Source organism: Oncorhynchus masou, chromosome 15 (genome assembly GCF_036934945.1).
Source record: "Oncorhynchus masou masou isolate Uvic2021 chromosome 15, UVic_Omas_1.1, whole genome shotgun sequence".
Classification (NCBI taxonomy): domain Eukaryota; kingdom Metazoa; phylum Chordata; class Actinopteri; order Salmoniformes; family Salmonidae; genus Oncorhynchus; species Oncorhynchus masou.
In genome coordinates, this window is record NC_088226.1 from 56,449,166 (window position 1) to 56,593,344 (window position 144,179).

Sequence of the window (144,179 nt, forward strand, 5' to 3'; positions counted from 1 at the left end):
AACGACTTAAGTAGTACTTTAAAGTATTTTACTTTAAGTACTTTACACCACTGCTTTTTCTGCAGATCTCAATGCACACAGTCCTCTTTTTGCTTGCTTTATTCATCTGCCTCAATTCCGTTCTCTCATATTTCAGCATTACAGATTATTAGTGTCCTCCCACCCCCCCAAATGTCGCACACAGAAAAGAGATGTTAGATCATGTTTATCAATTTATTGGCCTGCTTCCTTCTCCTCTCAAACTGTGCCTCCTCGCCTCTTTGAAGTTCCAAAGCTTTTGTTCCTGCTTTTCAAAGCTTTTGTTCCTGCTGGTGCGAGTCAGAACTGCTCCTAGTAGCCTAGTTCATGCAGACTCAACAGTTCAGACAAGTCACTCATTGCCCTGGCCTCGGTGGCCTTAACGCCAATAAAGTACAGCTAAACTCCTTTCCATCAGGTGAATGTCTAGTCAAGAGTAAGATCTCCTGGCAGTTGGCATTACATTTTGTACAAATCAGTGTTCAGTTTACTTAGCAGCCTAATTAACCCAGGCATGATCTTTGATTAATCTGAAATACTAGAGCCAACTATGAATTTAATTTAACATTGTTTGCATGCAATATTGCATGAAAAACCTCTTAACATGGGGATGTGTAATAAGGAATAGTGTTAGAATAAATAGCAGGTTCTTTCAAATTAACCTGTCAAATTCATAATCTGGGTTTCAATGCTTGTGGAGTGTTCATACTGCTCAGATAAACCTTTGGCCCCCTCAAGTGGCAAACTGTCAGCACTGACAACTGTAATAGAAATCGGTACACTCATCTCCCCTGAAAGAGCACTTGCATACTTCCATACAGTCGATCGGAGCTTTACACAATTCACAAGGGAAGCAGCCTGTCACACCCACTCTAGCCTCGCGTGTTCATCCTTCCAAATGTTGTCTCGTTGAAGAGTGTGAGAAGCCTGACTTCCGAGGCAACACACACTCAAATATCAATAGAGCTGGCAGTCGTCAACTAAAAATAAATGAAAGGAAACAGATCAAATTCTTCAAAAATGGTTGATTTGGAAAACCATAGGCAGCAGAAGTAAAACATATATATACAGAATGTATGTAGTGTACATAAAACACAATTTGTTTGGTTCTGTACACGACACAAATCTATTGTATGATCGGTGATCTCGGTCATACTGAATTTACAGTGCTGTGAATTATTTCATATCTTGGATTTGTCCAAAAGAGCAACTTTATAATCAAACGCATGATAACATTATGTGTAACATGTAAACATGTTATGGGAACACCATTCAACTGTAACATTCACATTAAACCAATTTAAATTACAAATAATAATAATAATAACTTAATTCAGTCAAATCAAGTACATCTCAGTATTCTTGGAGCTCGGGACATTAAAAGGCCACTTTAAAATGTGCAGTTTTGTCACACAACATAATGCCACAGATGTTTCAAGTTGAGGGAGAATGCAACTGGCATGCTGACTGCAGGAATGTTCATTTCTCTACCATCAGTTGCCTCCAACATGGTTTTAGAGAATTTGGCAGTAAGTCCAACTGGCCTCAACCACAGACCACGTGTAACCACGCCAGCCCAGGACCTCCACGTCCGGCTCCTTTACATGTGGGATCTGAGGAGTATTACTGTCTGTAATAAAGCCCTTTTGTGGGAAAAAAAAACTAATTCTGATTGGCTGGGCCTGGGCCTGGGTCCCCAGTGGCCTCTCTCAGGCCCACCCATGGCTGCACCCCTGCAAATCTACAGATTAGGGCATTATTTATTTATTTAAATAGATGGATTTCCTTATATGAACTGTATGCAGTAAAATAAAAGTAAGGGATGTGATGTATCAGAAATTGGGGAATGGAATTATAGACGACCTAAAATATTGTCATATGATTATAAATAGTTTATACAGGTTTTATACAAATGTATCAGATTTATTGGAAAGCTGTGAGTGCTATTATATGATACAATATCAGTTGTTGCATTTACTTGTCTAGATAGACTGAAGTATTTGAATGGAATGTTGGCATATTGGCAGTCAATTTGAAACATTTATGGACTCATGCCTATAAAAACTAGTGGTGCACGAATTTTGGAGTCAACTCCCACTCCTTTGATTGGAATGAAAGGAGTCGACTCTTGCTCGAAACGAATGTGCGCACACATGCACACCACCTCATTATTGCTGAGTCGTACTAGGAAGACTACATTAGCGTGCTAGAGGACTGACATGAGCATGATGCTGGCCATTTGGCAATAAAAGGTCTATTTTGTTTGAATACAGAAGGTGATGTGTAGGAACTAGAATATTTCAGTGATATTTCTGCTGTGTGCAGGCTTGACAGATCTCATGGGATGATGCGGCGCACTCTATGCAGATAAGCCTATTCTTTGAAACGTTATATCCCTATTCGTACGGGTATAACTAGAGACGTTGGTTTTGTAATTATTATCCAAGCATGTTCGTTATTCCAGAGGACGATTCACAAAGTATTCGTTGTTACAAACTGCCACCTGTAATTATTTTCCCCCCAACTGAATAGACTGTTACGACGGAAGCCTGGAGGTTTTTATTGAAGACGTGGAGATATTTCAACGTCATGTCTAGGCGATATTAGGCTACACTGATAACTCGTGTTTGACTGCCAAATGTATAGGTCTCCCTTCCACCTAATATTTAAGTGAATGAAGTGTGATCATAATCATTACTGTAGCGATCCTGCCATGGTAGACGTCCTTCCTAAAAAAAATGCCCTACATCCTGCTGATTTGAGCTGCTAAACCATATTTGCACTTGGCTGTGTTTATGGACGAGAAAGTGAACTTGCCATTTTTAAAAAGTTTAGCGGGGATGCTGCTTTGCGATCTATTGCCTAGGACAGGGCTCTCCAACCCTGTTTGTGGAGAGCTACCAACCTGTAGGTTTTCACTCCAATCCTAGTCGCATTCGATTATGGACAGCCCACAGCCCGCATTCGATAGTGCATTCGATTTAATAATTAGCTGGTTGATAAACTAAATCAAGTTAGGTACAACTGGAGTTGGAGCGAAACCCTACAGGAATGTATAGCTCTCCAGGAACGGGTTTGGAGAGGCCTGACCTAAGAAACCAACAGCCAGCCAGGGTTTAATTAAATAAGCTATAGGCAATACTTTTTATTGCACATTTAGGCCTAATTAAACTGATGCATTTGGCGATTTGACAGTTGACAGTGCATGTCAGAGCATAAACCAAGCCATGAGGTGGAAGGAATTTTCAGTAGAGCTCAGAGAAAGGATTGTGTCGAGGCACAGATCTGGGGAAGGGTACCAAAACATTTCAGCAGCATTGAAGGTCCCCAAGAACACAGTGGCCTCCATCATTCTTAAAAATGGAAGAACTGAGCAATCGGGGGAGAAGGGCCTTGGTCAGGGAGGTGACCAAGAACCCGAGTTCTACAGTTCCTCTGTGATGGGAGAACCTTCCAGAAAGATAACCGTCTCTGCAACACTCCACCAATCAGGCCTTTATGATAGTGTGTTCAGATGGAAGCCACTCCTCAGTAAAAGGCACATGACAACCCGCTTGGAGTTTGCCAAAAGGCACCTAAAGACTCAGAGCATGAGAAACAAGATTCGCTGGTCTGATGAAACCAAAATTAAACTCTGGCCTGAACTCCAAGCGTTACATCTGGAAGAAACCTGGTACCATCCCTACGGAGAAGCATGGTGGTGGCAGCATCATGCTGTGGGGATGTTTTTTAGTGGCAGAGACTGGGAGAGGAGTCAGGATCGAGGCAAAGATGAACAGAGCAAAGTACAGAGAGATCCTGGATGAAAAGCTCTCTGGAGCAGGTTAGGACCTCAGACTGGGGGCGAAGGTTTACCTTCCAACAGGACAACGACCCTAAGCACACAACCAAGACAACGGAGGAGTGTCTTTGCGACAAGTCTCTGAATGTTCTTGAGTGGCCCAGCCAGAGCCCGGACTTCAACCCATTCAAACATCTCTGGAGAGACCTGAAAATAGCTATGCAGTGACGCTCCCCATCCAACCTGACAGAGCTTGCGAGGATCTGCAGAGAAGAATGGGAGAAACTGCCCAAATTGGTGTGCCAAGCCTGTAGCGTCATACCCAAGAAGACTTGAGGCTGTAATCAGTGCCAAATGTGCTTCAACAAAGTACTGAGTAAAAGGTCTGAATACTTACGTAAATGTCAAATTTCAGGTTATGTAAAAGTCAAGGGGTCTGAATACTTACGTAAATGTCAAATTTCAGGTTATGTAAAAGTCAAGGGGTCTGAATACTTTCCGAATGCACTGTAGCCTATGCGCATGGTACTGACTGTCTCCCTCACCTGCTCCTCTTTTTCTTTGCTATGAAACACGCTAGTGTGTTTGGTCTTCAGTCTGTTGAGTGTAGAATAGCTCAGCCTACTCATTGATTGCCCCTATTTTAGTGAAATTGCATGAGGCATTGCACTCCTATAAATTGTGAAATACAGCATTATGATAGCTATAGCCAACCTCTTGACATTCCCAATGCATGGTTCTGACTGTCTGCCTGGTGGCCTACATGCCTACCTATGCCTATCTGTATCCCTCATATCTCTCTCCCCCGTTCTCTTTCTTTGCTTTGAAATATGTAAGTTTGTTCTTGTAATATAATTATATTTAAGAGGTATCTCTCTGAATGAACACTGCAATTATCTACCTATTCAGTGTCTTTTACTAGTAAAAAAACTAGCTAGGACCCACCCAGGTTGTCTTGCATCTATGTGTTTAGGCAACATCACCTCTGCCACGCTGACCCTCAACACAGGGGTGTATGCCTAGTCCCCTCCTGTACTTCCTGTTCCCCTGTGACTGCATGGCCACCCACGACTCCAACACCATCAAGTTTGCTGACGACACGACGGTGATAGGCCTGCTCACCGGTGATGACTCAGCGTACAGGGAGAAGGTCAGTGACCTGGCAGTGTGGTGCTAGAACAACAACCTCTCCCTCAACGTAAGACCAAGGAACTGACCCGTGGACTACAGGAAATGGGGGGGGGGGGGCAAACCCCCATCCACATCGACGGGGCCACAGTGGAGCAGGTCGAGAGGTTCAAGTTCCTTGGTGTCAATATCACGAAACACTTACAATTGTCCAAACACATGTGCAGTCGTGAAGGCGGCGCGGCAGCGCCTCTTCCGCCTCAGGAGGTTGAAAAAGTTTGGCCTTCAAGTCCTCAAAAGGTTGTACAGCTGCACTATTGAGAGCATTTCAAATGGCTGCATCACTGCCTGGTATGGCAATAGCACTGTCCTCGATCGCATGGCGCTACAGAGGGTGGTATGGACAGCCCACATCTGGCAAACTGATGTTTTGCAACAAACATTGCTGCGCTCATGTACCAGTCATTTACTTGCTAACTGTAGTTATACACGTGCCGCGTTTAACGAATCATCAAGTCGAAAATGTCAAATTTCCTACTAGCATGTAAAATGAGCCGACCGACAGCGTCATGGTATACCAGAAGTACATTCATTTCCAATAGAACACTGCATTTGCCTTACAGCATTGTGTTGTAGAGGCAGTGTGTTCTGTGTGGTGCATAAACTTATGCATCAAATTGTATGCTTAGACTTGACACAAACAGTAGCAAAAGGGGAATGTTTCAACTTTTGTTGTACACAGATCCAGTAAAAAAAATATTGATGCAGTGATGCTGTCGGTCTCAGAGGCGTAATGCCTCAATCACACTTAGACCGTCATTGCTCAAAATGCTAAGCAGCATCATCTAGATATGATTGCAAAAAACATTCAACATTCACCTTCTGCTATTATTTCGGTCATGCTGTCTACGCATGCAATTTGATTCATACTGTACGTTTGATAACTCCAACATATGCACCACATAGAACGCACTGCAACGCAATTCTGCAAGGCAAACACAGAGTTCCATTGGAAATGAATGTACTGTACTTCTGGTGTAGCAAAACGTAATGACGCTGTCAGTGTGATAGAGGCATAACGGTGATACAATGTACACTTGCAGCAACATCATATGGATACAAATGTTTACAATTAACTCTTAGAGGAAACAGAAATGTATTCCAAGAATAAGGTCTTTGAACAGCTATTGAATATTGATGTATACAATTTAATAAAAAGTTTCACAAAATAATTCCCATGGTCAGTAATTCAAGTAATTTAACTACTGTATGTTAACAAAAATTATAAACTGGGTGGTTCGAGCCCTGAATGCTGACTGGCTGACAGCCGTGGTATATCAGACCGTATACCAAGGGTATGACAAAACATTTATTTTTACTGCTCTAATTACGTTGGTAACCAGTTTATAATAGCAATAAGGCACTTTGGGGGTTTGTAGTATATGGATAATATACAACGGCTAAAAGCTGTATCCAGGCACTCTGCATTGCATTAGAACAGCCCTTAGTGATGGAATATTGGTCATATACCGCACCCCCTGGGCCTTATTCCTGAACTTTAGGCTGTACATTCTACACAATGTTCTCGATGCTGCTTCCCTGTTTGGGGCAATAGAGTTCCTGAACTCTTGTCAATCCAAGCTGCTCCTCTTCCAAGGCCTGTTGAATCTGAACCGCCTGACGACTGACCAATGATGACAGCTCCAATAACTCTGAAAAACCCCTGTGAAGAAGTAAATCCTATGGTCACCAAAACAAACCCACTACATGTTCATTCATTTATTGTCAATCATATCTTTGGAATACATAAGTGTCTTCAAGTGATTGGTCTTGACCAGTTTAAAACACGTACCCTTATGCGTGAATGCAAATACACCAGGCAAAGAGCAAGCTGATCATTTATAATGGTTTCAAAAGACTTAAACTATATATGACATGTCTTAAGTCACTGTAATCTATGTTTTACCCTGAGAGCTGCTTGCTGATGTCTTGTGCAGCAGTTTTCACCCCCCTCAGGCACTCAGCAGATTTCTCATTGCCATGGTGAGCTCCCTGTGTGCACTGCAGCAACACTTCCTCACTCTCCTTCAGGCTAGCAGTGGCTTTATCTGAATGGGTAGGAACCACGTTTTTTGTATACAAACACATTCATGGGGGGGGGTCCTATGCATAATAAGTAAATCCAGCTAACGCCAAGGTTCTCTTCACTTTCCAGTAATGTGGCAAATTGAACGGAATAATACCAACCCAGAAATGTCATTCTATCCCCGTCAATGTAGAAGTTCTTCACTGGCAGCTCATGTCGTGTGGTGTCAACTGCGGTGGCAAAAGACTTGTATTCCTGTGTGAACTGCTTGGCGGCATCAGCCACAGGAGTTAGTGCTGTGATCTGAAAATATAAAATGTCTGATTATTCCAAATCAAATCATAGATCAGATTATTTTACAACAAGCAATTTGTATTTTTAGAATTCATATCAACAACCATACCATAATGATAACACAAAAAAAACACAGGATAACAAATTGTTTTTACATCAAAGTTTGTTTAGGCTGTATTTGGAGAGAAATTACTTCTGACCTGTAAATCGAGCAGGTCGTCCAGCTGCTTGTTCTTCTCCAGGAGGAGGTACTGGCGCTTCTTCTCATGGACTTCTTTCCGTAGCAGCTCCTCTTCCTCCATCACGGCTAGAATACGCCCCTCTGCCTCCGCCTTCAATTTCTGGCTATTATTCTCCATCTGAATTCACCGAACCATCAGAGTAGTTAAAGAGGGGAAAAAGGTTAACCTTATGGGGTGAAATACCAATAAAACATGAGATTAAGAAATATACCAAATATAATAGATACCTTGGCTGTGAGGTAAGCCAACAAGAAGGTCTGCATCTCTAGGAGTCTCTTTTCGTGTTCATCGTTTCTTTCAGGTTCTACTGCTGCATTTTGTAACACTGTCTTGTCTGTAATATAGGTGAGACATAGCATCTCAACTGTCGATTCCCAAATGTTGGTTTGTTATCAACATGATCTGAATAAAAGGACAGTTTACCTTTAATGGCAGAGACATCAAAGTCAGGGCGAAGACAGTGACCATCTAAGATTGTGGATTGCAGAATACTTCTTCCTAATTGTGAAGGCTCAAGGACACTGGACATCATTGCTGGAGAATAAAAAGTGTTAAGTAGTAAGTATGCATATAATCTCAGGGCTTTCTACACAGGTTGGCCACAGTAGAGTACAGCCAAACATCTCACTAATCACTGGAAGCACTTACGAGTAGGATTGCGAAGTGACTGAGGAGCCATGGAACGCCTTGCAGGAGACCCCACCCGTGGTTTAACACTAACCGGTTTAGGTGAGGCAGGCCTTGGTGGCACAAGGGTGGACTCATTGGTGAGGGAATTGTTCTGTGGAAAGGTACAGGGGTGAAATTTGTTAATTCATTTTGAGAGAACTAACTAACTATTACATTTAATACAGAGATCAGCAATTGACATTAACACATAACACTACCTTGGTTAGAGGTGCCTTTTCAACAGGTTGTAGATATCGAGACTTCACTATTGTACCACCAGCTGAAAAAAGGATAATGTTATTTGTAACATTGATAATGGTAAAACATGGTTTCATGTGTCATTTAAATTGTTCTTTCTAACTTACATTTTGTTTTATTTCCATTCCCACTGCTGTTGCCTTTGGCTTTGCTGGGGTTTCCAGTTCCACTGTTGTTGGTCTTGCTGTTTTCAATCACAGCTTTGGAACTGAAAATAACATAACAACGTACACACGTAGCCTAAGGGTAAAGGCAGCTGCTAAAGGTTGATTATGAGACCCACAAGATAATGACAGCACATAGCTACGTATCCGTGTTTGTAAAGATTTTATAGTAACGTGTCAACACAGCTAGCAGCTGATCACACCGTCACATACAGTTACATCAGTAAAATTGCATCAATTTTGATTCATATTTTGTAAACATACAATTATACTAGCTTTCTACATTGACGAAGAACATGTTCAGCTACCTTTTTGAATCTCCAATGGTAAGTTTCTGACTTTTAGGAACCGACGACACTCTTCTTGACGCCATTTTACTTTCAAGTGAACCGCGTGTACAACAACATTAATGTTCGGCTTGAAACAAATCCTAGGATGAGGTTCTAGCCTGTGTTACTTGTTCAACAAATACAATATTGTTTGTTGAAATAAAAATGCTAAATGTACTTATGAACAAGTTTAGATTTATGTACAATAAATATGGACCACTATTAACGTTAATTTTATTCTACATTTTCTAGCAACCTTTCGGGTACTATTTGTACTATCGGACAGAATTGAAGGATGCACATAAACAGGAAGCACATTTACTTGTCTTCAAAATAGTTGAATCATGATGAACAAAGCCAAAACGATACGCGCTACTGTTTTACACCTCGCTTATTAACCAAACTGCACAGCAACATTTTCAACAACATTGACATGGTAAGTTTGTTGATTGCAATACATTTGTTTGAGACAACAACATGCAGTTTGTATATGAAAGCTAGTTAGCTGGCTAACGTTAACTTGCCTCGTGTGAACAACAGGCGACACCGGACAAGAAGCTAGTTATAATTAAGCACAAAGGCCCGAGGAGGTGTGGTATATGGCCAATATACCACGGCAAAGGGCTGTTCACGACGCAACGAGGAGTGCCTGGACACAGGCAATAGCCGTGGTATATTGGCAATATATTACAAACCCCCGAGGTGCCTTATTGCTATTATAAACTGGTTGTGTAACCTTTTATTTAATTTGTTAAGTCAGTTTAAGAACGAATTCTTTTTTACAATGATAGTCCACACCAATGTAATTAGAGAAGTAAAAATACATGTGTAAAGTTAGCTAGGTAGTAAACATAGCTAGCTAAAAATGTTGTCAGGTTCTTCAAAACATTTTGTAACCATGTCAGTGTAACACCACCTCCCCAAAATAGTTCGCTATTAGCAAGTTAACTGAGTCAAGCTACTGTTACCAGCTAATAAAATAATCTATTACTGTAGTTAGCTATTTTTTTGCTAATGTTGTTCACCACACACATGTATTTTTTTGTCTTCCCATTCTCTCCATCCTAGGTACCCACAGATTTTCAAGCATTGGTCCATCGATTTTATGCCGTTCAAGCTGAAAGGGTTGAAGCGTACAGGCTTTTTGACGAGTAAGTAGGCCTGCATTATTTTCAGTTGATGCATAGATGCACTTCCTGCCTTTGTTCACTTAAAGATTTACAAGCATTTTGCTACACTCGCATTAACATCTGCTAACCATGTGTATGTGACAAATACAATTTGATTTAAAGTAGGTAAGGATGGACTAACATGTTTATTTCTCTCCAGAGGCCATGAAGCTTACTTGAGGACAGGGCCCCACTATGACTTTGACCACTACAGGCAGCTGGTACATGAGATAACGCAGGCTTTCTGTGGCCTCTCGAAGGAGGTGCTAGAGATAAAGGAGCGGCTGCACCAAGACTTCGACCGTCCAGATCTCTCCGAACACATTGACAAGCTGCAGAAAAAAGAAAAGCAGAAGCTTGAACTGGTAACTACTCTCTTACCTAGTACACTGACCTGGGATATGCTTTAAGGAAACTCCTGACCTGTAAAACGACTAACTGAAATTGAACTTATCGTAACCAACACCGTAACCAAATTTTAGCCTGTACCAGTCAGTTTGTGCTATCCTGCCATCTTCTTGTCACTCATTGTCATGCCAAACATGGCTTGACTATGAGCAATGGAGTTGGCAAGATCTGGGACCAGGCCCCCAGTGTGCACTTGCTTGCTCTTCCCAAATTGAAGGATTGTGTCGGTGTAAACATGGGCAACATTAATTGTGTAGCATATTTTTTACACCAGGCTTAGTGGGAATGAATCGAAATGCCGCCTCTGCTGTAACAGTGCTCAGTTGACTGATGTTGGCGCTTAGGGATTACATATGGATATCAAGCATTGAGTTTTATATAGCTTATGAGTTTTCAGTTGAACATGCATATTTTTGCAGTGCAGTGTTCTGCAATTCCAGTCCTGGAAGTCTACTGGATGTGCTTGCTTTTATTCTAGACCATCAATATCACACCTGACTCAAATCATGATCTTCACACTCTAGGCCATGATTAGCAGAATCTGGTGTGTTAATGAAGAGCTGGAACAAATACCTGCACGCCCAGTAGCTCTCTAGGACCTGTTTTGAGGTTTCTGCAATACTGCATCACCTCCAAGGTTCATCATCAGACTTCCATCAATCAGCCACAAGGGGTCAGATTTCTCCTCTGAGAATGTATCCCATCCTGCATTTCCTGCTTCATCAGTGTTCATTGTTCAGCAATTGAATATAACAATAATGAATTTACCTCGTCATCAATAGAGAGAAGAGATTGTGCAACAATTGACACATAGTAGACATTTTAATGATCAAGCTTTGTAATGCACAATTGTAATGTGAAGCTCAATCGGTCAGTAAAAATGGGAATTTAACAAGATTTAAATAGGAATTTAACGAGATTTAAATCATGTCTTACATTTTCCATACTATCAATTTTCATAACGTCAGAAGTCTTGCATTGACTTTCCTTCTTCTGGATCTAGGCTAGTGGCAAGGCTCCCACATTTTTGTTATAGCCCTACCCCACATCCCAAATGTCTCCCATTTCATTAAATGGATTGTTGTATTTTACTGCAAAAGTGGTTAACTTGATAGATATTGTGTATTTCCATTGTTAGTGGTCACTCTACCATCTTGTCAATATAAGGGATCATCTTTGACCATTCCACCAAAGACCGTGATGCCCCTCTATGACAGTCATGGGGGCTACACTGGGAAAACATTTTTGTTCGCGCTACAGACGGCTATATCGGTCTGCTAATACCGGAATACTACTTCTGTCAAGAAAAAAAAAGTCTCCCTGTCCAGGAGATTTACACTGATATCAAAATGTCGCTCCTGGGTATGGCTACCTGAAACACAGCCCTTGTTTTTAAGTGTTTCTAAAATCCCCTATGGGAAAAATGAATGGTGGAAAAACGATTGGAACCATTTCCTTGATTGATGCAAGGTTTTATTAGTATTATAATGTGGTACTCTATAGGGAACTTTGTATTTGTAGTGAACTTAGTTCCCAAGTTATCGGCGTTCAGAGTGAGACTGATAAACAACTTGACTATACAGTTGAAGTTGGAAGTTTACATACTCCTTAGCCAACTACATTTAAACTCAGTTTTTCACAATTCCTGACATTTAATCCTAGTATAAATACTTTCTTTTAAGAATGTGATGTCAGAATAATAGTAGAGAATTATTTATTTAAGCTTTTATTTATTTAATCACATTCCCAGTGGGTCAGTTTACATGCACTCAATTAGTATTTGGTAGCATTGCTTTTAAATTGTATAATTTGGATCAAACATTTTGGGAAGCCTTCCACAAGCTTCCCACAATAAGTTGGGTGAATTTTGGCACATTCCTCCTGACAGAGCTGGTGTAACTGAGTCAGGTTTGTAGGCCTCCTTGCTGGCACACACATTTTCAGTTCTGCCCACAAATGTTCTATAGAATTGAGGTCAGGGCTTTGTGATGGCCACTCCAATACCTTGACTTTGTTGTCCTTAAGCCATTTTGCCACAACTTTGTAAGTATGCTTGGGGTCATTGTCCATTTGAAAGAACCATTTGCGACCATGCTTCAACTTGAGATGTTGCTTCAATATATCCACATAATTTTCTTTCCCCATGATGCCATCTATTTTGTGAAGTGCACCAGTCCCTCCTGCAGCAAAGCACCCCCCACAACATGATGTTGGGATGGCGTTCTTCGGCTTGCAAGCCTCCCCCTTTTCCCTCCAAACATAACGATGGTCATTATGGCCAAACAGTTCTATTTTTGTTTCATCAGACCAGAGGACATTTCTCCAAAAAGTACGACCTTTGTCCCCATGTGCAGTTGCAAATCGTAGTCTGGCTTTTTTATGGTGGTTTTGGAGCAGTGGCTTCTTCCTTGCTGAGCCGCCTTTCAGGTTATGTCAATATGGGTCTTGTTTTATAAATCATTTTGAATATAAATCATTTTGTACCGGTTTCCTCCAGCATCTTCACAAGGTCCTTTTGCTCCTGTTCTGGGATTGTTTTGCACTTTTCGCATCAAAGTATGTTCATCTCTTGGAGACAACGCGTCTCCTTCCTGAGCGGAATGGCGGCTGCGTGGTCCCATGGTGTTTATACTTGCGTACTATTGTTTGTACAGATGAACCGGGTACCTTCAGGAGTTTGGAATTTGCTCCCAAGGATGAACCAGATTTGTGGAGGTCTACAATTTCTTTCTGAGGTTTTGGCTAATTTCTTTAGATTTTTTTCCCATGATTTTTTGCAAAGAGGCACTGAGTTTGAAGGTAGGCCTTGAAATACATCCACAGGTACACCTGACTCAAATGATGTCAATTAGCCTATCAGAAGCTTCTAAAGCCATGACATAATTTTCTGGAATTTTCCAAGACGTTTAAAGGCACAGTCAGTGTATGTAAACTTCTGACCAACTTGAATTGTAATACAGTGAATTATAAGTGAAATAATCTGTCTGTAAACAATTGTTGGGAAAATTACTTGTCATGCACAAAGTAGATGACCTAACCAACTTGCCAAAACTATCGTTTGTCAACACGAAATTTGTCGAGTGGTTGAAAAACAAGTTTTAATGACCCCAATCTAAGTGTATGTAAAATTCTGACTCCAACTGTATGTTTATCAGAGATCTTCTGTGTATAAAGTGATGCGGAACAGCAAAAAAATCTAACCCACTTAGCTGATCCACGAGTGGTCTGAATCAGTTGGTAAATAACAAGCGTTTTCAGTGCAACTTTACTCTTTACTTTTCTCATTTGCAACTGCTACCTGGCCAAGATAAAGCAAAGCAGTTTGACACATGCAACAACAGAGTTACACGTGGAATAAACAAACATATATATATATATATAGTAGAAAAAGTCTATTCAGTATGTGCAAATAAGGGAGGTAAGGCAATAAATTGGCCATGGTGGCAAAGTAATTACAAATATAGCTATTAAACAAGAATGGTAGATGTGCAAAAGATGAATGTGCAAGTAGAGATACTGGAGTGCAAAGCAGCAAAATAAATACAGTATGGGGATGAGGTAGTTGGATGGGCTATTTACAGGTGCAGTGATATGTGAGCTGCTCTGACAGCTGACGCTTAAAGTTAGTGAGGGAGATATGAGTCTCCGGCTTCAGTGATTTTTGCAGTTCATTCCAGTCATTGGCAGCAGAGAACTGGAAGGAAAGGTGGCCAAAGGAAGAATTGGCTATGGGGGAGACCAGTGAGATATAACTGCTGGAGCGCGTGCTACAGGTGGTTGCTGCTATGGTGACCAATGAGCTAAGGCGGGGCTTTAACTAGCAGAAACTTGTAGATGACCTGGAGCCAGTAGGTTTGGTGACGAGTATGAAGTGAGTGCCAGCCAATGAGAGTGTACAGGTCGCAGTGGTGGGTAGTGTATGGAGCTTTGGTGACAAAACGGATGGCACTGTGATAGAATGCATCCAATTTGTTGAGCAGAGTGCTGGAGGCTATTTTTGTAAATGACATTGCCGAAGTCAAGGATCGGTAGGGTGGTCAGTTTTACGAGGGTATATTTGGCAGCATGGGTGAAAGATGCTTTGTTGCGAAATGGGAAGCAGATTCTAGATTACATTTTGGATTGGAGATTCTTCATGTGATTCTGGAAGGAGAGTTTAGTCTCACCAGACACCTAGAATATGTGGACAACTTCAAATATCTAAGTCCGAACCGTCCAGAGTAGTGATGCTGGACGTGTGGGCAACGATCGGTTGAAGAGCATGCATTTAGTTTTACTTGCATTTATTAGCAGTTGGAGGCCACTTAAGGAGAGTTGTATGGCATTGGAGCTTAGTTAACACAGTGTCCAAGCAGGGGCCAGAAGTATACAGAATGGTGTCGTATGCGTAGAGGTGGATCAGAGAATCACCAGCAGCAAGAGCAACATCATAGAGAGTAGGTCAGATAATTGAACACTGTGGCGCCCCCATAGAGACTGCCAGAGGTCCGGACAACAGGCCCTCTGATTTGTCACACTGAACTCTATCAGTGAAGTAGTTGGTGAACCAGGCGAGGCAATCATTTGAGAAACCAAGGCTGTTGAGTCTCCCAATAAGAATGTGGTGATTGACAGAGTCAAGCCTTGGCCAGGTTGATGGAGACGGCTACACAGTATTGTCTCTTATCGATGGCAGTTATGATATCGTTTAGGACTTTGCGCGTGGCTGAGGTGCACCCATGACCAGCTCTGAAACCAGATTGCATAGCGGAGAAGGTACGGTTGGATTCTAAATGGTCGGTAAACTGTTTGTTGACTTTGCTTTCAAAGACCTTAGAAAGGCACGGTAGGAAAGATGTAGGTCTGTAGCAATTTGGGTCTAGAGTGTCTCCCCCTTTGAAGAGGGGGATGACCGCGGTAGCTTTCCAATCTTTTGGAATCTCAGACGATACGAAAGAGGTTGAACAAGCTAGTAATAGGGGTTGCAACAATTTCGGCAGAGCATTTTAGAAAGAGGGTCCAGATTGTCTAGCCTGGCTGATTTGTAGGGGTCCAGATTTTGCAGCTCTTTCAGAAAGTAAGCTATTTGGGTGAAGGTGAAATGGGGAGGCTTGGGCGAGTTGCCGTGGGGGGTGAAGGGCTGTTGCTCGGGGCAGGGGTAGCCAGGTGGAAAGCATGGCCAGCCGTAGAAAATGCTTATTGAAATCCTCAATTATACTGGATTTATCAGTGGTGACAGTGTTTCCTAGCCTCAGTGCAGTGGGCAGCTGGGAGGAGGTGCTCTTATTTTCCATGGACTTTACAGTGTCCCAGAGTTTGCTACAGGATGCAAATTTCTGCTTGAAAAGGTAGCCTTAGCTTTCCTAACTGCCTGTGTATATTGGTTCCAAACTTCCCTGAAAAGTTGCATATCACGGGGGCTATTCGATGCTAATCTAGAACGCCACAGGATGTTTTTGTGCTGGTCAAGGGCAGTCTGGTGTGGAGAGAACCAAGGGCTATATCTATCCCTACATTTTTTGAATGGGGCATGCTTATTTAAGATGGTGAGGAAGGCACTTTTTTAAAGAATAACCAGGCATCCTGGTCGATTAGAGAGGCCTGCTCGCTGAAGAGTTTTAGGGAGTGTTTGACAGTGATGAGGGATGGTCATTTGACCGCAGACTCATTACGGATGCAGGCAGAGACCGCTGAGATCTTGGTTGAAAACAGCAGAGGTGTATTTGGAGGGCAAGTTGGTTAGGATGATATCTATGAGGGTGCCCGTGTTTATGGATTTGGGTTTGTACCTGTTGGGTTCATTGATCATTTGTGTGAGATTGAGGGCATCAAGCTTAGATTGTAGGATGGCCGGGATGTTAAGCATGTCCCAGTTAGGTCACCTATCAGCACGAGCTCTGAAGATGGATGGGGGGACAATCAATTCACATATGGTGTTCAGGGCACAGCTGGGGGCAGAGGGTGGACTATAGCAAACGGCAACGTTGAGAGACTTGTTTCTGGAAAGGTGGATAGTTTGTATGTATGTATATACACTTATTTAACTTGGAAAGTCAGTTAAGAACACATTCTTATTTTCGATGACGGCCTTGGAACGGTGGGTTAACTGCCTCGTTCAGGGGCAGAATGACAGATTTTCTCCTTTGTCCACTCGGGGGATCCAATCTTGCAACATTAGTTACTTGTCCAACGCAATAACGACATGCCTCTCTCTCGTTGCACTCCACAAGGAGACTGTTACACGAATGCAGTAAGCCAAGGTAAGTTGCTAGCTAGCATTTTAAACTTATCTTATAAAAAACAATCAATCATAACCACTAGTTAACTACACATGGTTGATGATATTACTAGATATTATCTAGCGTGTCCTGCGTTGCATATAATCTGACTGAGCATACAAGTATCTAAGTATCTGACTTGAGCGGTGGTAGGCAGAAGCAGGCTCGTAAACATTCATTCAAACAGCACTCGTTTTGCCAGCAGCTCTTCGTTGTGCGTCAAGCATTGCGCTGTTTGACTTCAAGCCTATCAACTCCCGAGATGAGGCTGGTGTAACTGAAGTGAAATAGCCAGCTATTTAGCGCAAGCTAATAGCGTTTCAAACGTCACTCGCTCTGAGGCTTCTAGTAGTTGTTCCCCTTGCTCTGCATGGGTAAAGCTGCTTCAATGGTGGCTGTTGTCGTTGTGTTGCGGTTTGAAGCTGTACTGTTACACTGGCAATAATAAAGTGCCTATAAGTACATCCAATAGTCAACGGTTATTGAAATACAAATGGTATAGCTGGAAATAGTCCCATAATTCCTATAATAACTACAACCTAAAACTTCTTACCTGGGAATATTGAAGACTCATGTTAAAAGGAACCACCAGCTTTCATATGTTCTGAACAAGGAACTGAAACGTTAGCTTTCTTACATGGCACATATTGCACTGTTACTTTCTTCTCCAACACTTTGTTTTTGCATTATTTAAACCAAATTGAACATGTTTCATTATTCATTTGAGGCTAAATTGATTTTATTGATGTATTATATTAAGTTAAAATAAGTGTTCATTCAGTATTGTTGTAATTGTCATTATTAGAAATACAGATTAAAATTGGCCGATTTTTATTTTATCGGCTTTTTTGGTCCTCCAATTATCGGTATTGGTGTTGAAAAATCATAATTGGTTGACCTCTAGTACAGGCCTGGATAGTAAGACAGAACTCTGCTGGCTATCTCTGCAGTAGACTGGAACACCGCACCCTTTGTCAGTTCTATCTTGTCGGAAAATGTTATAGTTAGGGATGGAAACTTCAGGGTTTTTGGTGGTCTTCCTAAGCCAGGATTCAGAAACGGCTAGGACATTCGGGTTGGCAGTGTGTGCAAAGGCATTGAATAAAACAAACTTAGGGAGGAGGCTTCTAATATTAACATGCGTGAAACCAAGGCTTTTATGGTTACAGAAGTCAACAAATGAGAGCACCTGGAGAGTAGGAGTGGAGCTAGGCACTGCAGATTGACCTCTACATCACCAGAGGAACAGAAGGATAAGGGTATGGCTAAAGGCTATCAGAACTGGTTGTTTAGTACGTTTGTAACAGAGAGTAAAAGGAGCAGGTTCTGGGTGCGATAGAATAGATTCAAGGCATAATGTACAGACTAAGGTATGGTAGGATGTGAGTACATTGGAGGTAAACCTAGGCATTGAGTAATGATGAGAGATATTGTCTCTTGAGACCAGGTGATGTCACCGCATATGTGGGAGGTGGAACTAAATGGTTGGTAAGGCATATTGAGCAGGGCTCGAGGCTCTACAGTGAAATAAGACCATCACTAACCAGGACAGTAATGGACAAGGCATATTGATATTAGGGAGAGGCATGCGTAGCCGGATGATCATAGGGGTCCAGTGAGTGGTTGGGCTGGCTGGAGACACGGCGATTCAGACAGCTAGCAGAAGGGCCTTAGGGAGGTCTCAACGAAGGAAAGTCTGTTTTAGCCCCCACGTGCGGTGACGTTGATAGACCAGTCGTGATGAATTAGTAGGGTTCCGAGTTGAAGAGGGGTCCAAGTCCAATTGGCAAAATAGGTATAGTGGCCCAAGAAACTGGCCGATGGATATATTCAGCTAACAGTCCAATATGCTCCAGACAGCTAGCGGGCCGTGGATAGCAGATGGGCATTCAGGCGACGTTGCAATGTAGGGGCCAGTTGAGTACCCCCCTCGAGCAGATTACGTCGTAGTCAAGTCGCGAAGGATCGGCGGGGTTCCGTGCCCTGTACCGGCAGTAGAAGGGGTCCGGGTATTGTAGCCCAGGAGGGGCTGATGGGCCTCTTCAGCTCTAGGCTAATTGGTGCTTGCATTGTGACAGACGTTAGTGTTACTGGAATTTCAGAATTCCAATATGTTTTCATTAATTAAATCACTCAGTCTATTTTCTAAGAATTAAGATTCCTATTTGCATAAAATATACAGAGACCAGTCTTATCAAAATTAGATAATAGTCTTTATTCTCGGAGCTCGCTGCCATGTAACCACGAACAACAGTAGGGTCGACCAGGACCAGAGAAGTTCAAAAGTTTAAACCGCTCGCTCACTCCAGACACACTTATCTAGATTAACTTCTGGAATCTTCACCTTCATCCATCACTATTTAGAAGACAGTTCCAGATAATGGAAAACCCAGGAAAACACTCTGTCTTATCTAAACATCCCAGAGCTAAGTTGAGTCGGTTCAACCATTTTGTTAACTTAAAAACCCACAATTCCAGTCCTCTCCAACCTGGCTGGAATGGTATTTATTTAATTTAATTACCCCCTGTTTCATGCTCCACAATCCCTTCCTTATGAATTTATATTGTTAATCAGATCTAAAAGAGTAAGTTTCATTAGTTATAGTTCTATTTAAAATGTAGATGTTGTTTAGTCATTATTCATAAAATTCCTAACAGTTAGCCAGGAGTAGCAACTCGGATTGCAGCTAGCTAGCTGCGATGATCCAGATGAAAAGGTTCAGAGCTTGCGGTAGGAACCTGGGAAATGGAGAGAAAATAGGTCTGGTATGCTCTGGTTTGAGTCGTGTTGTACGAACTGGCGAGAGCTTTCCGAGCTGACTATTAGCTAGTGAGGTGGCCTGCCTCTGTTAGGGGATTCCAGTTCCAAGGTAAATAAAAATACCTTAGAAAAAAACAGATCCACACCACATTGGGTGAGGAGGGTTGCAGGAGAGTATTTAAGTTGATTTTTCATGCCTAATTAGCCTGTGGGTGAGTTTTATGTGGAATGTGGCAAAAAGTCCTGCAGTTCTGTCCTACATAGTCCTTTGGAAGTCGGTTTGGATGATAATTTGGCTGATATTAACCGAGTAGTTGGCTGTGATTGCGGTCTGAGGCAGGCCCAGAAGGAGATGAGAGTAACTGAACCGGTGAGGCGGCCTCAGGTTAGAGGTTACTTTTGTAGGCCATAGACTGACTAAGAAGCATTATATGGGACGTAGCAGAGCTCCATATACATTTGAAGATGATCCCTGGACTGTGGAGGGGTTGCAGAGGAAGTGGAGCTTGTTAAGCAAAGTGCACAAAGGCCACGAAGTCCATCCCTAGCTACTGTAAATAATGACATACAGCATCTTTGTTTATTTTTGACCATTCTAAGGGGCCTCTTGTTTGCCATAGATGGCATATATCCTTAAACAGATGTTGGGATTACTGCAAAGTTTCCCAGACAATGCATGACTCAGCTTAACCTGAACATTTTCAGAGTGCACCTGTACATCCTAATGTGGATCACGAATGCAGTGAGCCAGCGTAAGGTCATGTTCGATTCAGGCAGCCGTATTGGATTATCAATGAATCAAAGTTCACTTCTAAATGATAAGGAGGTGACTTAATTAAGAGCCTGGAGGGGCAATTTAACAAACAGCAGGGGCACGTTTTAGAGTTAGGGAGAGGGTGTCCGAGTCCAGGGTTGGATTTTCTTCCCTTTTGTTGGAGGTCCCAGTTGTCTCATTGATCCCCAGAGGCTTGTAACTTGGAATATTTGGTGTTGCCATGCCGAGCAGTCTGCAGCCTTTAAAAAAAAAATCCAGACAAAGATTTGAGTAATTATGGAAGGCATATTGAATTCCCAACTAAGTTGAATTGCACCAAAATAGTCTTCAGTACAGGTCATAAGAACAGTACACATCTGAAATATGTCTAAATATATCTATATACAAGTGATGTAACCACCATTTAATGGAATTTTGGCCACCATATTGGATTTTGGCCATCATATTGGAAAAGGAGGCACATCTAGGGGTGTCCCTAATGTAACTGCAAAAATAACAAATAAAAATGTGTTAAATAAAAAGAAAGTTTTCGGTGTCTGAGCCCACTTGTCTTATTTGGAGCTGATTAGATTACAATAGCCACAACATCAAAACACTTGTAACTGTGTTTGTGTCAGGCAGAACCATACAGCACTGAATAAGAGCAGATATTATTTGGAAAGCTGTTCTTTTAATCAGCTACTAAAAAAGGAAGGCTTACATACATCATAAATATTCATAGTTTATATTTCCGCCTATTGTATCTCTGTGTTTTACATGTCTAAGATGCATTATGCTATCCTTATGTTTGTGGGTGTATGAAGGACCGATAACAGACTACTTCTGTTCCAAGTTTGAGCAATATCAGAGCTTGCAATATTGCGTTACATGAGCTTATGTGACCCCCCACTCCAGCCAGGCATTATTCTGCAGTTTTTAATAAGTTTAAGTCACAATTATCTATCAAATTAACCACTTTTGCAGAAAGCTATTTTTACACAACCATCCTATTCATAAATTGGAGATATAAGAGATGTGAAAAAAAAATGGTTGCGTTTTGTTCTACGTGGGGGAGGGGTTTCTCAAAAACTAAAGCCCTTTTTGAGGATTGGTCTCTAGTCTGGTCCAGGCTGCTGTTAACATTTGATTGCTCCAGCTCCACGTCTGATAAATGGTTTACACATGTCTCATTGTCCACAGACGGCTAAGCTGCAGCTGGCAAAGCAGAAGGCTCAGGATCACCCAGAAGACGAGGGCTGTCAGGAGAAGATCCAGGAGGTCAAGCAGGAGTAAGAGCAGATTTCACTCTTCCTTTCAGGGCTTTGTCTCCCCATTAACCAACTCATTCCCTCAATGTGCTGACTCAAACTGCTGAGTGTTGAAGCTGCAGGGGCAGCTCAGTGTCTTGTTAAGTTGCTCCATTGCCGTGTGGTTAATCACTGATGTCATTTCTCATTAGACCAACCTGCTGTTTGCATGCAGACTACTCACAGGGAATGCATACGGGGCTCTCCAACCCTGTTCCTGGAGAGCTACCCTCCTGTAGGTATTCGCTCCAACCCCAGTTTGGTTTTCACCCCAAACCTGGTTCAACTTATCAACCAGCTAGTTATTAGAATCAGGTGTGCTAGATTAGGGTTGGAGTGAACCTACATGACGGTAGCTCTCCAGGGACAAGGTTGGAGAGCCCTGCTCTAATGCCTCCATCTGTCTTCCCTGCTGCAGCATCATAAAGAATAAGGAGGCCCTGAGTGACATCCTGCAGGACTTTAAATACGACTCCGAGGAGTCTGTGTGATGGGGACTCCCAGGAGGTTGCCGCCCAGACAGGGATTGATGGACTCCTCTGCTGCAACTTCCCCCTTTTTATTCATTTGCCTAAGTTATTGATCCTTCCTTGGCTCCACCTGACTGCGGCAGTGTCTGCCCAGGGTCATTCCGTACCCTGCTTATCTCTGCATGTGCGCCTGTTTGATAATTTGCTCTTTTAATTAAAAAAAACATTCCAAGGCAAATGTTATTCCTTTATTGTTTTATAGACTAACTATTTGACAGTTATATTTATCATTGATAACTGAACATAACTTAATGAGAGAAATTATTAATTTGAATTTCTTAAATATTCATATACAAAAATATAAGCAATATAAAAATGTCCTCATCTGCACAGTCACTCAGACACAGTATATACACTTAAACATTTATGCCACTTATTTCAACAAAAGGAATCCAGAGTAGTACAAACCCAAAGAACCAGAACACTTCCATATGACCAACAAACTGCAGAAATATCTGAAGTTCAATTGCTGTGACTGTATACACCAGCCAATCTACAAAATGGTGCATGAGCATACCAACCAAGTTTTTGTAAAGACCTATGCAATTACATTCATTAATGCATACACTACATGACCAAAAGTATGTGGACACCTTGTCAAATATTTAATTCTAAAATCGTGTAAATGAATATGGAGTTGGTCCCCCTCCTCTGCTGCTATAACAGCCTCCACTCTTCTGGGAAGGCTTTCCACTAGATGTTGGAACATTGCTTCGGGGACTTGGTTCAATCCGGACCTTGTTTTGTGCACAAAGGAATTGTCTTGCTGAACAGGAAAGGGCCTTCCCCAAACTGTTACCACAAAGTTGGAAGCACAGAATTGTCTAGATTGTCATTGTATGCTCTAGTGCTAAGATTTCCCTTCACTGAAACTAAAGGGACTGAACCATGAAAAACAGCCCCAGACCATTATTCCTCTACTTAACTTTACAATTGGCACTATGCATTGGAGCAGGTAGCGTTTTCCTGGCATCCGCCGAACCCAAACCCAGTCGGATTGCCAGATGGTGACACGTGATACATCACTCCAGAGGATTCGTTTCCACTGCTCCAGAGTCTAATGGCGGTGAGCTTTCCACCACTCCAGCCGACACTTGGCATTGCGCATGGTGATCTCAGGCTTGTGTGCGGCTGCTCGGCTATGGAAACCCATTTCATGATGCTCCCAACGGCCAGATCTTGTGCTGACGTTGCTTCCAGATGTAGTTTGGAACTCTGTAGTGGACAGACAATTTTTTTTAACGTGCTACCCACTTCAGCACTCGGTGGTCCTGTTCTGTGAGCTTGTGTGTCCTACCACTTTGCACCTGAGATGTTGTTGCTCCTAGATGTTTCCACGTCACAATAACAGCACTTACAATTGACCGGGGAAGCTCTAGCAGGGCAGAAATTTGACCAAATGAAAGGTGCCACTTTGAAAGTCAGCTCTTCACTAAGGCAATTCTACTGACAATGTTTGTCTGTGGAGATTGCATGGCAGTGTGCTCCATTTAATACCTGTGTGGCTGAAATATCCAAATCCACACATTTGAAAGGGTGTCCACATACTTTTGTTTATATATAGTGTGGCTTAGACAACTGTGTGGCTATTAAAGTTGTTAGAATGGAAATACATTATGAAAATAACTTAATCTTATTGAATTCTGACATGTTCTGTGATTGAGTTTCCAGAACAGGAGCTGAATTGGTGAAGTTCTTTATTGTATATGACATTCCAGCAATATTGCATAATGCCCTTGTCTGGGGTAAAAGCCTGTGATGGTGGCCACTATGTGTCTGATCTGACAGTAGTCTGTAAAATGATTTATGGCCATCTGAGTCGAGCACATACTAATGTTGCATTAAGAAACTTTTCCATGCTCCCACTCAGCGATGGTCTGAAATGTGCTCAGAAAAAGGCTCTCCACTTTGGCACTCCCAGGAGATGTGAGTGTAAGAGTGTGTTTGTGTGGAGAGGAGGGGATGGAGAGGAGAAGTTCTTAGAGATGGGATTCCACTCTATTTTAATCCAGGGCTGCAGACAGCAATGTAACACGCTGGCGTCTTGCATCAGTTCTTTTTCTGTTCCACATGGATTCCTACAAAGAAGAGTTGTTGTGTGTGACCAAATGCTGGAATATCCAGTGTTGGATCGCTTTCACCGAGAGGCCTCAAAGTGGCCTTCTGACAGTTTCTCAGTTGCTGTTGTGAATGTTGCTTAAATATTTCAATGATGTTTTAGGATGTGTTATGATTTATCGCCTTATAGAATCTGAAAGGGAAAACAAATGTTTAATATTGGGGTAATTCAATTGAACGGTAATTCCTATTCCATATCATACTGACACTAATTGGTTTTTAGTTTATTTGGATCCCCATTAGCTTTTGCCGAAGCAGCAACTATTCTTCCTGGAGTCCATGAAAAAATATAAAACATGACAAGTAACAAAACACTGCTACACTGATAGACAGTCACACAAATGTAAAATACAACGATATACAACTAAATACTGTGTGTAGATTGTGTTAGTGTGCCTATTTGTGTGTGTCATTTCACAATCACCATTGTGCCTTTAATGTGTTTAAAACCTCTTAAGGATCTGACCCCTTTTTTTCAATTTTCGCCTAAAATGACATACCCAAATCTAACTGCTTGTAGCTCAGGACCTGAAGCAAGGATATGCGTATTCTTGATACCATTTGAAGGGAAACACTTTGAAGTTTGGGGAAATGGGAAGTGAATGTAGGAGAACACAACACATTAGTTCCGGTAAAAGATAATACAAAGAGAAAAAACATGTGTTTTCAAAGTTCGTTGTTTTTCGTCTTTGAAATGACATAATGTATTATTCCAGCCCAGGTGGAATTTAGATTTTGGCCACTAGATGGCAGCAGTGCATGTGCAACGTTTCAGACTAATCCAATGAACCATTGCATATATGTTCAACATTTTGTATCAAGACTGCCCAAATGTGCCTAATTGGTTTATTAATACATTTTCAAGTTCATAAGTGTGCACTCAAACAATAGCATGGTATTATTTCACTGTAATAGCTACTGTAAATTGGACAGTGCAGTTAGACTAACAAGAATTGAAGCATTCTGCCATATCAGATATGTTTGTCATGAGAATTTTTTTGTTGTTACTAACAACCTCATGCTTATCACATTGGCCTACGTTAGCTCAACCGTCCCGCGGAGGGGACAACGATCCCGTAGAGGTTTTTAATCTGTTTTGTCTAAGGTAATTTTGCTGTTTACTTTAGAAACTGGAGAAGGGAGTTCCATACGATCATGTATAATACTGAGAGTTGCCGTGAATTTTCTTTGGACTTGGACTGTGAAGAGACCCCTGGTGGCATGTCTTGTGGGGTATGTATGGGTGTCTGAGCTGTAAGTTGAATATTGTATTGGTAACATCCAGTTGAACTGCCCTTTTTTCTCAGAGCAGTTAAACACCGACACTATTCAGGATACGCCACACTAATCAGGTGAGCTAAACGTGTCAGGCAGTTCTCTTGTCCTCAGTAGCATAACAACCAACGATTAGGTTCAGGGGGCGTACAGAGGATGTGGCTTAGCGGTGAGCTCAGTCCTCCTGGCTGCCATTTGGGGTGAGTAATGTTGTGAAACAAGCTCCTCACATCACAGAGAGAACACAAAAGCAACACAAAGTGGTTGTTAATTATATTAACATGCTCATTTCTCTTTGTTGTGGTAATCGACTGAAAATCAAATCTGTGCCATTAAAATAATAAAATGACATTGCATGACTCAGAAAACTGAGTGGATATCAACATTAAGCTGTACTCTGTGCCGATAAAGTGGAAACCGCACACATACCTGAGCATAAAATGGACAAAGACATCAGAAAGTCTAACAAGTTCTTGGGCAATGATGGTTCTGTGTGCTTCCACAACACTGAACACATCGCAAAAGTTAAATTCAGGATAAAGAGGGTCAGAAAATCAGGGTGTATGCAGAGTTCAACACTTTGACAACAGAGGGTGTTGTTGTGATAAGGAGCTACAGTAGCCTAGTGGTACATAGCATAGGCTTCACAGTTATGTACCATGACTGAGTTGTAACAGAAATAAAGGGGATATTATTCTTACCTACCTGGTTGCGCGTTTTATGCGATTTCTGCAGCCACACCCGCCACTGGTCGTAGAGTTTGATTGACATGCCGCTGCAGCCATAGGCGTGTTTGCGAACCCAGCCAAAGAACTGCTTGAGCTCCCGTCGCAGGGTGGAGTTCTGATCGCCTGGCTTGGGCTCACATGACCCAGTCTGCAGCCGCTCTGCCCAGGGAGAAGACAGTGTGAACAAGGTTAGTCAGAGAGGACTGCTCAGAGGAACACTGGCTCCAATTCAATTGAACCTGCCACAGCCGTGTTTACGCAGTGCCTTTGTGTACAAACTACTCCCCGTCCACACACTTCCTGCAGTACCCCGTAGTCATTTTTTGATTTTATTTGACCATGTGGAAAAGTGCTGTCGCATAACCGCAATGCAGATTTGATTGAATGGAACCTAATGTTCTCCTACAACTAAATCAGCTGGAGACGAGCGGTCAGTGGCTCACACGGGGCTAGGAACTCTGCATGACCTCTGGGCTCTGGCTAATGTGCAAGGTCATTCTCTTGAGTATTGAGATTATTTGATTACAATAGATTCAATATGACTACATTTACAAAATTGATTTGGTGCACTCCCAATATAAAGCTGGCCACAACCAATATCCCATGGCAAACAGAGCCTGATACCAGCTTCCTCCCCCTTCTAAGTAAATACCACATAACCTTTGTAACCCATTATCTGCCATTGTACTCCCCAAATCTGTTTTCACTCTGTGTTAATGCCCTGTGTGCAACTGACAGACTGCATTTCAAGTTGCCTAACGAAAGAGAAAAAAAAGTATATCTATCTGATGTCTCCCTCAGCTCTTTGCCATCTCAGCTTGAGTTATTTTAATCCTCAGATGAAAGATTTCTATCGTGTAATTTGATGTTTGGCGTTCTGTGGTCACATACGGTTTGAATCTCATTTTCCCAGGATGTTGAAGACTAATCTGGGATGAGGTTATTGTTTCTTTGGTTTAATTGGCAATAAAAGGTTGATTATTAGAGGACAATTTAATGTCCCATGGCTCATCATGAGCCATAATAATATTAAACTTTACAAGATTTCCCATAAAATCTTCAATGTGCACTATTGAAGATCAACAAGTGCTCACGAATGTCATAAATGCCCCGGGAAGCTTATGTCTGTTGTAAATAAATCCTAATGCAGTGTTATAACACCTTATGAAACCTATCCTTCCTCTTAAAGTGCTATGTAAATCTTTACTCACCACTGTGGGGTGTGGAGGCAGCTGAAGGGTGGCTCCAGTCACTCCAAATCCCAGCCTTCCTGGAGCCGTAGATCCCCACTGGGTTGCACCTCACCTGGACAAAGTACACCGTCCCTGCCCTAAGCCCCGCTAGCCGGCACGATGTCTGGTTACCGACATCGTCCACCACCTGAGAGACATCAAAGAAAATATATAAAAAAATACTCTCATAGTGAATCTATTAACCACACACGCATGCACACATTCCTGACAAAAACACGTTAAGTAGCAGAAATCAGACGTTCACACCCATCTTTCAGTAAAAACAGAAGCTTGGCTTGCACAAGCTTGGTTTGAAAGCCAAAATACAGCTCTGTAATCCCTCGAGAGTACCTGACACTCATACATCTCAAATATTTACACAGATATAAGATGCCATAGACGTGGCACTGTACCTCAGAAAGAGAGATGGGGAGAGAGAGAAAAATGTGAATGAATGTTGAAACAAAGCTGGAGTAATGTTACTACTCTACCTTCCATTCAGTGCTGTCCTCCAGTCGGTAGCGTATCTGGTATTTGGCCTGGAAGAGGAAGTCTTTGAGTGCTGGGGGGCTGCCCCAATGCACTGTCAGCTGGTCCTCAAGCTCCCCCACACGACTCACATGGACATTGTCTGGAGGGTCTGTGGTCACTGAAACAACAGGGATGTAGACACCGGTTGGTCACAAAGCTGTGTAATGACTAAGCCTACGTGTGCTAAGCCTACGGAACAAAAAACTCAATACAAATTTCCAGTGGTAAAGTACTTAAGTTAAAATGTAATGTACTACTTAAGTCGTTTTTTGGGGTATCTGTATTTACTATTTATATTTTTTGACTACCTTTACCTCACTACATTCCTACATAAAATAATGTACTTTTTACTCCATACATTTTACCTGACACCTGATATACTCTTTACATTTTGAATATATAGCAGGACAGGAAAGTGGTCCAATTTATTCACCTCTCAAGAGAACATCCCTGGTCATCCCTACTGCCTCTGATCTGGTGGACTCACTAAACGCAAATGCTTTGATTGTTGGAGTTTGCCCCTGGCTATCCGTAAATTTAAAAAACAAGGAAATGGTCCCGTCTGATTTGCTTAATACAAGAAATGTGAAATGATTTATACTTTTACTTTTAATACTTACAGTAATTATATCTGAGCAATTACAGTAAATTTAAAACATATTTCTTCTGACTTTTTCTCAGATAGTATTTTACTGGGTGATTTTTTTTTAAATTAAGGTATCATTACCTTTATTCAAGTATGACAATTGAGTACTTTTTCCACCACTGCTAATTTCAGTAAATAGAGTATACCCATAGTAATGCTTCATGAGCACAAAAATATATAAAAATTGTTATCTTTGTTGTTTAAGGTTTTGCAGTACATTATTATGTTCTATATTTCTGCCCTGAACAAGTAGAGGACTGAGATGAGACAGCATTCACACTCTCCACTCTGAGAAACCCCTTGGTAAATATTGTACCACACTGTACAGACACTACAGCTATATCTAGATATGTCAGCCTCCATGCTTAAATAAAACACGGTCATGAATGTTCAGTGTCGGGCCTGGGCTGTACTGTTGTCCAGCACCAATGCTGTCTATCTAATCTACTCTGACAGAACACTTTGCTTCTCTCCTTAAGTTCACTTTATTTCACAGTATCCTCCACATTTTATACTCTTGCTCTCACTCCCGGTCTCATTCTCTCTTTCTTTCTCTCCCTCCCTTTCTCTCTTCCTGTCTCATGCTTGATCTCCTTCCCCTCTTCTCTCTCCTCTTTCTCCACCCCCCCCCCCTCTCATTTTCTCTGACTCTCTACTTCTCTCCCAGTCCTGAGAATGAGTGTAGTTATGGACAAAGGGTAAGCAGGTCAGTGTCTGTTTCTGCTTTCTCTCCCTAGTCTGATGATTTAGGCACACGCTCCAGCATTAAAAAAACATGTTTCCCACTGCAGTAAGGCTCTCAAAGAAGTCAAGTACTTTGATGCTGCTGATAGAGGGGAAAGAGAGAGAGAGGAGAGAGAATCATATAAAGAGAGAGAGAGAGGAGAGAGAATCATATAAAGAGAGAGAGAGGAGAGAGAATCATATAAAGAGAGAGAGAGAGAATCATATAAAGAGAGAAAGAGGAGAGAGAATCATATAAAGAGAGAAAGAGAGAGAATCATATAAAGAGAGAGAGAGGAGAGAGAATCATATAAATAGAGAAAGATAATCATATAAAGAGAGAGAGAATCATATAAAGAGAGAAAGAGGAGAGAGAATCATATAAAGAGAGAAAGAGGAGAGAGAATCATATAAAGAGAGAAAGGGGAGAGAGAATCATATAAAGAGAGAAAGAGGAGAGAGAATCATATAAAGAGACAGAGAGGAGAGAGAATCATATAAAGAGAGAGAGAGGAGAGAGAATCATATAAAGAGAGAGAATCATATAAAGAGAGAAAGAGGAGAGAGAATCATATAAAGAGAGAAAGAGGAGAGAGAATCATATAAAGAGAGAAAGAGGAGAGAGAATCATATAAAGAGAGAAAGAATCATATAAAGAGAGAGATTATCATATAAAGAGGAGAGAATCATATAAAGAGAGAGAGAGGAGAGAGAATCATATAAAGAGAGAGAGAATCATATAAAGAGAGAGAGAGAATCATATAAAGAGAGAAAGAGGAGAGAGAATCATATGAAGACAGAAAGAGGAGAGAGAATCATATAAAGAGAGAGAGAATCATATAAAGAGAGAAAGAGGAGAGAGAATCATATAAAGAGAGAAAGAGGAGAGAGAATCATATAAAGAGAGAGAGAATCATATAAAGAGAGAGAGAGGAGAGAGAATCATATGAAGACAGAAAGAGGAGAGAGAATCATATGAAGACAGAAAGAGGAGAGAGAATCATATAAAGAGAGAGAGAATCATATAAAGAGAGAAAGAGGAGAGAGAATCATATAAAGAGAGAAAGAGGAGAGAGAATCATATAAAGAGAGAAAGAGGAGAGAGAATCATATAAAGAGAGAGAGAATCATTTAAAGAGAGAGAGAGGAGAGAGAATCATATAAAGAGAGAGGAGAGAGAATCATATAAAGAGAGAGAGGAGAGAGAATCATGTAAAGAGAGAGAGAGGAGAGATAATCATATAAAGAGAGAGAGAGGAGATAGAATCATATAAAGAGAGAGAGAGGAGAGAGAATCATATAAAGAGAGAAAGAGGAGAGAGAATCATATAAAGAGAGAGAGAATCATATAACAATGTCAGAAGACAGTTTGTGATTTTCTTCTTGAGAAGTCTTTTGCTCCATTAATTTCCTGTTTGACTTGTTGTTTGTGTGCTGATGCACTTTATTGGTTTCATCAAGTTCGCCCCCCAGGGGAGCAGAAAATCAAGGAAGATTCCACAGAAAAATTCCACAGCTTATGTTTTCCGCTGCGGAGTTGAAGAAATATAAGGTTATTTGATGCGTCATGTGATAGGCATCCTCTCTCCTGCCGACCAGTCTCCTCTCCCTGCAGACCAACCTACCTGTAGTCTCTAGGTGTGTCCAGTATAGTAGGGAGGGACATAGCAGAGCAACACAAAGGTCAATCGCTTTCCCTTTTAACCACAGGGACACACCTCAATCCTTAGGCTATACATTACATTTACATTTGAGGCATTTAGCAGACGCTCTTATCCAGAGCAGTTTACAGTTAGTGTATTAATCTTAAAGATAGCTAGGTGGGACAACCACATATCACAGGCATAGTAAGTCAACTTTTCCTCAATAAAGTAGTTATCAGCAAAGTCAGAGCTAGAAAGGGGAGGGAGTGAAGTGCAAGTGTTTTTTGGGGGGAGGGGGGGGGTCGAGGTGGATTATTATTATTATTTATTTATTTATTTCACCTTTATTTAACCAGGTAAGCTAGTTCTCATTTACAACTGCGACCTGGCCATTATTTAAGATGCTCTTTGAAGAGGTAGGGTTTCAGGTGCTTTCGGAGTATGGGCATGGACTTTGCTGTCCTAGCTTAAGGGGAAGCTGGTTCCACCATTGGGGTGCCAGGACAGAGAAGAGCTTGGACTGGAATGAGCAGGAGCTGCCCTCCTGTAGGGGTGGGAGGGCCAAGAGACCAGAGGTGGCAGAACAGAGTGCTTGGATTGGGGTGTAGGGTTTGAGCATAGCCTGAAGGTAGGGAGGGATTGGGGTGTAGGATTTGAGCATAGCCTGAAGGTAGGGAGGGATTGGGGTGTAGGGTTTGAGCATAGCCTGAAGGTAGGGAGGGGTTGGGGTGTAGGGTTTGAGCATAGCCTGAAGGTAGGGAGGGATTGGGGTGTCGGGTTTGAGCATAGCCTGAAGATAGGGAGGGATTGGGGTGTAAGGTTTGAGCATAGCCTGAAGGTAGGGAGGGATTGGGGTGTCGGGTTTGAGCATAGCCTGAAGATAGGGAGGGATTGGGGTGTAGGGTTTGAGCTTAGCCTGAAGGTAGGGAGGGATTGGGGTGTAGGGTTTGAGCTTAGCCTGAAGGTAGGGAGGGATTGGGGTGTAGGGTTTGAGCATAGCCTGAAGATAGGGAGGGGTTGGGGTGTAGGGTTTGAGCATAGCCTGAAGGTAGGGAGGGATTGGGGTGTAGGGTTTGAGCATAGCCTGAAGATAGGGTGGGATTGGGGTGTAGGGTTTGAGCTTAGCCTGAAGGTAGGGAGGGATTGATACTTCCGGCGCCGACAGAGATGGCCGCCTCGCTTCGCGTTCCTAGGAAACTATGCGGTTTTTTGTTTTTTTACGTGTTATTTCTTACATTAGTACCCCAGGTCATCTTAGGTTTCATTACATACAGTCGAGAAGAACTACTGAATATAAGATCAGCGTCAACTCACCATCAGTACGACCAAGAATACGTTTTTCGCGACGCGGATCCTGTGTTCTGCCTTACAAACAGGACAACGGAATGGATAGCATGCAGCGACCCAAAGAAACGACTCCGAAAAAGAGGGAAACGAGGCGGTCTTCTGGTCAGACTCCGGAGACGGGCACACCGTGCACCACTCCCTAGCATTCTTCTTGCCAATGTCCAGTCTCTTGACAACAAGGTTGATGAAATCCGAGCAAGGGTAGCATTCCAGAGGGACATCAGAGACTGTAACGTTCTGTGCTTCACGGAAACATGGCTCACTGGAGAGACGCTATCCGAAGCGGTGCAGCCAACGGGTTTCTCCACGCATCGCGCCGACAGAAACAAACACCTTTCTGGTAAGAAGAGGGGCGGGGGCATATGCCTTATGGCTAACGAGACATGGTGTGATGAAAGAAACATACAGGAACTCAAATCCTTCTGTTCACCTGATTTAGAATTCCTCACAATCAAATGTAGACCGCATTATCTACCAAGAGAATTCTCTTCGATTATAATCACAGCCGTATATATCCCCCCCCAAGCAGACACATCGATGGCTCTGAACGAACTTTATTTAACTCTTATTTAACTCTCTTTAACTCTTTATTTAACCATTTACCCGGAGGCTGCATTCATTGTAGCTGGGGATTTTAACAAGGCTAATCTGAAAACAAGACTCCCTAAATTTTATCAGCATATCGATTGCGCAACCAGGGGTGGAAAAACCTTGGATCATTGTTACTCTAACTTCCGCGACGCATATAAGGCCCTGCCCCGCCCCCCTTTCGGAAAAGCTGACCACGACTTCATTTTGCTGATCCCTACCTACAGACAGAAACTAAAACTAGAGGCTCCCACGCTGAGGTCTGTCCAACGCTGGTCCAACCAAGCTGACTCCACACTCCAAGACTGCTTCCATCACGTGGACTGGGACATGTTTCGTATTGCGTCAGATAACCACATTGACGAATACGCTGATTCGGTGTGCGAGTTCATTAGAACGTGCGTTGAAGATGTCGTTCCCATAGCAACGATTAAAACATTCCCTAACCAGAAACCGTTGATTGATGGCAGCTTTCGCGTGAAACTGAAAGCGCGAAGCACTGCTTTTAATCAGGGCAAGGTGTCTGGTAACATGACCGAATACAAACAGTGCAGCTATTCCCTCCGCAAGGCTATCAAACAAGCTAAGCGTCAGTACAGAGACAAAGTAGAATCTCAATTCAACGGCTCAGACACAAGAGGCATGTGGCAGGATCAACAGTCAATCACGGACTACAGGAAGAAATCCAGCCCAGTCACGGACCAGGATGTCTTGCTCCCAGGCAGACTAAATAACTTTTTTGCACGCTTTGAGGACAATACAGTGCCACTGACACGGCCTGCAATGAAAACATGCGGTCTCTCCTTCACTGCAGCCGAGGTGAGTAAGACATTTAAACGTGTTAACCCTCGCAAGGCTGCAGGCCCAGACGGCATCCCCAGCCGCGCCCTCAGAGCATGCGCAGACCAGCTGGCCGGTGTGTTTACGGACATATTCAATCAATCCCTATACCACTCTGCTGTTCCCACATGCTTCAAGAGGGCCACCATTGTTCCTGTTCCCAAGAAAGCTAAGGTAACTGAGCTAAACAACTACCGCCCCGTAGCACTCACTTCCGTCATCATGAAGTGCTTTGAGAGACTAGTCAAGGACCATATCACCTCCACCCTACCTGACACCCTAGACCCACTCCAATTTGCTTACCTCCCAAATAGGTCCACAGACGATGCAATCTCAACCACACTGCACACTGCCCTAACCCATCTGGACAAGAGGAATACCTATGTGAGTATGCTGTTCATCGACTACAGCTCGGCATTCAACACCATAGTACCCTCCAAGCTTGTCATCAAGCTCGAGACCCTGGGTCTCGACCCCGCCCCGTGCAACTGGGTACTGGACTTCCTGACGGGCCGCCCCCAGGTGTTGAGAGTAGGTAACAACATCTCCTCCCCGCTGATCCTCAACACTGGGGCCCCACAAGGGTGCGTTCTGAGCCCTCTCCTGTACTCCCTGTACACCCACGACTGCGTGGCCACGCATGCCTCCAACTCAATCATCAAGTTTGCGGACGACACAACAGTGGTAGGCTTGATTACCAACAACGATGAGACGGCCTACAGGGAAGAGGTGAGGGCCCTCGGAGTGTGGTGTCAGGAAAATAACCTCACACTCAACGTCAACAAAACTAAGGAGATGATTGTGGACTTTAGGAAACAGCAGAGGGAACACCCCCCTATCCACATCGATGGAACAGTAGTGGGGAGGGTAGCAAGTTTTAAGTTCCTCGGCATACACATCACAGACAAACTGAATTGGTCCACTCACACAGACAGCATCGTGAAGAAGGCGCAGCAGCGCCTCTTCAACCTCAGGAGGCTGAAGAAATGTGGCTTGTCACCAAAAGCACTCACAAACTTCTACAGATGCACAATCGAGAGCATCCTGGCGGGCTGTATCACCGCCTGGTACGGCAACTGCTCCGCCCTCAACCGTAAGGCTCTCCAGAGGGTAGTGAGGTCTGCCCCACGCATCACCGGGGGCAAACTACCTGCCCTCCAGGACACCTACACCACCCGATGTTACAGGAAGGCCATAAAGATCATCAAGGACATCAACCACCCGAGCCACTGCCTGTTCACCCCGCTATCATCCAGAAGGCGAGGTCAGTACAGGTGCATCAAAGCTGGGACCGAGAGACTGAAAAACAGCTTCTATCTCAAGGCCATCAGACTGTTAAATAGCCACCACTAACATTGAGTGGCTGCTGCCAACACACTGACACTGACTCAACTCCAGCCACTTTAATAATGGGAATTGATGGGAAATGATGTAAATATATCACTAGCCACTTTAAACAATGCTACCTTATATAATGTTACTTACCCTACATTATTCATCTCATATGCATACGTATACACTGTACTCTATATCATCGACTGCATCCTTATGTAATACATGTATCACTAGCCACTTTAACTATGCCACTTTGTTTACATACTCATCTCATATGTATATACTGTACTCGATACCATCTACTGTATCTTGCCTATGCTGCTCTGTACCATCACTCATTCATATATCCTTATGTACATATTCTTTATCCCCTTACACTGTGTATAAGACAGTAGTTTAGGAATTGTTAGTTAGATTACTTGTTGGTTATTACTGCATTGTCGGAACTAGAAGCACAAGCATTTCGCTACACTCGCATTAACATCTGCTAACCATGTGTATGTGACAAATAAAATTTGATTTGATTTGATTTGATTGGGGTGTCGGGTTCGAGCATAGCCTGAAGGTAGGGAGGGATTGGGGTGTAGGGTTTGAGCATAGCCTGAAGATAGGGAGGGATTGTGGTGTAGGGTTTGAGCATAGCCTGAAGGTAGGGAGGGATAGGGGTGTAGGGTTTGAGCATAGCCTGAAGGTAGGGAGGGGCATACAACATATGACTGATGATTATAGTTTTATCATAAACTAGTCTGGTAAACTGGCATATTGCAACATTGTAATACAAGACCAATATGTAGGCCAAGCTAAATGTTGACATTTAGTGATATTTAGTTTCATGTCCTCAACCTACCCATCCTCATTGTATTTTGTAAGTGTATCACTTTTTCCAAATGTCTGAAGTTCAGTGAACATTTAGTACAGTTCAGTTTATCTTTAATAATCACAGCCATAATCCATTATATTGTTATTGGGATTGATTGGGAATCCATAAGATTCCTTTCCCATATGAAAGTGTGTTAACCATATGCAGGAGATCAGGTGGTGAGTTAGTGAGTGAAGTCAGGCGAGGAGGAGAGAAAAGGAAAGGATGAGATCACGATGGACTCATGTAACACAGGAGAGAGGAAGCATTTAGCACGTCCTACCGTCGTGACGGGACATTTTCATGGCATAACCACACTAGCAGGTCTGGAGCGGGTGGGGAGCAGGAGGGAGACTGGACAAAAGGCTCACTCTACATACCCACATCCAGGATATCCAGAGTGATGACATCAGAGGTGGCAGTCCCCAGCTGATTGGACGCCTCCACCCAGATCTCGTAGGGAGTAAAGAGGGCCAAGTCCCGGGGGATATAACACGTGTAGCGTTGCCCCATGCTGTAGTCCTCACATTCCCTCTCTCGCCCGTACCACCTGCACAGAACACACAGCAACATAAAGTCACTCATATCTGTAACAAAATTCTCAATATAATGTACTGCCAACAACCAGTAAAGCATAACATTTTCACTGTGCACTGGACCTTGCAATGTTAACAGTGTAAACAGCATGAAGAGTCAAATGAAAGCCTGCAGTACAACAAAGCAGTGGTTACAGTCTTTGCAATGTATCATCAGAATTACATAGACCTTTAGTGAGTAAAAGAAAGTAATTGTGTTCCAGGTGATGCATCGATCATTGTTTCTAGGCAGAAATTATGGTGGGTTGGGTGATCACCTGGGAGATGCTGGACATCTGTGGCTCTCACCTCAATTTGTACTTGAGGGTGTATTTGGTTTTGATGAAGGTTTCGCCCCGACCCCCAGGGGTCCACTTGCAGCTCAGGTCCTTTGTGTTTCGGGACCAGCAGGTTAGGTTGACCGGCTTCTCCGGGGGCACTGCACATTAACAGTGAAAAGATATGGTTATCTTAATGGCTACAAGAGTGGTTGTGCAATGTGTATTATACAAAGCTGTTATAAACACCTTAGTATCACAATTGACATTAAAATGATGCATTAAACAAAGTGCTTATGTACCACAAACAAATACATCAGTATAGTAGTTCCTATTTCACAATGGGTAATAATGATCATTCAATCCCATAATGACAAACTGACACATTGCTTAACCTCAGACGACAGGCTAGAGGATTCAGCTCCTCTCTCATTTCCTCTCCATGATAAGACTATCAAACACAGATGTAGTTCGAGACAGAAGCAAAGTAGTGATGCTGATTACAACCCACTGAGAAGCTAAACTGAGGCTCTGGGTGTATGATTCAAAGACAGACAGAATAGGTTCTGTACGTTAGAATTTTAATAGAATAACTATTATTTTCATGTGGGCTCTCTTCTTTGTTTGCAATGATTTCTGCATGAGTGAAACATTGCTTCTGTCAATACATGTAATGTATAATAAATTATCCCCTGTACTTAAGCCACTGCTGGGAGACACTAGAGATTAGAGTGGAGTAATATAGCAGGCTTTAAAATCATAGCTAACATACAGCTTATCATCAAAATGCTTTTAAACAAACAAAAAAACTATATTTTGTAAATGCACCGTCCTGAGCTGCTTACTCTGACAGTATTGATGACTCCGACAGTATTCACTTGTCTATCTCCTTGTTACACCCCAGCGCTGTCCTTTTGAGCACAGACAGTTTAAGGACCACAATCTAGTTTTCAGAACATCTGAGACGTTTTTGTAATTTTCACCCAAATTCAAGGAGGAAATACATTTGGATTTGGATTCAATGTTCTGAAAACCTGTCCCCAGAAGAAGTGGTTGAGGGCTCCAGGGCCAGTCTGACACTTACTGCCCACGTAGAGACAGGAGCCAGCCAGGACATGTCCATCTCCGCTGTGACACACCAGGTTGTCCCCGGACTGTTGCTGGGAGCCATTGAGGTGGTGCAGAGTGACACTGAGGCAGTTGGGGCTCAGCAGGTCGTACGTGCTACTAGGGAGTCTCTTCCCGTTCATGGTCCAGTACATAGTGTTGGCATGCAGCCCCCGCTCGGGGCTCACTGTGCACGTGGCCGTCAGGCTGGAGCCCATCCGCAACGCCGGGTCCTGGGGGAAGATTCCAGCCACTGCTGGGGGAGAGTCATACTGAAACACACTACTTTAAATGGGCTTCACTCCTGGAGTTGATGATGACTTAACACGTACGGCAATAAACTTTGATTTGATTTGCTTGAACATTTTTGTTCTTGATATTAATATGTTCAGAGTTAATAGATACTGAATCTTTCTGAGTGCAAACACTCAGGGGAACCTGAGAGTTATGAAATGGATTTATGGGTCCTGTGCTGAAACTGTTGGGAGATCACTTGGAGAGGTCCGACAAGGTTGTTGGTCAAATTCTTGAATGCTTTTCCATCCCCACTATTCCTTTACTCTTCTGACTCATCTTATGATGGATGCTTCATTAGAAATGCCCTGAGAAGTGTTCCTGTTTGAATGTGTTAGCACTTGGCTCCTTTGGGGGAGATTCAAGGGTTAATGTGAGGAGGTTTATTAAGTGTGCTGTTGGTGGGCGGTAGACAAGCTATCTAACATATGTGGCCATATCCTACGCGCTATGAGTCTGACCGGACTAAAGAGGACTTGGTGTGAGATGTGCCGAACCCAGTGTGTCCACTGATATTTACACTTTACGTATACACAAATAGGGTAAATTAATTGTTTCTTTCACAGCAACATTGCATCAATTTTCAACTTGGGAATTTCAGATGAATTTTTGAATTTTGAACTTAATCACCTCTGTGGCCTATTTCTCTGTTAGTTCAACAATGCACTACAAAGAAATCCAATTTAGCTGTTAGGCACATGGTTACGGTTTTCATAGGATATTATTACCATAAAATAAAATGATCCAACAGGCATTCACTTTGTCTTTGGAACATTCTCACAGGATATTGGTTTCAATAGGTGAAATGTATATGAAGCATAGTTTACAGTTACTCATGCACAAATGTGTACAATGCCATAATCTCCTATGCAGACTTGTTGCATTATAAGTAAGTAGTTATTACCAATTTACTTACAATTCATCTTCAAATCCACCAAACAGTATGCCCATATTTCGGACATAAAAAAATCAGACATCTTGAAATATAACGCATAATCTGTTCATTTATTATTGTATTATGTGAGCTTTATTTAAGCATTCAGGCCCGAGTGGGTGTGGTATATGACCAATATACCACAGCTAAGGGCTGTTCTTATTCACAAAGCAACACGGAGTGCCTGGATACATGGCCATATATCACAAACCCCCAAGGTGCCTTATTGCTATTATAAACTGGTTACTAATCTAATTAGAACCGTAAAATATATTTTGGGGTCATACACATGGTATACTTAAGCAATATAGCCGGAGGAGGTGTGGTATATTGCCAATATACCACGGCTAAGGGCTGTTCTTAGGCACAACGCAACATGGAATGCCTGGAGACAGCCCTTAGCTGTGTTATATTGGCCATATATCACAAACCCCAGAGGTGCCATATTGCTATTATAAACTGGTTACCAACGTAATTAGAGCAGTAAAAATGAATGTTTTGTCATACCCTTTGTATACGGTCTGATATACCACGGCTGTCACCTAGTCAGCATTCTGGGCTCGATCCACCCAGTTTATACATTTTGTTATACCACAGCTTTCAGCCAATCAGCATTCGGGTCTCAAATCACCCAGTTCATAATACAGGTATTTTATAATAATCTGGCAAGTACACATGTGGACAGTCTGGACACCTGTGAATCAGACAGTGAGTTTTGTATTTTGTACCTTTACCTTTACATACAATGTATCTAACACATAGTTGAGAATTGTAACATGTACATAAATGTAACTTTTTTTGTTGACTAATAGAGGGTGAGCGTCCCTCCCATTCAAATCTGTCGAAACAGGTTTATGACAAACTTGGTAGTCGGCTTCTCACAATATCACACTTTTTGTAGGCTACTTACGTGTCGATGAGGAGAACACACGTGGAACAAACAGCATGAGGCACAACAAGGAGAGCATGTTTCAGATAGCCCTTTTCTTGTCCTTTCCCTCCTACGTTCTGGCTCCAAGACTTGTGGGTTCGGGAACAGTAAAGGTTCAAACACAATCTTGCGGGAGAAAATGCAGTAATTGAAACCCAGCTCTCCAACAACGTTGAATCAACAGTCTAATTCCAACGAAGAACGTCAGATCTCCGTGTGTAGGCTAAAAGTGCGGATGAGTTTATAAACAGTGGTTGTATGAAAGTAACCTAAGGGTTTAGTGAGGGTTTGCTTCGGTGCACGCCTCAAAAGCTAAAACATTGAAGTTGATACTTTATAAGCCCCTCCCTTGTCTTCCCACACGGTCTCAAGTCATTATTGCTCTTCATTTTGTATACGTTTGATCCATTCCAAAGAAGAAGAAAAAAACGTATATTCTATAACATGCCATCTCTAATTTTATAGTTGGGTCTACTTCATGGTTATCGTCAAGGCAAGTGACTGAATTGATTCATTAAAACAGCATATGGACAGGTTAAAGTTCTCTAAAGTCCCTATACTCAAAATAGAAGATTAATTCATACAGGCCACCTGGCACATTCTTATGTACAAGATTCAGCCTATCAAGCACTCATTAGAAACATGGAATAGAAAGAGATGCTATTTTGATGTTTTATATAAAAGCAAAGTGTTAAGCTGTTATGCAGAAGTGTTATTGTTCACTGTTCACTGACAAAATCACATTAAATTGTAAGGGGTTTCTTACATTAAGTTAATAACTTTACTGTGTTATTAAAACTTATAAAAGTTGTAGGCCTACATAGTTAGGCCATATTAGTAGGCCTAACTATGCACGACGCATCGCAGAGTGCCTGGACCGCAGAGTGCCTGGATACAGCCATTAGCCATGGTATATGTGCCTGGCCCTGAATACTGATTTGGCACAAAGCAGGAATATATCAGACCATATACCACGGGTATGACATTTTTTTACTATTCTAATTGCGTTGGTAACCAGTTCATAATAGCAATAAAGCACCTCGGGGTTTTGTGGAATATGGCCAATATACCACGGCTAAGGGCTGTATCCAGGCACTCCATGTTGAGTCATGCGTAAGAACAGCCCTTAGCCATCATATATTGGCCAGATACCCCACCTCCTCGTGCATTAATTAGTTACCAGTTGAATTGTGATGTTTTAGTTACCAGTTGAATTGTGATGTTTTGCCTACATTAAACATTGTTAGGCCTATTTTCTATGTCATTAGACAATAGGATCATTACTGCAATAATTTAATCGCCTTATCTTATTTACTGAGTGAGGCCTTGTAAAAAAGGGGGAAGGAATGATAACGATTATCTTACAGACTGGTTAAATAACAGAGACTATATCTAAGTGAAAATAGGCTACTGTATATTTTATTTTCCCATGATATAGACATTCCATCAAACAATGTATGAATGCTAGCAGTGGGCCTATGCGCTGCAGTGAATTTGCGCTGTGGAGTGCAGAGCGCACAAAGAGGGGGCGCGCGACAGCGTGAGCGTGAAGATTTTTGGAGTGACGACACCACAAAACCATAGCACAATATTACCGAAGCAGATAGAAATCGGGTTGAAGCGTCATCCAACTGAGAAGCTCAGAGTCCACTAAAAGCGCCAGTGTTCGCCCAGACTGTGGTGATCAAATCCGGCTTTAAAATGGTTCAGTTCGGCTGCAGGGTGTGCGGTGTCTCCGCTGTCGTCTCGCTGCTTCTGGCGGGGCTGGCAGCTGCGTCTTCTGATCTATTTGACAATCAACTAGGCGACATCAATTACTGCAAAAAGCAATGCCAGATCACCGTCAAAAACAAAAGCCCAGCTAAAGTAAGTGATACTTGGAAACTATAGGCTAAATACATCATTAATGAATAGCAGAAAATATTAGGTTAAATATAAATGTGACAGAAAAGCCTATTTTCGTGCTTGAATAACTGCCATAGTAAGTGCTTAAATTTCGACGACTGTATACGAAATTTAATAGGGTATATCGAATATCGATAGGTCCCTTTACTCTTTCAATTCTGGCAATCACTTGTAAATGTAATATGGCCAATCCGTAACGAAGGCCCATCATTGTACTAATTGGCATGCTTATCCTAATATTGCAACATCAGTACGCAACGCTACCTATCTTAATTTCAAGAATTGAGTGTAAATTATCTTGGACTGTTAGGCCGAAATTATCGTTTTATGACGCATTCTCACAGCTTTGGTCCTCCACTATCAAAATAGCATGGCTACTCCACCTACTTCATCAGGATTTATTTACACAAATGTCTATTCATTAGATAATGCCTGGATGTTTATATTAAATCAAGTCATAAAATCGCGGTGAGGGCACCGACCAAGCAGATGGTAGCCTATTCTCTAATAGAGTCTATTGCACTCGCATGATTTCCTGGTTGCCTCATTGTGAGCTGAAATATACATTTGTCCATGAACCACAATATGCAGGATATGTAAATAATAGCTAAATTATTACAATATCCATGTTTAAAACAACTTAAATTATGTAAAATTTGAAAAATGATTGTAGCTTAGTAATGGATTAGTGTCTGTCTCTTGGCAAGGATGTTATTTTCCCACCTACTCATCGCCTCGGCTCTGCTCAGGTGTGATTCAGACATCATGCAGGGCGGAGCAGAGCAGAGCAGCAAAATGGATCACCATGAACTATGCGGAATGACCTGTTTTCAGAACACTGCACCAGCCTATAGGCCCTAATGTATGCCTTTGATGTGCGCATATTATTGGAACAGATAAGAACCGTAGTGACAAATAGTGCTTGAACAGATGTTTATTTTATTCATGATGGGACTGTAATTGCCACTGTGGAGTAAGAAAATAAATACCTATACAAAGTAAATCCTTGGCCAGAATAATGTCCCGCTAGACATACAATGAACACGGAATAAAGCAGTTAATTGAAACGATTATACGCATGATACTGTAAATACGCCTGTAAAGTAAATCGTCGGACAGGGGTCGTCGGACATGGGGATCTCTTTGTCTATCACGTTCCCGTGTCAGTCGCTTGGGGACGCTGTTTCGTTCTTCTGTATTAGACCCAGGCTTGTAGAAAACAGTGACCAAGCGATTGTAATTTTTCACTCATCACATTCCCAGGCATTTGCAATATTTTACATTTACATTTTAGTTATTTAGCAGACACAACTTAGAGTTATTGCATTCATAGCTTAGGTGAGACAACCACATTCCTCAGTCCATCTTGTGCCTCAACTTGTGCCTTATAACACCTTAACTCATTTGACATATCTATTAGAAAAACTGAAATCCAATTAAAATCCCTGTATCAAGTTATACATTTGCTTTAAGTACATTGTCATGGACAATATAAATATTTCTGTGGTCATAGCATATTTAGCTGCTATGTTTTATTGTTATCCTGAAGGACTCCATTCTGAATGCCTGTCACCGTGGTTGCCGTCTTTACTCCATCTGCCAGTTTGTGAATGGAAATGCCGGCTTCAACACCAGCAGAGAGGAGTGTCAAGGAGGTAAGGCAGCCTGACTCACAGGGTGGGGTCTCAATGAAGCCAGGTAGATACTACAGGGCAGCCTATCACCAAGAGCAGAGGTCCTACCTGTGATCCACTTCAATATGTTGTTATAGTACTGTTACATGACTTTGACCCTGGGTTTTATCTTTGCAGAGAACTATCCCAAGCTGTGCTTCAAAGCCAGAAAACACGCCTAATTTGCTAGTAGGCGTTTCATGTGCCATGTGGCAGCAGTTGCCCAAATGTTCTGATATGGATGACTGTAGGGAGGGGTGAATAGGGATGCAATGACAGATGCTGTATTTTCTCCCCCCCTATCTGTTTATCTTGACTCTCTGTCCTTTCTCTCCTGTGCCCTCCCATCTCTCTCCCCCTATCTCTCTCCGCCTCTCTTTCTCTGTAGCCTGCCAGGAAGCGTACAGCAAGCTGCTGGAGCAGGAGGCCTGCAGCACCGGCTGTGCCAGCCAACCTTCTGAACCTGAGATCAAGAGGAGGAAGGTGAGCATGGTCACTCCATAGGAATTCAGTAAAATGTACGCACGCACACACACACACATATACCCGTATTCACCCTCGTACATTAACACTAGCAACAGTCATCAAAATTGTTATAAGGTTTTAAGGCCAGGTACCACACACTAATAGGGATAAAAATAAATCTTAATCATATCACAATCAGCTTTTACCAGTTGAATTTAGACACAAGTAATATACGTTTTTATATTAAAATGTTTCTGAAACATTGAATTAAAGTATGCAAATGTGGCGATGTCTCATTATTGATGCATGTCCATTTTAAAGGGGTTAAAATTCAAAAATATTTTGATGACGGTAGTATGGTAAACTAAAGAAAATATACATTTTCATCAAGACATTTTTGTTTTTATGTTTTGAAAATACTAATATTAATTATGGACCAAAACACGAACAAATCTCAAAATTGATAGGTCAAACAGGTTGAGAAATTTTTGTATATTTATTACAAAAGAAAAAACTGAAATACCTTGACATAAGTATTCAGACCCTTTGCTATGAGACTCAAAATTGAGCTCAGGTGCATACTGTTTCCATTGATCATCCTTCAGATGTTTCTACAACTTAATTCGAGTTCAAATTCAATTGATTGGACATGATTTGGAAAGGCACACACCTGTCTATGTAGCCCCCCCGTAAATATCACATTTACATAAGTATTCAAACCCTTTACTCAGTACTTTGTTTAAGCACCTTTGGCAGCGATTACAACCTCAAGTCTTCTTGGGTGTGATGCTACAAGCTTCGCATACCTGTATTTGGGGAGTTTCTCCCATTGTTCTCTGCAGATCCTCTCAATCTCTGTCAGGTTGGATGGGGAGCTCCACTGCACAGCTATTTTCAGGTCTCTCCAGAGATGTTCGATTGAGTTCAAGTCCGGGAACTGGCTGGGCCATCACCTAAGGGATGGTGCCAGGTTTCCTCCAGACGTGACACTTGGAATCCAGACCAAAAAGTTAAATTTAGTTTCATCAGACCAGAGAGTCTTGTTTCTCATGGTCTGAGAGTCTTTAGGTTCCTTTTGGCAAACTCCAAGTGTGCCTTCATGTGCCTTTTATTGAGGAGTGGCTTTCGTCTGGCCACTCTACCAGATTCGTGTAGTGCTGGTTGTCCTTCTAGAAGGTTCTCCCATCTCCACAGAGGAACTATGGAGCTCTGTCAGAGCGACCATCGGGTTCTTGGTCACCTCCCTGACATAGGCCCTTCTCCCCAGATTGCTCAGTTTGGCCGGGCGGCCAGTTCTCGGAAGAATCTTGGTGGTTCCAAACTTCTTCCATTTAAGAATGATGGAGGCCACTGTGTTCTTGAGGACCTTCAATGCTGCAGACATTTTTTGGTACCCTTTCCCAGATCTGTTCCTCAACAGAATACTGTCCCGGTGCTCTACGGACAATTCCATCAACCTCATGGCTTGGTTTTTGCACTGACATGCGCTGTCAACTGTGGGACTGTAACGGGTTTCTTCTAACTCCTCCTCTGACGAAGAGGTGGAACAAGGATCGGACCAAAATGCAGCGTGGTTAGTTAGATACATCTTTAATGAAGATGAACAACACGAACAATACAAAAACAACAAACGTACCATTCAATACCATTCATTCTTTACAACTCATAATTTTCATACATACTCAAATAATGGTATTTTAATTTAACTAATTTAACTAAACATAAACCCCAAACAAAACCTCAGGGGAGCATCTTCCCTCCCCGTCAACCTACAAAATACCTTTCCCTATCTCTCCGTCCCTACTCTATCCCCTTACAAATCTAAATGACACCCAGCCCTAAACCCCCCTTCCACCTCTCCCGAGCAGCATGCTGCCCCCACTTCCTCTCCTCCCTCTTCATCCTGCCCCTCAAATCTCCTTCCACCCTCCTCACTATCCTTTCCACCCCCCAATCTCTCCCTGTCTTCACCATGTTCTGCCTGGCTTCCCACAGCCCCCGTTTAAAGAGACTCATGAGAAGCCAGAGCAGAAACCTGTCCCTATCCGTCCCTCTCGCTCTCCCTACACCTCTCTCTAACCTGGCCCACGTCAATACAAAATCCCCCTTACCAAACCTAACAACACCCATGCCCTAGCCCATACTACTCCGGCAAAGGCACAGTCCCAAAAGACATGGCGCACAGTCTCCTCCCTGCCACAAGAGGATCTTGGACAGGTGGGGGATTGCACCAAACTATACCGGTACATGATGGAACGTACCGGCAAGCACTTATGGAGGCTCAACCAATTCAGGTCCTTGAGCCTGTTGTCCAGACCCCGCGCCTGCACTCCCTCCCAGACCACTTCCGAGATGCCCACTACAGGCGCCGGACTCCCCGCCTTTCTGACCTCCTCGTACAGGTGCCTGTGATCTAAACCTACTCGGGCAACCTCAACCTCAGGGTGCCCACGCAGCCACTTGGCCGCATGACCAAAGTGCCACGGCAGCTGTTCCGCCCGAGGACCCGTGTTAGACCACACCATTACGCTTCTCGCCTGATACGAGAAGAACACCCGCAGGAGGTAACCGGACGGGTGTATCACTGGCTGAGCAAGCTCCGTTAACAAGAAAGAAACAAAAATTGCGTCCAGCTTGAGGGGAAATGTGGTACCCCCTACCTCCCTCCCCGATGGGACAGAGCATGCGTGCCCTGGCGACCCACTCGCACCTGCCACTCCACATGAACTGAAACACCAGCCTCACTAGAGGCCTCCTCAGACAAGCCGGCAATGGGTAGATGTACGCCAAATACAAAAGAGATGGCAACACATCCACCTTTAGGACCAGGACTTTGCCCATAAAAGACAAATACCTAGCCTTCCACATTGCTAGCTTCCTCTGTACCACTGCGATACGCATGTTCCAGTTTAGCGTCGCTGAGCCGGAGGTCTCAAAATGGACCGCGAGAATCCTCAGGGCCCCCTCACAGAGAGATAACCCCCCGGGCACATCCGTTCTACCGCGCCATCTTCCGAAAAACTTGACGGAAGACTTTGCATGGTTCAGAACCGCTCCCGACGCTCGGGTGAAATCCCCAAAGATGGCAAGGGAACTTGTCAGGCACGAGTCCTTGCACAGCAGCAAGGCACGAGTCCTTGCACAGCAGCAAGGAAGTGTCGTCGGCGTACTGCGTCATCTTAACACGCAGCCCACCACTTCCAGGGATCAACAAGCCTTCCACCCCTGTGTCTGCCCTAATGGCAGCCCCCAGAGGCTCCATGTACAGAACGAAGAGGAGAGCCGAGAGTGGGCACCCCTGCCTGACCCCAGACGAGAGGTCAAAAACGTCACCCAAGTGACTATTTACACTAACTCGGCACCCCGCTCCGACATATAATGTACGAATCCATCCTATAAACTTCTCCCCAAATCCTAATCGACCTAACACTCTGAATAAAAAGGATCTATTCACGCGATCAAAGGCTTTCGCCTGATCTAGCGCTGCTACCATAAAAGGCAGTCCTTTATCTTCAACCCAAGCGATGGAGTCCCTGATTAACTGTAGGTTCCATCTAATAGAGCGGCCCTCTACCCCGCACGTCTGATCCTCATGAACGACGTAGGGAAGGGCTGTGCGCAACCGGTCTGCTAAAACCTTTGCAAGTAGCTTGTAATCTACACACAGCATGGTCAACGGCCGCCAGTTGCCAAGGTCTGTTACTTCCCCCTTCTTATATAAAAGTGACAGCACACCAACAGCCATTGATCCCCCGGGACCCCGTCTCAAGGATGGCCTTCAAGACTTCGAGGACCACTGGTCCAAGTATACCCCAAAACTTGAGATAAAACTCAGCCGGCAGCCCATCCATCCCAGGCACCTTCCCTTTTCCCATCCTCCTAAGAGCGCTCTCAACCTCTTCTAGTGAGATCTGGGCCTCCATCACTTCTCTAATGTCCTCCGGCAACCGCCTGGACAAGTGTTCTAAAAACACATTTCCCTGCTCTACATCTATTTCCCTTTCCTTAAATAAACCTCGGAAATGATCAGTTGTCACCCTGACCATATCCTCTGGTTCTCTAACTATACTACCATTTTCTTCCCTAACACCATGCATTACCTTCCTACTCTGTCTTGCCCTAACCAACTTAAAGAACATAGCAGAACAAGTCTCATTATGTTCTAAAAAGCCACTATGCGCACGCTCCAGGAAAGCTCGAGCCTTCCGCTCCTGCAACTCCCTGAGCTGCGCCTTTAGGGTTGCGGATCTCTCCCAGTCAAACGACCCGCCGAGGTTGCCTGCCTCGTATTCGAGTTCAATTAACCTTTGGATACGATCCACCTCCCTCCTCTCCTCCCTTTTTTTCCTCTTGCAATACCCTATTATAAAAGCCCTAATCCTCACCTTAACTAATTCCCACCACTCTAACACCCCCTCGCACATGGACCGGAGGCCCTCAAGCCTCCTAAAGAAACCATAAAACCCGTCAAAAAAAGCCTGCTCCTCCAGCACATCCCGATCTAGCTTCCAGTACCCCCTACCAAAGAGGCAGACTGGCGACCCCACCTGCAGGAGCACCCCGTCGTGATCCGAAAAGAAAACAGGCAACAGCCGCCCAGACAAATTACCCAAAGACCTGGGTACAAAAATATAGTCGAGCCTCCGCTCAACCCCCCTGGAGTTACGCCATGTAGGACCGTCCATTTTCAGAGTAGTGTGCAGACCACCATCTACCAGACCATGGCAAGCCATTAGCCTGGCAATGGCGCCTGCACTGCTATCCCCCCCTCTTCCTAAATCTGTATTAAAATCCCCCCCTATCACTAATTTCCTATTTGTGACACACAGGGGCGTCAGACAGTCCACCATCTCCCTCCTGTCTGCCACCACCTGTGGCCCATACACCACCACTAATCTAAATTTACAATCCCTTATCGTGACATCCGCCTCTATAACCCTCCCCTGCATTACCACAAAATAATCTTCCACTTTTACCTCCCTGTGCCCACACAAAATCCCTACTCCCGATGAGTGCACCCCCCCAACACCCCAAACCGACTCCCCCTTGTCCCACTCCCTCTTAAACCTACTAACATCCCCTCCATCCCTCAGGTGAACCTCCTGTAAAAAACAAAAATCAAACCCCACACCCTCCAAATAACTAAAAACCGTCCTCCTCTTAACAATATCCCTTAAACCCCTTACATTTAAACTAACAAAAGTAAAATTAGACCCTATGAAAGAATAAAATAAAAACATGTAATACACTCAAATTCTAAACCCAGACAGAAAAAAAACAAAAACAGGAGACTCACCCGATGCTCCCCTGCTTCATATCTACCGGTGAGAACACCATCCGTACTCCCGACATCCCCCCCTCTTCCTCCATCACACCATCCCAGGATCCAGGAATAGTGTTTGGCTTCGGGGTGCCCTGCACCCTGGGTCTACCCCCACAATCCTCCCCCTCCCCAGTGTTGCAGCTGGTTTGGAAAAAATTTGGGGAGGCTGAGTCCCCAAACAAAAAACTCCCCACCTCCTCCTGTACCCAGTCCTGAGTCTTGTTAGGTGTGTCCCCACCCACACAAGGTTGAGGGCCTGGGGAAACCAGCAGCAACCCAGAGGTTTCTCCCACCCCCATCACTCTCTTGGCCATCCCCTCCCCCTCACTGTCGGCCAATCGCACCCTCCTCTTCATTCTCTTCTTTGGTGATGGCGGCAGTGGAGAGATACCACCCTCCCCCCCTGCCAGCTCCTCCACCATACCCCTCATCTCTTCCACCAGGGCACTTTCCCCCCAGTCCACTTGCTCTTCCACCGTCTCCTTCTCCACCATTCCTCCCTCGCTTTCTTCTCTCTCATGCTCCTCCACTCGGTTGCCTTCTTCCGCCTCTTTTCCTGGTTCTCCTACTCCCGTGCCTTCCGTTTCCTTCTCTCTTCCATCCTCCGCTTCTTGCTCCTCTTCCTTCCTTGTGGCCTTCCCCTCTGGACTTGTACTCTTGTCATGAGGCGTGCTTCCTTCCCCTCCTCTTCTTCCCCCATCCCCCGCTCCTGCTCCCCCAGCCACAGACGCATATGACCTCTGACGGGCCGGGCACCCCCGCCACAGGTGTGCTGACGAGCCACACCCATGGCATGTCTTAGGCTTGTCACAATCCCTCGCCTCGTGATCCTTAGATCCACAAAATCTGCATTTTCTCATGCTGCACGAGCCGAAAATGTGTCCGTAGGCCATACAGCGCCTGCAAAATGGGGGCTGACGTGCATAAAACAACGTCCCCCTGTCAGCCCCAAGGGAGAACATAGCAGGAGGATGGAGGTAGCCACCATGTCCCTTTGGGTCCTCCCTGAGGAGGGCCTGGAAGCCTCTCCTCCCATTCCAAAACCCAAGGGAGTCTTTGAGGTGCCTAGCTGAGGAGACGCTATCCATGTATCTCCCCAGAAAAGCCCTCACCTCTTCGTCCTTAACGTAAGGGTTGTAAATGTTGACAGTTACAACCCTAAAGTTATTCTTCGCCAGGCTTGTTATTTCGTAGTGGCACATCGACCTCTCACCTCCCACTGCTCTTGCCCTTCTCAGGATATTATCGTGTTTTTATTCTGTATATAGCGCCACGTCATATGCTCCCTCCAACGAGTTGCCTTGGAAACAAAACACGTCCTTCACCGTCAGCTTTAGAATCCCCATCAATATTATCCTTCCAAAAGATTCCCGTCCTATAGGCTCCAACTCCTTTTCCTTCCAAGCAAAACGAATCGTGTTGGCCAGCCCAATCCCAGGGACCGACCGTGTTGATGTATTTAGCACCATCTCCGCAAGGAGAATGGCGCTCGTTCTCTTCTCTTCCAAAACAAGAAAAAAGAAAATCCAAAGTGACCGAGCCTATCTGGTGAAACTACACAGAGACAGGAACAATCACCCACAAACACACAGTGAAACCCAGGCTACCTAAATATGGTTCCCAATCAGAGACAATGACTAACACCTGCCTCTGATTGAGAACCATATCAGGCCAGACATAGAAATAGACAAACAAGACATCCAACATAGAATGCCCACTCAGATCACACCCTGACCAACCAAAACATAGAAACATACAAATAAACTATGGTCAGGGTGTGACAGGGACCTTATATAGACAATGGTGGAAAAAGTACCCAATTGTCATACTGGAGTAAATGTAAATATAGTTAATAGAAAATGACTCAAGTAAAAATGAAAGTCAACCAGTAAAATGCTATTTGAGTAAAAGTCTAAAAGTATTGGGTTTTAAATGAACTTAAGTATCAAATGTCTATGTAATTGCTAAAATGTACTTAAGTATCAAAAGTAAAAGTAAGAGTATAAATCATTTCAAATTCCTTAGATTAAGCAAACCAGACGGCACAATTTTCTTGTTTTTTAAATTTACTTATAGCCAGGGGCACACTCCAACACTTAGACATCATCTACAAACTAAGCATGTGTGTTTATGTTTAGAGTCCACCAGATCCAATGCAGTAGGGATGACCAGCAATGTGCTCTTGATAAGTGCTTGAATTGGACCACTTTTCTGTCCTGCTAAGCATTCAAAATGTAATGCGTACTTTTGTGCGTCAGGGAAAATGTATGCAGTAAAAAGCGCATGATTTTCTTTAGGAATGTAGTGAAGTAAAAGTAAAAGTTGTCAAAAATATAAATAGTAAAGTATAGTACAGATATCCCAAAAAGCTACTTAAGTAGTACTTTAGAGTATTTGTTCTTAAGTACTTTACACCACTGTATATAGACAGGTGTGTGCCTTTCCAAATCATGTCTAATCAATTGAATTTACCAGAGGTGGACTCCAATCAAGTTGTAGAAACATCTCAAGTATGATCAATGGAAACAGGATACACCTGAGCTCAATTTTGAGTCTCATAGCAAATGGTTTGAATAGTTATGTAAATAAGATATTTCTGTTTTTTAAATAAGCAAACATTTCTTGAAACCTGTTTTAGCTTTGTTATTATGGGGTATTGTGTGTAGTTTGATGAGGACATTATTTATTTAACCAATTTTAGAATTGTCTGTAACAAAATGTGGATAAAGTCAAGGGGTCTGAATTCTTTCGAATGCACTGTATCTAAACATACGTTACATTGTTTGCAAGATCAGACATAATATCACTATAATATGTGTGTTCATTTTTGGAAATTCAACTTTCAACTGTTAAATTATTACTTTTTTAAATCCCACAAAAAATTAACACTCATCAAAATAAAGTGATCTTCTCTTTCTTGTAATGTAAGTGTTGAGACGGTACGTTAAATCCCAGGCGAAGCTTTAGCGTTCTTATAGATTCAACGGAAAGACAATGTATTCCACTGAGCCTATTTCAGCCATTACTGTGGTGTGTTTGATAGGTTATTTAGAAACATTTACACGGTCGTAAGGTTAACGGGGAAAAACGACAGGCACAAACAAGAATATAAAAGCGTCTCAACAATAAAATTGAAGTAATTAATCTAGCGAGATTTAAGTGACAAATGGATTTTGCACCCCTCAAACGACGAGGAATGTGCATTGGATTTACACGGTCTCTCTCTTTCACATCCACTTTTACACGCCCCCTTTGCCCCCCAAACACCTTCACACTCTCACTTCACATGACTTTGCCATATTAAATAAATGCACCTAAACTCAACAGTTCCACTTTTTATTACCTGCAGTTGAAGGCCATGGCCCACCGTCCCATGCCCCCCTCCATCATGGACACCGTGTCCAGCTGGTGTAATGACATCGTCAGCTCTGCTCAGAGCTTCATCTCCTCTACCTGGACCTTCTACCTGCAGGCCGATGATGGCAAGGTGCTCGTCTTCCAGGTAAGACACTGTCAGGGTTTGGCAGACAGGACTCAAGTTACACGCAACTCAGTGACTCTTAGGGGTGCTGGGATTAGTTTTGGGAGTGTCTTTCACTCCAGGGTACAGCTGTAACTCAAACTTCAGGGGCTACCTAGGTGAACTTGCCTCAGACATTAGGGGGAAAGGGTGTGGGATCAGTACTCTACATATTTACTTTATCGGTGACGGCTAAGTCAAGACAGGCTGGCTGAATATAGAAGGACTACAGAGATCTGTAAATCCAGTCATAAACAGAGACGTGGTGAGACAACATGAAATGATGAAAACAACAGTCTTCATGATTATTTTTCTTTAGCCTTAGGGGTGATGGATGGATGCGTATGTTTAGTGGGCATCACAGGCTCTGAGCTGGCTGCCACAGGCCTGCGTTTAGTGGGCATCTGGCTGACTGCCACCCTCTTGACAGATTAACTGGGGGTAAAGAAACCAAAAAACACTAAGGCTGAGGGACAGCTGAAAGAGAAGCCAAGTCACCGCTGCAATACTAATCACTACTGCAGATGTTCAGAATGAGTGGGTTCTGCAGAGCAGAGGGCTGGGTAGGAAGTCAGGGTGTATGGACTCAGTTAAGAGGACCATGGTGACTCGTAGCCTTAGGCGGATACAAAACAAACAGGAAAAAGTTAAGAAACCCACTGTGGTAGCAGTTTATCCACGTTATGTAGCAGTTTTAGTACTTTCCCAAAGAGGGCCATACAAGGCAACACAGTGCACTACTGGAGCTGAAGTGAATCGGACCAAAACAAATTGATTATCAAGTTCCTCTGAGTTTAAGAGTTTGTTAGAGAGCCACCTTGTGGAATGAATGGCGCTTGATGCAGTGTTCAGTATAATACGTTTACTTGGGCAAAGGGATTTCTATTTGAATTAGTTCACAGTGGAATTACTTGTGCTCTCCTTAAGTTAATCAGTCATTTGAGAATATATGACTTTTACTTCACTAAGCAGCAAATGTAGGTGTATTTTGCGAAGGTAATACCCAAAATAACACTCTATTTCCAAGAGTTATCTAGGCTTTAGCATACAGGGCTATTGTGGTATTGAGTCACACAAATGTCTGGAGATTGATACCTGGTCTATTACTTTTAGGAATTAGCTCCGAGGGTTAACATAGCACACAAAGACCATCTGGCTTCTATATCAATGTGGGATAAACACTCATATTTCCAAAACGTTTGTGCATTTGGATGCAACTGTGATAAGAGCAGCTTCTCTGACTGCTCCAGGCAAGCCACCTGTGTCTGAGGGAGGCAGTCTGAGTCCCAGTCCCGCAAGCGGCAGATTCTCCCTTCAGCTCCTTTTAGCTGTCTCTCAGAGAGTGGGCTGAGTTCCAGCTCTGGGAACATCCATCCCTCTCCTGCCCACATTTTACTTGGGTTAAGTGGCAGCCTCCTTCTTAATCACACTTATTCATGCCATCCCAGCCTCCGAGTGTTTCAGGAGTGCTCCTCCAAGGTAATCAGGGAGAATCAAGCGGTTTCCTCTGGGCTGAGCGGGAGTAAACACAGCCGATGTGGCCCTCTCATCACTGATTGGGGAAGAGCGCTTGTTTGGAAATGGGGTTGGAGTCTTGTTTAAATTCTTTCAGTGTCCAATATGCACACTATGCAGGGTCCCCCCTTGAAGGAAACAGCGAGAAATGTACATCTATGAAATTCTCCTTCCTAAAAAAAAGTGCCCCCAAATAACCCAAAAATACCAAATAATGGAAGGGAGATTGTTCATTTGGAAAAGGATCCCTCCTCCCTGTTGCTTTCTGTGTCTCTATAACCAGAGCACCTTTGCCATTCTGTGCCATAATGCATGACAGATGTATATCAGGAGGCAGGCCTACTTTTACTGATGGCAACATCTGCCCAGTCGGCAGCCAATAACTACTAACATCCTTAGATGTTCACTCTTCTCTTCCTTTTGCCTTTCCTCCCAATGTTACATCTGGATCCAACAGATACTACTGGTTGTGAAATGACTTTGAAAATAATACAATATTTTTGTCTGAATATCTATGACCTTTTGTAAGACCAAGCCTTATTGTCTACCACATCCACTGAGTGTACAAAACACATCCACTGAGTGTTCAAAACATTAGCAACACCTGCTCTTTCCATGACATAGACTGACCAGGTGAATCCAGGTGAAAGCTACTGTATGATCCTTTATTGATGTCACTTGTTAAATCCACTTCAATCAGTGTAGATGAAGGGGAGGAGACAGGTTAAAGAAGGATGTTTAAGTCTTGAGACAATTGAGACATGGATTGTGTATGTGTGCTATTTAGAGGGTGAATGGGCAAGACACAAAAGGTTAAAAGAAAACATGGGAAGTGCCTTTGAACGGGGTATGGTAGTAGGTTCTAGGCCCAATGGTTTGTGTCAAGAACTGCAACGCTACTGGGTTTTTCATGCTCAACAGTTTCCCATAGTATCAAGAATGTCCACCACCCAAAGGACATCCATCTAACTTGAAACAAATGTGGGAAGCATGGGCCAGCATCCATCCCTGCGGAATGCTTTCGACACCATGCCCCAACAAATTTAGGCTGTTCTGATGGCAAAAGGGATGACATACTTACTGCATGTCATCGTTAAATAACTACATCGGGTCTAATTTATTTTCTGCTTGTTTCGTTTTCTCTTTTCTGTTTGAGATGTGTTTTGACTCTAATGAACTCAATTTCATTGACCTGTAGACTAGTCAAACGCTGACTGGTAATTTTTATTTTCAGTTTTCATAACTATTGACTTATGTCATTAAATCTGATCTATTTTCCATCAATGAAGAGAGGATAGGCCGATCAGATACTTTTCTGATTTGTTTTGGTGCTACAGTGAGACATTACAACTTCTTAAAGGCTATTTCTATTGATCAGCTGATATGTCAGAATCACTCACCAGCAAAGAGTCTCCTCTTAACTCCAATACAAATAAAATAAAATAAAAGTTTATTGGTGTCGTATAAAGATTTGCAGATGTTATCGCAGGTGCAGCAAATGCTTGTGTTTCTAGCTCCAACAGTGCAGTAATACCTAGCAATAAAAACAACAATACACATATAATCCAGAAAAATACAAAATTATGTTATATAGGATGAGCCATGACTAGAATACAGTGTATTCATATAAAGTGGGTGAAACAGTATGTAAACATTATTAAAGTGACCAGTGTTCAATGACTATGTACATAGGGCAGCAGTCTTTAAGGTGCAGGTTAGAGAACCGGGTGGTAGCCGGCTAGAACTGTTCAGGGCAGGGTACTGGGTGGAGGCCGGTTAGAACTGTTCAGGGCAGGGTACTGGGTGGTAGCCGGCTAGAACTGTTCAGGGCAGGGTACTGGGTGGAGGCCGGCTAGAACTGTTCAGGGCAGGGTACTGGGTGGAGGCCGGCTAGAACTGTTCAGGGCAGGGTACTATGTGGAGGCCGGCTAGAACTGTTCAGGGCAGGGTACTGGGTGGAGGCCGGCTAGAACTGTTCAGGGCAGGGTACTGGGTGGTAGCCGGCTAGAACTGTTCAGGGCAGGGTACTGGGTGGAGGCCGGCTAGAACTGTTCAGGGCAGGGTACTGGGTGGTAGCCGGCTAGAACTGTTCAGGGCAGGGTACTGGGTGGAGGCCGGTTAGAACTGTTCAGGGCAGGGTACTGGGTGGTAGCCGGTTAGAACTGTTCAGGGCAGGGTACTGGGTGGAGGCCGGCTAGAACTGTTCAGGGCAGGGTACTGAGTGGAGGCCGGCTAGAACTGTTCAGGGCAGGGTACTGGGTGGAGGCCGGCTAGAACTGTTCAGGGCAGGGTACTGGGTGGAGGCCGGCTAGAACTGTTCAGGGCAGGGTACTGGGTGGAGGCCGGCTAGAACTGTTCAGGGCAGGGTACTGGGTGGAGGCCGGCTAGAACTGTTCAGGGCAGGGTACTGGGTGGAGGCCGGCTAGAACTGTTCAGGGCAGGGTACTGGGTGGAGGCCGGCTAGAACTGTTCAGGGCAGGGTACTGGGTGGAGGCCGGCTAGAACTGTTCAGGGCAGGGTACTGGGTGGAGGCCGGCTAGAACTGTTCAGGGCAGGGTACTGGGTGGAGGCCGGCTAGTGGTGACTTTTTAACAGTCTGATGGTTTGGAGATGCTGTTTCTCAGTGACTCGGTGCACCTGTACTGTATCCGCTTTCTAGAAGGTAGTAGGGTGAACAGGCCGTGGGTCAGGTCCCTGAGGTCCTTGATAATCTTCTTGGCCTTCCTGCTGCTGTAGATGTCCTGGAGGGCAGAAAGTGTTGAATTAAATCAAATTAAATTTGACTTGTCACATGAGCCGAATACAACTGGTGTAGACTTTATCCTGAAATGCTTGCTTATGTGCCCTTCCCAACAATGCAGAGTTTAAAAATAAAAGTAAGACAAGAATGGAATAAAAGAAAATACACAAGAATGGAGCTATATACAAGGAGTACCAGTACCAGATCAATGTGGAGCTATATACAAGGAGTACCAGTACCAGATCAATGTGGAGCTATATAGAGGGAGTACCAGTACCAGATCAATGTGGAGCTATATACAGGGAGTACCAGTACCAGATCAAAGTGCAGAGGTACGAGGTATTTCAGGTAGATATCACAGGAGGCTACTGAAGGGAGTGCGGCTCATAATAATGGCTAGAACTGAGAAAATAGAATTACCACGAGCCAGTCACTGCCCAGGGTACAGTGACTGGACATCAGGATAGAGAATAATAAGAGTAAAACAAAGAACAGAGTAGCAGCAGCAAATGATGAGTGTAAAAGTGTGTGTGTGCTATGTGTGTGTGTGTGTGTGTGTGTGTGTGTGTGTGTGTGTGTGTGTGTGTGTGTGTGTGTGTGTGTATGTAATTGTGTGTGCGTTTTTTGTGGGAGTGTCAATGTAATGTGTGTGAGTGAGTGTGTACATGGTGTGTATATATAATCTAGTGAAGGGCTCTCCAACCCTGTTCCTGGAGAGCTACCATCCTGTAGGTTTTCGCTCCAACTCTAATCTAGCACACCTGATTCTAATAATTACTTGGTTGATTAGTTGAATTAGGTTAGTTACAGCTGAGGTTGGAGCAAAAACCTCCATTAGGGTAGCTCTCCATAAACAGGGTTGGATAGCCCTGCGCTCGTGAGTGTGTGTAGGGTCAGTGCAAGATAGCTGCACTGATTTACTCTAGTTCGGGTTCCATTAATTTACTATTTATAGCAGTCTGGCTATTTATCAGTCTTATGGCTTGGGGGTTGAAGCTGTCTCAGAGCCTGTTTGCCAGACGTTAGCAAAGTGAACAGTCTATACTTGGGTGGCTGGGGTCTTCGGCAATATTTTGGGCCTTCCTCTGATACCTGATATAGAGGTGGAGAGCCCTGCGATTGTGGATGGTGCAATTGCTGTACTTGGCGGTGATACAGCCCAACAGGATGCTCTCAATGGTGCATCTGTAGAAGTTTGAGGTTTTAGGGTCCAATAAAATTTCTTCAGCCTCCTGAGATTGAAGAAGAGTTGTTTCGCCTAATTCACCACGCTGTGTGATGGGATCATTTCAGGTTGTCAGTGATGTGCACTCCTAGGAACTTGGAGCATTTGACCGTCTCCACTGCGGCCCCATCGATGTGGATGGGGGTGTGCTCTCTCTGCGGTCTCCTGTACTCCACAATTAGCTCCTTCGTTTTCTTGACGTTGCGGGAGAAGTTATTTTCCTGGCACCACTTCACCAGGGATCTCACCTCCTCCCAGTAGGCTGTTTCATCGTTGTTGGTAGTCAGTGTAACAAACAGTTAACCTGTCAGTCTGTCATTGTTTTTGCTTGAATTGTTTCTGTGTTCGCTATGCGGGGGAAATGGACAAGCTGAACTTACTAAGAACTGTTGTAATGGGGATTATTATCGTAGAAACACACTTTTGGAGTGAAGGCAGTCCCACGCTGTGTTAGCTAGGTTTTTCGTGTCTTCGGTGTAGTTCGTAACAGTTGAAAGGTGTATGTTAGGATGGTAACGTTATAATAATTAAGGATGAAGTGTGAATTCATGCCAAGAATAAGAAGTGTGAAGTTTTTGATTTTCTCCCTTCTCTAATAAGTAGCCAATGAGGTATTGGTTACTGGAGGGAGCTACAATCAGGCCTACAACTGTCGTCACCACAACCTGATCTTATTGGTTACTGGAGGGAGCTACAATCAGGCCTACAACTGTCGTCACCACAACCTGATCTTATTGGTTACTGGAGGGAGCTACAATCAGGCCTACAACTGTCGTCACCACAACCTGATCTTATTGGTTACTGGAGGGAGCTACAATCAGGCCTACAACTGTCGTCACCACAACCTGATCTTATTGGTTACTGGAGGGAGCTACAATCAGGCCTACAACTGTCGTCACCACAACCTGATCTTATTGGTTACTGGAGGGAGCTACAATCAGGCCTACAACTGTCGTCACCACAACCTGATCTTATTGGTTACTGGAGGGAGCTACAATCAGGCCTACAACTGTCATCACCACAACCTGATCTTATTGGTTACTGGAGGGAGCTACAATCAGGCCTACAACTGTCGTCACCACAACCTGATCTTATTGGTTACTGGAGGGAGCTACAATCAGGCCTACAACTGTCGTCACCACAACCTGATCTTATTGGTTACTGGAGGGAGCTACAATCAGGCCTACGACTGTCGTCACCACAACCTGATCTTATTGGTTACTGGAGGGAGATACAATCAGGCCTACGACTGTCGTCACCACAACCTGATCTTATTGGTTACTGGAGGGAGATACAATCAGGCCTACAACTGTCGTCACCACAACCTGATCTTATAGTTTCACTTAGGAATTTGCCGTAATTGGAGGCACGTCTTTTTTTCTTTTTACAGTGTTAATTCAGCTTGGTTACAGTGTTAATTCAGCTTGGTTACAGTGTTAATTCAGCTTGGTTACAGTGTTAATTCAGCTTGGTTACAGTGTTAATTCAGCTTGGTTACAGTGTTAATTCAGCTTGGTTACAGTGTTAATTCAGCTTGGTTACAGTGTTAATTCAGCTTGGTTACATTGTTAATTCAGCTTGGTTACAGTGTTAATTCAGCTTGGTTACAGTGTTAATTCAGCTTGGTTACAGTGTTAATTCAGCTTGGTTACAGTGTTAATTCAGCTTGGTTACAGTGTTAATTCAGTTTGGTTACAGTGTTAATTCAGCTTGGTTACAGTGTTAATTCAGCTTGGTTACAGTGTTAATTCAGCTTGGTTACAGTGTTAATTCAGCTTGGTTACAGTGTTAATTCAGCTTGGTTACATTGTTAATTCAGCTTGGTTACAGTGTTAATTCTGCGTGGTTACAGAAACAACTCAAAGGGTTAAGTTTAGGTATTAATTCTGAGTGGTTAAGGTTAGGGCTATGGTTTGGGGGAGGCTTAAAACATCAAGTACTCTCCCTGCTTTCTAGAGAATTGTAAACTGCTGTGGCGTAATCGTCTAAGCAGCACACTCTGGCTTTGAGCCTAGTGCTCTGCCATAATTTTGGGGGGTTGGGGGGAGCCATATATTGACATCCTCAGAACCTTTTCAAAAGTCCGAAATCGACTGTTCTTTCTTGTGACCAGTCTGGTCAGCAAACTTGATGATTGAGTTGGAGACGTGCATGGCCACGCAGTCATGGGTGAACAGATAGTATAGGAGGGGGCTGAGCAGCATGCACCCCTGTGGGGCCCACATGTCAAGGATCAGTGTGGTGGTGTTGTTACCTGCCTTCACCACTTGGGGTCAGCCCTTCAGGAAGTCCAGGACCCAATTGCACAGGAAGGGGTTCAGACCAAAGGCCCTGAGATTAATGATGAGCTGGGAGGGCACTATGGATTTGAAGGCTGAGCTGTAGTTGATGAACAGCATTCTTACATAGGGCAGTGCAATGCAATAGTGACTGTTGTCCGCGGATCTGTTGGAGCGATATGCGAATTGTAGTGGGTCTAGGGTGTCAGGTAAGGTGGAGATTATATAGTCCTTAACTAGCCTCTCAAAGCACTTCATGATGACAGAAGTGAGAGCTACGGGGCGGTAGTAATTTAGTTCAGTTACCTTCTGTCCCGTCGTTCGTAATAATGATCGGACCAAGGCGCAGCGTGAGTATAGTTCCACATCTTTTAATGAATAAGTGAAACTGAAAACAAAATAACAAAACTTCCAAAGACCCGTGACAACGTAGTGCTCAAACACACTACATAAACAATATCCCATAACCCACAGGTGGAAAAAATGCTACTTAAGTATGATCCCCAATTAGAGACAACGATAACCAGCTGCCTCTAATTGGGAATCATACAAATCACCAATATATAAAATCAAACCTAGAACGCCACAGAAAATATAAACTAGAACAAAAACTCCTAGTCACGCCCTGACCTACTCTACCATAGAAAATGCAGGTTTTCTATGGTCAGGACGTGACAGTACCCCCCCCCCTCCCCCCAAAGGTGCGGACTCCGACCGCAAAAACTGAAACAAAAAGGGAGGGTTATGTGGGGGTGTCTAGTGGCGGGGGCGGCTCTGGTGCGGGATGAAGTACCCGCTCATCCGCCAGCATCGGGGGCGGCTCTGGTGCGGGATGAAGTACCCGCTCATCCTGCGGATTCAGCCATGGACCTTGAAGTTCCGGACCGTTTACCGTCGCAAGAGGTTCCGGACTTCAGGTGGCACCAAACTGACAACACGTTCCTTTGGGCAAAATCTGTGCATCCTCCACCAACTCAACAATTTCCCTATACATAAACAATATCCCATAACCCACAGGTGGAAAAAAATCTACTTAAGTATGATCCCCAATTAGAGACAACGATAACCAGCTGCCTCTAATTGGGAATCATACAAATCACCAACATAGAAAGTCAAACCTAGAACCCCACATAGAAAATATAAACTAGAACAAAAACCCCTAGTCACGCCCTGACCTACTCTACCATAGAAAATACAGGTTTTCAATGGTCAGGACGTGACACCTTTGCTTTCTTGGGTACAGGAACAATGGTGAACATCTTTAAGCAAGTGGTGACAACAGCCTGGGATATGGAGAGATTGAATATGTCCGTAAACACTTTAGCCAGCTGGTCTGCACATGCTTTGAGGACACGGCTTGGGATGCCTTCTGGGCCGGCAGCCTTACTGGATCATTGCCCTCCCCCGCCTTTCCTTCGGCAAAACAGATCACATCTCCATTCTGCTCCTCCCCACCTATAGGCAGAAACTTAAACAGGAAGCTCCTGTGGTAAGGACTGTTTAACGTTGGTCTGACCAATCGGAATCTATGCTTCAAGATTGTTTTCATCATGCGGACTGGGAAATGTTCCAGGTCGCCTCTGAGAATAGTATCAACGGAGCATGCAACTATGGGGCAAAACAGACGCCCTTGGCTTAGATTGTTGACAACATGTAAACTACACCGAACAAAAATATAAACGCAACATGTAAAGTGTTGGTACCATATTTCATGAGCTTAAATAAAATATCCCAGAACATTTCCATATGCACAAAAAGCTTATTTCTTTCACATTTTGTGCACAAATGTGTTTACTTCCCTGTTAGTAAGCATTTCTCCTTTGCCAAGATAATCCATCCACCTAAGAGGTGTGGCATATCAAGAAGCTGATTAAACAGCATGATCATTACACAGGTCCACCTTGTGCAGGGGACAATAAAAGGCCACTCTAAAATGTGCAGTTTTGTCACACAACACAATGCTACAGATGTCTCAAGTTTTGAGGGAGTGTGCAATTGGCATGCCGACTGCAGGAACGTCCAGAGAATCTAATGTTCATTTAATTTTCCATAAGCCGCCTCCAACGTGATTTTAAAGAATTTGGCAGTACATCCTACTGGCCTCACAACCGCAGACCATGTGTAACAACGCCAGCCAAGAACCTCCACATCCGGGTTCTTCACCTGTGCGATCATCTGAGACCAGCCACCCTGACAGCTGATGAAACATTTGCACAACTGAAGAATTTCTGCACAAACTGTCAGACACTGTCTCAGGGAAGCTCATCTGCATGGTTGTCATCCTCAACAGGGTCTTGACCTGACTGCAGTTAGGCTTTGTAACTGACTTTAGTGGGCAAATGCTCACCTTCGATGGCCAATTGCACGCTGGAAAAGTGTGTTCTTCACGGATGAATCCCGGTTTCAACTGTACCAGGTAGATGTCGTATGGTGTCGTGTGGGTGAGCAGTGTGCTGTTGTGAACAGAGTGCCCCATGGTGGTGGTGGGATTATGGTATGTGCAGGCATAAACTATGGACAATGAACACAATTGCATTTTATCTATGACAATATTAATGCACAGAGAGACCATGACAAGACCCTGAGGCCCATTGTCGTGCCATGTTTTGGCATGATAATACATGGTCCCATGTCTCAAGGATCTGTACACAATTCCTGGAAGCTGAAAATGTCCCAGTTCTTCCACGGCCTGCATACTCACCAGACATGTCACCCATTGAACATGTTTGGGATGCTCTGGATGGATGTGTATGACAGCGTGTTCCAGTTCCCGCCAGTATCCAGCAACTTCGTACAGCGATTGAAGCGGAGTGGGACAACGTTCCAAATTCCACAACAGCCTGATCAACTCTATGTGAAGGAGATGTGTCACACTGACTGGTTTTCTGATTCACACTCCTACATTAGTTTTCAGGTGTCTGTGACCAACGAGTGTATATCTGTATTCCCAGTCATGTGAAATCTATAGATTAGGGCCTAATTAATTTATTTAAATTGACTGATTTCCTTACTTGAACTTTAACTCAGTAAAATCTTTGAAATTGTTCCATGTTGTGTTTCTATTTTTGTTCATTAACATTGTCTCCGATGTTTATTGAAAACATAAAGACATTTGCACAATGAGCACTTGTCTCAAATACATCTTTACAGTTGTTGATTAGCGAGCTAGTGGTTTTTGACATATTAGCACTGACATGAAATCAGTCAAAACACCTTAAAACAAGATGAAACGAGTCACTTGCGATTCCCCACATGGCAGTTTATTGTCATTGTTGCTAGCTATCTGGTCCTCCAGAAAACAACTTTTGCCCCATTGAAAATGTGCATCGTTTTCATGACTTTGTCAGCTAACCCATCTCTACTAGAGGTCTGGAATGGACGATTAATTAGGGCCTATTTCAAGTTTTCATAACAGTCGGAAATCGGTATTTTTGGACACCGATTTGGCCGACTTAAAAAAAATATGTATATATATATATTGTAACACCTTTATTTAATCTTTATTTAACTAGGCAAGTCCGTTAAGAACACATTCTTATTTTCAATGATGGCCTAGGAACGGTGGGTGTACTGCCTCGTTCCGGGGCAGAACGACAGATTTTCACCTTGTCAGCTCGGGAGATCCAATCTTGCAACCTTACAGTTAACTAGTCCAATGCAATAACCACCTGCCTCTCGTTGCACTCCACAAGGAGACTGCCTGTTACGCAAATGCAGTAAGCCAAGTTAAGTTGCTAGCTAGCATTAAACTTATCTTAAAAAAAAACAATCAATCATAATCACTAGTTAACTACACATGGTTGATGATATTACTAGTTTATCTAGCGTGTCCTGCGTTGCATATAATCTGACTGAGCAAACAAGCATACGAGTATCTGACTGAGCGGTGGTAGGCAGCAGCAGGCTCGTAAGCATTCATTCAAACAGCACTTAAGTGCGTTTTGCCAGCAGCTCTTCGGTGTGCGTCAAGTATTGCGCTGTTTGTGACTTCAAGCCTATCAACTCCCGAGATGAGGCTGGTGTAACCGATGTGAAATGGCTAGCTAGTTAGCGGGGTGTGCGCTAATAGCGTTTCAAATGTCACTCGCTCTGAGACTTGGAGTAGTTGTTCCCCTTGCTCTGCATGGGTAACGCTGCTTCGAGGGTGGCTGTTGTCGTTGTGTTGCTGGTTCGAGCCCAGGGAGGAGCGAGGAGAGGGACGGAAGCTATACTGTTACACTGGCAATACTAAAGTGCCTATAAGAACATCCAATAGTCAAAGGTTAATGAAATACAAATGGTATAGAGAGAAATAGTCCTATAATTCCTATAATAACTACAACCTAAAACTTCTTACCTGGGAATATTGAAGACTCATGTTAAAAGGAACCACCAGCTTTCATATGTTCTCATGTTCTGAGCAAGGAACTGAAACGTTAGCTTTCTTACATGGCACATATTGCACTTTTACTTTCTTCTCCAACACTTTGTTTTTGCATTTTTTAACCCAAATTTAACATGTTACATTATTTATTTGAGGCTAAATTGATTTTATTGATGTATTATATTAAGTTAAAATAAGTGTTCATTCAGTATTGTTGTAATTGTCATTATAACAAATACATTTTTAAAAATTGTCCGATTAATCGGTATTGACTTTTTTTGGTCCTCCAATAACCGGTATCTGCGTTGAAAAATCATAATCGGTCGACCTCTAATCTCTACACTGACTCGGTAATTGGGTTTATTTGGAATTCCATAGAGGATGTTGTTCCCACTCTGCCGATTAGAATTTATCAAAACCAAAAAACGTGGATAGATGGCAGAATTTGCACAAAACTGAGTGTGAATCACCGCATTCAAGGTGACTGGGAACATGGAAGTGCAGCTACGACCTCTATAAGGCAATCAAAGAGGCAAAACAGCAGTACAAGAACAAAGTGGGGTCACCATTCAATGGCTCAGACACGAGAAGCATGTGGCAGGACAGAAAATCACGGATTAAAAAGGGAAGGCCAGACACCGACACTTCGCTCCTGGACCAGCTAAACGCCTGCTTCGTCCGTTTAGAAGAAAACAACATCAAGCCGCCAATGCATACATCGATCCCCTTGCAGTCCTCCTTCTGCTGAGAGCGCCGAGCGCTGATGCTGCCTGTGTCTTGTTGTTGGGAAAGGTTCAGTAGAGGGTAACCAAAATCCGATTTTAATGAGTTCTCCAGGGTAAGCCAAAAACACTGTCCCCATAATGAAAGGCACAATAATGCCTCTGCCGAGAGAGGTGTGTGTGTATGTGTGTGTGTGTGTGTGTGTGTGTGTGTGTGTGTGTGTGTGTGTGTGTGTGTGTGTACACACAGGGATTAAGTCTGTCTTCACACAAGTGATGCATATTCGCTCACGTACTGTAGGACATTGTTTTTAAGGCCTCTTTTCAGACACTTTCTCCAGTCAAGTTGCCTTTTCACTCCCCTCAGAGAGGTTAAATGGTGGTGCTCTTGTGCAGCCAACCGACAGACTCCGCAATGGGCAACAAGGGTGTCCTTTAATGAAGTAAGAGAGAAAGAAATGCTGATTTAAAACTCCACTGGTGTGCCAAAGAACAATAAATACAATCTGCTCATGAGAATCTACACCTGAACTGCCATTATAAGGTGTGAATAGATTATTACATTTTTGTACCGTTTGGAAGTTCATCTGTCTTCATTGTACAGATGGCTGAGGTATACAATGCCTGGCTTGCAACAGAACACATTATGTGAAAATACAATGTTCTCCTATAATGAGCAAGTCCCCTTTTTGTTTGAGTTAATTTGGCAGTATTCTCTATACCTAAGTCTACAGGTATGTCTATTTCTCTCTGTCATTTAGCTGTTCATTGAGTATTCTTAGTCCAGGCTTCTTTGGGTTTAACCTCACTGTGTTAAACAGATCATTTTCTGTCTCTTTCTCTGTGAAATTACTGCATGTAATTACTAGTTCCTGAATTTTCTTTGTTTGTTGTTCCTCCCAGAGCCAGCCGGAGATCGAGTACACTCTGCCGGAGCTGCAGGCTCCCCGCTCCAATGTGGCAGACAAGCCCTGGCCACAGATTCACTCCCACACACAGAGACCCCATGGTGAGACCCCATGGTGGCATGCAGCTCTGTCACACACTGACACCCATAATGTACAAAACATCATAAGACCTGTCGGACAGGGTTCCCCAACTTGTGGCCTGTGAGCCGAATTTGCCCAGGGGTGAATTTATTTGTTTAATTTGCAAAAACAAAACAAAACTCGTTTGTCATTGTTGGACATAAAAGACTGTCAAAACACCAGGAAATCAGCTCCAAGTTATTTTAATTTTGGAAATCTGTTCTCAAGTATTTCCACTCAGAAATAGAGATGTGATCTTATCCCAATGTAAATGTTTGAAAGTATAATGTTTTTGTCAAATACTATATCCGTTTGTGCTTCTTGCGGTCAATTTGCAGTGTACAAATTATTTGAAAATTATGTTCCGGCCCCCGGATCATCTGCTGAAGAAAAATGGGCCCGCAGCTGAATGTAGTTGGGGACCCCTGCTGTAGAATATATAGTATACAATGCATTAAAGGAGGATTACATTGAATTGATTATGCTTTATTCATCTCCAGAGGGGTGAAATTAGGTTACATTTGTTACACTTCCTCATAAAGTCTGTTGCTCATTAGTATTCACCTCTGTGCAGGTGTGAAAGGACATGGGGAGAAGGTAGCAGCCAAGGCGGGAGGCAAGGGCAAGCACCCAGCAGTCCAGCAACATACGGAAGACCTAACCGCTGAACATGACTTCCTGGGATGCATGTCAAGGTGAAGAGATATTGAACAAGAATAGTCATCTGCCCATATTTAGAGGTCCTCTGAGTTGTATTGCCTGTATCATTACCTAATCCTCCCCTTTCTCTCAGGCGCTCTGGGCTGCCTCGTTGGATCTTGGCTGCCTGTCTCTTCCTGTCCATCATGGTGATGTTGTGGCTGAGCTGTGCCAGCCTTGTCACTGCACCTGAACAGCACATCAAAACACAGGTAAACACATTGGTCATACAATTTTATCTGATTTTCAAGTCACAACAATAGACAAACACAGTCTGCTTAAACTAATAACACACAAACAATTATATGTTTTCATGTCTTTATTGAACACACCGTGTTAACATTCATAGTGCAGGGTGGGAAAACTGGTTGACCCTCCATTAAATAACCTCAACCAAACGTTTTCTGTAGTTGCAGATCAGACCTGCACAATGGTCATGAGGAATTTTTGACCATTCCTCTTTACAAAACTGTTTCAGTTTAACAATGTTCTTGGGATGCCTGGTGTGAACCGCTCTCTTGAGGTCATGCCACAGCATCTCAATCAGGTTGAGGTCAGGACTCTGACTGCGCCACTCCAGTAGGTGTATATTCTTCTGTTGAAGTGTAATTTCTTCTGTTGTTGATTTCATTCTGTGTTTTGGGTCGTTGTCCTGTTGCATCACCCAACTGCTTCAATTGGCGGATAGATAGCCTTACATTCTCCTGAAAAATGTCTGGCTAAACTTGGAAATTCATTTTTCCGTAGATGATCGCAAGCTGTCCAGGCCATGAGGCAGCAAAGCAGCTCCAAACCATGATGCTCCCTCCACCATACTTTACAGTTGGGATGAGGTTTTGATGTTGGTGTGCTGTGCCATTTTTTCTCCACAAATAGTGTGGTGTGTTCCTACCAAAAAACTCAACTTTAGTTTAATCTGTCCACAGAATATTTTGCCAGTAACACTGTGGAACATCCAGATGCTCTTTTGCGAACTTCAGACGTGCAGCAATGTTTTTTTTGGACAGCAGTGGCTTCTTCCGTGGTGTCCTCCCACGAACAACATCCTTGTTTAGTGTTTTACGTATCGTAGACTCGTCAACAGAGAGGTTAGCATGTTCCAGAGATTTAGTCTTTAGCTGGCACTCTAGGATTCTTCATAACCTCATTGAACATTCTGCGCTGTGCTCTTGCAGTCATCTTTGCAGGACAGCAACTCCTAGGGAGAGTAGCAACAGTGCTGAACTTTCTCCATTTATAGACAATTTGTCTTACCGTGGACTGATGAACATCAAGGCTTTTAGAGATACTTTTGTAACCCTTTTCAGCTTTATGCAAGTCAACAATTCTTAATATTAGGTCTTTTGAGATCTCTTTTGTTCAAGGCATGGTTCACATCAGGCAATGCTTCTTCTAGCAAACTCAAATTTGTGTTTTTCTAGTGCAAAGCAACTCTAACCAACTCCAATCTCGTCTCATTGATTGTACTCCAGGTTAGCTGACTTCTGACTCCAAATAGCTTTTGGAGAGGTCATTAGCCTGGGGGTTCACATACTTTTTTCAACCTACGTACACTGTGAATGTTTAAATGATGTATTCAATATAGACAAGAAAAATCCAAGAATGTGTGTTATTAGTTTAAGCAGACTGTGTTTGTCTGTTGTTGTGACTTAGATGAAGATCAGATGAAATTTTATGACCAATTTATGCAGAAATCCAGATAATTCTAATGGGTTCACTTACTTTTTCTTGCCACTGTATGTTGTCTCGCAAAGAAAAAACATTTTATGATATGTTTGTTCTTAAGATCCCGGACTGCATCTTTAATTGTTAACTCACTCAAGTGTTATCTTAATTGGCATGTGTTTACCTGTGCGGGAATTACTCCTAGAGACAATGGGAACATTTCTATAGATTTGAATGAATAACTGATTCCTTTTTCCAGCTGAGCATCAACGGAGACAAGGAGTTTCTTGATGACGTCCAGAAGGTCAACCCCTACCATCTGACCCCTATGATTGCTGTAGCCATCGACCAACCAGAGGAGAGCGAGGAGGCAGGACCACTTCCAGTCAAGGTTGACATCAACAAGACATCTCTCTAGGGGACCAATGGGATAGGATCAGTGTTTTCTGGGGTAACGTTTTCGTAAAACCTCCCTCAGTAAAAGATGGAGAACAGAAACACACCAACACTCACACCAGAGTTTCTATACATGCATGGCACCATCCCTTCACAACAGGTTTGTCTCGTCTTTCTCTAGCGAGTCTGCCCATCAGATGTTAGCCTGTTGTGCTTGTCTCTGTGTAGAATACTGATTTTGTAGATTCATGCTGTCCATTGTTAAACCTCACTAAGAGCTTTGAGATCAAATTGTCACCACCTTCTTGTACCTATCATTTTATACTTGACACTGCAATTGCTTAAGGCTTATTTAATAGACAGTTTAACTATTAAATGTAACTACTTAGATCTGCCTGTGAGAGAGTTAAGGAGAACAGGTGAATGAGCGCTAAAAGCTTTCCAAGCTTTTGATGTACAAGGGGATAGAGAAAGAACACATGGATTCAAATTGAAGGTGAATAACTGTTTTCCTCATGCTCTTACATACTTCTGGAATTAATTGGTGACTTGCAGAGAAATAAAAGCAATTGAGATGTTCAAAATGCTTTGAAAGGTATCTTGTGAACGCTGCAGGAGACAATAGCTACCAGTGTTCACCTTTGATGCTGTGTTTGATGTGTTTGAGTTTGACTGACGTCAACTGTGAGAAGCAAATATGCATAATACATCTTATTTTCCTCACACTGAATGAAAGAGAATTCTCATATCAGATTAAAACCTCTTTATGAATTGGCCACTTTAAAAATTTTTTTTGCCTACAATGACATGCCAAAATCTAACTGCCTGTAGCTCAGGCCCTGAAACAAGCATGTGCATATTCTTGGTACCATTTGAAAGGAAACACGCAAAAGGAAGTTTGTGGAAATGTTAAAGGAATGTAGGAGAATATAACATTAGATCTGGTAAAAGATAATACAAAGAAAGGAAAAAACAGTTTTTTTGTACCATCATCTTTGAAATGCAAGAGAAAGGCCATAATGTATTATTCCAGCCCAGGTACAATTTAGATTTTGGCCACAAGATGGCAGCAGTGTGTGCGCAAAGTATTAGACTGATCCAAGGAACCATTGCATTTCTGTTCAAAATGTTGTATCAAGACTGCCCAAATGTGCCTAATTTGTTTATTAATAACTTTTCATGTTCAAAACTGTGCACTCTCCTCAAACAATAGCATGGGATTATTTCACTGTAATAGCTACTGTAAATTGGACAGTGCAGTTAGATTAACAAGAATATAAGCTTTCTGCCAATATCAGATATGTTTATGTCCTTGAACATTTTCTCGCATTAGTCTACATTAGTTCAACCATCCCGCAGGGGACCCACCAATCCCGAAGAAGTTTTGAACACTCCATTTCATTGAATTCAGACATTTGGCAGGCAAAGGAATTGTGCTCAAATTATGTTGGCTGGGTCACCCACAGCTAAGTGTGTGTGTGTGTGTGTGTGTGTGTGTGTGTGTGTGTGTGTGTGTGTGTGTGTGTGTGTGTGTGTGTGTGTGTGTGTGTGTGTGTGTGTGTGTGTGTGTGTGTGTGTGTGTCTATTGTGCGAGCGTGTGTGTGTATTTGCACGCATTTGCGTGTGTTTGAGGAAAATCAAAACAGTGCTTGGTGTATTTATTTATTTATTTATGCCTTTGTGTATTTATTCAGAACCAATAGCATAAAGTACCTGTTTGATAGTGTAATTGAAGTGCTATGTAAATGCTCATCTATCCAAATCTTTCCTATTGTTATGACTGTAATAAAACATTGTAGCCCTTTTTCCAGATTTGAAAAGAGACTAATATTAAGACTAATATTATTGTGTTATTATTGTATCCCCTCAAGAGTTACACCTGTTAGCTCTGAAATGTGTCATCCACTTTCTAGGAGTTGATGGTTCTGTATTCTATACAAGCTCATAATGAAGGGATGACCAATGTGATGCGCAATGCAAGGCTTTTAGAATAGACCTTTGTTTTCAAGTTACACAGTCAATGAGCTATATTTTCATTTTGCCTAGTCACAGTGCATGCTAGTATGCTACAACACGTTACATTAAACCACCCATCTCAGTAGCAGGAAACTAATATAAACTTGTGATTTTTGTGTTTCTATTTAAATGGTGTATAGAATGTTATGATAATAATCTCATGATTTAAGTTTGGGAAAGAAACAAGATGGATATATCTATAAACAATTCAATATCAGTCCTGGTTCAAGTCAAAGTTCATGTAGCTAGTGATAGGAGTTTCAAACTGTAACGGTTCCTTTTTATCGATTTGTTTTCAATGAAATGATATACGACATGATGAATAAAGCGTTTTCATGTTAAACATAATGGAGATTACTTTGTGGGTTTTATGTCAGTACACATGTATCTCATCTATGCATGATCAATTATGGAATGACTTGTACTGGTAGTTCCATTAAGATTTAAGATGTTCTTATACCATAATAATGTAAGAAACATCTTTCCACTTCCTTCCATAGATTCAAACAGTTTATTAAGGATATTAAATATCAACAAGAGATCAATATAATCACATACTTGTAGGTCATACACCACTAGTATTTTTGATTTGTTAATTAACTATTGTTCTTTTTTGGTTGTAAAATCCTACTAAACGTTTCATGTACAAGATCTCCCCAGACTGTCATTGTGTTTGTGTGTTATTTCAGTCTCTGCACTCCCATGAGAGACATTTTAGTTGCAGGGGGTGAGGGAGCCCTACCAAATGCATCTGGAACTCATTTGAAACCCTTCTGTCCAGACAAAAGACACACAGAGCGCTGGGTGGCTGAAATATAAAGGGTCAACTTATTCATTTTTTTATAGCTTGTTCTCATGGATACTAGTTCAGACTAAACTCCAAATGATTATCATTATACATTTAAGAATGAATGGGTGGAAAATGTAGAGATTATTGGCATTTTTATCCACATGGTGGCGCTAAAGCTCCTCACTGTTTTCATTGTGTCTATTTAGCTGTTATTGCCTTGTGCATTCTGATTCAAATGATACTGTCGGTACACTGTCTAATAATGTAATTCAATCTTTCACCAGGTTATATTCAAACATCATGTTTTGTTGTTTGACTTGTTTTATCTGCAAGGTTATGATTTTCCTGTGAGAATTTCAAACCTATCTTTTACTGTGGTCAGGGCCCGATTTGTGGGTTCGATGGAAACTTAGCCTACTGAATGTGGATTTTGGGCAAATGTTCACTTTAGAAATGCACTCAATCTCATATTCCACTGTGAATATTTGACTTTTCCACAAATATTTGAATGAATTTGGTGTAGAATGCAACACCTAAACTACAGTGCCTTGTGTGAGCTACTGGCCACTGGACAAGTTTGGATGATGTTTAATTTCTGCTTTGACAGCATCATGTGTTTCATTTTATGGTGTGAATTTGGCCCCCCTCTGTTCTGTCTCCAGAGGATGGTGTAAATTGGCTTAGAACAAGAGAAACATTTAGAAATATGTCAAACTTATTTGTGCTGTCTATCTCAGTGTGTCCATGTGTCAATAAATTGATAAACCCTCCTTTTTTCACTGAAAGGGGAGCATAGTTATTTCTGCATAGGAAATGCACTGGAAGAAACCTTAACAGCTCCTTGGAGACTAGTTTTATACAACTGAAGCCAGGAGTATGATTTCATCATATTCTATGACAGAGCAATGAAATGTTATAAATATCTTTGAATTTCAAAAAATTATAATCTTAGACTTATGGCTCTGGGTGGAGATTTCATATCAATCATAATGACCCTAAAAGATAGCCAAGGTTGATTAATTTCTACAGCTATTCCAATATCTTTTTGGTATGTTCCTCCTCTGGCTTCCTCCATTTCACAGATATTATGAATGTCCTCCTATTTGCACAATGTCCATTTACTCACCCTAGTCTATCTGCATAATGGGCAGCCATGCTATGTGAATATTAGACAGTGAGAAGACAATGTGTCGTGGTGCATATTCAAACATGGCCCCCAGCCTCGTCAGGGTCCACAATGAGGGGAAGACATTCTCCCTCATAACTTGAGAAGAAGCCTGTTCGCTGTGGAGGGATGAACCAGCCAGCGCTGTGTGAAAACAATGCCACCCGTCCCATTCACTGGCACACCGGGGCTGAGAGCCGCCTCAATGTGCTGATTGTCTCCCATAGTGTATGTTCAGGGGCTCTACAGACTAAACCCTGCATCCCATTGCAGCGCCACTCCAATAACGTGACCCACCCGCGCTCTAGCTGGAATGAATGAGGCGGGCTGCAGCTTGAATGAATGAGGCGGGCTGCAGCTGGGCTCCCATTGATAACAATGCCGGATAAGCAGGCCCGCTGAAGGGGAGGACACAGATCACATGCGCTGATGCCTCAGTCTGTAAACACTCTTTTGCAGGCGTCAAACTGCACAGGGTATCTGATCTGGCTAAACATATCCTGGTTTCTGCGTAGGCATTGAGGAAGAGCAACAACACAAGAAAGTTGTTGGTGCTCTTTCATTGTGAGATAGGCTCTTTCATGCAAATACATTCTGCTGGCTTCCCTGGGTCTGTTGACATAGAGAGATAAGCTGTGATTTTTTTATGGTCATTACTTTAGGTCTTCAGCCTTGGCTTACATGCATTTGAAGCTGTGAAATGTGACCTCAAGGAAATAATACCCTCCACAGTTCCTAATTCAACATTCATAAGCAGACGGTAGTATATGTCTGCCTGTCTGTCTAATAGGGGGTCGAAAGCTGTTTGTTGTACAAATCCATGTTGGTTCAATTAACATGGAGCACTGCCTTGTTAGTCTCCACTAACAGCTGTGTGTCTGATGACAGAGCCTACAAGCCTGGCACACCATACTACCAACTTGGTGGTAGCACTGGTGTCTTACCAAATCATGAGCTCTAAAATGGTCTACTCCAGTGTCTGCAATACTGTGAGTCAGACACAGAGGGAGCCATGGATCCAGGTTTGAGATCTGCTCCTTACATTAGTTCCTATGGGTTGGAGGCACTAGGCTTCATCAACAGGCTCTCCTCTCTTTCTCCTTTCCTCTCCCCTTCTATCCTCTCCTCTACCTTTCTCCTTTCCTCTCCCCTTCTATCCTCTCCTCTACCCTTCTCCTTTCCCCTAACTCCTTTCCTCGCCTTCCATCTCCTCTCCACTCTTTCTCCTTTCCTCTCCCCTTCTATCCTCTCCTCTGCCTTTCTCCTTTCCCCTCACTCCTTTCCTCGCCTTCCATCTCCTTTACTCTCACTCCTCTCCTCATCTCTCCTCTCATCTTCTCTCTACTCTCCTTTCCTCTTCTATCCTCTCCTTTCCTATCCTCTCTCCTTTCCTCCTCTCTCCTCTCCACTCATCTCCTCTCTCTCCTGTGCTATCACAGAGCAGAATGAAAGCATAGCTGCTATCTTATCTGGCCAAACCTGCTGCTGCTGTATCCAACCTGCAGTGCATTAAACAGCACAGCCCACCACCACACATACACAGCACCACTGAACAGGACTGGAGAAACTAACAGAATAATGAGATGGAAAGGAGGGAGAGAGAAAGAGAGAGTTGGAAGTAATGAGCGAGATTGAGGGGAGTGATGTGTGTGCTATGTAGTCATGGGTTGTGGGACATTTGTGAGATTCTGTAGTGTTAGTTTTTTTTTGACGATTGGGGGGGCATTCTGTCATTTTACATCTTCATCGTGTTCTGCTGAGTTTAGTCGGAGCTAGACTCCTGGGCATCTCCTCAGTCGCAATCAACACAGAACACTAAAGCATCAGATAGAACACGATGAAGATGTAAAACTACAGAATACCCTCTCAATCGACTAAACAACGAACGCTACACAATCTCACAAATGTCCCACAACCCCATGACCACATAACACACACATCACTCCCCTCAAACTACACTGAATAAAAATATAAACGCAACATGCAACAATTTAAATTTTAGTGAGTTACAGTTCATATAAGGAAATCAGTCAATTTAAATGAATTCATTAGGCCCTAATCTATGGATTTCACATGACTGGGAAATCAGATATGCATCTGTTGGTCACGGATATCTTAAAAAAGTAGGTGCATGTGACCACCATTTGCCTCATGCAGTGCAACACATCTCCTTCACAGAGTTGATCAGGCTGTTGATTGTGGCATGTTGTCCCACACCTCTTCAATGGCTGTGCGAAGTTGCTGGATATTGGCGGGAACTGGAACACGCTGTCGTACATGTTGATCCAGAGCATCCCACACATGCTCAATGGGTGACACGTCTGGTGAGTATAAAGGCTATGGAAGAACTTGGATATTTTCAGCTTCCAGGATTTGTGTACTCCAGTGTCTGCAATACGACATGGGACCGTGCATTATCATGCTGAGACATGAGGTGATGGCGGTAGATGAATGGCACGACAATGGGCCTCAGGATCTTGTCTCGGTATCTCTGTGCATTCAAATGGCCATCGATGCAGTTTCATCAGCTGTCCGGGTGGCTGATCTAAGAAGATCCCGCAGGTGAAGAACCCAGGCTGGCGTGTGGTCTGTGGTTGAGAGGCCGGTTGGACATACTGCCAAATTCTCTAAAACGACATTGGAGGCGGCCTTTTGGTAAAGAAATTAAAGTTACATTATGGTGCAGTGGCAACTCGTCTTTCAGGGCAGATGGGGCAGAGACCCACCTTTTTTGAGCCACACCTGTTTTGCATTTTATCTTTGCATTAACACGTGTCACATATCAGTTTGCAAACAATGTAAAACAAAACAGAATCTCTGAGTTAATAAAGCAGCATACAAACTTGGTGTCTTTTTTGCTCTCTTGAGTAAGGCAGCTCCAAAATGCAGGTGTTTCAGCCGAGCTCAGTGCTTTCTGTGGTGGTGGGGCAGCCAGCGGAAAATACGGAGTTACATTAGAAGTGGCCATTCAAGAAGGCTCAAGGTCACTGGCCACATAAATAAATGGTAAAATCATGTCATATATACAGTAGCTTTGAATGGACCGTCAACATCATACTTTCAAAATCTTAGCTAGCAAGTTAGCAGTCATCATCATGAGTCAAGACGACAATCTACTTGCAAATCCTTTTCCAGCCTTGTCATATGAAGAGAAATAATGAAGAGAAATTATAGATAAAATGTGAAGGTGTTCATCGGCCATTGGACATGAACATTACACAACAAGGAAATCTCAAATTCAACAATGAGTGGTTTGGAGGAATCAGTAGCTAACTGCAAGAATTGCAAAGCAATCACTGGCCTGCTATTCATTGGAGTGGGTGTGTGGTCGAAGTCTGGGTTTAAGGGTCTCTTTTCCAAGCTTAAAAGGATAAACATTCAGCGTTTGCCATGCTGTCAATGAAGCATGACTTCTGCCACGCTCAAAACAACCGGAAACAACTGGAAACATGGAACTGAGCAATCTCAGACTTCAGTGAGTTCAAGACAACCGGGAACTCAGAAAAAAACGAGTTCCGACTGGGAAAATAAGTTTTGAACGGTCATCCAACTCATAATGGCATGTTGGGAACTCAGGCCTCTTTCTAGAGCTCCAACCTGAAGAGCATTGATATCTGTGTGAAATTTGAGATGTACATGAGGTGTATTGTGTTGTTTCTACTGGTATCCTATGAAGACAGGCAAGGACAGACTTTGAAAGATTCTATCTGATCCTCAATTGTCGTTGGACCTACAATCTAATTACAATGTAACACAAAACTCCTGTTTTCGGGAGAGGAAGCTCCACTTCCCTGTACTTCTTGATGTAGTTAAAACACTATGGTCAAGAAAACAAAATCCCTGGACAGACAACCTATTCAAAAGTGCCAAACTGGAATTTATGAACTTTTATTGTAGATGTGCTACAGTAAGATATTTAATTTGTAAGACAATGCCAGGGATTGAAATAAATGTGAGATTATGATAAATGGTGAGTGTATGGGGCATCTGAACATAAAACACAGTCTTGTTTTGGGACTGAAGTTCTGGGTGACATAGGTAATAATAAGGAGCAGGATTTTTTCCTGGTCAGTTCACAGGAAGATCTCCTGACCCTAGTAACAGCTCCTGGCAGATCTCTCATGGGTAAACACTTAAGGGGACTGTTTTCCATAATTCAATGTGGGCTATAATCAATACCCACTACTAGCTGAGTGAGGAACAATTTTCAAGGAGAGTGATACCTTAAAATTGCTATGTAACTATTAGAATCTGTGATAGTTTGGTGGACATTGTCAGTTGCAATTAAAATATGCTAAGACATTGTATCAATTTCAAATGTGGCCATACACAGGTGCAAAACATGCCTGTGATCTGTAGCCTAATCCAGGTCTGGCAACTCTGTCATTGTGCATGGGTGTTATTACTTTATAATGCTCTGGCACTGCAAAGATGAGTATTGCCTGATGACAGACTATTCAGTATTTGTAGTTAAATTGACAGGAAAAGTTTAACACCTTTCTCTCAAACACACACACACACACACACACACACACACACACACACACACACACACACACACACACACACACACACACACACACACACACACACACACACACACACACACACACACACACACACATATATATATACATACACGAGCAAGCAAGCAAAAAAGTTATGACAAGATAGTTTGGTAACAACAAATTCTGTTTAATTTTTAACCCATATTTGCGCTCTTCTTCCTGGGCTAAACATCTGTATTTAAACTAATAATAATAATATTCGTTTTTAACTCTTACATGTATTCATATGTATGGATAGACAGACTACATTGTACGGATGCTATTCGGACTATTAAACTCCAAACTGCCCGACACGCCACTCTGCAAACTCCGTGCACAGGCATGAGTTGACGGTTTCAAGCTACCCTCTCTGTGAATTGATTCTACTATGAGCCTACTCTTATCTGCCCTTTTTCGAGCGGGGTGTGTATTACTAATCTGAAGTCTATCTCTTCGTTTATGATCAATAAATACTATTTGGAGAATAAAATACTTAACAATAATGTTATAAACCTTATTTCGTTTTACTGATGGCCAAAATAATAGTGTTTTAAATGGTTATCTCTCGGTTTTCTTATTTCTCACAGTTTCTGTCCCCCCGCTTTGAAAAATGGAACATTCCACAATTTATTCCAGGGAAAGACTGACAGTTTTTTGGGTCATGAAGCAGCTGTTCAAGTCAGCGTCCATTCCTCCCTCCGCTGGAATAAGAAATTAGTCAATTTTAAAGTAAATAACTAAAGCCTTTAGCTGATAAAGGGGAAATATAGAATAGTGTGCCACCCAAACGTTAAAACCCATAAATATGATTTTGTTCCTATATACCATTAAATGATTGAACACAAAGGAGCTATCCTGTACTATAATCAGAATAATAACCTATTGAACATAATAACCTATACCTTCTGTCTTTACACACTGATACTATCATTGTTGTAACAATATATCATATCATACCATAATGCATTGAATAATTAACTAAATATGATATTAAAGGACACATATTCTGTACCAATAATTGTGGTCTATGGAATAGAGATATTTGTGATTATTGGGAGCACTTGATAATATGAATTTGTTAATTTCACTGATTCCTCATGGTTCGTGCAATAATCACAGCCCTTAGCTGGAAGTGTGACAATAATTTGATTGATGGGGGCAACATATTAAGAGGGGTGGTCTTTGTATGATGTCACTAATTCATGCATATTTCTTTATCGGTCTTTGTTGCTTTTTACAATCATATTACAGAGAATTTATAAATTAGCCTAATGATATACTGTACACTGCAATCAAGTCACTAATCATTTTGACCTTACACAGTGAGTGCTATGTAAATGGCCATGTCTGCCCCATGACGCTCAGATGAATTCACTATGTATTGGCCTACCACCCCCATTCTTTTTTGGCAATGTATTTTCAATACTGTCATAACGTTATCTAACTTTTTTCACTTCTCATTGATAATTACTGTTTCTCTTAACGTTTGCGAGACCGTGGGTTGAAACAGTATTATAGGAGCATTTCATCCTACAACAACAGCACGTTCTGTCTGGTGTCTCAACGTTTGGTCTTTCAATGGACTGTTAGAACTTATTAACTGGCAAGTCTCAGATCATTTTCATAATGGAGATGTAACCGTTACTAAGAAATGGATTCAAGTTCATGGTCATGGCATTGCGCAATGTTTTCTTTGAATTGATCAATGTCTTGTTTTGAACTACTATCATTCCAGAAGTCAAAGTTGAGCATTTCCTATCTTAATGTGTCTGTTTAAGAATCAATAGTAGGCTGAAATGAACAACAATACACCTTAAACCATTGATCTTTTTAAACAACAACACCAGTTGAACATAGGGCACCAACAGAGAGACTAAGTGTTTTTATCAAAGTTCAGCCTCTTTGGTTGTGGAAGTGTTTAAACAGTAAACATACATTTTATCCTTTGAGGTTTATGAGGAAAGCATTTTTTTGAATTTTAGAGAGATTGAGCCAGTTTGATAATTTTTCAGATTAGGCTATTAGATAGAGTCCAAGCTATCAAACAACAGAAGAAACATGTTATCACAAATCGATTCTCTAACCTTCATGATCTTCTCTAGCTAAATCTAGTTACACCATTGACATGAAATGCTGACTTAAATGAATTCCTTTTGAAATAAAACAATCAATCAGTTAAGTTTCAACAGTTTTCCAAAATGTTATCCATCTGCTCGGTTGGCAGTCTAGAATATATAGACTCAGAATAGTATCTCCTTTTGGACTTAGTGTTGCATGTTGCGTACGTGCCGATAGTCCGCCAGAGCAAAGGAGGACCTAAGCACTGATACGTGCCGATAGTCCGCCAGAGCAAAGGAGGACCTAAGCACTGATACGTGCCGATAGTCCGCCAGAGCAAAGGAGGACCTAAGCACTGATACGTGCCGATAGTCCGCCAGAGCAAAGGAGGACCTAAGCACTGATACGTGCCGATAGTTCGCCAGAGCAAAGGAGGACCTAAGCACTGATACGTGCCGATAGTCCGTCAGAGCAAAGGAGGACCTAAGCACTGATACGTGCCGATAGTCCGCCAGAGCAAAGGAGGACCTAAGCACTGATACGTGCCGATAGTCCGTCAGAGCAAAGGAGGACCTAAGCACTGATACGTGCCGATAGTCCGCCAGAGCAAAGGAGGACCTAAGCACTGATACGTGCCGATAGTCCGCCAGAGCAAAGGAGGACCTAAGCACTGATACGTGCCGATAGTCCACCAGAGCAAAGGAGGACCTAAGCACTGATACGTGCCGATAGTTCGCCAGAGCAAAGGAGGACCTAAGCACTGATACGTGCCGATAGTCCGTCAGAGCAAAGGAGGACCTAAGCACTGATACGTGCCGATAGTCCGCCAGAGCAAAGGAGGACCTAAGCACTGATACGTGCCGATAGTCCGCCAGAGCAAAGGAGGACCTAAGCACTGATACGTGCCGATAGTCCGCCAGAGCAAAGGAGGACCTAAGCACTGATAAGTACCGATAGTCCGCCAGAGCAAAGGAGGACCTAAGCACTGATACGTACCGATAGTCCGCCAGAGCAAAGGAGGACCTAAGCACTGATACGTGCCGATAGTCCGCCAGAGCAAAGGAAGACCTAAGCACTGATACGTGCCGATAGTCCGCCAGAGCAAAGGAGGACCTAAGCACTGATACGTGCCGATAGTCACTGATCCCAACTGGTCTTTATTAACACTTACATCAACCTTTCCATCCATCTGTCCATCTGCCCAACGTCAAAAGTCAGCAACCAGCATGAGCTCCTGCTATGGCCATAATTGGAATCATATGTTGAGGCTGCGCTGAAACCAAGTACAAGACGTCAACATCAAATAAAACCTGCTGTCAGCAGAGAGGCCTGTGACAGGCTGTAGCTACCCTGCTCTGGGAGAATGAAACCATATCTTTGCTGGAATGGGGAACAGTCCATAAAATGGAAGCCCAAGATTTTTTAACCTGGCTGGGAGAGATTCCAAACCCCATCTGAAAATCTGGGGGTTTTCACCCCATCCCCTGACATGTTGTTATACCTCAGTGGGCAGAGTGTGTTTCTTCACCTGTGGTATTGTACATGTCAATCATTCTGGACAGACAATGATGCAATGTTCACACTGTCAAACACTTAGTAGGGTTAGGTGAAGATTAAATGTAGAAATGTAAATTTAGTCATTCCATCATCATTCCTGTCCATCATGGTGCCATTCTATGGGATTTAGGATGATTTGTTGTTGACCCAATGATGTCAATTGTAATGCTGCTGTCTTCATAATCCTGAGGGCATCACAGTGCAGCACAGAGGAAGGCCTTGTTGTTCCTAATCTGGAAACACTTGTTTAGCTTGTTCAGCATGTCTTGTTTGAGCTTTTTCATTAACTCCTTGCTAGCATCAGTGAGTTGACTGAACTCCAAAGCATGGTTGTAGTGTTATGTTTCTTCAATCTGTGTTACAGGTGGCTACAGAGAACCACACCATACCAATCAATGAGCTAATAGTTATGAAATTGCCCTCAAATCTGAACTGTACATGAGTGAGACTGAGAGAGTCGGAATGTGCTTGGGGTTTGGTGCAATGGAAGAAACCAGACTGTGCCCTGTTGTTCGTCAAGCGACTGGGATCAGATCCTATCTGGTGAGGAGGTGTCTGCTCTGGAGGGGATAGTTTACGTAAAGGATAAACTGGGCCCGGGGTCTAATCCCCTATGCAGAGAGCAGGATGTGTGTTTATTACTGCTGGCTACTCTAGCCTTTCCACTTGTTTTACACCTCAAGAGGATTCTAGTTGAGCTAAATCTCATTATTTATGGCCGGATACAGAGACGATAATTAGGCCAGCTCGTGTGTCTTTAAACAGATCAGTTAGACCTGCCTCTGCTGTTCAGGTTCACTGATGAGATGGCAATGGCAGGGAGGAGAGGGAGGAGATGCTCTCTATCGGTTCATTCAGAGTCTCCAGTCTATTCATCATCATAGGATTATTCATTTATCTGCTCTGGCAGGGATGTACATCTTTAAATTAATATTGTTTTCATGTGTGAATATATTGTGAATAAATTGGAAGTAGAATGATGGCCACATCATTAGCAATATTTGTATATTTTCTCTTGCACTGTAGATGTTTTTTTCTGGATGAATTTAAATTGTGTTGAACCAGGAGTCTTTATATGCTGGAACCATGAAGTTTTCCTTCCCTTTTTATAAACCCAAAGAGGTACAGTAGTTAACTTCATAGGTAGTTAACATGAAAATTATGAATGGTGACAGAGAGCCCTGAAGGACCCTATCATGAGTGCTGGAGTGAGGACAGGAACCATTCATTGATAGAGAATGTGGAAGTGAAACTCAAAATGTAGTTCACATTAATGTCACAATCTCAGAGAAGCCAAAAAAAGAACTGAACGCCCATAAAATATGTATTAGAGAGAATATAAAGCTGAAATATATTACCGATAAAAGGAAGAATTGAAAAAAGTATTGATACATCTGAGTGAGAGAGGTAGGGGATTCCACAGAGAACTGCAGCCATATGGATGTGTAGGTTTGTAATATACATGCAAATAGCCATATGCTTTAGTGATATGGGGAGCTGCAAAAATATAAATATTGTGTGGAGGCTCATTACTGTACCCTGCACAACATCAACTTCCAGCTCACACCACTGGGCAGCATCCAGGGCTGGGGTGGCAACAATGGCAGAATTACAGAATAATACGTGGAGAGAGGACGAGAGAGAGAGCGAGAGAGAGAGCAATGGAACCAACCAATGGGATCTGTGGTACCACGCGGAAGAGGCAGGCTAGTTGTGCTTTTGCAAAGAGCAGGCACACAGCTCCAGAGAAACTCCAGAGAGCAGGCAGCAGGGAGACATATGGCCCAGGAGAGAGGGCCCTTTGCTGGGTTGACTGGCCAGACTTAACCCTGGGTAGCGTTCCGAATGGAACAAATGTTTTATTGGGAGACATGAATGCTTGAGAGGACATTTTATTGTCCATTTTACCTCTGAAAACACTGCTTCCCTCCTCCCTGGCACCAGTCCCCGAAACCCACAGCCAACACAACCACTGGTTTGATATGGCCTTTTAGGAGATATGGTGCACTGGCAAGTGAGTGTACATTGGTGTCCGCTGAAGTGTGAGAGTGATGGATCAGTGGCTGTGTATGTTACAGTAATGTGTATGTTTTACAAGTGCAGTGCACTGAGTCGGGTAGATATCCATCTGTGTGAATGTGTGTGAGTGTGTGTCTCCATAAACATGTGAGTGTTAGAACGAGATAATTTAAGAGTTTGAGGAAGTATCTAGGTGGGGGAGCCAGTGCAAATGTTTGTGAGAGGGTGATGCATGAAAGCATATGGCAGTTTCTACATATGAGACATGCTTGTGTTTGTGTATTTACGTGAGGACTTTGTGCATATTTGGTGTGTGTGTGTGAGCAGTGTATGATCGAGTGTGTGGTCACTGTATGTTCCTCAGTGTGTTTGTGTAGAATGTTCAAGCAGTATTTCCCTGACGGTGTTTCATATATTTCCGAGATTGTGTATTGTGTAGCCTAGTCATAGAATGTTCTCTCTGCTACCACACGGCAAGCTGTATCAGAGCGTGAAGTCTAGGACCCCGAGTCTTCTTAACAGCTTCAACCCCCAAACCACAAGACTCCTGAACAGCTAATGAAATGGATACCCAGACTATTTGCATTACCACCCCCCCCCCCCTTTACGCTGCTGCTACTCTCTGTTATTATCTATGTATAGTCACTTTAATAACTCTACCTACATGTACATATTACCTCAATTACCCCGACTAACCGGTGCCCCCACACATTGACTATGTACCGGTATCCCCTGTATATAGCCTCGCTATTGTTATTTTACCGATGCTCTTTAATTATTTGTATTTTTTTTGTAATTTTTTATTTTTTGGTATTTTTCTTAAAACTACATTGTTGGTTCAGGGCTTTTAATTAAGCATTTCACTGTAAGGTCTACACCTGTTATATTCGGCGCATGTGACAAATAACATTTGATTTTATATTGTGAGTGGTACATGTCTGAGGGTGTACATGTGTGTGCTGGGCCTGCAGCAGTGAGGCATAGCGGCACTGCAGAAGTTTGTCTCTCTCTTGTGAGATGAGTTGGCAGTAGCGTCTGTCCTCACCTGCAGTAATCAGTGAAAGTGGAGGTCTGACCCTCTCTTCTCTCTACCTCTCCCCGCCTGCCGTTTATCCACATGCCCCCTCGGCTGAGGGGGGAGGAGTGCGTGTGTGTGTGTGTGAGGGGAGAGGGTTAAGGGGTGTAAAGGCCCCGAAACGGAGAAGACAGATCCCGAAGTCAGTTGTTTGGCGTCTTTCTGGAAAGGGCTGTAAATGATGCATGATACTAAATAATAACAACTGAGACATTGTACATGTTTATAGACACTTGTAAGGACCGTGTTTACATGTTTAGCTATGCTTAGTTACAGTATGTTGCAGCTGACAAGTTAAGCAACGTTGGGGGAAAAAAACACAATCAATGGTTCTATCAGCAAGCCACTGTCATCAGCAATATGTTGAGTTGGCATATCAACAGACATACTCAAACAAAGATGTCTTATAGTGTTGCTTTGTTCACCCGTAAATGAAATACAAATTATTCTGGGAATAACAACGTATGTTGAGAACATTGGACTATTTGTGCATTCTTTCCAGACTGTCTACTTCGTTAGCTTCTTTGTATTTTCCCAGAAAAATCTTGGACCCAAACCGACTGCAGCCTGAGATCTGACAATACAGCATGCCACAGATCTCCCCGAAAGGAACTAATAGCTCTGTAGGAATAAATGTCAGCTTGTCAACATAGACAAACAATAAGAGTTTGAATAATCTGTAACCCCAGCTTTATATTGAATTGAAACAACAGAAGATTTGATCACAACAAAGAACCCTATGGCTGCTGGAGAGAGTAAAGAGAAAGTGAAGGACATCCTGCAGTAACCTCAGAATCTGAACAGAGGGAGGAATGCAGAAGGAAAGAATTGGATCGAGAGAGTAACAGAGAGAGAGAGAGAGGGGAGGGGTGTAATGGCTGGACAGCAGCAGTGGTAACAGCGTTTTGTTGCAGCTCTCTCTGCGTCCCCAGGGCCTGCTCAGGCTACTCATATGACAGAATGGGTTTATAATTACAACCATACAACCTGCTAGTGGAGCTACCAAACACACAGATGCAGGCACACACCCACAGGCACGCACACATGCAGATGAAAACATCACACACACACACACACACACACACACACACACACACACACACACACACACACACACACACACACACACACACACACACACACACACACACACACACACACACACACACACACACACACACACACACACACACACACACACACACACACACACACACACACACACACACACACACTTTACAGTTCATTAATGAATTGCAGTTCCAGAACAAGACACAATGCATGGGTCCTATTTCAGGGGTTTGGCTGATGTCTCCACTGATTCAACGATATACTGTAACGTTGCTACCTCCTTGTACTCCTGTAAGTGAAGAAATGGTTTTGCCTCTGCCACAAAACATCTCACTGTTAAATCATCATTATAACATAATAATATCATAATATGATATTGCTTTTAGAGACACAACATTACAATGATAACAATGATGGTATTGCTATGATCATGACAAAGGTATCCAAAATATTATCACTATGAACGACTTTATGTGCTTTTAATTGGTCTATGGTTGATTGATCTGAGATAACTGTTGATATCATTATTCTGTGGTGGGATAACATTACTGATACTCTCCTATCTGCACACACAGTGCAATGATGATGTCCATGAGACACTACAATACACTGTGCCCAAAGAGAGGGACAGGTCAACTGGAATATGATGTAAAATCTATAATTCGAGTGAAATCAGATAAGAGCAATACAAAAGCCCAGAGAATGGTATGTAGTGGAGAACAGTGCTTGACAATTAACATTTAATCATATAATGTTTGAACATTTTCTACTTTTTGACTGTCGGAAAGGATGAATGGTGTTTTTTGGCATTCAGGTGCTCCTTCTCTGACTCTCTCTCTCTCTCTCTCTGTCTGTACAATGGAGACACATTTCTATTGTTGTACTGATTTTAGAGGGTTAATAATTGCTGGTTCACTGTGATTTGGGGTTGAGGTGCTGCTAGGTGCATCTGAATTAATTATCTGCAACCCTTCCCCATCCCCCTTTCCTACATATATCTCTCTCTCTTCTCTCTCTTCTCTCTCTTCTCTCTCTGATCTGATCCTAAGCCACCACACCACCCATTCTAATTCCAACCTGCATCTCTGTGCCTGAAAAAAGCCATAAACACGCCAGATTAGGTCAGAGCTGGTTTCATAACCACTTCATGACCTCTTTACTAGCTCTTTCTCTCATATCTTCTCTTCTCCTCCTCTCTCTCTCTTCACACTATTCAGCCATTGTACAGTGTTGTTCCTGTACAAGTCTCCCTGTATTTCTTCTCTGTCTTTATTTCTTTCTTTTCCTCCATCTCTATCTGAGTCTGTTCTCTCCCTGTGGGCCACAGCAGTCCCCGTCCAGATTAGAAGTGGTGGCCCAGAGCGGTACTGGGGTTCTGTTCTGCTGCGGGCCTGATTTGTTGCTCGGAAAGAATAAAATACGCCTCGTCTGTGATCAACAGGAAGAAGAATAAGACGATAGAAATTAGCCTTTAGACTCTTCAGCTTCTCGTGAAGACAGTTCAACATATCATCTAGTCAGGGTTATTGGCATTTTACAACTACAAGCTACAGTGTAATCTCCTCTATGCTATCTATTGGCTTGGTTCCTAAAAGTTACATGCTTTAGTTTAGCAGCAAAGGCTTCTCATGGTCTGTATGAGGAGCTAGCTACTCCGGTCTTTTGGGACATAAACCACAGAGAGTTAATCCAATCAAATAAAGATGGAAAATAACAAATAACATTCTCACAAACATAATATGAGGTACCGTAAATTAATCGAAGTAAATGAGAATTAAAATAAGATAAATATTTCCAAATTGTAGATATATTTTCCCCCTTGTAGGCTATTTTACCACACTTGGTTTGAACCCAGGGAACCCCACTACAATGGCGAATATGCATAAAGATGGCAGAATTCAGATATGATGTCATTGTTTTAGCACTATCTACTGACTGTTTGAACTATGGTGGCGGCATGGTTCAATGTGCCAATAAATCAGCACAATCTGCTTTTTCAGTTTTTCAAATTGCAGGTGTCTTGAAGCTAAAATTGGGATCATATATACTCTGCTAATGACTATACAAAAAAAATGTACAATACGGCAAATTTAGCAAAACAAGGAATTTGTGGTAAGTGCAACTCTGCTATTGCAATTGGCCTCTTCCAACTCAAGTTTGCCATTTCCTGTTTGAAGAGAGGGAACCTAAGGGCAAGTGAGTTTCAATGGCTACAACTAACAATTCTGATTTCAATGTTTTACAATACGCTTCATCATGTTTCACAGTATAAAAAGTAGCAGTGTGTTTCTTATAAATAGTTGATATAAATAGATATAACAATACATTTGAAACAACAAGATTTAACAATGATATGCATGAGGACTTATACACCAAGGGCCCGATTCAGACTTAAGAAATGTAGCCTTTCCTACATATTTCTCAATAGTTGGTATTCAGACTTAACTTATGCAGGTTTTTAACAGGCGCCTCCCGAGTAGCGCAGCGGTCTTGGGATGACGCGGCGCACAATTGGCCCGGAGTCATCCGAGTTAGGGGAGGGTTTGGCCGGCCCGGGATTTCATTGTCTCATCTCACTATAGTGACTCCTTGTGGTGGGCTGGGCGCCTGCAAGCTGACTTTGGGCGTCTTGGCGGAGTCATGTTTCGGAGGATGCATGGCTCTCTCCCGAGTCCGTAGGGGAGTTGCAGCTATGGGACAAGACTGTAACTACCAATTGGGGAGAAAAAGAGGTAAAAGTACCCCCCCCCCCACCCCCCCAAAAAAATGTTTTTTAAAGGGCTTTGCAGGCGTGGTTCCTTAGCGTGCACTGCATTCATTTAATTCAACAGCTGAAAACGCTCACACTTGCTGGCCAACAACTTTTCTCATGGAGTTGTCATCCAATAGGGCTTTCCTTACATTTATCTAAACTTGTCCCTTTAAATATTGTGTACCTTTAATATGAATTTTCTTGACAGACTCACCAGAATATATGGAGAGAACGGTTCAGGATATTTGGGATTGTCACGTTCTGACCTTTCTTTCCTTTGTTTTGTCTTTATTTAGTATGGTCAGGGCGTGAGTTGGGGTAGGCAGTCTATGTTTGTTTTTCTATGATTTGGGTATTTCTATGTGTCGGCATAGTATGGTTCTCAATCAGAGGCAGGTGTCATTAGTTGTCTCTGATTGAGAATCATACTTAGGTAGCCTGTGTTTCACTGTGTGTTTGTGGGTGATTGTTCCTGTCTCTGTGTCTGCACCAGATAGGACTGTTTGGGGTTTTTCACATTTCTTGTTTTTGTAGTCAGTTGTTCATGTGTACCTTTACGTATTAAAAAGAACCATGGACACTTACCACGCCGCATATTGGTCCTCTGATCCTTTTTGCCTCTCCTCTTCGGAAGAAGAGGAGGAAATCCCTTACAGGGATCAATATTAGGGATCTCCTTTTCAGCACCAATTGGGAGGTTTAAAAATACTCTGATCTTGTATATTATTTAAGGTTAGGAAAGTATTTATGAATAAAAAATAAAACAGGTTTAGAGAGCCTTTACGCACTAAATATATTGGTGAATCAAAAATATAGTGGTTTGATCCATCTTAAAAGTTGACATATTAATTTGTTCAATCCATGAAATATTGGAAGGTGAGAAAAGTGTACAATAGGGATTGAACAGAAGTCCTATAAATCTACCCTAATAATCCTCACTAATCATGGAACTGTGATGACAACGGTCAGGTCCTTGTGAACTGTGCGCCAGGCTCCAGGTTTAAGCTGCTACATATGGTCTGCATTCCATAATGATTCAAATAGGCTTCAAGTCCCAAATTATTGCACAACTTGTAATACGTTAGCCTAATATGATCCACTATTGCTCGCGATCCTCCGGAACAACCACACGAACGTGGTAAAGAAAAGAAAAGTAAACTAACGATGTAATGGAATAATGCAAAATGTAAGGAAATTAACACTAAAGTGAAAGTTATAAAAATGTATGTGGGTATAACTGATGGTGGCTACTGATAGTGGTTAATATGTAACACAATACATTTTTTTAAACATTTTTTTAAAAATACAGTGAAAAGTCCTGGCATCTAATTAAAAGCATTCAACTAATCATAAATCAACCCGATAGGTTTGGCGCTACAGTGCATTTGCAAAGTATTCAGACCCCTTGACTTTTTCCACGTTTTGCTACGTTACAAACTTATTTGAAAATAGATTTTTTTTAAATGTCCCTCATCAATCTACAATTTAATGACAAAGCAAACACTGTTTTTTAGAAACTTTTGCACATTTATTTAAAAAAAATGGAAATATCACATTTACATAAGTATTCAGACCCTTTACTCAGTACTTTGTTGAAGCACCTTTGGCAGCGATTACAGCCTCGAGTCTTCTTAGGTATGACGCTACAAGCTTGGCAATCCTGTATTTGGGGAGTTTCTCCCATTTTTCTCTGCAGATCCTCTCAAGCTCTGTCAGGCTGTATGGGGAGCATCGCTGCACATTTATTTTCAGGTCTCTCCAGAGATATTTAATCCGGACTCTGGATGGCCCACTCAAGGACATTCAGAGACTTGTCCCGAAGCCACTCCTATGTTGTCTTGGCTGTGTGCTTAGGGTCGCTGTCTTGTTGGAAGGTGAACCTTCGCCCCAGGCTGAGGTCCTGAAAGCTCTGGAGCAGGTTTTCATCAAGGATCTCTCTGTACTTTGCTCCATTCATCTTTCCCTCAATCCTGACTAGTCTCCCAGTCCCTGCTGGTGAAAAACAGCCCCATAGCATGATGCTGCCACCACGTCGCTTCACCGTAGCGATGGTGCCAGGTTTCCTCCAGATGTGATGGCATTCAGGCCAAAGAGTTCAATCTTGGTTTCATCAGACTAGATAATCTTGTTTTCATGGTCTCAGAGTCCTTTAGGTGCCTTTTGTCAAACTCCAAGTACTGTATGCTGTCATGTGTCATTTACTGAGGACTGGCTTCCGTCTGGCCACTCTACCATAAAGGCCTGATTGGTGGAGTGCTGCAGAGATGGTAGTCTTTCTGGAAGGTTCTCCCATCTCCAAAGATGAACTCTGGAGCTCTGTCAGAGTGAACATTCCGTCCTTGGTCACCTCCCTGAACAAGGCCCTTCTCCCCTGATTGCTCAGTTTGGCTGGTGGCCAGCTCTAGGAAGAGTTTTGGTGGTTCCAAACTTCTTCCATTTAGGAATGATGGAGGCCATTGTGTTCTTGGGAACCTTCAGTGCTGCAGAATGTTTTTGCCACCCTTCCCCAGATCGGTGCCTCGACACAATCTTATCTCGGAGCTCTACGGACAATTGCTTCGACCTTCAAATCATGTCCAATAAATTGAATTGTAGAAATATCTTAAGGATGATCAATGGAAACAGAATGCAGCTGAGCTCAATTTTTGAGTCTCCTAGCAAAGGGTCTGAATGTAAATAAGGTATTTTTGTTTTTTATTTTGAATAAATTTGCACAAAAAAAAACTGTTTTCGTTTTATTATTATGTGACATTGTGTGTAGATTGATTAAGACATATTTTTATTGAATACATTTTAGAATAAGGCTGAAACGTTTCAAAATGTGGAAAAAGTCAAGGGGGCCTTCGGTGTGTGACAGCTTGGTGAATCTGAAAGGACAGTAAATGTAATACCAGCATACTCATGTAGGAGAGTGCACTTTTTGTTAAACACAAAGGACCAGTGGTGTAGTGGAGGGTATCACTTACTTCTTAACCCCACTGATGCATATCAAAGTAGTGTAGTATAGGACGTATCAATTATGTAGTACAATAGAGAAATCATGCACAAAGTAGCCTACACAATCGCTAAGCATGTGAAATGTATTCAAATGCGAGCTACATACAGCCTAGTTTAAATGGAAAATCATCTGCAGGCTGCAAGCATGCAGCTCTCAAATGGCCAAATCTTTGGCCAAATTTGAGTATACCCACTTCTCCAGGTACCACTACACCACTGCATAGGGCTGATGTCAGCAGGATAAAGGATAAGCAGTCCATAAACTCGGACATAATAAGCCAGTAGGTCCCAGTCACAAGAATACAAAAACACAACCATTAGGCATTTCCCAATTGAAATTGACAACTTACTTCCCATTGTAGTACAGAAGTAACTGGTAACCTAAAGTTTAAAGTGGAACTGACAGCGTTTTACTTACTTTGCACATATGAAGCAAACAGACAATCATAGTATCAGTAAAAAATATCAAATTCCAAGTTTATGTCACAAAACCAACTTTCTAAGAGGTTTTCTAAATTCTATTTGACTCAATGTTCCAAGACATACACTAATGCATTTTTGGCAGAATAGATGGATGCAGTTCAATTCTTGATTAATATAATTCACCAATACATTTATCGGAAGTCCAAGACATATTGCTATCAGGTTGTAAATCACAGCTGGCCTGGTACATTGTTTGCTGCCTCCATTCAGGATGCACTGGTTCAGTTTCAAGGACTCAATATTCTGGACAAAAACGGACGAATGTAACTAACACTGCAAATGTCAATAAAATCAAACTTGCAAGCGTAACGATCACAAGTCAATCATAATGTGGCTAATAGGCTAGCATATCTATTTATGTAGCAAGCTATTTAATTTTAATTTTACCTTTATTTAACCAGGCAAGTCAGTTAAGAACAAATTCTTATTTTCAATGACGGCCTGGGAACAGTGGGTTAACTGCCTGTTCAGGGGCAGAACAACAGATTTGTACCTTGTCAGCTCGGGGGTTTGAACTCGCAACCTTCTGGTTACTAGCCCAACGCTCTAACCACTAGGCTACCCTGCCGCCCCAAGCTGAAGACACAGAACCTAATGTTAGCTCGATAGCTAGCTGCTAGAACAATGTCATGCCATTGGAGGAGTGGGTGTGACTGACTTTTTCCCCTCATATCATTTTTCGGTGGCTATACACAGCTGGAGATGCAGGTGTCATTTGGTTAGTTTTTAAGATCTTCAACAACTGTTATCCAGTTAGCACATCTCTCGAGTTCACAAAAATACCTCTGTCTATCTACTCTAATTTCAGAGCATTCTCGTCTGAGTGTGCCAGAACAACTGATACATTTGGGAACGTGCAACTGACCAGTGTCAGTAAACGTAGGCAAAAAAGTAATTGTTAGAGCAAGAATGCTCTAGATGACATGGAAACAGCCTTACCAGCTCTGCTACGGTGAGTAAAATGAATGAGGTGTTCTCTCATTTGTATCTAGAAGTAGCTAGCTAGCAAGCTAGCCAACTTTAGCCAGTTAGCTTGGATGGTTGGTTGGGACAAGCATGCATTGGCAGGCAAACTGCAGAAGGATGAGGAGGGTACAATTCCCATTGTTTATCAGTGTCATTTTGACAGCCAACTATCTGAACATTTTTGAGAGGGTTTATCTAATGTTTCTTAGTTAGATTTTAGCTCATCTTGCTCTTTGCTAACATTATTCGTTGATCTTGTTGAAGTTGATGTGCATAATTGAGGCAGATAGAGCCTACCTTTTCATGATTGTTTGATCAATATGACTGTAAAGTCTCCAAAAGTAAGAGGACTCCTGTGGTATTTACATATTTGCAGAAATCCATTCAGGTGTATTTTGTGGTGTTTGGCAAATGTGTTCTAATAAACTGAAGTCGCTCTGTTGCAACTGCCTGTAAACAAACAGTAAGGGTCAAAGTGAATGATGTCAGGCCTGTGTGGCAAATTGCTTGTTCTATAAAGGCCTACTGTAGCACTGATTGGCTTTAGTGCACCGGTCTGTGTAGACTCCGTTACTGGACAACACATACGTTTTTATTTGGTTTTATTCACTGCAGTGTCTATTAATTGTCCAAACGTACAGCCGCTTTCCCGCTCTATATTGCTATAGAAAATGCCTTAGTATACGTAATTCCAAAACATTCTAAGAATTTATGAAAATGTGAAAATGGCCATATCTAAGTGGTCGTTTGTCAGAAAATGTTTTAAAAGGTGCCCTTTTCTTCCCGAGGGTGTATAGGAACAGATTTTATACTGAAAAAAATATAAATGCATGTAAAGTGTTGGTCCCATGTTTCATGATCTTGAATAAAAGATCCCAGAAATGTTCCATACGCACAAAAAGCTTATTTGTCAAAAATGTTGTGCACAAATTTGTTAACATCCCAAAAAATGTATCAAGCCTTACAGAAAACAACCATTCATTGTAATACAAATGTCATGCATAGGTGTAATAGGTGGCAGGGAAGTCAGACGCAGGAGAGTCAAATGGAGTGTAAAATGGAGTCTTTTAATAAAGTCCACGGAGTATGCTCCATAACACTAAAAGTACATAACAAACAAACATGGGTACAAGGACCCGACGCACACCTATACAACAAACACACTACACTGACAATAAAACAATCTCTGACAAAAACATGAGGGGAAACAGAGGGTATTATACACAACAGGTAATGAATGGGATTGAAAACAGGTGTGTGGGAAGACGAGACAAAACCAATGGAAAATGAAAAAAGGATCAATGATGGCTAGAAGACCGGTGACGTCGAACGCCGAGCACCGCCCGGACAAGGAGAGGCAACGACTTCGGCAGAAGTCGTGACAACAAATAATAATTCAAATTTCCTGTTGCTGCATGATTATTTTCCTGCTGTATAAAACTGGCTCAAATCAAAATCCTACATCTGTAGCTATAAAACTGCTATGTTTTCTTTCTGTCCTGTGGCAATATGTGTAGAATTCAAGGAAATTTGCTTTAAAAATGCAAAATTCTCTCAGCCTCATTGCAAAATTGATAGAATAACATGAGATTAGCTATAAAAGCGCCCATTTTCTCTCTGCATCATGGCAATATGTGTAGAATTGCTGAAATGTCCTTTAAAACAGCCTATTTCTTTCTCAGCCTCATGGCAAAATGGGTAGAATAGCATGAGATTAGCTATAAAAGTGAAAATGTTTCCCTTTGCCCCATGGCAAAATGTGTAGAATTGTAGGAAGTTAGCTTTGCTCAGACCTTGATGAATGAAATGACTAAGTTAGAATAGGTGTGTGTAGGTGCTTTGGTACTCTTACTCTATAGAGCTTGGCTAGCCCCGTGACATGATACACTTAACTCTGAGGTCTAAAGGAACCTGCAATGGCATCTGAACCAAATCAAAATTATGAAAAAAAATAGAATAAATTAAGACAATAATTAAAGGGAATGTCATTGGAAAGCCTCCATGGTATTTGTGGTTTAATCTGTGTTTGAAATTCACTGCTTGACTTAAAGATACTTGTATTTGTGAGGTACATAGATGGTAGACATAAGAGCGTCTGCTAAATGACTTAAATGTAAATGTAATGCTAAACACTATTGTTATATGCAACGTATTATGTGAGTTGTTGAGAACATTTTTACTCCTGAACTTATTTAGGCTTTTGCCTTAACAAAGGGGTTGAACACTTTTTAATGACTCAAGACATTTCACCTTTTCAATTTGTTAAAATTACAAAAAACATTACTCCACTTTGACATTATGGGCTATTGTATGTAGGCCAGTGACACAACATCTCAATTTAATCTATTTTAAATTCAGGCTGTAACACAACAAAATCTGGAAAGAGTCAAGGAGTGTGAATACTGTATACTGAAGGCACTGAATACTGAATGTGTGTATGTCAGGACATGCACCTGTGTCTCAGTGAACATGGATAAAAACGTTGCCATATCCTCCAGCAGAAGCCATCTTACTGACGACGCTGCAGTGAGGAGAGTGGAAGCCAGATGAGTAGGGGGTGTGGAATTGGAGGGGGACAGAGGGTAGGATAGTTGCTGGAGAGGAGAGAAAGGAGCATTTACAGGCTGCAATTATGTGTAATTTTCCAACAGCAGTAAAATTAGAGCCCACAAAACATGGGGGAAAATGTACTCCCTGGATTAGCTTGTCATTGACACGTGATATATGCGAGGGGACAGAAAAGAGGCAACATCACTAATGCAAATATTGACAAACAGTGGCATCTGGAGACAGGTTCGCCAGGCAGGTGAGGCACATGGCCAGGGAGGCTAATCACTGCCTGGGGATGGTGTGATGGGGAGGAGTTATATGGAGTACGTAGCACTCCACTGTTGACATGGAATCACAGCCTAATGTCATTGTAGGGCAAAAGTAATCCCACTTGGTTGGTCCCATTGGTCAGGTGGACCTCAATGTTGTGGAGTACAGGTACACGTGGATCTGTGGCGTGCTGAAGAGAATGAGCAGTTCATTTAGCAATGTTGTTGTTGAGGGTCAATTCACTTTGCCCCAGCCCCAAACAAACACAAAAATCCACACAAGCAGGTATGCATACATTTGCATACATGAGCACCAGAACGTGTATTTGATCCCTAAATGAACTTTAACTCTGTGACTTCCTTCCAATGAAGAGCCCAGTGCAGCAGTATGTACACTCAGAAAAATAGCTGGTATCTAGAACCTAAAAGTGTTCTCTGGCTTTCCTCATAGGAGAACCCTTTAAAGAACCTTTTTTGGTTCCAGGTAGAACCCTTTTGGTTCCAGGTAGAACTATTTTGGTTTCCATGTAGAACCCTTTCCACAGAGGGTTCTACATGTAACCCAAAATGGTTATACCTGGAACCAAAAAGGGTTATACCTGGAATAAAAAAGGGTTATACCTGGAATGAAAAAGGGTTATACCTGGAATAAAAAAGGGTTATACCTGGAATAAAAAAGGGTTATACCTGGAACCAAAAAGGGTTATACCTGGAATAAAAAAGGGTTATACCTGGAACCAAAAAGGGTTATACCTGGAATAAAAAAGGGTTATACCTGGAATAAAAAAGGGTTATACCTGGAATAAAAAAGGGTTATACCTGGAATAAAAAAGGGTTATACCTGGAATAAAAAAGGGTTATACCTGGAATAAAAAAGGGTTATACCTGGAATAAAAAAGGGTTATACCTGGAATAAAAAAGGGTTATACCTGGAATAAAAAAGCGTTAGCCTATGGGGACAGCCGAAGAACCCTTTTCTCTAAGAGTATATAGGGGTAATGAACTGGTTCCGTGGTGTCCGAGTGGAGCGCTCCCTCCATCCATTCATCCAGCCCAGAACTACCATTCACATCATTACATCACACGGTGGTTAGAGGTTATGTCTTCAATGATATCAGGACAGGAGTTATTAAAGCAGAAGTGACGGGTGTGTAAATAATCCCATCAAAAGGGAACAACATAACAACCTCTGTTTAATCCCTAATTATCCTGGGTCCACCCCTCAAATTCTGCCCCCCTTGGCAGTATTAATTAGCTAGCACAGTGCTAATAAGTAGCCAGAGGTAGGCTACACCCCCGCACAAGCCCCTGTCGGCTGCAGGGGTGATGCACTATTGGACCGAGCGCTGCTACTTTACATTGATGTCTTTAGGGCCAGACTGCCAAGAAGGCCTCTCACCCTCAGACAATCACTGAGTACCAAAAAAGTCATTTACAGAAGAAAAATTCTGAATCAACATAGGTTTTGTCTCTGGCTGTGGAAAACATGTTAACTGTCCTAAAATGGATTGGGTATTTAGACCGGGACTATCGGGGACATTTAGGCGATGTTGTGGCCATCGGTCTGAAGATGACTCTGCTTTGGTCCAACTAATTCTCCCGGTTCATCCCAGCTCTCCTGTGAGTGTTTTTGTTTCCTTTAGCACCTAAACCCGCATAATCTTGCAAGTTGCATAAGGTACATGGTTGTATGGTCTCCTTTCTATCGCTTAGTGAATTTGTGACCAACTTACAATCTAAATTGCATTTTGTTACAATCGATTGAACCAGAGGAAGTGTACAGTAGTATGGTTTCTATAGAAATATACATAGAAGTTGTCCCAAAGACAATTTGACAGGTTTCAACATCCCTCATTTACAGTAGCATAGAATTCCACAGTGTCTGACATGGTGTTATTTATAAAAGCCTTGTCCTCACAATATGCTAATAGCAGCAAATTCCATGGTTGTCAGGCTGCAGGCTTAGCCAGGCAGGCAGGAACACCAGAACAGGTTGGACTAGTTGGGCTAGGATCTCCCTGACTGCAACCAAGGCTGGCTGCCTAATTATCGAAAGTCTTTCACTAGTCCTATATAAATGTATAGTATAGTAAAGTTGTGACACTTTACATTACAGTGCCCGTATTACTGTGTAATTATTCCTGTAGGTACAAGTATTGTAATTTCTCATTGCTACACAGTACTTACACTGTATGTACACTGCACTTACAGCAGTACTTTAGCCCTAGCCCTAACCCTAGCTTCATGTCTACATCCCTGTTCAACCCTAACCCCAGCATCAGCCCTAACCCTAGGTCATATCCACATCCCAGTTCAACCCTAATCCTCGACCCTAACCCCAACCCTAACCCTAGCTTCTTGTCTTCATCTCTGTTTAACCCTAACCCCAACATCAGCCCTAACCCTAGTTCATGTCTACATCCCGGTTCAACCATAATCCTAGCCCTAACAGTGTAACAATGAGTAATTAGAATATTTTTTACACTGTACTTACACTAACCGTAAGTACCTGTACCAATGTATTGGGATGGATGGACTTACATTTACATTTACATTTAAGTCATTTAGCAGACGCTCTTATCCAGAGCGACTTACAAATTGGTGAATTCACCTTCTGACATCAGTGGAACAGCCACTTTACAATAGTGCATCTAAATCATTTAAGGGGGGGTGAGAAGGATTGCTTTATCCTATCCTAGGTATTCCTTGAAGAGGTGGGGTTTCAGGTGTCTCCGGAAGGTGGTGATTGACTCCGCTGTCCTGGCGTCGTGAGGGAGTTTGTTCCACCATTGGGGGGCCAGAGCAGCGAACAGTTTTGACTGGGCTGAGCGGGAACTGTACTTCCTCAGTGGTAGGGAGGCGAGCAGGCCAGAGGTGGATGAACGCAGTGCCCTTGTTTGGGTGTAGGGCCTGATCAGAGCCTGGCGGTACTGCGGTGCCGTTCCCCTCACAGCTCCGTAGGCAAGCACCATGGTCTTGTAGCGGATGCGAGCTTCAACTGGAAGCCAGTGGAGAGAGCGGAGGAGCGGGGTGACGTGAGAGAACTTGGGAAGGTTGAACACCAGACGGGCTGCGGCGTTCTGGATGAGTTGTAGGGGTTTAATGGCACAGGCAGGGAGCCCAGCCAACAGCGAGTTGCAGTAATCCAGACGGGAGATGACAAGTGCCTGGATTAGGACCTGCGCCGCTTCCTGTGTGAGGCAGGGGCGTACTCTGCGGATGTTGTAGAGCATGAACCTACAGGAACGGGCCACCGCCTTGATGTTAGTTGAGAACGACAGGGTGTTGTCCAGGATCACGCCAAGGTTCTTAGCGCTCTGGGAGGAGGAAACAATGGAGTTGTCAACCGTGATGGCGAGATCATGGAACGGGCAGTCCTTCCCCGGGAGGAAGAGCAGCTCCGTCTTGCCGAGGTTCAGCTTGAGGTGGTGATCCGTCATCCACACTGATATGTCTGCCAGACATGCAGAGATGCGATTCGCCACCTGGTCATCAGAAGGGGAAAGGAGAAGATTAATTGTGTGTCGTCTGCATAGCAATGATAGGAGAGACCATGTGAGGTTATGACAGAGCCAAGTGACTTGGTGTATAGCGAGAATAGGAGAGGGCCTAGAACAGAGCCCTGGGGGACACCAGTGGTGAGAGCGCGTGGCGAGGAGACAGATTCTCGCCATGCCACCTGGTAGGAGCGACCTGTCAGGTAGGACGCAATCCAAGCGTGGGCCGCACCGGAGATGCCCAACTTGGAGAGGGTGGAGAGGAGGATCTGATGGTTCACAGTGTCGAAGGCAGCCGATAGGTCTAGAAGGATGAGAGCAGAGGAGAGAGAGTTAGCTTTAGCAGTGCGGAGCGCCTCCGTGATACAGAGAAGAGCAGTCTCAGTTGAATGACTAGTCTTGAAACCTGACTGATTTGGATCAAGAAGGTCATTCTGAGAGAGATAGCGGGAGAGCTGGCCAAGGATGGCACGTTCAAGAGTTTTGGAGAGAAAAGAAAGAAGGGATACTGGTCTGTAGTTGTTGACATCAGAGGGATCGAGTGTAGGTTTTTTCAGAAGGGGTGCAACTCTCGCTCTCTTGAAGACGGAAGGGACGTAGCCAGCGGTCAGGGATGAGTTGATGAGCGAGGTGAGGTAAGGGAGAAGGTCTCCGGAAATGGTCTGGAGAAGAGAGGAGGGGATAGGGTCAAGCGGGCAGGTTGTTGGGCGGCCGGCCGTCACAAGAAGCGAGATTTCATCTGGAGAGAGAGGGGAGCAAGAGGTCAGAGCACAGGGTAGGGCAGTGTGAGCAGAACCAGCGGTGTCGTTTGACTTAGCAAACGAGGATCGGATGTCGTCGACCTTCTTTTCAAAATGGTTGACGAAGTCATCTGCAGAGAGGGAGGAGGGGGGAGGGGGAGGAGGATTCAGGAGGGAGGAGAAGGTGGCAAAGAGCTTCCTAGGGTTAGAGGCAGATGCTTGGAATTTAGAGTGGAAGAAAGTGGCTTTAGCAGCAGAGACAGAGGAGGAAAATGTAGAGAGGAGGGAGTGAAAGGATGCCAGGTCCGCAGGGAGGCGAGTTTTCCTCCATTTCCGCTCGGCTGCCCGGAGCACTGTTCTGTGAGCTCGCAATGAGTCGTCGAGCCACGGAGCGGGAGGGGAGGACCGAGCCGGCCTGGAGGATAGGGGACATAGAGAGTCAAAGGATGCAGAAAGGGAAGAGAGGAGGGTTGAGGAGGCAGAATCAGGAGATAGGTTGGAGAAGGTATGAGCAGAGGGAAGAGATGATAGGATGGAAGAGGAGAGAGTAGCGGGGGAGAGAGAGCGAAGGTTGGGACGGCGCGATACCATCCGAGTAGGGGCAGTGTGGGAAGTGTTGGATGAGAGCGAGAGGGAAAAGGATACAAGGTAGTGGTCGGAGACTTGGAGGGGAGTTGCAATGAGGTTAGTGGAAGAACAGCATCTAGTAAAGATGAGGTCGAGCGTATTGCCTGCCTTGTGAGTAGGGGGAAGGTGAGAGGGTGAGGTCAAAAGAGGAGAGGAGTGGAAAGAAGGAGGCAGAGAGGAATGAGTCAAAGGTAGACGTGGGGAGGTTAAAGTCGCCCAGGACTGTGAGAGGTGAGCCGTCCTCAGGAAAGGAGCTTATTAAGGCATCAAGCTCATTGATGAACTCTCCGAGGAACCTGGAGGGCGATAAATGATAAGGATGTTAAGCTTGAAAGGGCTGGTAACTGTGACAGCATGGAATTCAAAGGAGGCGATAGACAGATGGGTAAGGGGAGAAAGAGAGAATGACCACTTGGGAGAGATGAGGATCCCGGTGCCACCACCCCGCTGACCAGAAGCTCTCGGGGTGTGCGAGAACACGTGGGCGGACGAAGAGAGAGCAGTAGGAGTAGCAGTGTTGTCTGTGGTGATCCATGTTTCCGTCAGTGCCAAGAAGTCGAGGGACTGGAGGGAGGCATAGGCTGAGACGAGAGGTGTCTTACAGCACATTTACAAGCAGAACTATGTTACACCCCAGATCACACAAAACACAGTTCACTTTCATAGCAGCCAGGTCGTATTCCTTCTTGCATCTATACGCTCTCCTCGTCTCATCTTTTCCCTTCACTTGTGGACAACACATCGGCTGTATGTGACCAGCCTAAAAAACCTTTCCAAGCCAAAGTCATATCATAACTGCTAAAAGCTTACCTTGACTTGGAAGAGCTCCAGTGTTATGTTGGATAGTCATAGCCAACTAGCTAACATAGCTTCCCCATCTGTTTGAGCCAGGTGTTTGAGTAGGCTAAATGAGCTAGCTGTATTTGCTAGCTAAGTAAGGGAAAGTGAAAAAAGTATGGAATCTCTCTTGCTTTTTCTTCATTTAAAAAAAACGTTCTCGCTCTGAGTCAACTACTCACCACATTTTATGCATTGCAGTACTAGCAAGCAATTGCTTATGCCTTTAGTACTAGATTCATTCTCTGATCCTTTGATTGGTTGGACAACATGTCAGTTCATGCTACAAGATCTCTGAGAGTTTGGAGGACTTCCTCCGGAAGTTTTCATAATTAATGTGTAAGTCTATGGTCCTCCCACTCCTCCTCTGAGGAGCCTCCACTGTGGAAGACACATGATGTGTTTGGATTTCCATGATCTGGGACCAGATTCACAAAACCTTCCTTAAAATAAATGTTTTAACTGCCATTTTTCCCTAAACTATAAACTTAAAAAGTTAAGCACAGTTGCTCAAAAAGGTTATTGGAAATGTATTTGTGCTATTTCTTATGCTTCTCCTTAAGCAAAAAGTTAAGAAATTAGATTCTTGAATATAAAGTTATTGGAAATAATTCCAAGCTAGCTAAACCCTTGTCTTAAACTCAGGGCAGTGAGAGAATAAGCTCATGAAAGCAATTGAACATGTTTAATTCACTCACAAGCTTCATCTGAAAGTTTCAGTATTGATTATTTTAAACCCCAAAACATGTTTTAGAACAGTAAACTCAGTACGAACTATGCTAACATGATTGCCATGCCAAATTGTTTGCCTAGCAACAAGCATCTTTGGAAGATTCATAAGAAAATAATTACATCTTAAGATATTGTTGAGGAATTGCACTTACAAACTATCTTATGAATTACTTTGTAACAGCGTTCTTCGTTTGTCGCAAGAAAGTCGGACCGAAATGCAGCGTGTTGGTTACTCATGTCTTTAATGAAACAATTGACGATACATTAAATAACTTATAAATACAAAAAACAACAAACGGAACGTGAAAAACCTATACAGCCTGTTTTGTGAACACTAACACAGAGACAGGAACAATCACCCACGAAATACAAAGTGAAACCCTGGCTACCTAAATACGGTTCCCAATCAGAGACAACGAGATTCAGCTGACTGATTGAGAACCGCCTCAGGCAGCCAAGCCTATACAACACCCCTACTCAGCCGCAATCCCAAATACTACAAAAAAAACCACTATGAAATACAACAACATAAACCCATGTCACACCCTGGCCTGACCAACTAATTAATGAAAACACAAAATACTAAGACCAAGGCGTGACACTTATTTTTTCTTAAGAAGCTTCTTACATTTTAGTGTAAGAAGTGTTTTGTGAATCTGGGCCCAACACTACATGATCAGAATACAAAAACTAGATTAACTGTCAAGTCTACACATGGCATGAGTGTGTTGTATTTAAGTGATAATGCCAGAGAAGCCGATGTTTGGAGGATATTGTAGCGACCCGCACAGACAGCTGTGTGTTATGTGTTAGGCTAGGAGGTGGTTGTGTTGTACTGACCAGTACCCGGTGTTCGCGGGGTCCGACATGTCAATCAACCTGCTATCTGCCAATCACGGGAATGCCTGGAATGTTCTGATGCCGGGCATCCTGGTGGTTGGCGGAGTGGCGTGGAGGGGGGTTGGGCAGGGGGGTGGGCATTGGAAGTTAAGACCAGGTTCAGCCTTTATTCTCTCTCTCTTACGTCTGGGCTTCCCAAGAGAAGGTCACGATTGGCTTGTGGGTTATCTGTCATCTTTTGGCGTGTGCTACGGCCCAAACAGTAGCCTGTGTAAAGTTGGTTTAATAAACCGTCAATTCGCAAACTCAAGCCTCTGTCTGGACAATTGTTCATTTATGATCTAGTCAGGTCATTACAATATATTGACACGGGTGTTATTATATTGGCTCGTGCCAATTTATCCTCCAAACACCGGCTTCTCTGGCATTATTTAAATACAACACACTCATGCCATATGTAGACTTGACAGTTAATCTAGTATTTGTATTCTGATCATTACCAACATATTCAAATAATGTTTGACATATTTTCATAAAAAATGTTTTGATGAATGTATTCATACTACTTCATTCTACTTCATTCTTCCACAAGATATAGTCCCGACACAAATCTAGGGTTGCTACCCAAGCCGGCTGGTCGTTCCTTCTATAAGTTCAGTCGCCAGTCGTCGTCATTTCCATTTGTTTAAGCTGTTTTCTAGTGACATTTACTTGGACACATCCTTAATAATGAGCTAATGAGGCGCGACTTCACCTGGCATAGAAAATGTGCTCTCTCCTCAGGTTACTGTTGTTCAGAGGAGCTAGCCAACAACACATATAACAATCTTTTCAAACTGAAGCTGGAAAGTCTGCAAACTAGCTGCACTTAGTTTCTTTTATAATTGAAATTTCTTTGTATATTTCCATAAAAATGATGCCAGCTGATTCATGATTTCGATTGGCTGAGAAACGCTGCCTGCCTTTCTGTCTTGTCCCAACTCCCAACACGTTCATTACTATGGGACAGCTGGAGATCAAATTTGAATTTTGCAAATGTTGAAGAGGCAGAAAGCAAGGTTTATACAAATCAAACATTTTGAAAATGAAATGTTAGTCTAAAAGAAATGTGAGATAATTTCTAGATGCTTTTTATAGTGGAGATTAAGCTTTTAATGTGCCTGGCTGGGCTGATGAGACAGTGGATTGCGCAGTCAGATGGAACAGAGTAAATAGGCATTTTAACGTCATAGATTTAGCTGGTGGTAACTTGTGGAATAGACACCGGCTGGAATGTGATTTTAACCAATCAGCATTCAGGATTAGACCAACCCGTTGTGTAAAGGGACAATTAAGCTCCAAAGGTTATGAGGGAGAACCTGTGCCTGTATAGGTCTGCCAGTGTATCAGTGCCTTACATTGTCAGGATGCTGTCTGGATGTTCCTCCTTCACTGCCCCTGTAAACCCAGATAGATCTGCTGAAGCCCAGGAAAACCATCCCATCGGCCAAAGGCACTGAGGCGGCACTGTGTACCGAATTATTCACCCCATTTCAGACTTCCACACACCATATATTACCCTATTCTTCAGGTTTTTGTTTATAGGTCTTCCTATGGTCATGCATTTTGTTCAAATATAAATCTTGTGTACCTGAGTGCTGACATCACGTTGCTTGCTCAGCGAGTACCACTTCCCCCCAATTCGAACTCGGGACCTCTGCTTTGCTAACCTGACCGCCCTCGTTGACAACGTTCCAACAGTTTGAACCACCCACAAGGTACCAATTGGATGGCTCCATCCACAACATTTCAAGCTAGCTGTGGAGTGAGCTTATGGTACGTTCTTAACTCTGTTACACAAACACAGACTGATGTTCCTCACATCTAAGTGTAAGGAATGTTGCTGTTCTGGCGTTGCTTCCGTGCACTACTGATGTCTATTCTGGATCCAGCTCGGTTTCAAAACTTTTCAAAAGGATATTATATTTACATTTTAGTAATTTAGCCCACGCTCTTTTTTTTAAACTAGGCAAGTAAGAACAAATTCTTATTTACAATGACAGCCTACCCCGGGCCAATTGTGCACCTCCCTATGGGAGTCCCATTCACAGCCGGATGTGATACAGCCTGGAATCAAACCAGGGACTGTAGTGTCGCCTCTTGCACGGAGATGCAGTGCCTTAGACCGCTGCGCCACTTGAGAGCTTTATCCAGAGTGACTTACAATTAGTGCATTCATCTTAAGATCGCTAGTTGCGACAACCACATATATTATGATATGATGTGATGACATAATAGGAGAAGTATGACAATGAAATAGTACATGCATTCACAAAACAAAAGTCTCACCAAGGATGCCACACTCGCTTTTGACAGTCATTTCAGAAAGCCTTGTGAGAGAAAACAGGATAATTATAACAATTTGTTCCAGAGCCCATTTTCCAGCCCTGGTCCAAAATGGACTAAATGGTCTTGATATGAATAAAAAAAAACTACAACCCCTAAATATGGTAAACAGTTATGGTTGGATTCCTATTGTTTTAGGCAGTGACCCATGAAGGCAGAGAAGTGACTGATGTCTAATCCTATCCGGTTGTGACTCTTCATATCCACTCAGTTTGGGGAATGTAGGGGAACCATGCAGTTATTTTTGATTTATTTACTTGGACACTTCCTGGCATACTGAATTGATTTAATCGCTAGTGGCCCAGACTACAGCGGAAGGTTGTGTCCTCATTATCGATACTACACTACTGTATTTACCTCTATTTTTACCAAGACATCCTTCTGCGTTTTGGGTTCTTTACTTCATTAGATGAAACTGCAGCCATTTTATAATACATTGTTTTCTATCATGCAACTGTGTTTATTGGTGGGTAGGCCATTATACTAAGAGACCTAGTTCTGTTGTTCTTGGAGGGGGTTGGACAAGAAGGAGCCAATAAAGTGAGTTATTTCGGGCTGTGTTTAAGACCTGGATACTGTGAGTGTCCATCATTAGAAAGTGGGTTTGATCAGCTCTGTGAATATACTTCTCACTAATCTAGTTAACAGCGACCAAAAACATGTCATACTGTACGAAATATGTTGCATAAAGCCACCTCTCCATTTATAATATATAAAAGGTATGTGGTCTAATATGTATTTCAGGACACCAGTGACTTGTCATTAGTAGAGGACAGGGAGTCCTGGGTTAATGAGCCTCTATTCATATGCATTTGAATCCACTGGTCCTCTGAGTCACAAAAGCCAGAAGAAAAGTAATTTAGAGACCCTGCGCCAAAGACTGACCAGTACTCCTCCAGTGCCTAATCAAAATGGCTCCAGAGAGTCAGCAATGCAGCAAGGTAGCCTAGTGGTTAGAGCGCTGGATTAGTAACCGGAAGGTTACAAGTTCAAATCCCTGAGCTGACAAGGTACAAATCTGTCATTCTGCCCCTGAATAGGCAGTTAACCCACTGTTCCTAGGCTGTCATTGAAAATAAGAATTTGTTATATTTCATTCTAAACACTGTGCCATTGTGGTGCTGATGCTGTTTGAAGGCAGAGGTGAAGAATAGGTTTGTGTGTGTGCTCCTTGAGCCACGACTGCTGATAAATATGCATGCCACATCTACTGTTTGTACTTAGGCAAAATAGATGGCATTGCTAGTGTGCAGAACATCTATCATTTCAGCCTGTGATTAATAGCTGTCCTGGGGATGAATGCTGCAAACTCCAGCCACAGAGAGCCAGGCGAACATATAAACAACAGCACACAGCCTCCACGGTCAGGGGGCTGGGAACACTGGCAAGGTTCAAATATCTATCCATGTGGATCTGTGGTATTTACAAGGTATAGGAATTGAAAGTTGTAAAGGATCATGTGACTCACTATTGTTAAACAGAGATTCCCCCCATTCCACTATGTTTTGAAGTATATGGCCATCAACGTGTTAATTTCCCCCTTCTTTCTTTTTTGGTGTGTCTAAAGTGTCTAAGATACATTTTAAGTGCTATGTTTATGTGGTCTAAATTGACATGTTAGATTTGATCTTCAGCACTGACACTAAAGTATACAGACTTGTTATCACCTCGAGTGTAAAGGGGTTAGCGACCTCCACCATTATAATATTACTGTCATTATGTACATTTCTTTCATGCAATTCCCCAAAATGGAGAGCTCCCCAATCAGTCAGGTTCACTTGTCCATTCAGTGTGTCACTATGAGCTGTTGAGGTTTATTTGAGTTTATACAACGGGTGGGTCTAATCCTGAATGCGGATTGGTTAAAAGTGCATTCCAGCCAGTATCTATTCCACAAGCTACCACCGGCAAAATGTATGATGTTAAAATGACTATTTACTCTGAACAATCTGACTGCACAATCCACTGTCTCATCAGCCCAGCCAGGCTATTTATAAACTTGATCTCCACTATAAAAAGCATCTAGACATTATCTCACATTTCTTTAAGACTAACATTTCGTTTTCAACAGCGGAGATTTGTATAAACCTTGCTGTCTGTCTTTCCGACATTTGCAACATTGTTTCAATATTCAAATTCGATCCCCAGCTGTCCCATAGTAATGAACGTGTCGTGAGTCGGGACGAGACATACAGACAGGCAGGCAGCGTTTTTTAGCCAGTCTAAATCATGAATCAGCTGACATCATTTTTATGGATATATACAAAGAAATGTCAATTGAAAAAAGGTCAAACGAAACTAAGTACAGCTAGTTTGCAGTCTTTCCAGTTTCCATTTGAAGTGATTGTGTTATCTCTGTTGTTGGCTCCTCTTCTCTGTCCTGACGAGTGAGCACATTTTCTATGCCAGGCGAAATCGCGCCTCATTAGCTCATTGTTATGGATGTATCCAAATAAATGTCACTAGAAAACAACTTAAACAAATGCAAATGCAACTCCTTTGCTATTATTCTGGCTGCACTTTTTGGCGTGACTATAAGTTAGCCGTAGTTGGCTAGTTAGCAAGCAAGGGATAAGAATGTTGCTAGCCAGGATGGCAATGGAACACTTAGAATGATCGACTGGGTTGCGTCCATAGACACAGAACAAAAAGACTGAACGACTGGGTCGCATCTCTGGCAACTGAACCGCTAGAAGGAACGACCTGTCGGCTTGGTTAGCATCCCTACATCTGTGTCGGGACTATATATTGTGTAAGGATGAAATAGTATGAATACATTCATCAAAATAACGTTTTAATGAAAGTATGTCAATCATTATTTGAATACGTTGGTAACCTGTTATATAAAAGTGATAATGTCCTCGAAACTGGTGTTTGGTGGATTTCCTCCAAACACCAGCTTCTCTGGCATTATCACATAACTGTGCCATCTGGCCTGGAGGTGAGACAGTTAAAGGCAAGAAAAAGGAACAATGCAAATAATGTAAATAGCCTTCTTATTCACCGCTAGCTTGTTATTGCCCATCTCTGTGACACAAGTCACTGTTTATGATCTGCCTTAGAATTATGCGCGTATGCTAATGAGCAGCCATGTGGTTATGTAGGTCACATCAAACTATTTTCCACAAGGCTTCCACCCCCCCCCCCCCCCCCGCCCTCCTCTACACAACACACCCACGCGCATGCGCACGCACAAGCATGCAGGCACACACTTGTGCACACACACATGTACACATGCACGCACACACACACAGTCAGACGTGAAACCCTGAAATCTCTTCTTATTCCCTCGCTTCCTCAAATACTCATTTTTAGTTTGTGCCAGTTCCACTGATGCTGGAGCATTGACTACCTTACTGGCACATACCAGGATGCATTCACACAGAGCAAAAAAATACAGTAGAGCATCTTGTGAAGCCTCCAACACAGCGTGGGGCCCAATGCTGCTGGTCCCCAGGCTTCCCATGGTGTTATCTCAACTTTCATTTTTACTTTTCACATCCACACAACGAGACAAGAGATTTTTCCTGTACCCCTGCTTTAACCTCCCTGATTTATATGTTATGAATGTGAGTGTAAGAGGAATAGGTTCATATGAGAGGTTGTTTCCTACAGAGGAACTAGTGTAGATACAGAAGGTGTTTTTGTCATTGGAGCACCGAGCACATATACAGTATATCCATGCAAGACGCTAGTCTTATCCTTGAATTCTATTTTTGGACTTTATTTTATAATTTAACACACTCCACAGTCTCCACAGTCTGGATCACAAAGCTCATCCGGTGTCTAGGTGTTTGTAGAACTGTTGTTTACTTTAGAGCATTAGTCCTATCAGAGCTCAGGCTGGATCACAATGTTGCTTGTTTCCTTATCGCCTTTTATACTGTTTCTTTGGTGACCCCCGCTTTGCATCACACACTCTTTAGTCAGGTTACTCCAGTACAAGCAGCTGACAACCAAACAGCAGCTGAGAACACCCATACAGAAAAATCACATGATTTTCCATGAAAACACCCCTATAGAAAAATCACTTTATTTCCCCTGAAAACACCCCTATAGAAAAATCACTTTATTTCCCCTGAAAACACCCCTATAGAAAAATCACTTTATTTCCCCTGAAAACACCCCTATAGAAAAATCACATGATTTCCCCTGAGAATACCCCTATAGAAAAGTCACTTGATTTCCCCTGAAAACACTCCTACAGAAAAATCACTTTATTTCCCCTGAAAACACCCCTATAGAAAAATCACTTTATTTCCCCTGAAAACACCCCTATAGAAGAATCACATGATTTCCCCTGAAAACACCCCTATAGAAAAATCACTTTATTTCCCCTGAAAACACCCCTATAGAAAGATCACATGATTTCCCCTGAAAACACCCCTATAGAAAAGTCACTTGATTTCCCCTGAAAACACTCCTACAGAAAAATCACTTTATTTCCCCTGAAAACACCCCTATAGAAAAGTCACTTTATTTCCCCTGAAAACACCCCTATAGAAGAATCACATGATTTCCCCTGAAAACACCCCTATAGAAAAATCACTTTATTTCCCCTGAAAACACCCCTATAGAAAGATCACATGATTTCCCCTGAAAACACCCCTATAGAAAAGTCACTTGATTTCCCCTGAAAACACTCCTACAGAAAAATCACTTTATTTCCCCTGAAAACACCCCTATAGAAAAGTCACTTGATTTCCCCTGAAAACACTCCTACAGAAAAATCACTTTATTTCCCCTGAAAACACCCCTATAGAAAAATCACTTTATTTCCCCTGAAAACACCCCTATAGAAGAATCACATGATTTCCCCTGAAAACACCCCTATAGAAAAGTCACTTGATTTCCCCTGAAAACACTCCTACAGAAAAATCACTTTATTTCCCCTGAAAACACCCCTATAGAAAAGTCACTTGATTTCCCCTGAAAACACTCCTACAGACAAATCACTTTATTTCCCCTGAAAACACCCCTATAGAAAAATCACTTGATTTCCCCTGAAAACACTCCTACATAAAAATCACTTGATTTCCCTGAAAACTCCCGTACAGAAAAATCACATGATTTCCCCTGAGAAAACACGTACAGAAAAATCTAATGATTTCACATTTTCAAAATCACTTGATTTCCCCTGAAATGTCACATATGAAATCATGTGGAAACACGTATTTTTGGAACACTTCACATGTGATCATGTTTTCACAACTGCAGTTTCATTTTATCACATGTTGCTTACATGTTGTCACGTTATCACATTAACTTCACATAAGATCACGTGATCACGTGAAATTCATGTTTTTTTTCTTCCTCCATTGTTGTCACTACAAACATGTATTTTCAAAATATTTTTTCCCCCAATGTGTTTATGTGTACAAATATAGGCTACCATTCAAAAGTTCCCAAAATGTGTTTTACACATTTATTACATTACATATAGTGTACTATGAATATAATATCTTGATATTGTTTGTATGGGATGGATGTGTTACAGTATATACTGGTGAGCAGTGATGATAAATGGTAGAGGCAGAATGACAATACAATACCAGTGATCAGTATAAGACAGTAAAGGCGTCTGCATGCTTCCTATACGCAACCATTACAAACATTTTGTGCATATATTATGATGACATTTTGTGACGTTTTTGTTCGTTTTGGTCTTCGGCAAGGTTTTTTTGGCTGTTGGTGCACACACATTGTTTTCCTCGAGGCAAGCAAAGTTCAGGTGCCGATCAACATTGGTCAATTAAGTGTTTGTTGTCATTGAATGATTTCTCACTTGAGAAATACAGCACCTTCGTTAGATGTAAAATGTAAGAATCCCTGTTGGCCATTCACCAACGAAAGGGTGTAGACTTCGGCTACCGACTTCGGCTTGCCTCAATATTTTTGTTTGCACAAACAGCCAAAAACAACAGCCCAAAAAAAACATTGCCGAATATCAACAAACAAAAAAATTATAATATATGCACAAACTGTTCCAAACTGTTTAGGCTGGGAAGCATGCAGACACCTTAACAGACAAGAGATCCATGACTCTGTGGTGTGACAACCCCCATTACCCGTCTGGTAAAATCCTGAATCCCTTCCCCCTCACACGCATGCACACACACACACACACACACACACACACACACACACACACACACACACACACACACACACACACACACACACACACACACACACACACACACACACACACACACACACACACACACACACACACACACACACACACACACACATCCCCCTCCGGGCACTCGGAGGTCATAGCGCTCTATACTGGAAGCAGTGTCCAGGGCGTGTGGGAGAGCAGTGAAGACAGCCATGGTGGTGGGGAATGTATGCACCGTTTGTGTGGCCACGCGTGCTGGAAAGTGTGTTCATGTGCATGTTTTGGAAGAGAGAGGGGCAGAAACAGAGAAAGAGGGAGGGGGGGATGGAGAAAAAGAGGGGGTGCAGAGAGAGAAAGAATGAGGAATCTTGGCACCGTTCACATCTTGTGGGTTTTTTGTATGCTGGTTGCCTTTATGCCAACAATGCAATTCACCATGCCTCTGTGCCTGTCGTGTTACATGTTTTACCAGCGCTCTTATCAGGCTCTGACTGCGGTAAGCCATGGTTGTTCAGGTCTGGCTTACGTGCGCCTGCGCATCTCAGCAGCACAAAGCTCATTAAAGGAACAGGCAGAGCCACAAACACTGCCACATTCAGAGCTGCTATTGTGGTCTGCTTTCCGTGAGCATTGGGGGAACAGCCTGGAATACAGTCTAATGGTTATTGGCTTTAGAGCACGCATTGGATCACATGTACACTGCATGGCACTGGAAGTCTGTTTGTGGCCTCCATCTAACACAGGGGAGGGAGCCATAATGGAAAACACTGGAAATTCTTTCTTCCAGATATCACAGAAAATAACAGAGGTCTTTTGGCATCATTACTGCAATGTTTTCTAAGAGCAGCCAGAGTAGCAGCCCATCTGGTCTGGTGTCATTCTCTCTCACTGCAACACAAACCCCATCTCTCCTTTCCTCTCCTCTCCTCTTCTTCTCCAGTCTCCTATAGTGAACTGATTGGAAAACAGCAGTGGAATATAGTCATCAACAACGTGAACCTCCTTCCTCTGGCTGTGAGAGGGGAGTGTGTGTGTGTGTGTTGTGTGCCTGCTTGTGTTTATGTCTTTGTACATGCGTGTATGCAAGTGTGTGTGTGTGCTGTGGTGGGGCTGTGGCACTTCCCACAGAAGGAGAACACATGAGAGCATTACCACTGCTGCAGCTGCCTCTCTGTCCCTCTCCCCTGCCCGGCTCGTCTCTTAAAGGAACAGGCGGTCGCTTGGCGAGCTAGTGGAGGAGCTACCGTGACACCCAGCACCACAGCACACAGTGTGCCAAGCAGCTCCCAGGCTTCCTGTTCTAGACACCACACTGCCAATGACTTTCACATAGAAGCCAGCGGCTGGACAGGGTGATGTTTAGAGTGAAGTGCCACAACTCAATATTAGGAAGGTGTTCGTAATGTATGGTATACTCAGTGTACACTGTAGACATCTGTGGGGAAATCACCCGATAATGTGAAAAAGATCTTCTGACTTCCTAATCCAATCAGCAAGAGAATGTCAATTCAGTGAAAATTCATCCCAATCTGGGTTCTACTGTACTGTGTTTGCGTGGCTGAATCCACAATGAATTGACTATTTACAGTCAATCATCATCAAATCAAATCAAATTTATTTATATAGCCCTTCGTACATCAGATGATATCTCAAAGTGCTGTACAGAAACCCAGCCTAAAACCCCAAACAGCAAGCAATGCAGGTGTAAAAGCACAGTGGCTAGGAAAAACTCCCTAGAAAAGCCAAAACCTAGGAAGAAACCTAGAGAGGAACCAGGCTATGAGGGGTGGCCAGCCCTCTTCTGGCTGTGCCGGGTGGAGATTATAACAGAACATGGCCAAGATGTTCAAATGTTCATAAATGACCAGCATGGTCAAATAATAATAATCACAGGCAGAACAGTTGAAACTGGAGCAGTAGCACGGCCAGGTGGACTGGGGACAGCAAGGAGTCATCATATGTTGTAAACATCAACAGTACATTCAAAACAGCATGATAATCAATTATTTTTTACATGCACTATTGCCCCAAGTGTTGTACATGAGCAGGAACTTGATTAAATTAATCCTGGGAATCTTGAGTATGTCACCACAGATGCGCGCTGATCTTTTTAAAAGTATAGTATACAGTGCCTTCAGAAAGTATTCACACCCCTTGACTTTTTCCACATGTTTTTGTGTTACAGCCTGAATTTCAAATATATTACTTTTAGATTTTCTGGTCACTGGCCTACGCACAATACCCCATAATGTCAAATTGGAATGATGTTTTTCAAAATGTTAATGAATTATTTCAAAATGAGAAGCTGAAATGGCTTGAGTGAATATGTATTCAACCCCTTTGTTAAATTCAGGAGTAAAAATTTGCTTAACAAGTCCCATAATAAGTCGCATGGACAGTAATAGTGTTTTACATGATTTTTGAATAACTACCTCATCGATGTACCCCACACATACAATTATCTGTAAGGACCCTCAGTTGAGCAGTGAATTTCAAACACAGATTCAACCACAATAGGTGACCTCGCAAAGAAGGTCAACTATTGGTAGATGGGTAAAAAAATAAAAAAGCAGACATTGAATATTTCTTTAAGCATGGTGAAGTTACTAGTTACACTTTGGATGGTGTATCAATATACAGGCGTCCTTCCTAACAAATATACAAATATACAGGCGTCCTTCCTAACTCAGTTGCTGGAGAGGAAGAACCACTCAGGGATTTCACCATGAGGCCAATAGTGACTTTAAAACAGTTACAGAGCTTAATGGCTGTGGTAGGAGAAAACTGAGGATGGATCAACAACATTGCAGTTACTCCACAATACTAACCTAAAACGACAGAGTGAATAGAAGGAAGCCTGTACAGAATACAAATATTTCAAAACATGCATCCTGTTTGTAACAAGGCACTAAAGTAATACTGCAAATAACATTTTGTCCTAAATACAAATCTACACTGGAGTCGCTTACCAAGAAGACAGTGAATGTTCCTGAGCGGCCGAGTTACAGTTTTGACTTAAATCTACTTTAAAATCTATGGCAAGACCTGAAAATGGTTGTCTAGCAAGGATCAACAACCAATTTGACAGAACTTGAAGAATTTTGAAAAGAATAATGGGCAAATATTGCACAATCCAGACTTACCTACAAATACTCACAGCTGTAATCGTTACCAAAGGTGCTTCTAGAAAGTATTGACTCAGGGTTGTGAATACTAATGTAAATTATATTTCTGTATTTCATTTTCAATACATTTGCAAACATTTCTAAAAACATGTTTTCACTTTGTCATTATGGGGTATTGTGTGTAGATGGGTAAGATTATTTTCTTTATCCTTTTGAATTCAGGCTGTAACACAACAAAATGTTGAATACGTCAAGTGGTATGAATTCTTTCAGAAGGCACTGTATATAACCTTAAGCATGTATGACAGTATGCCTGAATATGCTGTTCAAGGCCTCAGGTTTGTAGTTTTACATGCACAAAAAGAATTCTGAGTCTCCAAAGTGAAAGAGAGAGAAGGATCGGGGTGCCATTTGAGTCAGTGGTGAGCCAGAGAGGAGGTTTCAGTACTGCCTTGTGTTGACTTGTTTTGGGATCTGTTTCTATTTTAGTTAACCTTTATTTTATCAGGGAGTCATACCGAGATCAAGGTCTCTTTTACAGATGAGGCATAAAGGACAGAAATTAACAAAAATACATACATCAAAATATAAATACAAATTGCAAGAAGAAAGAAAAACAACACACACATTCAACAGTAAACAGGTCCTCAATCAGCTTTATGAATTGGTCTAGAGACACCAAAACATCAAATTTAAGAACATTTAGAACATTGTTCCACAAATAAGGTTCTCAGTAGAGGCCAAAGGAATTTCTAGTTAGCCATCCCTGAGAAGAAAACATAACAAAGTATCAACCTACTATGCGTGACATCAAAGAGGGCCAACCAACTTTCTGGTAGAGAATGCAGTGATGAGTGTCAGGATTTGGCCAGGGTTGTTCCGGGTTTTGGTCACTAGATGCCCCCATTGTGCTTTTTGACCTCATGTTTTTTCCCTTGTTCCCCATTATTATTTGCACCTGTGCCTCGTTTCCCCTGATTGTATTTAAACCCTTAGTTTCCCTCAGTTCTGTGCTCTGTGTTTGTATGTTAGCACCCAGCCCTAGTGTTCTGTGTATTCTTGTCGATTCCGGTGGATGCTCTTGTGGAATTCTGTTTTTGTTTTTGAGTATCTCTTGAGGCTTTTTTGTGCTATTCCTACCACCTTTTGGATTTGCCATTTTTTGTATTGAAGGACTTCTCCTTTTTACTTTATTAAATACACCGTCTTAAGTACTGCTGTGTCTGCCTCATCTTCTGGGTTCTGCTGACTATTCGTGGCTCAGTTGGTTAAGTGACTGTTTCTCACTCCGGAGACCCAGGTTCGTAACCGGGTCCTGACAATGAGTACTAAAATTGTTGCCTGTAATGAAACGCAGCGTGATATAATAAACTGCATCTAATGGCTTTAAGGAAGTGGCAGCTGTGTTCATATAGATGTCACCATTGGCTCGGACCAATAGGAACCTCGGCTGAATATTCTGCTTTCTACTATTTAATGAGAGGCAGGACCTATTTCTACAGAAGAAGCCCATTTTTTTCAGCTTCTCATCAATATGCTTTTTAAAATACAGCTTTTCATCTATCCAGATGTCCAGATATTTGTAAGCAGGGACACGATCAATATGGACTCCATCTAAAGTAAATACGCTAAAATAATCAGTTATTTTGATGCACACAAGAGAACAATATACACCACATGACCACAAGTATGTGGACACCTGCGTGTCGAACATCTCATTCCAAAATCATGGGCTTTAATATGGAGTTGGTCCCCCCTTTGCTGCTTTAACAGCCTCCACTCTTCTGGGAAAGCTTTCCACTAGATGTTGGAACATCGCTGAAGGGACTTGCTTCCTTTCAGCCACAAGAGCATTTATGAGGTCGGCACTGATGTTGGGCAATTAGGCCTGGCTCTCAGCCGACCTTCCAATTCATCCCAAAGGTATTAGATGAGGTTGAGGTCTGGGCTTTGTGCAGGCCAGTCAAGTTCTTCTACAGCGATCTCGACAAACCATTTCTCTGTGTGGACCTCGCTTTGTGCACGGGGACATTGTCATGCTGAAACAGAAAGGGCCTTCCCCAAACTGTTGCCACAAAGTTGGAAGCACAGAATGGTCTAGAATGTCATTGTATGCTGTAGTGTTAAGATTTCCCTTCACTGGAACTAAGGGGCCTAGCCTGAACCATAAAAAACAGCACCAGTGTCACGTTTTACCAAGGTGGGTGGAATCAGGCGCAGAGAGTAGGTTTCAGTGATTTGACAGTTTATTCTCCGGCGCACAAAAACGACGGTCAACCCAACACACAGGGTGAATAATCCAACACAGGAACAAAATAGTCCGGAGAATAAAACACAAGTACTCCACCAAATGACATGAATACAAAAACAATCCCGCACAAAACAAGGGCGGGACAACCTACTACATATAAGGACGCTAATTAAACTAAAATACACACAGGTGAAACTAATAAGACAAAACCAACAGACAAACGAAAAAGGGATTGGTAGTGGCAAGTAGGACGGTGACGACGACCGCCAAGCACCGCCCGAACATGCAGGAGAGCCAACTTCGGCAGAAACCGTGACAACCAGACCATTATTCCTCCTCCACCAAACTTTACAGTTGGCACTATGCATTGGGACAGGTAGCGCTCTCCTGGCATCCGCCAAACTCCGATACATCCGTCGGACTGCCAGATGGTGAATTGTGGTTCATCACTCCAGAGAACGGGTTTCCAATGCTCCAGAGTCCAATGGCGGCAAGCTTTACACCACTCCAGGTGACGCTTGGCATTGTGCATGGTGATCTTAGGCTTGTGTGCGGCCATGGAAACCCATTTCATGAAGCTCTCGACGAACAGTTCTTGCGCTGACGTTGCTTCCAGAGGCAGTTTGAACTCAGTTTGGAATTCAGTAGTGAGTGTTATAACCAAGGACAGACATTTTTTACGTACTATGCACTTCAGTACTCAGCGGTCCCGTTCTGTTTAAAAATGTATATATATTAACACCATAATTTAACCAGGTAGGCCAGATGAGAACAAGTTCTCATTTACAACTGCGACCTGGCCAAGATAAAGCAAAGCAGTGGGATAAACAAACGTACAGTCAATAACACAATAGAAAAATCTGTATACAGTGTGTGCAAATGAAGTAAGGAGGTAAGGCAATAAATAGGCCAATAGTGGTGAAGTAATTACAATTTAGCAATTTACACTGGAGTGATATATGAGCAGATGAGGATGTGCAAGTAGAAATACTGGTGTGCAAAAGAGCAGAAAAACAAAAACAAATATGGGGATGAGGTAGGTAGTTGGTTGGATGTTCTATTTACAGATGGGATGTGTACAGCTGCAGCGATCTGTAAGCTGCTCTGACAGCTGATGCTTAAAGTTACTGAAGTAGATATAAGTCTCCAACTTTGTGATTTTTGCAATTCTTTACAGTCATTGGCAGCAGAGAAATGGAAGGAAAGGCGGCTTTGGGGATGACCAGTGAAATATACCTGCTGGAGCGCGTGCTACGGGTGGGTGTTGCTATGGTGACCAGTGAGCTTAGATAAGGTGTGGCTTTACCTAACAAAGGCTTTACCTAACAAAGACTTATAGATGACCTGGAGCCAGTGGTTTTGGCGACAAACATGTAGCGAGGACCAGCCAACAAGCGCATACAGGTCGCAAAGGTGGGTAGTATATGGGGCTTTGGTGACAAAACGGATAGCACTGTGATAGACCGCATCCAATTTGCTCAGGAATCTCAGACAATATGAAAGAGAGGTTGAACAGACTAGTAATAGGGGTTGAAACAATGGCGGTGGATCATTTTCGAAAGAGCGGGTCCAGATTGTCTAGCCCAGCTGATTTGTAGGGATCCAGATTTTGCAGCTTTTTCAGAACATCAGCTATCTGGATTTGGGTGAAGGAGAAGCAGGGGGGCTGGGTCAGCTATTGCGGGGGGTGCAGAGCTGTTGGCCGGGAAATGCTTCTTGATATTCTCGATTATCGTGGATTTATCAGTGGTGACAGTGTTTCCTAGTCTCAGTGCAGTGGGCATATGGGAGGAGGTGCTCTTATTCTCCATGCTTTACAGTGTCCTAAAACATTTTGGAATTAGTGCTGCAGGATGCAAATTTCCATTTGAACAAGCTAGCCTTTGCTTTCCTTACTGACTGTGTGTATTGGTTCCTGACTTTCCAGAAAAGTTGCATATCACGGGGACTATTCGATGCTAATGCAGTATTCCACAGGGTGTTTTTGTGCTGGTCAAGGGCAGTCAAGTCTAGAGTAAACCAAGGGCTATATCTGTTCTTAGTTCTACATTTTTTGAAAGGTGCATGCTTATTTAAGATGGTGAGGAAAGCACTTTTAAACAAAAAACAGGCATCCTCTACTGACGGGATGAGGTCAACATCCTTCCAGGATACCCGGGCCAGGTTGATTCGAAAGGTCTGCTCGCTGAAGAGATTTAGGGAGCGTTTGACAGTGATGAAGGATGGTCGTTTGACCACGGACCCATAACGGATGCAGGAAATGAGGCAGTGATCGCTGAGATCCTGGTTGAAAACAGCAGAGGTGTATTTAGAGGGCAAGTTGGTCAGGATGATATCTATGAGGGTGCCCATATTTACGGATTTGGGGTTGTACCTGGTAGGGTCCTTGATAATTTGTGTGAGATTGAGGGCATCTAGCTTCGATTGTAGGATGGTCAGGGTGTTAAGAATATCCCAATTTAGGTTACCTAGCAGTACGAACTCTGATGATAGATGGGAGGCAATCAATTCACATATCGTGTCCAGAGCACAGCTGGGAGCTGAGGGGGGGTCTATAACAAGCGACAACAGTGAGGGACTTATTTCTGGAGAGATGGATCTTTAAAATTAGAAGCTTGACCTGTTTGGGCGTAGACCTAGATAGTATGACAGAACTCTGCAGGCTTTCTCTACAGTAGACTGCAATTCCATCCCCTTTAACAGTTCTGTCTTGACGGAAAATGTTGTAATTGGGGATGGAAATTTCAGAATTTTGGGTGGCCTTCCTAAGCCAGGATTCAGACACGGCTAGGACATCGGGGTTGGCGGAGTGTGCTAAAGCAATGAATAAAGCAAACATATGGAGGAGGCTTCTGATAATAACATGCATGAACCCAAGGCTTTTACAGTTGCAGAAGTCAACAAATGAGAGCGCCTAGGGACACACAGGGCCTGGGTTAACCTCTACATCACCAGAGGAATAGAGGAGGAGTAGGATGAGGGTACGGCTCAAGGCTATAAGAACTGGTCGTCTAGTGCTTTGGGAACAGAGAATAAAAGGAGCAGATTTCGGGCGTGGTAGGATAGATTCAGGGCATAGTGTACAGACAAGGCATTGAGTGACGATTAGAGTGGTTGCATCTCTGGAGGCGCCAGTTAAGCTAGGTACAGTCTCCGCATGTGTGGAAAGTGGGACAAGGGGGCTATCTGAGGCATGTTGAGCAGGATGAGGGGCTCTGCAGTCAAATAAAACAATGAGAGCTACCCTAAACAACAGTATTCAAGGCATATTACCTTTAGAGAGAGGCATAAAGCAAGCACAGGTGTAGATTGGGAAAGCTAAGACAACGGGTGAGACAACAGCGGGTAAACAGCTAAGACAACAATAACAGGTTAATGGCGATGAATGGGCAGAGAGGGTCAGTTAGCTACACACAGGGCCTGAGTTCGAGGCTGGGGTCGACAAATAAACAAAATGAAGTACCGTGTTAATGAACAGTCCAGTAGGCATCAGCTGTGTAGCCGAGTGATCATAGGGTCCAATGAGCAGCAATAGATTAAACAGGGAGCAGTTCGGTAGTCGGTTATTGAGTGTGAGACACAACGTTCAGGAAGCTAGTGGGCCCGGGGCTAGCAGATGGATCATGACCAACATCCACGACTCAGAGGCCGGTTGAGAGCACATCGGCCGAATTAAGTCAGCAGACCAGTCGTGTTGGATCGGCGGGGCTCCGTGTTGGCAAAGGGTCCAGGCCAATTGACAAGAGAGGTATTGTAGTTGGTGTACTTCGTTTGCTAGCCGGGAGATGGGCCTAGCTCGAGGCTAACTGGTGCATGCTTCTGGACAAGGGCGTTCGCCACAATAGCCACTCAGTAGCAGCTAGCTAGCTGTGAAGATCCGGTGTAATGGTCCAGAGCTTGCTGCAAGAATCTGGTGATTTAGTGGGGAAAAAAGCAGTCTGATATGCTCAGGGCTGATATCGCGCTGTGCAGACAGGCAAGTATTATCCGGGCTATCCGGGCTAAAGCGGCTGGTGTCCAAACTAAAGTTAAAGACCGCTAACAATGAATAAATAGTTCATAGCTAATTAGCTGGCTAGCTTTTGATGGCTAACTTCTGATGAAGGTTCCAGTTATAAGGTCTAAAAAATAGCAGATTTGTACCACATTGGGTGAGGCGGGTTGCAAGGAAGGTATGTTTAATTCAAAAATGGAAGAAAGAGATTGAAATATAATTAAATGTATACAAAAAAAGGAAAAAACAGAATATTTACATGGGACAAAAACAAACACGTCTTACTGCTGCACCATCTTGGGATATGGGCTGTGAGCTTGTTGTGGCCTACCACTTCGCGTCTGAGCAAAGTTTTCCAACATTGACTGTTTTCCAACATTTAGAAGGATCCCCAGCAGCCAAAGATAGAGCTTAAAAAGTAGCTTGATTTAGCTTTCTTAATCGAGATAGTACATCTGTTTCTCAATTATCTGAAAGTTGCCAGTCCACTACAGAGTCAGTTTTCCTTGCTTTGGTCCAGGCCTGATTTCTTGTCTGAATGAGCTGAGATAGATCTAACCCTTGGTTTTCTTTTCTTTATTCTATCTTTGACTCTGAATTGTTTAAAATGTGCGTGTTTATCTGTCAGAGGAATAAATATGGAGGAGACATTTTCAAGAGCCAACTCAGGATCAGGAATACAGGAGACAGTGGCAGAGTAGAACATGTCAAATCCCATGAGGAGAAAACTTTTAAAATGTCTCTTCTTAATAAATTATACAAGGATTAGTATTTTGCTGTTTCATTTCTCTAATATATACTATGGGAAAATGATCACTGAGATCAAATGCAAATTTTCCACTAGACAATATTAATAGGAATTATTTGTAAGATTTAAATCAATCAATGAGGAGTTAATAGGTTTTTTCAAATTTCGCCGTGTGGGTTTTGAGATCAGTCGAGTCAGATTAAAATCAATGCATATACTCTTATATTGATTTGAGGCCGGGGATAGCCAATTTAGATTCAAATTGTCTAAAATGACAAACTCCAAAGACAGAAAAGGTGGTCAACGCTCAGATATAGTACCCACAGCATCCGCCATGGCAGCAGGGGCGCGGTAAATCCCAGCAACAATTCATGTGTATTCTGGTTTATGGACACATCTTCAACCAAATGTGTGTGTTTGTTCCTTGGGAACAGAAATATTTAAAGATTGGGATGCCATGAAATTATATTTGACATACAGTGCCTTGCGAAAGTATTCGGCCCCCTTGAACTTTGCGACCTTTTGCCACATTTCAGGCTTCAAACATAAAGATATAAAGCTGTATTTTTTGTGAAGAATCAACAACAAGTGGGAGACAATCATGAAGTGGAACGACATTTATTGGATATTTCAAACTTTTTTAACAAATCAAAAACTGAAAAATTGGGCGTGCAAAATTATTCAGCCCCCTTAAGTTAATACTTTGTAGCTGCGATTACAGCTGTAAGTCGCTTGGGGTATGTCTCTATCAGTTTTGCACATCGAGAGACTGACATTTTTTCCCATTCCTCCTTGCAAAACAGCTCGAGCTCAGTGAGGTTGGATGGAGAGCATTTGTGAACAGCAGTTTTCGGTTCTTTCCACAGATTCTCGATTGGATTCAGGTCTGGACTTTGACTTGGCCATTCTAACACCTGGATATGTTTATTTTTGAACCATTCCATTGTAGATTTTGCTTTATGTTTTGGATCATTGACTTGTTGGAAGACAAATCTCCGTCCCAGTCTCAGGTCTTTTGCAGACTCCATCAGGTTTTCTTCCGGAATGGTCCTGTATTTGGTTCCATCCATCTTCCCATCAATTTTAACCATCTTCCCTGTCCCTGCAGAAGAAAAGCAGGCCCAAACCATGATGCTGCCACCACCATGTTTGACAGTGGAGATGGTGTGTTCAGGGTGATGAGCTGTGTTGTTTTTACGCCAAACATAACGTTTTGCATTGTTGCCAAAAAGTTCAATTTTGGTTTCATCTGACCCCAGCAGCTTCTTCCACATGTTTGGTGTGTCTCCCAGGTGGCTTGTGGCAAACTTTAAACAACACTTTTTGTGGATATCTTTAAGAAATTGCTTTCTTCTTGCCACTCTTCCATAAAGGCCAGATTTGTGCAATATACGACTGATTGTTGTCCTATGGACAGAGTCTCCCACCTCAGCTGTAGATCTCTGCAGTTCATCCAGAGTGATCATGGGCCTCTTGGCTGCATCTCTGATCAGTCTTCTCCTTGTATAAGCTGAAAGTTTAGAGGGACGGCCAGGTCTTGGTAGATTTGCAGTGGTCTGATACTCCTTCCATTTCAATATTATCGCTTGCACAGTGCTCCTTGGGATGTTTAAAGCTTGGGAAATCTTTTTGTATCCAAATCCGGCTTTAAACTTCTTCACAACAGTATCTCGGACCTGCCTGGTGTGTTCCTTGTTCTTCATGATGCTCTCTGCGCTTTTAATGGACCTCTGAGACTATCACAGCGCAGGTGCATTTATACGGAGACTTGATTACACACAGGTGGATTGTATTTATCATCATTAGTCATTTAGGTCAACATTGGATCATTCAGAGATCCTCACTGAACTTCTGGAGAGAGTTTGCTGCACTGAAAGTAAAGGGGCCGAATAATTTTGCACGCCCAATTTTTCAGTTTTTCATTTGTTAAAAAAGTTTGAAATTTCCAATAAATGTCTTTCCACTTCATGATTTTGTCCCACTTGTTGTTGATTCTTCACAAAAAAATACAGTTTTATATCTTTATGTTTTAGCCTGAAATGTGGCAAAAGGTCTCAAAGTTCAAGGGGGCCGAATATTTTCGCAAGGCACTGTATATGGCCACTCCTCCCCTTTCTGTAATCTGTCACATCTAAATACATTATAATAACTTACTTCAATGTCTTTATTAGAGACAGAACCATTTAACCATGTTTGAATGTCAGGACATGAGTCCTGTACCCAAATGTCAATTGCATCCATGTTTGAAATCATACTTTGCACATTTAGGTGCATTAGCCCAAGCCCCCTACGAGATGTGCTCTGTGCTCCCCGTCTCTTGCCCCAAAAGAGGCCCCAGCACCACACACACACACACACACACACACACACACACACACACACACACACACACACACACACACACACACACACACACACACACCTCCTAAGGCAGGTGCTGAGAAATGGGCTGGGGAAGGCATCCACTGGCTCTGCATTAAATTATTCAACCTGTGATTAATTATCATTTGGCCCCCCCACAATGGAAGGAGCTGGGGGAATTCCTCTGCTGGACAGCAATTTATAGATGTTTTCTTCCAACTGTATAATATCTGAAATAGTTGCTACACTACACATACCCATTGTGTTTCAATTGACATTGTGTAACAAAGACGTTTGCTACAGAGGATGTTATGTACTTGAGTGAAGACCCAAAAGCGGTTTTAACAGAAAACAGAGTTCTTTAATGAAAAACAGGAATGGCATAAATCCTCTTCCAACGTAGTCAATGGAACAAAAAGAACGTTAGTATAATGCAGGATGCACCTGCCAGGCAGACTCCGACAGGATAGGACAAGGTGGAAGCAAACGGGACGACAGCTTGCTTCTGGCATCAAAAACACAAACAAGAATCAGACACTGAAAGTAGCAGGAACAGAGAGAGAAATAGAGACCTAATCAGAGGGGGAAGAGAGAACAGGTGGGAAAGAGTGCATGAGCTAGTTAGGGGAGATGTAGAACAGCTGAAGAATGAGAGACAGAGAAGGTAACCTAAAAAGACCAGCAGAGAGAGACAGAGTGAAGAGAAAGGACAGGAACAGACATAACAAGACATGACAGTACCCCCCCCACTCACCGAGCGCCTCCTGGCGCACTCGAGGAGGAAACCTGGCAGCAACGGAGGAAATCATCGATCAGCGAACGGTCCAGCACGTCCCGAGAGGGAACCCAACTCCTCTCCTCAGGACCGTACCCCTCCCAATCCACTAGGTACTGATGACCACGGCCCCGAGGGCGCATGTCCAAAATCTTACGAACCCTGTAGATGGGTGCGCCCTCGACAAGGATGGGGGGAGGGACGAGCGGGGGCGCGAAGAACGGGCTTAACACAGGAGACATGGAAGACCGGGTGAACGCGACGAAGATAGCGCGGGAGAAGAAGTCACACTGCGACAGGATTAATGACCTGAGAAATACGGAACGGACCAATGAACCGCGGGGCCAACTTGCGAGAAGCTGTCTTAAGGGGAAGGTTCTGAGTGGAGAGCCATACTCTCTGACCGCAACAATATCTAGGACTCTTGGTCCTACGCTTATTAGCGGCCCTCACAGTCTGCGCCCTATTACGGCAAAGTGCCGACCTGACCCCCTTCCAGGTGCGCTCGCAACGCTGGACAAAAGCCTGAGCGGAGGGGACGCAGGACTCGGTGAGCTGAGATGAGAACAGCGGAGGCTGGTACCCGAGGCTACTCTGAAAAGGGGATAGACCGGTAGCAGACGAGGGAAGCGAGTTGTGGGCGTACTCTGCCCAGGGGAGCTGTTCTGACCAAGACGCAGGGTTACGAAAAGAAAGACTGCGTAAAATGCGACCAACAGTCTGATTGGCCCGTTCGGCTTGACCGTTAGACTGGGGATGAAAGCCGGACGAGAGACTGACGGAAGCCCCAATCAAACGGCAAAACTCCCTCCAAAATTGAGACGTGAACTGCGGGCCTCTGTCGGAAACGACGTCAGACGGAAGGCCATGAATTCGGAAAACATTCTCGATAATGATCTGAGCCGTCTCCTTAGCAGAAGGGAGCTTATCGAGAGGAATGAAATGAGCCGCCTTAGAGAATCTATCGACAACCGTAAGAATAACTGTCTTCCCCGCTGATGAAGGCAGTCCGGTGATAAAATCTAAAGCGATGTGAGACCACGGTCGAGAGGGAATGGGAAGCGGTCTGAGACGGCCGGCAGGAGGAGAGTTCCCAGATTTAGTCTGCGCGCAGACCGAACAAGCGGCGACAAATCGACGCGCGTCACGTTCCCGAGTGGGCCACCAGAAACGCTGGCGAATGGAAGCGAGCGTACCCCGAACGCCGGGGTGGCCGGCTAACTTGGCAGAGTGGGCCCACTGAAGAACGGCCGGACGAGTAGGAACGGGAACGAACAGAAGGTTCCTAGGACAAGCTCGCGGCGACGGAGTGTGAGCGAGTGCTTGCTTTACCTGCCTCTCAATTCCCCAGACAGTCAACCCGACAACACGCCCCTCAGGGAGAATCCCCTCGGGGTCGGTGGAGACCTCAGAAGAACTGAAGAGACGAGATAAAGCATCAGGCTTGGTGTTTTTTGAGCCCGGACGATAAGAAATAACAAACTCGAAACGAGCGAAAAACAGAGCCCAACGAGCCTGACGCGCATTAAGTCGTTTGGCTGAACGGATGTACTCAAGGTTCCTATGGTCAGTCCAAACGACAAAAGGAACGGTCGCCCCCTCCAACCACTGTCGCCATTCGCCTAGGGCTAAGCGGATGGCGAGCAGTTCGCGATTACCAACATCATAGTTACGTTCTGACGGCGATAAGCGATGAGAGAAAAACGCGCAAGGATGGACCTTGCCGTCAGAGAGAGAGCGCTGAGAAAGAATGGCTCCCACGCCCACCTCTGACGCGTCAACCTCAACAACAAACTGACTAGAGATGTCAGGTGTAACAAGAATAGGTGCGGATGTAAAACGATTCTTAAGAAGATCAAAAGCTCCCTGGGCGGAAACGGACCACTTAAAGCACGTCTTAACAGAAGTAAGGGCTGTGACCTGACCGAAATTACGGATGAAACGACGATAGAAATTAGCGAAGCCCAGAAAGCGCTGCAGCTCGACGCGTGACTTAGGAACGGGCCAATCAATGACAGCCTGGACCTTAGCGGGATCCATCTTAATGCCCTCAGCGGAAATAACGGAACCGAGAAAAGGGACAGAGGCGGCATGAAAAGTGCACTTCTCAGCCTTCACATAAAGACAGTTCTCCAAAAGGCGCTGGAGGACGCGTCGCACGTGCTGAACATGAATCGAGAGAGACGGTGAAAAAATCAGGATATCGTCCATGTAAACGAAAACAAAAATGTTCAGCATGTCTCTCAGGACGTCGTTAACTAGTGCCTGAAAGACAGCTGGAGCGTTAACGAGGCCGAAAGGAAGAACCCGGTATTCAAAGTGCCCTAACGGAGTGTTAAACGCCGTCTTCCACTCGTCCCCCTCCCTGATGCGCACGAGATGGTAGGCGTTACAAAGGTCCAGTTTGGTGAAAAACCTGGCTCCCTGCAGGATCTCGAAGGCTGAAGACATAAGAGGAAGCGGATAACGATTCTTAACTGTTATGTCATTCAGCCCTCGATAATCCACGCATGGGCGCAGGGACCCGTCCTTCTTCTGAACAAAAAAAAACCCCGCTCCGGCGGGAGAGGAGGAGGAGACTATGGTACCGGCGTCGAGCGAAACCGACAAATAATCCTCGAGAGCCTTACGTTTGGGAGCCGACAGAGAGTATAATCTACCCCGGGGGGGAGTAGTTCCCGGAAGGAGATCAATACTACAGTCATACGACCGGTGTGGAGGGAGAGAAGTGGCCTTGGAACGACTGAACACCGTGCGCAGATCGTGATACTCCTCCGGCACCCCTGTCAAATCGCCAGGCTCCTCCTGTGAAGAAGAGACAGAGGAAACAGGAGGGATAGCAGACATTAAACAGGTCACATGACAAGAAACATTCCAGGATAGGATAGTATTACTAGACCAATTAATAGAAGGGTTATGGCGCACTAGCCAGGGATGACCCAAAACAACAGGTGTAAAAGGTGAACGAAAAATTAAAAAAGAAATGGTTTCGCTATGATTACCAGAGACAGTGAGGGTTAAAGGCAGCGTCTCACGCTGAATCTTGGGGAGAGAACTACCATCTAAAGCGAACAAGGCCGTGGGCTCCCTAACTGTCTGAGAGGAATGTCATGTTCCCGAGCCCAGGTCTCGTCCATAAAACAGCCCTCCGCCCCAGAGTCTATCAAGGCACTGCAGGAAGCAGATGAACCGGGCCAGCGGAGATGGACCGGAAAGGTAGTGCGTGATCCAGAAGGAGAGGCCTGAGTAGTTGCGCTCACCAGTAGCCCTCCTCTTACTGATGAGCTCTGGCTTTTACTGGACATGAGGTGACAAAATGACCAGCGGAGCCGCAGTAGAGACAGAGGCGATTGGTGATTCTCCGTTCCTTCTCCTTGGCCGAGATGCGGATACCCCCAGCTGCATAGGCTCAGCATCCGAGCCGGCGGAGGAGGGTGGCAGTGATGCGGCAGGTGGCAGTGATGTGGAGAGGGGAGCAACGGAGAACGCGAGCTCCTTTCCACGAGCTCGGCGACGAAGATCAAACCGTCGCTCTATGCGAATAGCGAGAGCTATTAAGGAGTCCAGACTGGAAGGAACCTCCCGGGAGAGGATCTCATCCTTAACCTCGACGAGGAGACCCTCCAGAAAACGAGCGAGCAAAGCCGGCTCGTTCCAGTCACTAGAGGCAGCGAGAGTGCGAAACTCAATAGAATAATCCGTTATGGATCGATTCCCCTGACATAGGGAAGACAGGGCCCTGGAAGCCTCCTCCCCAAAAACAGAACGGTCAAAAACCCGTATCATCTCCTCCTTAAAGTCCTGATACTGGTTAATACACTCAGCCCTCGCCTCCCAGATTGCCGTGCCCCACTCACGCGCCCGTCCGGTAAGGAGAGAAATGACGTAGGCGATGCGGGCTGCGCTCCTGGAGTAAGTGTTGGGCTGGAGAGAGAACACCACATCACACTGAGTGAGGAATGAGCGGCACTCAGTGGGCTCCCCAGAGTAACACGGCGGGTTGTTGATCCTGGGCTCCGGAGACTCGGAAACCCTGGAAGTGGGCGGTGGATCGAGGTGGAGTTGGTGAACCTGTCTTGTGAGGTCGGAGACTTGGACGGCCAGGGTCTCAACGGCATGTCGAGCAGCAGACAATTCCTCCTCGTGTCTGCCTAGCATCGCTCCCTGGATCTCGACGGCGGAGTGAAAAGGGTCCGGAGCCGCTGGGTCCATTCTAGGTCTGATTCTTCTGTTATGTACTTGAGTGAAGACCCAAAAGCGGTTTTAACAGAAAACAGAGTTCTTTAATGAAAAACAGGAATGGCATAAATCCTCTTCCAACGTAGTCAATGGAACAAAAAGAACGTTAGTATAATGCAGGATGCACCTGCCAGGCAGACTCCGACAGGATAGGACAAGGTGGAAGCAAACGGGACGACAGCTTGCTTCTGGCATCAAAAACACAAACAAGAATCAGACACTGAAAGTAGCAGGAACAGAGAGAGAAATAGAGACCTAATCAGAGGGGGAAGAGAGAACAGGTGGGAAAGAGTGCATGAGCTAGTTAGGGGAGATGTAGAACAGCTGAAGAATGAGAGACAGAGAAGGTAACCTAAAAAGACCAGCAGAGAGAGACATAGTGAAGAGAAAGGACAGGAACAGACATAACAAGACATGACAGAGGAAGGTTGCTCTGTGCAGTGTGGTGGTCTATGAGGGTTATTTTTAACCATATCAAAACCATAAATAATTGAACCTGAGTAGCTCCACCCCCAGCCACTTAGGATCTTAACGATAGAGGCAGAACGTAGCTATTCAATTCGATCATTAGGTTGATAATGACAGTAAGTTGAGGCAACAACTGACAATAAGAAGGGGGGAGGGGCAGTTGACTTTTTAGGTCTCTAGGTGGATGTTACTCGACAGGCAAAGGCTACACCTCTCCAGACTAGCTGCCTGCTTTACATTCACTCCCTTTAAACCCCTCTCATCATCAACCTCAGCTCTTTGATACAGGTCATGGCACCAATGTAACCGACTGGTTTACACCCTTGCTGTTGACGCTCACCACTCCAACTAGCTTTTGGTCTGGAGCCTACAATGTTTTTTATATCTCAGACAAGGTTCCTCATCATGTGATTCTATGAATCGATAAAGAATTGCTAAGACACTAAGCAAAAGATGACAACAACTGCTACAACACTATGTGTAACGGATGTGAAACGGCTAGTTTAGTTAGCGGTGATGCGCGCTAAATAGCGTTTCAATCGGTGACGTCACTTGCTCTGAGACCTTGCTCTGCAAGGGCCGTGGCTTTTGTGGAGCGATGGGTAACGATGCTTCGTGGGTGACTGTTGTTGATGTGTGCAGAGGGTCCCTGGTTCGCGCCCGGGTATGGGCGAGGGGACGGTCTAAAGTTATACTATTACATTGGTGCCGTGACTCGTCTTCTTGTCTTCGCCGGACGTCACGTGGAGGGATCGGAGACCCGGCTTGAAGAAGTACTGTGGTTGCTGATGCACGCCAGAGGCCTAGGTTTCGCATTCTGCACAAGTGGAATTATCAGGGTGCTTCTGGTAGCATGAGTGAGTGGGGAATATACAGTGCCTTGCGAAAGTATTCGGCCCCCTTGAACTTTGCGGCCTTTTGCCACATTTCAGGCTTCAAACATAAAGATATAAAACTGTATTTTTTTGCGAAGAATCAACAACAAGTGGGACACAATCATGAAGTGGAACAACATTTATTGGATATTTCAAACTTTTTTAACAAATCAAAAACTGAAAAATTGGGCATGTAAAATTATTCAGCCCCCTTAAGTTAATACTTTGTAGCGCCACCTTTTGCTGCGATTACAGCTGTAAGTCGCTTGGGGTATGTCTCTATCAGTTTTTGTATCCAAATCCGGCTTTAAACTTCTTCACAACAGTATCTCGGACCTGCCTGGTGTGTTCCTTGTTCTTCATGATGCTCTCTGCGCTTTTAACGGACCTCTGAGACTATCACAGTGCAGGTGCATTTATACAGAGACTTGATTACACACAGGTGGATTGTATTTATCATCATTAGTCATTTAGGTCAACATTGGATCATTCAGAGATCCTCACTGAACTTCTGGAGAGAGTTTGCTGAACTGAAAGTAAAGGGGCTGAATAATTTTGCACGCCCAATTTTTCAGTTTTTGATTTGTTAAAAAAGTTTGAAATATCCAATAAATGTCGTTCCACTTCATGATTGTGTCCCACTTGTTGTTGATTCTTCACAAAAAAATACAGTTTTATATCTTTAAGTATGAAGCCTGAAATGTGGCAAAAGGTCGCAAAGTTCAAGGGGGCCGACTACTTTCGCAAGGCACTGTAATATACTGTTTATTAGTTGTCTGTGGTGTTGTGATTATTTAGTGATGTAATTGTGCTGTGAGGCTGGTAACCTTCGGAAGCCAATTAACGTGAGGGTGATGCCATTTTCTACCACACGGTGGCGACAACTATTTATTAAGGCGTTTCTTGTTACTTTTCTGTGTTGATTCTTGGTCTTAGACAACTACTACTTTTATTTTGAGTGCATTATGTTCCAGCTGATTTTATAGAAGTGTTCATATTTATTGTGATAATTTTAATTTATTATTTATTTTTTTGCACTTAATATTTACAACAAAAACATATATATATATATATATATCATTTATTTTTAAAATGGAAAGTTTTGGGAGAGGTAGGGGAGTTTTTATGTTTAACCCTTCACCGCCAGTGGGTAGGGGGGCAGCTATTTCTCCGGTTACTTCCACACCTCTGGCCGGGCCAACTACGCAGGCAAGTGTGTGCTTTCCACATGATTTAGAGCTACCTCAACTCAGTGCATTTGAGCCAGTTTCACCTAATCCTAGGAAGGAGGATGTGTCTATGGATTTCCTGGTGGGCATTGTTAAGCAGATAGGGTACTCCATAGGTGAAAATATTGCCTCTTGTTTGGAATCAAAGGTTATGGGAGATGGGGTGGTGCAGAAGGTTGATAATGTTGGTGGTACCAAGGTTGGGGCCAGCTCTAGTCTAAATGTAGTGGTGACAAATGATGTCAGGGAACCAGTGTGTTTCAGGGGGAATGGTTAAGAGGAATGCACAGTGAATGAGTGGGAGGAGACCATGTTAGTGTACATGCAGAAGAAGGGCTATGGTGGGCAAGAGAGGTCAGATTAAGTTTTGGGTAAGCTGACGGGGAGGGCACGTGATGTGGTAAGAGTAAGCCTACGCAGTAACCCAGTTGACTTAAGCCAGGGCCCAAGACCGGTTTTTGACATACTGAAGCATCACTTTAGCGACACAATCAACTCTGATATGCCCCTAGCTGATGTTTATTCTACGTTGCCAATGGAAGGGGAGACTCCATTTGATTACTGGATCAGACTGAACAGGGCCATAGAGGTGGCAGAGGACTGTTTGAGGAGGCAGAACAAGGAGCTAGACAATCCATCACGTGTTCTCACTGTCATGTTCACCAAGCACTGTCCAAACCCAGAGCTGTCATTGATATTCATGTGTAAACCATTGCATGAGTGGACGGCTGCGGAGGTCCACGGCAGGCTGGGGGAGTACCAGAGGAAGTGTAAGGCTCCACATCCCTTGCGGATGTACCCACTGGTCACCACACTGACGCAGGAAGTAAGTAGGCCAGTGTCGGCTGTTGCAAACTGCCCGGACCCCTTGCAGCAGCCCATAAATGGCTCATTCAAGGCATTGGATCGTGTGATGTGCATGCTTGAACGGCTCTTGGAGCAGAGGCCACAGCAACCTGTAGGTGGCTATGATAACCGTTTCCAGAGGAGGCCCAGGAGAAGGGAGAAACCGTCTTTGCAATGCAAAGTGTGTGTCGATGCGAATCACAGCACAATGGATCATTGTTATTCTAACCACCTATGCTTCCTCTGTTATGCAGCTGGGCACACGCGTCAGGAATGTCCTCGCACATCATCAGTAACTCCCATTGCTCCACAAAAGCCGAGGCCCAGAGCAAGGGGAACTACTACTTCAAGGTCTCAGAGCAAGTGACTTCACCGATTAAAACGCTATTTAGCGCGCACCACCGCTAGCCGTTTCACATCCGTTACACTCACCCCCCTTTTGACCTTCCTCCTTTTCCGCAGCAACCAGTGATCCGGGTCAACAGCATCAATGTAACAGTATAACTTTAGACCGTCCCTGAGTAACGATGGGTAACAATGCTTCGTGGGTGACTGTTGTTGATGTGTGCAGAGGGTCCCTGGTTCGCGCCTGGGTATGGGCGAGGGGAAGGTCTAAAGTTATACTGTTACATAAGCACGCACTTAATATCTACTTTGGCTCACCAACAGGCAAACTTATGTCCTCATTCAAAAATAATAATCCATACTTGACTCAGTTGCGAAGCACAACACTGTAACTGCTACATTTTGGGGAGACTGCGACTCATTATTTTGATATGTTTTCACACAGGCAGTAGCCTTTCACATAATGGTCAGTTTGGCTATTTGTGTAATTCAATTAGCTACCATGAAATGTATTTGTCCAACCCCTCAGCCACCTAGGACTGCTCAGTAAATTAAGTCAATGTTGCTGTGCGGATAAAACGGGCTTGAGCCTTTGGTCAATCCAGTAGTCTTTTTGAATTTATGATTTGAGAAATGTAAACCATCAGTTAGTGATAGGGCAAAAACCAAAACGAGCCCCCCTTGGGATCCCAATGGGCGAGTTTGGGAAATGCTGGCCTAAATGGAAGACTTCAGTTTTTCCTACCTCAATTCTTACATGTTTCTGAGATCAGTAAACAAGAAGCGTGTGCGTTCCCCTTTAAGAAGCCCCCACCATCCTTGAGCGGAGGGAGTGTGAATGCATTCTCGAACAGCGGTTGAGGGGGAAAAAAATCCACCATCGGTCTGTTTCAAGTTCCCCCAATAGAAACTGTGCCTGATTTGTGGCCAATGTTGGAGATGTGAAAAAAAGGAGGAGGAGGGGGAGGAGGAGGAGGATAAGGAAAAACACTAAAGGGGTAGCTATGGAGATAGAACGTTTGGCTGGCTGCTTTCTTTGACAGGTGTTGAGTGGGGTAAAAGTCTTAAAACAGAATCCAGCATGTACGCTAAAGGTAAAGGAGCTGTCGTCCCTTCCGATAGCCAAGCGAGAGAAAAGTAAGTGAATTATGCACTATTTAAGAGTTTTACCTGGTTAAAAGGAAGCTCCAACTTTCTAAACTATAGCTACCATAATGTATAGGTCTGTACATTACTCGCTCGCTCTCCTGAGTGTTCTTTGCTCCCGCGATGGTACGTCTCTAACTTTTTTTTACTTTCTCGTTCTTTTAGAAGATATTTATTAAAACATGATCGCAACATTATCGCAATCAACCGAATAGTTGTTCATTTGGGGTTATAAATGTATCGTTGTCTAGAATTTAAATATCAAATATAGCGCTCATGCAGCGATTGCAAGAAATAACATAATTGCTACTTCGAACAACGATTTTGTGCATGACATTCTATTTCAGAAGATATGGAATCTAAGTATGTTGTTTTTCTGTAAGCAGTTGCATGCAGCATGGACGCTGACTCACATATTGTTTGAATGTGCAAAGTTTTGAGACGCGTTTCTAGTGATTTTTAAAAATGCAATTGACCCACCCATACAGTAGGTTTACTAGATAACTTCTCTAGACGTCTTATTATAGATTTCTTCTTACTCTATTCGTGTTAATGAAGAATTTGTGCTGGACATCCCACCTAAGCAAATGAAGGGAAGTTCCGACTTGTCTGTTAAATAAACTTTAGTTACAGCTACGTAAACTTGTAAGCGTGGTATATGTAAGCAATGCAGCCAAACATCAATGTTAAGAGGAGTGTTGTAAAATGTGTGTAAATATATAACTGATACATGTTTGAAAAGCCTAACACTTACAAACGTAATAACCTCAATCCTTTTGAAATAATTTGTCCAAATATCAAAGTGTCTAATGTATGAGGCTTTGAATATTAATAACGGCTATATCATAGTACAAGCTAAGCCTTTATCCTCTTTGGGGGAAGGCAAAGAAACTGCCATAACTTTTAAAGTGTCAAATTAACGATTTTGATTATAAGTGGAGGCACAGATTTTAACCAGTGCTTTGCATAAAGGCAACATCTCATGTACTTTGTTGCTTTCTTTGCGACACAAGCTATTGTGTTGTGATCCTGATATGATCTTCACTTCGTTACATATTTAGCCTTCACACACGATGTGACGATGACTGTCACAACTATGAACCGAGTTTCTTGTCCCAAGATCACAAAGATAATGTGGAGACTTCATCAAGACACCCGGATAGCAGTGCTGCTTTTTTTTCTCCTGCATGAATAAATACAGTACGTTTATCATGGAGAAACAGTACCTAATTTAAAACTCTCCTATGTAGGTTTTTGATGCTTATCCAGATGTTTGTATTTTGTTTAAAATACAGTACCGGTCAAGTTTGTACACACCTACTCATTCCAGGGGTTTTCTTTATTTGACTATTTTCTACATTGTAGAATAATAGTAAAAGCATCAACACTATGAAATAACACATGTGGAATCATGTAGTAACCAAAAAAGTGTTAAACAAATAAAAAATATATTTTATATTCTTCAAAGCAGCCACCTTGATGACAGCTTTGCATGCTATTGGCATTCTCTCAATCAGCTTAACCTGGAATTTTATTTTACCTTTATTTTACTAGGCAAGTCAGTTAAGAACAAATTCTTATTTTCATTGACGGCCTAGGAACAGTGGGTTAACTGCCTGTTCGGGGGCAGAATGGCAGATTTTGTACCTTTGAACTTGCAGCCTTTTGGTTGCTAGTCCAATGCTCTAACCACTAGGCTACCCTGCCGCCCCAGGGTAGTCTAGCTTTGTCGAAGTTGCCTTCATCCTATGGCTGACTGTGTGGGGATCATGATGATGAGGATTACTTGTAGGCTTTCCTGCGTTAAAATTCACATTAGGAAATCAGTCAATTGAAACCAATTAGAATTAGTTTCCCCCCCACTAAAGGGATTTATTACAGACAGATACTCCTCAGCACCCCCTTTGGGCTGGTGTGGTTACACGTGGTCTGCGGTTTTGAGGCCAGTGGGACATAGTGCAAAATTCTCTAACATGACGTTGGTGGCGGCTTATGGTAGAGAAATTATCATTACATCTCTGGCAACCGCTCTGGTTGACATTCCTGCGGACAGCATGTCAATTGCATGCTCCCTCAACTTGAGACATCTATGGCATTGTGTTGTGACAAAACTGCACATTTTAGATACCTTTTATTGTCCCCAGCACAAGGTGCATCTGTGTAATGATCATGCTTTTTAATTAGTTTCTTGATATGCCACACCTGTTAGGTGGATGGATTATCTTGGCAAAGGAGAAATGCTTACGAACAGGGATGTAAACAAATGTGTGTACAAAGTTTGAGAGATATTAGCTTTTTGTGTGTATGGAACATTTCTGGGATCTTTTATTTCAGCTCATGGGACATTGGACCAACACTTTCATTGTTGAGTTTATTTTTGTTCAGTGCCTTCGGAAAGTATTCAGATCCCTTAACTTTTTCCACATTTTGTTACTTTACAGCCTTATTCTAAAATTGATTAAATAGTTTTTTTCCCTCATCAATCTACACACAATACCTCATAATGATGAAGCAAGAACAGATGTTTAGAATTTTAAATAGGTGGGTCATAAATAAAATGGGTCATAAATAAAAAAAAAAACTGAAATATTACATAATATTCAGTACTTTGTTGAAGCACCTTTGGCAACGATTACAGCATAAAGTCTTCTTGGGTTTGACGCTACAAGCTTGGCACACCTGTATTTGGGGAGTTTCTCCCATTGTTCTCTGCAGATCCTCTCAAGCTCTGTCAGGTTGGATGGGGAGCGTTGCTGCAGAGCTATTTTCAGGTCTCTCCAGAGATGTTTGATTGGGGTGAAGTTCGGGCTCTGGCTGGGCCACTCAAGTACATATCAGAGACTTGTCCAGAAGCCACTCCTGCGTTGTCTTGGTTGTCTGATGTCCTGAGAACTTTAGCAGGTTTTCATCGAGGATCTTCCTCTGTACTTTGCTCCATTCATTGCCTCGAACCTGACTAGTCTCCCAGTCCCTGCCACTGAAAAACATCTGCACAACATGATGCTTTCACCACCATGCTTCATAGTGCCAGGTTTCTTTCAGACTGGCATTCAGGCCAAAGAGTTCAATTTTGGTTCCATCAGACCAGAGAATGTTGTTTCTCATGGTCTGAGAGTCTTTAGGTGCCTTTTGGCAAACTCCAAGCGGTCTGTCATGTGCCTTTTACTGAGGAGTGGCTTCCATCTGGCCACTCTACCATAAAGGCCTGATTGGTGGAGTGCTGCAGAGATGGTTGTCCTTCTGGAAGGTTCTCATCTCCACAGATGAGGAACTCTAGAGCTCTGTCAAAAGTGGCCATCAGGTTCTTGGTCACCTTCCTGACCAAGAATAATGAAGGCCATTGTGTTCTTGGGGACCTTCAATGCTGCTGAAATGTTTTGGTACACTTCCCCAGATCTGTGCCTGGACACATCCTGTCTCGGAGCTCTGCGGACAATTCCTTCGACCTAATGGCTTGGTTTTTGCTCTGACATGCACTGTCAACTGTGGGACCTTATATAGACAGGTGTGTGCCTTTCCGAATCATATTCAATCAATTGAATTTACCACAGGTGGACTCCAATGATGTTGTAGAAACATCTCAAGGATGATTAATGGAAACAGGATGCACCTGAGCTCGATTTAGAGTCTCATAGCAAAGGGTCTGAATAGGGTGTGTTTATTTTTAATACATTTGCAAATGTTTTTAAAAACCTAGGGAGTATAGTGTGTAGATTGATGAGGAACAAAATGTATTTAATACATTTTAGAATAAGACTGTAACGTAACAAAATGTGGGAAAAGGGCAGGGGTCTGAATACTTTCCGAATGCACTGTACATACTATGAGATTGGAATGATACTGTGAAAATTATGATAACGCTCTTTTAGTATAAGAGCTGTTTGAAAAGACTGCCTAAATTGATTTTGCATTGGTATTATGGGGTATTGCATGTAGATTGCAGAGTTTATTTATTATTATTTTTAATCCATTTTATAATAAGGCTGTAACGTAACAAAATGTTGAAAAGTCAAGAAGTCTGAATACTTTCCGAAGGCACTGTAGATCCACTTGTCCCGTATGTCCTTTGTCTTGTTGTATATACCACTCCACACATTTTCCCTTACAAGGAAAATTCACTTATTTGATTGATTGTCATCAGTTTAAGCATTGAACCTTCTGACAGACACTGCTTCATGCTTGTTGGGTGTCTGTGTGTGAGTCAGGTAAGTAGCTGACGGCCAGAGTGAGGATTCAATGCCATTATCACCTAACTAATGACTCTGCCATGCACTGTAAGACAATCACTTGTTTCACTCTCTTTACACTATTGTTAGTCATGATGCTGTCCATGTTGTCTGAAGGCTTGTTAGATTAACTCCTACTTCATTTGGAAATTGAAATGAAAAACCCATATGGTCTCTGTTTGTGCAGGTAGTCCAATTTTTGGCAGAGCGAAGGGGAGACTGGAGAGCCAAGGTGTCTATAGTGTATATAACCAATAGTAGAGAAGATTCAAAATGGTATAATGGCTAATAAAAGCATTGGATGAATCTAGGAGTGTGTTGACAGAATTACTAACATGTTAAAAAATTAGGGTTGTCAAATGATTAAAATAATTAATCAAGGTGGTGGCATTAGTTAGTTACAAATTCAAATTTGGTCCTGAAGAAAGACTTTTCCAGTAAAAAAGTACCTAATTGAGTTACAGGCGTACTGTGCTTTGATTGTAAGGGATGGAAACAATTATATTCATCAGTATGGTTTAATGTCATTTTCACCATAAACAACACAAAAGTCATTGTAACATACAGCTAGCTATATAAGTAGGCCTACTTCCTCTTATCAATGTTCTTGAAGTTTAACACTTGCACACATATTCTCTCTCTCACACACACTCGCTCACACAGGCCTACACACTCTCCCTCCCGAAAAAGACTGTTTCACTTACTGCTGCTTCACACACATCCTCTCACACACATGCACACAATCTTACACACCCCATTCTTGCCAATGCAGCCTACCTTTTGAAGCATCTCTTTGAGTAGCCTATTCCTTTTCAGTTCTTCCTGTGCCATCTAAATTTGTGCATAGCCTAGTCAGTGGTCAAGTTATCAGGTTGCTAGCTAGGTAACATGACTAGCTAGCTAAACAATGTTTGTTATCAAACCAAAAAATATTGTCTTGAGTAGTTTAAAACGTCTGCGACATTAGCATGAATACACGGCAGAAAGAAAAAACATAGTTCTGGTAATATTGGGTGTAACTTTTACATGATTTTGGCTAGAGGCATACCACAGATAAAACAATGAGACTGATATTTCACCACATGTATAAATGTGAATCATCGGCTTTGTGTTTCCACTCACTACCAAATATGATGGTGAGAGGAAGCCCACTGGCCGGCAGTGGGAGAAGATGGAATGAGATTTAATTTTGTCTGACAAATTTTCTCATCGATGAAACATTTGATCTCAATACAGTTTCTATTCCCCAAACTAAAACCTGTTACGAAAAGAGTGGAATAAGTTTTGTAGAATTGACCCTTTGCCCAAGTTTTAAAAAATTGCATTGTTTAGGAGTGCAAAGGCGAATTGAGTTATTGCACACATGCACTTCAGATGTATGCGTTACCTAACAGAAATATGCATTCTAGAACACGCCAGAAGGATTTCACGAGCTTGTGCTTGGCTCTGCCCGCCACCTTGCTTGTTCGGCCCACTATGACACATTTGTTCCCATTGGAAACGACAGACTACAGCCCATCTTGGGTTAGTTCTAAGAATGTTTGGGCACTGTCTTCAGCGATGTAAAGACGCAGCATTGACGATAGCTGTGTTCCGTGTTGTGTTCTGCACTTAAGTGTCTGTGTGGAAATACATGCACTTAAAATGTTCTGTGCAGTGAAGAAATGGAGACGCCGATAAACATGTAACTTTGAAAGACCTAGATTGAGGGACTGTGTCATTCAAGAAAGTGCTTGTGTACGTGAGGAAGCGGCCGATGCCTGCGCAAAAAGGTAGAACAAGAACGCTGTGCCCTTGTGACGAGAGGAATTAATTACACCTCACACTCACTCTTTCTGCATTGATTTAATTTGATTTTAACTGGAGTTGAATTAGAGGCTCCAACATTCATATGACCTGTTTGTTAACTACAACTCTTGAAATGTGCTGAGAAACCGGCCATCACTGTCACAGGGCCCTTCCATTGGATTAATAAAATATATGTTTTTCATCATGAAAGTTGGTAGTGCTTGACCCTGTCACACATGTTGTAGAAGATTAATCCGTTTGATTTGAATTTGTGTCTTTACATCCACACCCTCCCCTCAACGCCCCTATATTTGTATTTAGTTCTTGAGGTCTGAATGCAAGGTTTTTGATTTGACACAGATGGTACTGCCGTCTGCGTTTTGGCCTTTTGAGAGACAAAGAACCACATACTCAGATACGCAAAAACACGGCACTATTTTGTAAAGAACCTCTGATTTCCTCTGCTTTGCTTGGAATAATTATGATCATATTCAGAGGTGTTAGCAGTCAATTAATTTAGCTTTTTGTTGGATGCTATTCATGCATCCGCACATATTTGTTGTCTCACTTGAAATAAGTGAGACAGTATAAATATTGAAGCTACGTGCATTAAGTCAGTAATGGGGTTGGTCACAGCACAGACACACTTATGAAGTGCATGTGTGTATGCTGTTTATTACACTGGCCCCCATATGATAGAAATGTTATAGAGACATGATACACTACGTGACATGGACACCTGCTCGTCGAACATCTCATACCAAAATCATGGGCATTAATATGGAGTTGGTCCCCCCTTTGCTGCTTTAACAGCCTCCACTCTTCTGGGAAAGCTTTCCACTAGATGTTGGAACATCGCTGAAGGGACTTGCTTCCATTCAGCCACAAGAGCATTTATGAGGTCGGCACTGATGTTGGATGATTAGGCCTGGCTCTCAGCCGACCTTCCAATTCATCCCAAAGGTATTAGATGAGGTTGAGGTCAGGGTTCTGTGCAGGCCAGTCAAGTTCTTTCACACTGATCTCAACAAACCAACTCTGTATGGACCTCGCTTTGTGCACGAGGACATTGTCATGCTGAAACAGAAAGGGCCTTCCCCAAACTGTTGCCACAAAGTTGGAAGCACAGAATCGTCTAGGATGTCATTGTATGCTGTAGCGTTAAGATTTCCCTTCACTGGAACTAAGGGGCCTAATCCAAACCATGAAAAACAGCTCCAGACCATTATTCCTTGTCCACCAAACGTTACAGTTGGCACTATACATTGGGGCAGGTAGCGCTCTCCTGGCATCTGCCAAACCCAGATTCGCCCGGTCGGATTGCCAGAGGGGGAAGCGTGATTAATCACTCCAGAGAACGCATTTCCACTGCTCCAGAGTCCAATGGTGGTGAGCTTTACACAACTCCCGCCGACGCTTGGCATTGCGCATGGTGATCTTAGGCTTGTGTACTGCTGCTCGGCCATGGAAACCCATTTCAAGAAGCGCCCGACGAACAGTTCCTTTGATGTTGCTTCCAGAAGCAGTTTGGAACTCTGTAGTGAGTGTTGTCTGTCCTCGGTTACAATCTTTACACGCTACGCTCTTCAGCACTCACGGGTCCGTTCTCTGAGCTTGTGTGGCCTCCCACTTTGCGGCTGAGCCATTGTTGCTCCTAGACGTTTCTACTTCACAATAACAGCACTTATAGTTGACCGGGGCAGCTCTAGCAGGACAGAAATTTGACAAAATGTGGCATCCTATGACGGTGCCACGTTGAGTCACCTGAGCTCCTCAGTATGCCAATGTTTGTCTATGGTGATTGAATGTCTGTGTGCTAATTTTATACACCTGTCAGCAGCTGGTGTGGGTGAAATAGCCAAATCCACATATTTGAAGGGGTGTCCACATACTTTGTGTATATTTAATGTACCTTTTTATTTTTATGTAGCTAATTAATTATTACCTATAGAAAGTGTACTGTAGTAGTAACTGTATTATTAACTTAACAAGACCTATTAACTGCTTATTCCATGTATAAACCCTGTATATTTATATTCTGTTAGTTTTATTCTGTGGGAAAGAATACCATCTTAATGTATCAATTGCCCCAAAATGAAGACTTTCAGGTTAGAATACAATGGCATCCTTTCAAGCAGAGCATGTCCATAGTTGTAGAGTCAATTTAGCTGCAGGCTAGCTCCTCCTGGTAAAGAAACAGATGACTTTGGCAATGGGAATCCAGCTCATTAAGTGTGTGTGTGTGTGTGTGGATTAACCCATGCTGATTTAAGCCATGCAAAAAAATTACCGCCAATGTAGGAAATGTTAGTTCTTAGGCTACCTGTTTATGGGATGGAACTCTTAACATATTGGGAATGATGTGCCTCGTCTACACCTCCTCCTTTGCTTACAAAACTTGTCATTACACATCAAATTGTATTTGTCATATGCGCTGAGTACAACAGTGTATTACTTACAAGCCCTTAATAACCAACAATGCAGTATAAGAAATAGTTAAAATATTTACTGAATACATTTAAGTAAAAAATAAAGTAACACAATAAGATGACATAACAATAATGAGACTATGTACACGGGGTGCCGGTACAGAGTCATTTTGCAGGGGTACAGGTTAGTCAAGGTAGTTTGTACATGTAGGTTGGGGTAAGGTGACTTTGCAGAGATAATAAACAGTGAGTAGCAGCAGTGTAAAAACAAAGGGGGGGTCAATGTAAATAGTCCGGGTGGCCATTTGATTAATTGTTCAGCAGTCTTATAGCTTGGGGGTTTAGCCTTTTGGACTTCCTAGAAAAGTCTATGACTTGGATGACCGGAGTCTTTGACAATTTTGTGGGGCCTTCCTCTGACACCGCCTAGTATATAGGTCCTGGATGGCAGGAAGCTTGGCCCCAGTCATGTATTGGGCCGTACGCACTACCTTCTGTAGCAGCTTACGGTCGGATGCCTAGCAGTTGCCATACCAGGCGGTGATGAAACCGGTCAGGATGCTCTTGATGGTGCAGCTGTAGAACATTTTGAGGATCTGGGTACCCATGCCAAATCTTTTCAGTCTCCTGGGGGGAAAGGTGTTTTTGTGCCTTCTTGACACCTTTTTTGGTGTGTTTGAACCATGATAGTTTGTAGGTGATGTGGACACCAAGGTACTTGAAACTCTCGACCCACTTCACTACAGCCCTGTTGATGTTAATGGGGCCTTCCTTTTCCTGTAGTCCACAATCATTTCCTTTGTCTTGCTCACATTGAGGAAGAGGTTGTTGTCCTGGCCTCTGACCTCCCTATAGGCTGTCTCATCATTGTCGGTGATCAGGCCTACCACTGTTGTGTTGCCAGCAAACTTAATGAACTTAATGGTGTTGGAGTTGTGCTTGGCCACGCAGTTGTGGGTGAACAGGGAGTACAGAAGGGGACAAAGCACGCACCCCTGTGGGGCCTCGGTGTTGAGGATCAGCGTGGCAGATGTGTTGTTGCTTACCACCTGGGGGGCGTCCCGTCAGGAAGTCCAAGATCTTGTTGCAGAGGGAGGTGTTTAGTCCCAGGGCCCTTAGCTTAGTGATGAGCTTTGGTGTTGAACACTATGGTGTTGAACGCTGAGCTGTAGTCAATGAACAGCTTTCTCACATAGGTGTTCCTTTTGTCCAGATGGGAAAGGGCAGTGTGGAGTGCGATTGAGATTGCGTCATCTCTGGATCTGTTGGGGAGGTATGAAAATTGGAGTGGGTTTCGGGTTTTCGGGATGATGGTGTTGTGAGCCATGACCAGCCTTTCAAAGCACGTGATTGCCGACGTGAGTGCTACGGGGCGGTAGTCATTTATATGCAGGTTATCTTCGCTTTGTTGGGCACAGGGACTATGTTGGTCTGCTTGAAATGACTCAGTCAGGGAGAGGTTGAAAATGTCAGTGAAGAAACTTGCCAGTTGATCCACGCATGTGCTGAGTACATGCCCTGGTAATCTGTCTGTCTGGCCCAGCAGCCTTGTGAATGTTGACCTGTTTTTAAGGTCCTGC

General features: G+C 43.1%; 5 protein-coding genes across 12 annotated transcripts in view; 3 read left to right on the plus strand and 2 right to left on the minus strand.

Moving 5' to 3' along the window:
* Positions 1–6,114: 6,114 nt before the first annotated feature.
* Positions 6,115–9,239, minus strand: LOC135556511 (HAUS augmin-like complex subunit 8). Its single transcript, XM_064989782.1, has 10 exons — positions 8,949–9,239; positions 8,584–8,684; positions 8,437–8,498; positions 8,198–8,330; positions 7,973–8,083; positions 7,777–7,883; positions 7,508–7,666; positions 7,175–7,316; positions 6,894–7,035; positions 6,115–6,650 (listed from the first exon to the last, which is right to left on the minus strand). The coding sequence occupies exons 1-10, from the start codon at positions 9,011–9,013 to the stop codon at positions 6,500–6,502; spliced, it is 1,173 nt and encodes a 390-aa protein (XP_064845854.1). The 5' UTR covers positions 9,014–9,239; the 3' UTR covers positions 6,115–6,499.
* Positions 9,240–9,268: 29 nt separating this feature from the next.
* On the plus strand, positions 9,269–22,333 carry rex1bd (required for excision 1-B domain containing). Its single transcript, XM_064989783.1, has 5 exons — positions 9,269–9,405; positions 10,038–10,120; positions 10,299–10,503; positions 21,519–21,607; positions 22,044–22,333. Exons 1-5 carry the CDS (start codon positions 9,403–9,405, stop codon positions 22,114–22,116), a joined length of 453 nt encoding a protein of 150 aa, XP_064845855.1. The 5' UTR covers positions 9,269–9,402; the 3' UTR covers positions 22,117–22,333.
* On the minus strand, positions 18,995–40,430 carry LOC135556509 (cytokine receptor-like factor 1). 7 transcript variants are annotated; one of them, XM_064989776.1, is made up of 8 exons: positions 40,119–40,430; positions 37,958–38,233; positions 36,905–37,034; positions 36,401–36,570; positions 28,000–28,157; positions 27,488–27,656; positions 26,250–26,435; positions 18,995–20,578 (listed from the first exon to the last, which is right to left on the minus strand). In XM_064989776.1, exons 1-8 carry the CDS (start codon positions 40,174–40,176, stop codon positions 20,421–20,423), a joined length of 1,305 nt encoding a protein of 434 aa, XP_064845848.1. In that variant the 5' UTR covers positions 40,177–40,430; the 3' UTR covers positions 18,995–20,420. The 7 variants fall into 7 exon arrangements, with proteins under 7 accessions (XP_064845848.1, XP_064845849.1, XP_064845847.1 ...); XM_064989777.1 differs by having other exon boundaries at positions 26,254–26,435; positions 37,958–38,236; XM_064989775.1 differs by having other exon boundaries at positions 37,958–38,236.
* A 1,248-nt stretch (positions 40,431–41,678) lies between these two features.
* Positions 41,679–72,324, plus strand: LOC135556513 (transmembrane protein 59-like). Its single transcript, XM_064989785.1, has 8 exons — positions 41,679–42,005; positions 43,594–43,699; positions 44,106–44,200; positions 52,855–53,007; positions 66,773–66,878; positions 67,472–67,592; positions 67,691–67,808; positions 69,521–72,324. The coding sequence occupies exons 1-8, from the start codon at positions 41,841–41,843 to the stop codon at positions 69,677–69,679; spliced, it is 1,023 nt and encodes a 340-aa protein (XP_064845857.1). The 5' UTR covers positions 41,679–41,840; the 3' UTR covers positions 69,680–72,324.
* A 61,595-nt stretch (positions 72,325–133,919) lies between these two features.
* The window catches only part of LOC135556514 (single-stranded DNA-binding protein 3-like), a 149,368-nt gene continuing 139,108 nt past the window's right edge, over positions 133,920–144,179 (plus strand). For both annotated transcript variants that reach the window (XM_064989786.1, XM_064989787.1), the window contains exon 1: positions 133,920–134,147. In XM_064989786.1, the coding sequence (XP_064845858.1) occupies positions 134,092–134,147 (56 nt within the window). In that variant the 5' untranslated portion in view covers positions 133,920–134,091. The remainder of the gene's footprint in view (positions 134,148–144,179) is intronic.

What these genes read in the sequence shown, in the direction of transcription:
- LOC135556511 (XM_064989782.1), bottom strand. Translation starts at nt 9,013, where the DNA reads ATGGCGTCAAGAAGAGTGTCGTCGGTTCCTAAAAGTCAGAAACTTACC. An exon ending in GAATGGAAATAAAACAAAAT is followed by an intron (nt 8,499 to 8,583) that starts GTAAGTTAGAAA and finishes TCCTTTTTTCAG; the next exon opens with CTGGTGGTACAATAGTGAAG. An exon ending in ATCAGCAAGCAGCTCTCAGG is followed by an intron (nt 6,651 to 6,893) that starts GTAAAACATAGA and finishes ACTTCTTCACAG; the next exon opens with GGGTTTTTCAGAGTTATTGG.
- LOC135556513 (XM_064989785.1), top strand. Translation starts at nt 41,841, where the DNA reads ATGGTTCAGTTCGGCTGCAGGGTGTGCGGTGTCTCCGCTGTCGTCTCG. An exon ending in AAAACAAAAGCCCAGCTAAA is followed by an intron (nt 42,006 to 43,593) that starts GTAAGTGATACT and finishes GTTATCCTGAAG; the next exon opens with GACTCCATTCTGAATGCCTG. An exon ending in AACAGCACATCAAAACACAG is followed by an intron (nt 67,809 to 69,520) that starts GTAAACACATTG and finishes TCCTTTTTCCAG; the next exon opens with CTGAGCATCAACGGAGACAA.
- LOC135556509 (XM_064989775.1), bottom strand. Translation starts at nt 40,176, where the DNA reads ATGCTCTCCTTGTTGTGCCTCATGCTGTTTGTTCCACGTGTGTTCTCC. An exon ending in CTCCTGTCTCTACGTGGGCA is followed by an intron (nt 37,035 to 37,957) that starts GTAAGTGTCAGA and finishes GTTAATGTGCAG; the next exon opens with TGCCCCCGGAGAAGCCGGTC. An exon ending in AGGACAGCACTGAATGGAAG is followed by an intron (nt 27,657 to 27,999) that starts GTAGAGTAGTAA and finishes GATGTCTCTCAG; the next exon opens with GTGGTGGACGATGTCGGTAA.
- rex1bd (XM_064989783.1), top strand. An exon ending in GCGTACAGGCTTTTTGACGA is followed by an intron (nt 10,121 to 10,298) that starts GTAAGTAGGCCT and finishes ATTTCTCTCCAG; the next exon opens with AGGCCATGAAGCTTACTTGA. An exon ending in ATCCAGGAGGTCAAGCAGGA is followed by an intron (nt 21,608 to 22,043) that starts GTAAGAGCAGAT and finishes TCCCTGCTGCAG; the next exon opens with CATCATAAAGAATAAGGAGG.